This window comes from Pyrgilauda ruficollis, unplaced genomic scaffold (assembly GCF_017590135.1).
Source record: "Pyrgilauda ruficollis isolate IOZ18807 unplaced genomic scaffold, ASM1759013v1 scaffold40, whole genome shotgun sequence".
Classification (NCBI taxonomy): domain Eukaryota; kingdom Metazoa; phylum Chordata; class Aves; order Passeriformes; family Passeridae; genus Pyrgilauda; species Pyrgilauda ruficollis.
In genome coordinates, this window is record NW_024525490.1 from 6,516,835 (window position 1) to 6,648,981 (window position 132,147).

Consider the following 132,147-nt stretch of genomic DNA (forward strand, 5'->3'; position numbering starts at 1 on the left):
GTTTTATTTTTTTATTAATAGCATTTTTGACAGCCTCAGCTCAAAAGTGCTATTAATTCAGGATGTGTTTAACTCACTGAAACCTCTGATTTTGAGTTTAATCAGACTTTGCAGCAAAAGCTGACTGGACACATGATTCTCAGAGTTCTCTTTGAAAATATTTATCTAGTGTTTTACAGTAGGAAAATACAGTAGTACAGGATTTGTGAGACAAGCTGCACATTAATGAAATAACAAAGATTTTTCTGTTCACTCTAAGCAGCTGTTTAGTGGAAGCTTAAAGATAAACCCATCCAGTGGTGTCCCTGTGCAAGATACAAACATAACTGTGGAGACTAATTTACTTGAGCATGCAGGTGGATGAGTGCTTGCTACTTCCCCTGTGCAAGATGATCAACAAACTGCAGAAGCTCAGCAAAATATGCACGTGGTGTCATGGGACATACCTGTATTGAATAAGCAAATAAGTCATGTCCTTCATTCAAAATGAAAATTCACCTAGAAATATAAATTCAGTCCCTTCTTCACTGGCTATTTAATTGTGAATTCAGTTGATAAACTCTCCATTTAAGAGTAATCTTTTCCCATTTAATTTAGTCCCACCGACCTGTATGTTTTTGCATTTTTTCTAACAAGACCACATATTTGTCCAGGGATGGATATTGAAATGTTGAGAAGCATGTAAGGTCACTGTACTATATTTGTAGAATGCTTTGTTAATGTTCATTGTAAAATATGTGGAAAACTGAAATCACAGAACATTAATTTTGTTCTAATATTATTTAGCTAATATTTTGCTAATAAATTAATATTAGCTTAAATTTGTTTTGGTCTAATATATATTTATTAAGAAAAGTATGCTGATCCATCGTCCCTGCAAACAGAAGAAAAAAAAAAAACAAAGAGAAAAGTGGTAAAGTGACATGGGACTCGACTGTAATCTTTCAACCACCTAGTTTCTGAAATTGAAGGAATTGCTGGACAGCTGGGTAAGAAACAAAAAGTGAATATTTTTAGTTGAAAATTTTTAACGCTTTTTGTAAAAAGAAAAAAAAAAACCAGAAAAACACCATAGGTAAGACTAGAGAACCATGCAGACAATCGTTCCTCAGAATAAAGCTTCTATTGATGCCTGTTGTCTATTTTAAATATGTACTTTATAAACTCCTCTACCTGTTGGACAGTATAATTTATTTATTTACTTTTTTTGTATTTATTTGCTGATACTTTTGTGTATCACTTCTCCGAACATGAGATAATACTGCATTTTTTGTGGCACTACACAGAATTCACTTGAAGTAAAAATAGGTCCAGGCCTAATGACAAGATTGAAAAATTGTTTAATTGTTCAAGCAAATAAAGGTTTTTAATGGTAGAAAAGAGAATGTTTAATTCCTTTGTGTAGAAACAAACTAACAAAGAAATAGAGCTGGGAAATTACTTTGTGTGCTTAGGCTTCTGTTAAAAATGAGCATCATTTGTATGAGGAGGTAGTGTGGTGCTGATGTGTCCAGGCTCAGCCTCTGTGCCATTCATGACATACACACCAGTGAGGGTAACAGAACTCAGCTGGCACCATAGCTGTGTGGGGCTTGCAAAGAGTGGAACCATTCCTTTGGCTGTTGTATGAAAATTCAGCCTTCATCCTTAGGAATCTGTAGCTTGTTACCCATGATCTCTTTTCTTGCCTTTAATGGGAAATGGACTTATTCCCTTTGCTTTATGAGAGAAGTTGATTCACATTCACAGAGTGCAAACAATTTGTGTGGTATGTCACTATGTTAGATTGAGGTATAAAAATATCAAGAACACTATGGATTTTTCTTCAAACCTGCAATTCCCACTGTTTCACACAACAGAAACTTTTCCTGAAAACTCAAAAGTTTTATGGATTCCAAGGACAAAATTTTACCATTAGATTAACACTGAATGTAATTAACATCTGTTAAATCTGCTGCAGCTGCACAGAGATTGCCTCCTAATGTGCTGAGCAGCTCAGTAATGTCACATAGCTTTACACCTGATCTATGCCAAAGTTGTCAGTATCCAGCAAGAGATGGATATTGGGGTGTGGAGGAAGAGCAAGCACTTTTAAAAAATGCTATGGCCAAACCATGAAAAGTGCAAGCTGGTCAAACTTCTCCCTTTCAGGTGCAATGCCTTCCAAGCAATGTGAAAACAAGATGGTTATTTGAGGTGTTTACACCTTACAGCTCAGCAGTATGTATGCTGCCCAGAGCAACCACCTGGCAGCACCTCATTTCAGAGGGAATTTATTACTCACCTCCTTTTTCCTAATCTGTCTTGATTAGTGCTTTGAGTATCCTGCTGGTATTTATAAAAAGGGAAATAGTCACACACATCCCACTGAAATTAAAGGAACAGTGAAGGGAAGTCCATGTACCTCCAAAGACCTTAGCACTGGCCTGGAGCCTGTGGCTCTGTGGTCACCTTGCCCTTCAGAGCAGGAGGTTACAGGCTGCAAGGTGGAAATAGCAATGCCTCCTTCTCCTTGGAGTCTGTGAGATCCTGTCAAGGACAGGCTACGTGTCAGGCAGGACTGTTGCTGAAAAGGGAAAGGGAGATGTTTAAAGGTCCCATTCAACCCAAAACATTCTGTGATTCTCTGACTCTTTATATTTGATTGTGTCACAAGGCCTGTGAGAACACAGCTCTTTGCCTGATGTTGGTGAGTGTTGAGATAATTTCTCATGCTTTCTCTTCTGTAAAGTTGCCCTGGAATTGTAGGACACATAAAATAACTGCCTACAGATCCTTTCATAGCTACTTACAGATCATTTTAACAAACTGCTGAAATAATTCAGTTTAATAGAATATATTAAGCAGAGGGTAGAAGATTGAGGGCATGTTTTTGTAGGCTTAGGAGAAAGAAACAGCATGAACCTTTCACGCATAGACTTCATTGTGGGAAACCATCAATGTTTGAAACACAAGATCTTCTACCCTAGGTACCCTCTGGACATTTAAGATCCATCACTGGAAAGTTTCTTGCCAGAATGACAGATTTATAATGCAGGGAGTGATAGCCTTCCCTTAAGGCAAAGGTAGCAAAACCTAATGAGAGTAGATGTCAATGCCCTCATTCAAGTGTACATGAATCACCCAGTTTCTGTAAAGGAAAAAAAAAAGATCTGCTTGTCTGCTTCTCACTGTGAAAAAAGGAGCACTGAATATTTAATCCTGTTGAAAAGCCTTACAGTGAAAACTTAGTTGATTTCTGTCTGGGAAACACAAATTGTTGCTAGGAAATATGTATCATGTTAATGAGTAAAATTAATGTCTCATTAGGGTTAACCAACTCAAAAGGAAAATAGTAATTATACCAATTTTGTGAACTTCCTTTGATAGCTATAATAATAACGGTAGGTAGAGGAAAAGAAAAAAGAAAAATCCAAGAGGCAGTACTACATGACAAAATAGCATGTATAAAGGAGGGAAAAATAATGTAACTACAGTGAAGTAGCTAGCGTGATAGACAAGTGATCAGCCTAATTTTTTTCATTTTATATTTTACTTTAAATAGTGATAGTTGTTACAAATGCTTAAAGACTGAAAACATGTCAGTAGGTCATGTATAGCACTATCACTGATGTCAAGGAAGTCTATGTGTGTCAGAGCATGCATGCATTCAAAAAATACAACTCGTTAAATTTATCAAATTAGAAATCTTTAAAATCAATGAAGATAAAAGAACTCTGAGTTCAAAAGGGAGATTAAGGGGAAAAAAACCCTACAACATCCTTTGTACTTAAAAGAAAAATGAAAGATTCCAAGACTTGTCTCTTGTCTCTATGACTGCAGATTTTTCATGTTAATCAACGCACAGCCTGGAACAATTTATTTTTGAGACCAAATCTCTTCCTTTGTCAGATCACCGAAGGACCAGTGACTAAACCTAGTTGATCTTTGTCTGCATCATTACAGTCTAGTCTCAACAACTCAAACAAATGCAGCAAAATCATCACTGCAAATTTATGTGCTAGGGTGGCACTTTCAAAAAATTCAAAATATTTCTATTAAGACAGTAAAACTAAAGAGAGGGGCTTGTTAGTTGATCCATGCTTAGGTCTGTTAGGCCAGCATCCCACCTGACTGCTACAACATCTAAGGCATACTCTTGATAAACCCAGAACCAGAGTCCAAAGAATAAATGCATGAGTTGCAGATGCAAAGTAAGGGTAACAACAAAAACCAGAAGACTCTGTAGTCATTGTGCTACATATTTTATTTTCTGCTGTGTGTTAGCATGGGTTCTTCACTTATCTGGAAAATACAGTTTGGTTTATCTCATTGTTTGGAGTTCTAATTGTCAAGAAATAACTATTTCCTTCAGTCTGAATACAGACAAAATTATGCTCTTCTATGTATGTATTAGAATCTATCTGCCTTAATATACTGTATACTCTTTCTTTCTTTCTTTCTCACTTGTGACAGAAAAAGCTGAAAAATTGAGTCACATCCTTGCTTTTTGTGGGTAGAATACTGTAAGTAAAAAGTATGTGAGAAAATAAAGGTTAGAGAAATATTTTAATTATCAGGGTCATTGCAGAGGCATTGTTCCTCAGGAAAGTGGTTAAAATACAGAGAAATGTTTTATTTTGATATCTTAATGGCAAAGACGCTTAAATATAATTGATATTATGTTAATAACGTTATCCTTTAGAAACAAACAAGAAAAACAAACCCCCAAAAAGCAATGTTAAGCACAAAAAGCATGGGGAATAAACTGTCAGGGAGTATCAATCATGTTATAAGAATCTTTCCTATCTTATAACCAGAAACTTGGTCAACAGAGCTGTGAAGAAATTACTCATACAATACAAATTACATTTGTGTTTATATAATAAAACATTAAATCAAAACATTGCATGCAATTGGAATGCTCTGGCATCTCACTCTCAGTGTAACTGGTGATGCTAATGTTACTGAACTAGATGTACAAACAATAAAAAGAAAGAAGTTAAATCTGCATTTTAAAAACTAGGAAGCAAGCTGGTGGAGCATGAAAATACAGATTTAATGAGGCAAAGAAGAGACTGCATCATGACTTAACATGTGCAAAGTGAACCCACTCACCAGGCATGAGGAGCAACTTCTCAGTTCTGATTGCACGTATAACTATTGCCCAACATATACATACCCAGAAGAGCACACAACAAACTGTCCACAACTGCCCATTATTTTCCATAACTGGGCAATAAGGCTCTCCACTGTCTTACCAACAAAGCATCTAAGCAGAACGGACAAAGGTGAAACCAAAAGACATTATGTGGGTTAGAGTAAAAGAAGGAATATTTCTAATGAGCAGACTCTTTCACTGCTTGCAGTAAATGCAAATGCTCTTAATGATATAATTTGGAGGTTCAGGAAGGGAGGCTAAGGGTAAGCACAAATGAGCACTGGAGTTTATCTGAACTGCAGTACTAAGGCTGTCATTTTGTGAGAGGTTTGCTGCAGCCAGGTTGTTTCCCACTGTCCCACATGGGGAACTGCTTGCAAACATTGGTTCACTGAGCACAAAGCTAAAGGACAACCTGATCCATGGTGTTGCCTCTAAATCTGAGATCCAGATATTCTTCTTTAAAAGGTTACAGAAATTGAACTATTTCAATAGAGTGTTTCAGGATTTTCTGTTGAGGAAATGAGCTTTGAAAGCATGGAAGTAATGACAATCCCAGTTAGATGCCAGCCAAACACTTTCCAGGCCTCTTACCACAAACGTGGCAGTCACAGGGACTACATCCTACTGGGTCAGTTATAATGCTTAGGGAAGCAAAGAAGTGAAATTTTTAATGCCACTTATAAAAGTTTTAGACGATCTTTTTTAGTCTCGACTTTTTGTAGTCATTTCTTCACTACACACTTTTGTACAAGTTATTTTGCTGTGACTTAATTCACAATTACTAATACATCAAGTAAATTTCCTTTTAAGAAAGTTTCCTTTCAGTGAGCTGCCCTAGAAATAGGGCTCCTCTGATGTCCAATCATGTATGCACAGTGTTCATTTCTATCATAAAATACATGAGATCTCTAATTTCAGCTTTGATGCATGACTGTAAAATGCTAAGATTTAACAGCCTTGAGGTGATGTTGAGTTCATTATAGGAAGCTGCCAGCACTTCTTCCACCAGATAAAAGAAATTTAATTACTGTCATCTACAGGAGACAGTTGTGTTGACTTTGAATGCTCTGCTTTCTTTTATAATCTAGCTATTTATAATTTCTATGCTGTGCATTTTCCCTGAATGACTCTGGTACTTCAGACAAGGTTTTCAGCAAGAAATCATCATAACAAGAATATCTTTCCTTTATTTTCTTATCAGAAGAACCAACATTAATCTGACGGTTGAAAGGTTTCTGAAGCCTAATGGCAGAATTTCAAAGGTCTTCTTACTTATTTGAGATTTTTCAGCCAAATTCCTGATGTCCTCCCTCTTTCCTGACTTTTGCCTGATGCAGAAGAAAATCACCAGTTATATAAAATGTTGTTTATTCTATATATAAAACATGTAGCATTTTTCATCACAGTGAGGTTGCATCATAAATGGGTTGTAAAATTTTGGGGTGACATATTCAATAAATTTTTAACAGACTTTCCCTGGTTATGTCTAAGAAGAATACTGTAGTTTATCTACTTGTCTCAAGGAAAGATGAAAAAATCAAGGTCTGACTGGCCTTGTTGAACATATTTTTAACTACTGAGTCTCAGGAATAATCCCAGATATTGAAAGCTCAGCTGAAGAACATTTTCAAGTGCTGGTATTGAGAAAAAGGAATTGTATCATAATTTTCTTGCAAGCCAGAGGGTAGGGAAAAGAACCTAAACACTCATTTGGGGATATGTGTATATATTTTCTTTATGTAGCATTTTTGGGGATCTTAAAGCATTGTTTGGCTTCAGTGCAGCACAGGCTGCACTATTTTGGATAGAAATGGATATAAGTAGTTCCTTGGTTTTAAATATGCTGCTTTTCTGAAATGGGCCTTTCTGAGCATAATGTGAATATTGATCAGACTAAAGTTATCTCTAATTCCTAGATTAAATTTCTATCTCTAACAATATAGGTGGAATTTTAACAAAATCATTGCTCTGCAATGGGAATGGCATGCATAGCACCGGTCTTCCAAGCCTGTTGGTAGCTCTGTGCCTGGTCTGGGTTGAAAGCTGGAAAGAAGTGAACTTGGAGGATGGTGCACAGGAATTTTTGAAAGACTGCTGTTTTGGGATATTCCTTGAACTTTTCAAAAGTCTTTAATGTGATGTCTTTGCCTGAAATGTATTAACATTTGATCCATGCCAGAGCATTTGGAGATAGAATGGAACTAGGCAGTAATATGAAATTTTAATTTAATATAAAATTTTATAAAATGAAATTTTAATTTAATATGAAATATGAAATGGAGAAGCAGATGTTGGAAGAGTAAGATGATGGAAGAGTAAGAAGAGCACATATCACAAAAGAACAAATATCCTGGAATAAATGATGAAAGAAGTGAATGCAGAATGTGAACCAAGAGAGTTGCCAGATGTAATAAACTTATGGATGGAGAAACAAATCCACTTCTGCTTGAAGTTCAGTAAAAAAGATATAGTGTAAGGGCTTGGATAAGGTCAGGAAGAATAGAGTAGAATAGAATAGAATAGAATAGAATAGAATAGAATAGAATATTAAAGTTCGAAGGGACCTGCAGTTATCAAGTCTAACTGCCTGACCACTTCGTGGATGACCAGAAATTAAAATACATTATTACAAGTATTGTCCACTTGTCTCTTAAACAGTAACAGGCTTGAGGCATTGATTACCTCTTGTAAGACACTTCTGTTGATAGAGGAATAATTTGTAAGATCTAGTCTAAACCCCCCACAGTGCAGCTTTGAACCATTCCCATGAATCCTGACACTGGATACCAGGGAGAAGAGATGAGCACCTCCCTCTCCACATCCCCTCTCTAGGAAGCCATAGAGCACAGTGAGGTCAGACCTCAGACTACTTTTCTCCAAATCAGACAAGCACCTAGACAAATGGTCTAGGACCATTCAGCTTGGAAATAGACAAACAGGAGGCAATATTGTAAGGAATATAATATCATTAAGTTCATGGATAAATTACTAGGGAAATATTTTCACTAACAATAACTCAAGATTTGAAGGAGAGTATATTTAAAATATAAAAATATATATTTTTTTATACCAAGTGCCTTTATTATGAAATTCAATGCTACTGAATGTTACTGACTAAAGGATAAAATTAATTTGTCAATTGCTATTAAACAAAAAATGTGTAGATGTAACCTCTGACTCCAGAATCCTTAGACTCAGAGATCAGCAGACAGAAATCAGAGGCTTTCCCTGTGCTTTAATTTTCCTCCATTGAAATTTCAAGTGTCTGTTGTAGAAGACGAGATATTGGGATAACTCAGTTGTAATCAGATGTAAATTTCCACGATCCTGAAAAAAAATCTTTGAATCCTGAAAAAAAATCTATGAGAACTGAGGAATTCATACATTTGTGTGTGAATTGGAAGAGTCTTGAAGTAAAACTATAATCATTATTAGGAAAGCCAGGCAGTAAATACAGGTAGAACATTCAAAACCTTATCTCAAAAGAGGAAAATTAATTATGTGCACCATTCAAAGGAAAGGAATACAAAGCAGAGGATTTCCATCATTCTGTATGTCCCATTACATTTCTATTCAGTTCCAAGTACATTACATTCTGTCCTTTTGTCATCTTTATCTGTAATTGTTTTTCTGTTTCAGGGGATTTCTGGAGTTTTTTCTATGTCTGATGGTTCCTTTACTTCACACTATGTCTCTTCCCTATTGTTTTATCCTTTAGTCTCTGTTTCTTTTCTCTCCTCATTTAAATAATCCATCAAACAATTATATTACATGTGACTGCATTTTTAAGTTGGATCTGAAATATTTTTATCTGATTTTAGCTCATGTAGATGCAGTCACCTTTGCACTGTTATTTGACTAACTTTCTTTCGTGACAAATATTACAAGAGATCTATTCTTCTTATCTTGCTGTATTTGGGCTTTTTTCTCAAGTCCACAATTTACTTTTTGAAATAATTAGGGAAAAAAATGTTCTAAGTATATGGATTACTGTGCATAAAAATAAATTATATTTAAACTTAGAACAGATTTTTTAGAAACATAATTTTGTACCCACAGATTCTTATTATGGTGGTTTAATTTTATAGGATACCTACTCTATAATTGTATTCAAGAGAATTAAATCTTGACGGCTATTTTTTCTGTAGGAACTGGTTTTGACAGTTCATTTTGGAGACGAGTAGGAAAGAAAACGAAGTAGTGCAAGTTGTGAGTAATTTTGATCAAACTGTTCCCCAAGGTAAAATAGAAACAACTTAACTTGCATGAAAAAGCTCAGAGTAAGCCTCTGAAACTCAAAATGATTGATAAATTTCAGATGTATTTGTCTTAGGGAAGGAAGGAGAATTCATTTGTGAATTACTGCAATGAAGTTCATTTTCTCGGTGTTTGTTCCAAAGACTCTAGAATATGCACTGTGCATTGCTGAAATCCCATACCTAGTTAATGAGGAAGATTAGACCAATGACTTCTTCTATTCCTCAAATAGATGGACACACAAGTTTCATCCCTCAATTTCATAATAAATAATTATAACAAAGACAGAGCCTTAGGGCTTCTAAGCTATGAGATAATAATCAAAGAGGCTGTGACTGCACAAAACTAAGAATCAGAGTGTAATTTAGCATGAGGATTAGCCCAAAATTAGTAGAGTGATTCCAGATTTTCAAAGAGGAGTACAAATATTCCATGGAATAGGTGTAGCCTGGTCTAGTGATTGCACGTTCCTTGGCTGGGGAACAGAATGGCCACTGCTTGTGATTAAAACTTAGTATCTACTTTGATTCAAGAAGTCTTTTGGATCTGTGTAACACAATGCTTGCATTTGCAATTGTAACAGTTGGATGCCCTAAGGAGGTCATATTGTGCTTCATTTTTTTTATATGCTGCAGCTGAAACAGAGAATCAACCTTTTAAGTATATTTTTATTTCAAAGAAAAGTGATCATGTAGTAAAGTGACAAATTCCTTCCAAGAAGTACTTTTTATGTGCTACCCAATATTTAAGCAACAAAACCATTATCAACCAGTCACATAAAAGTGATCCTGGATCTTGGTATCTCAGCAGAGAGCAGAAGACGTAATGATAAAATGGCAAAGGCAAGCTTAGATTGTGCAAATCTTTAGAAAGAGGAATATTCAGGAAATCTGGATCTGTAACATCTGTTAAGCTACTCAGGATAGCTACAGAACTAAGAGTTCCCAAATTCAGGAGAATTCAAAGTTAATTATTTGCATATTGAGTTGTTGAGAAGCATGTGAGAAATCTAAGGCATCACTTCCAATAAGGCATCAATTCCAAATTGTTTCCATATGTTGATTTTAAAACAATATTATCTTACCCAGTTGCATAAGGTTGTCTCAGAATACAGTAAGCAAATACTACTAGTTAACTTGAAATCGACCTACCTTCATGTTTTTGGCTTTTTTCTGTCCTGAATAAGCAAACCTCCATCCTTAGCAGACAGAAATCAATCTAGGTTTATCACAGTATTTTGGAAGATCTTAAGTCCAGAGAGTGCTATAGCACGGAAGTCAATAGGAAATGACAAATAATAAAGAAAGAGGATTGACACTGATATTTCAATATCTTAGTGACAGATGAGGAAGAACTCCTAACAAGGGAATACTCCAGGATACAGCTGATAAAGATTATTCTACCAAGGAGGCTCTAAGGTTCAATAGTAAAGTTAATAAGGATAGAGAGACTGAAGGTTCATCATGAATCTGTGGAAATCCTTGGAAAGAAGCAGCATTGTCAAAGAACTCCATCTTTTCCAGAGACAGAATTAGATTATTTAATCTGTCAAAATTTATCAATTAAGAATTAAGAGAAAATATGCATATATATATATATATATATATATATATGTTCATATCCTATAAATTTTGAGCTGAAGAAAAATGTTTTCTTCTGAAGGTGACAGTCTTTATCACTTTAATCAAACATTGACAATACCCAGAAGAAAAAAGATGTGGGTGCCAAATTATGTTAATCATGTTAACTTGTCTGAAGATATCATTACACCTATCAGAAAGGAGCAACTTGGCCTTGGGCTATTGAGTTTGAACTGAATCTGAGTGATGCAAAGAATTCAGGAGAACCTCACAGCTCATGCTTACTCCATAATTATGCTATTGCTTCCTGCTCCTTCCCAGACCAGAACAGTCCTTTTGATTTTTTTGTTAGATGTAATGGGATTATTGGATTAATTTTGGGAGTCTTGAGCTATTTGTCTTTGTTCTGCATGTAGAAGAGAGCATCTCTAGTTCTAGTTATTTTGGGGTGGTTGCAGTAGAACCTTAGGGAGTAAATGTGGTGTGAAATAGAAATACTGGACAAAACCGTAGAATATATGAACAACCTTTATTTAGAATGGTCAGAAAAGTTCAAAAAGTGATGCCTTAGAGTAACAACTATGAAATCTTTTCTATCACTATAAAACTGGTCCAGCTCTCTGAAAATCCCTTGAGTTTAAAGATAATTTTTTGTACTGAATCAGTTTGCCTATTACTAGTTATAAAACTAGAAACCATATTATCAACCGTGAAACTATATAATTAGTTTCTTTATGGACCTACAGTTTTTGCTAGATAAAATAAAACCTGTCACCAAATGCGGATGCCATTACGAATATGACAGGTCATTTATGGAAAGAAGGTTGTGTAGAATAACATTTGATAATTTGTTGGAAACATTAGCATATAGATGGCTATGGAATGTGTGAAATATTATCAGAAGAATTCTAATCTAAATTGCTGCAATGTCCAAATAGGATTTAGTGTTTTGTTACTCTAATGCTCATAGCAATTCCGACTTAAACAATTTATAGACACAGCATTCAGCTGTGAATAGAACCGTGCATTCTCTCTCTGTGTTAAAATATTGAAAACTGTTGAGTTGAGAGCATAGATTATTGTTATTATACAAAGATATGTGATCAAATGTTCAGAAGTGACTAATAACCCTGAGGAAAAATAATTAATTTTTGCTCCAATACATTTTTATAGATGAGGAAACTTTTTTTTTTACCATATTTTCTAATCATGTTTGACTAAAACTTGTAGGAGTGCTTTTACAGTTCCTGCATGCAGAAGATTAAGTCAATATTTCCTGAAAAGGAAGAATTTTTCTGTAACTATGCACCATAAGGGATTATATTAGGAAAAAACCCCCAAGCCCTACTTATTCACAGAGCCACTCTCTGTGAGTGGGACAGCAAAAACAACAAATGATACAATTACATGTGTAAATAGAATGGTTTTAGGCAGACTACCCTGACCCATGGATAAAAGTGATTCATTGAAATGGAGAAAAGAAATTTCCCAAGCCTGAAATCCAAGATTACTCACAACCCAATAAAGTAAAAGAGCCGTAACAAGTTGGAATTCTCTTCCTGAGTGCTCATACTAGTGACCATCCTCCTGTCCTCCCCTGCTTGCATGGGCTGCGCGGTTCTTCTCAACTGTGAAATGAGTGCTAGGAGTCTTTTGTCAGATCAGAGATAATACCTAATTTTCCACAAAGACACTTGACATTCTTTCTAAGAACTTCCAAAAGAGCATCTGTAACAAAATCAATTCCTTAAAAACTGTACATGTATATAGTAATTTAATAGCTTTATTCGAACACTCAGCATGGGAATGTAAATTCCCAAGGGTAAGTAAATTCCTTTACCCAAATACAAATGTTTTTCGCCAAATAGTAAACTTGAAAAATCCCATAGTACATGGGAGACATAAAATTTATCAACCTCACTTCTGCCTGTGGAATAGGTTGCTCTATCTCTTCCAATTGGAAGTCTAATTGGAATGTCTCTCAATGAGTTTGTTTGGATTTTATATATTGCTGTTCAAGCCTAATGTACTCCTTGAGTTTCAAGGACTTTTTTTATTCTTTCCAATGTCTGCAGAGATATAGGGAATATAATTTCTGCAGTTAAGCACATCTTAAAAGAGCTGCAGACTAAATATTAAGATAGTAGATTCCTTCCAGTTTATTTAAAAGAAACTCCTCTTTAATCTTGCCTCTCAGTAATGGGAAGCAAGGATTAATTCTTCAGTGAATGAAGTCATTTTACATATTTTTTTATGTAAGTGGGTCAGAAAACACATGTAAATTCTATGATGGGCAGGATCTTGTTTTGAGCTGATTTTTGGTGAAAATGTAATTTACTGTAATGTAATGTAATATCAACTTCTGATTTTTTTTCTAGATGGAAAGTTAATAAAACAGTGCAAGTTTTTCCTATTACTTTCCTTATTTATGATAGGAAAATCATTTTATGGAAGAGTGATGAAGGATACATGCTTGTTAGATTTCTTTGTTTAGATTTTTGTTTTTAAGAAGGTGGTTAATTATTGAATTAAGTCTTGCAAAAATAGAAAAATATCATAATCAAACTTTGAGGCATGTATCTCAATTGCAATTGGTATTTGTGTTCCTGGAAAAACAGCTACATAGATTACAGCTGGAAGAGCTTTCAGTTCATTAAAAATCCAAAATTATGTAAGGACACTTCTATAATTAATTAGGACCCCAAAACTGCTCATTCTGAAAATACTGGGCCATACTTTCTGTTCTAAATGCATGCATCTATCTTTTTGACTGCAGTTTATCAATATCTCAAACAAAGCAACACTGTGTGGTTTTGGGAAAGTAAGAACCTTCTCTAGAAGTTCTGCTATCTTTCCTGTAGCAGCTGCAATGTCTTAAATTGTGTGTCCTTCCCTACGAGGTAACCTAAAGGAACACAAGATGATAACGCTGCTATTAATTTGGACAGTGTTGCATGCTCTCCAAATTCCAGACATCTCATGGTGAATCTGTATTACATTGGGAATAGGGGAAAAAGATAGCTAAATATAAGGAATTGTGAAGATGAACCAAGACACTGTTGCATGTTCTGTCCTCAAAGCAAGCATAAAAATATAAAATGAAGCCAGTTTATTCCTGTCTGAATACGTCAACTAATTGCACTGGTTAACTATTAAAATGAGTGCTAAGCAACTTCTTTTTCAGATTTTCCATTGCAAGAGTAGCACACCCATTTGACCTGATTATCTGCTGTATTAATTGATGTTTTGAGCATTTGAATTTGATTTATTGATTCAATTTAAATTGTGATTTTGATTATCACAGATACGGGCATCACCCTCTGCCACTTTTAATTAATGCTCTAAAACTGGAGTGAATCAAATTGAGAATGTGTTTGTTTAGTTTTAGTAGAAGGATGAACAAGGAAATATAATAACCATAAAAACCATGAGTTTTTATTTCCTCCCTCAAATTGACACATGGGTCATGCACTCAAGGGCAAGGCAACATTAATGTACTTGCAAGCTGCTTAATTCACTTTCTAAATTCATATTAAGTCACTCATATTTTGACCTGGTCAATAGAAATGTGAGTGGAATATGTTTCTTTAAAGATTAGATTATGTGTATGAAATATTAGATGATCAAATATTTTATGATGTGTTCTTTTACTATTTTAAGGGAGTCTGGTTTTGTATAAAAGTATTTTTTTAGCTAAAATTAGCACTTGAATAAATTTTGGTTTTTTCTGATCAACAGAAACTAAAATGAAGTTATCTTTGGGTAAAAACTCTGAAATCTCTCTACAAGTTGAAGAAATATTGGCACCAGATTTGTAAATCACCATTTTGGTAACTTAAGTTTCTCTCAGAAAATAATTTACTGCACTCAGTGATCCAATCAGTCTCAGGAAACAGAAGCTGGACTTTCAGGCCTGCTCAAAACATTATTTTAATCCATTAATATTGCCCTTGTACTTTGGCCTCATTGTTAGTAACAAGGATGTTAAATTGCCATTGCATCTTCACAGAGCATGGCCATGATCCTTAGGGAAGGATCTAAGTTCACTCAAATCATTGCCAGTAATAAAAGAATCTTTCTAACTAGGATATCACAACTGTGAGTAATCTCCCGGCTTTAGATGCCAGAGTTGAGCTGGGGAGGATCTGCTCTGTGTCCTTCCCCTGTTGCTTTTCTGAGACATGAGGGTCGTGTGAGGAACAAGAAACCAAGACCTCAGAGTGCCTGCTGGGTTTGCATCCTGATCTCATGCAAGAGCACACTGAGCACAACTTAGCAGACTTCTTTCTCTGTTTTCATTTACTCAAATATTAATTTAAAACTCAGCTGTAACAGATAAAACAGTACATCCTATGTTAAAACATCTCAGTGCTCTTCAACATCACCATGAATGACCTGGATGCAGGACTTGAAGAGATACTATGTGAGGTTACAGACAATACAAAACTGGGAGAAGGTGTTGACTCGCTCAAGGACAGGGAGGCCCTGCAAATAGATCAAGACAAGTTAGAGGACTGGGAAAACATCAGCCATATAAAATTCACCAAGGGAAAATGCCAGATTTTGCACCTGGGATGGGGCAAGCCTGGATGTACGGACAGACTGGGGAATGAGATTGGGAACCCTCATTGCATTTTCAACTTCCTTGTGAGGGGAAGAGGAGGGACTCTTCTCTGTGGTGGCCAGTAACAGGACCTGAGGGAATGGCCTGAAGCTGTAACAGGAGGTTTAGGTTGGATATCACAGAGAAGTTCTTCACCCAGAGGGTGTTTGGGCACTGGAACAGCTACCCAGGGCAGTGGTCACTGCACCAGCCTGACAGAGTTCAGGAAGTGTTTGGAGAATACTCCCAGGCACATGGTGGGATTCTTGAGGATGGTGCTGTGCAGAGATGAGAGATGGACTCAGTGATTCTCGTGGATCCCTTTCAACTCAGCATATTCTGTGATGCTGTGGTTCTGTGATTCTCCTTTCTTTCTATTCATTTATATTATTGTATTATGCAGTGCTAAAGCACCAATTAACTCAGAGAAAACTTCCAGGTTCTCATGATTATTAATCTCTGCTTTTCAAAGAGCTAACTGAGTTACTGTTGTGTAAACCCAAAACATTATTCATGAGGCTCTGGCTGAAATGGCATTTCTTTCAGTTTTCAACAAGATCAACTATATCCTTAATGAACAGGAGCAAATGGGAAATAAATCCAGCAGAGGATTTTGATACTGAATCTGAAAATACTACAGTCTATCAGTCTTGGCAAGAAAATTGCATAAAAAAGAGAGAAATAGCATTTGAATTATGCATGTTGAAAAGAAAGAAGGAAATGTGTCCTGGTTGCATGAGAACATTAGGAATACTGCAGTGCTCAACTTTGCTGTACAAACCTCACAAATATCACTAGGTACACCATTCCTACTTTATAGCATATCACATCAGATTAGTGTAACTGATTATTATGACTGCAAAAAACTTTAAATTTCCATGATGCCTTGCTTTGTATCCTCACACGAAATCTCATTAATTTTTTCATTTTCCCTTGGATCCTTCAGTATATTTAGAACATTACACAACAAATCTGAGAAAAAAATGAATATAAAATAATTTCTTTCATTTTAAAGGGTATATCTTTTCATGACATTCTTTCTATTAAGCCAGTCTTTTCTGGGAGATGATGAAATTCATGATGTAATAGGAAAATCTGCTTTTTTCTCAAATTCCTTTTCATAGTAAAAGTGAATCTGCCTCCAAGATGACCAATTTCCCAGCAGATGCACCATAACTTAACAGTGGATTTATTCACTGCTGTTAGTACCCACCAGTAAAAAGACAGCAGGATTTTGCATCAAGTGGCAGTCAGGCTGTGAGGGCCATTGGTGTTCAGTGCTACCCTCAGAGTCAAGTCCTTGCCACGGAGGTAAGACGTTCACAGGAAAGTTGGGGAGGGACCGGGTGCCCCTGCAGGGCTGCAGCAGAGGTTTCTGACCCCTTCACTCTGCCAGACAGGGGCTCCTTCTGGAGACCTGAAGCTTCCATAGTCTCTGCTGAATTGTATTTTTCTGTGCCTCCATGAGAACTTTGCCACTAATATCTAATCTTTCAGCAGAAATAGAGAAAACTTGACTTGATCCTTTAGTTCCTTTAGTTCCTTTAATGCTTTTTCTACTGTACTAGTAGTCAGCAGCAGTTGGCTATTCTACAGTCCACCCAAAATACATTAACACCTCAATCACCTCTTTCTGTTAGTCGTCTTTTCTTTGTACTACAGCAATCACAGTCCCATTCTGTTAGTCACTGTGTATTTTTTTTCAAGGCCTATTTACTTGAGAGATCTTGCCACCCAAGCATAAAATCAGAAATGGATACAAAGAAGATGGGAGAGTCCTGAGGAAACAATGAAATTATATGAAATTATTATAATATAAGGAAGCAAAGACACTTATGTCAAAACCACCCATTAACCTGACCAGCTAATTTGAAGACTACAATCATAAAATCTGCACATGATGGGGGGATCATACCTGCAAGATTCTGCATGCTGGATTGTCTGAGAGTGTATTGTTAAAACTACATTCCCATCCCTCTGTAGATGCAAATTTATTTTAAAGCTAATTAGGTTTTCATAATTTTCAAGAAATGAAAGAGGCTAAAGAAGCTAAAACACATAGAAAGCACTTCAGTCAGTTGCTGTTTCTGTCTTTCATAGAAAAATAAATTTGGGGCCAAAAGTTTCATTATATTGGCAGAGTTACTCTGGCCATGGACAGGAACTCGCAAGTCATTCTTGCATTTCTAGATTTGCAAACATGGATTTGTCATCTAGAGCACAATAATCATATCTGATTTGCCAAACCAGCATTGAAGGTTTATTCTCTGAGATGTGCAGTGAATTTATATAAAGCAAATAATTATATAGATGTGAACTTAAACCAAGAGACAACAAAGTTGCAGAACTGTCACCTACTAGATTCACTCTGTGTTGTTCACAGCTTCCTAAGAGGTTTGTTTTTTAATGGTCTTTGTCTCTATGCCTAGGTAGAGTATGTTACTAAGACCCTCTATTAAGAAGAGAAAGAAAAAGAAAACTTCTGTGTTGGGGGATTTTAGTCCCAGCTAATTTATGTAATATTGCTACATCATTTGTACCCAATTCAGTGACAAGCTCATAAAGGGACTTTATTACACTCTGTGCCTGCAACCAATTAAGGGAAAAAAGAGCCTTTGTTCAGCTAATCATCTGAGTGTTATCAAAATAATCCTTCTGGGTCCCATTTAAAAGTCTAAATACCTCTGGCAGTTGAAGTGTAATGCATGTAAATAATTGAAATTATAAATATCTCTAAACAAAAGAAATTGCTAGTGATCTGGTAGCTTGCCAATAAAGTCTCGCTCAGTGAATTCACTGAGTTGAGAACAGCAAAAGAGATGCTGTAATCGGACAGCATATGGCAAAGTTATTTTTAAAGTTTCCAAGTAGTGTTTTGTTTACTGACTTCTTTTTAAATGGTGTGCTATGGAAACCGAGGGTATGTAATTCTGCTTATGGTAGAAGACAGATGTTCCAGGCAGAAAGAAAATATAGGAATATTCTTCAGGTGTCTGACTTTATGTTTTAGTTTGCATTTTTATGCCCCCAAAATAATACCAAAATAATAGGTGTTGAATCTAGGACTTTCAGTAATTTACTGCAAGAAAAAATTTTATATTCTTTAAGAGATCACAGCTCCTCTTTAAAATAATCCAAGGAACCTAATGAATTAAACATTATGCAGCTGTAGACTCTCAATTTTTGTTTACTTGTACTATAAGTACTAATAATATCTTTATATGCAGTAATATTTGGTGTACAAATATATCTGTTTATTTATTAATCAGAAATAGCCAGAGCTGAATTAAAATCAAACAGTCAAGGAAAGTACTTTGCACAATTATTATGAGATTGTGGTTTGGTCTGAGTGAGAGTTTACAGATCCAAATATTTTTTTTCTGTGCACCATTTGGAAACATCTGTGGATTTTGGTATTCAAAGATGTGAAAATTCGCTTCCTCTTAAAATGTTTTACATTTCAGGTGCTTGAGCAAGTCCTTAAATAATTAATTTCTTTTTAAATTTAAATGGATTTTTTTCAAAAATTTTCTCAGTGACATTTAAATAAACACACCATTGGTCTCAGAGAATAAAGAAAACCTGACCACATTCACCTATCACTTTCATTTTGTACATCTCTGATTAGAAATAGTGCTTGCATATAAGCACTAAGATTTGCAACATTACATCAAATCCTGGACACCTACAAATGACTGTACTGGATGAGAAAAATGACCTACCATTGTCCTATTCCCAGCTGTAGCATTGAAGATGAGTCTAGGGAAAGGAAAAACAGAGCGCACATTTTTCGTATCTCCCCCTCAGCCTTTGCCTGTTTTATCCTGAGAGGAGTTCATGAGACTGATGTTGGATTGTCATTTAGTTCTCCTTATCTGATCTCTCTTCCAAGTACTTTAAAGTATCCTGTGAATCCACTTCCTCAAAACCCTCTGGAAAGAATTTCCATGGGAGGCATACTCTGTGCAATGGCCTGGCTCTTCTACTGGCAGAGATAATGAACAGCTTCTAACCCTGCTCTCTGTGTCTCCCATAATTCTAGTGATCTCTCTCATGTCCCCTCTACATCAGCTCAGCAGTGAGTCCTGCTTCACTCAGAAGCTGTTTCCTACTTTTGATCATTCCCATCAGCTTTCTCTGAATCTCATAATGTGTCTTTTATCAGGATGAGGGGATCAAAATGGGCAAGATGGGATGGGGGAATAAATGAATTTATTCCCATAGCATGAATGATCTGTTTTTTTCCAGAAACTACAGGACAGAACATTAAATAATCATCCAAAGTGCTAACAGCACATTTTTACTAATGCAATATATTGCATTAAACTGATTTCCACCTCTTATTTGACTACCTAATCATAACATTTCATAAAGTCCTTTGTAATTCTTCCCAACCTGCCCTGATCTCATTACCCTGAATAGTTACAAATTATCTGTACACTTTCTTCCCTCACTTCACACCCTGTTTTATACATCACTGCAATGCAACATTTCCCTAAACTTCCTGTTCCCAATGTGATATGAACAGGACAGAGCAGGTTTAAGACAGAACAGGTTCCCAGACCAGTACTTTTCCAAATTTCTTCCTAGCAACACCCCCTGCCATCACCATTTGCTGCCTGTTCTCCTAGTTATTGTTGTTTGTTTCTGGATGAAGCCAGCACATGACAAGGAAATATATTTAGCAGACTGATTGAGAGGAACCTTCATCCTGGGCTGTAGTGATGAATGACTTTCCAATTGCAAATTCTTGCAAATTTTGATACATAATGTATTTGATACGTTGTAGTGACATTTATAAGTCTGAGAATCTTGGAAAAAAAATAATGAAATCGAATAAAAGTCTGCCTTTAAAATTTCAGTAAGACTACTGTGATTTCTGTCATTGTGGAAATGGTAATTAGTTACATTACATCTTTTAATTCTCAGACCAATTTTGGTGCAATCAGTAGAGACAAAGTGACATTTCGTGCAAACCTCTAAAAGAGTGTGTGCTGGAAGAGCTGTTGTTCATCGCTATTAACTGCCTGTCCTGTTTTAATCTGGCCAACATTCATATTTATTTCTTTGCTTCACAGGATTCTTCAAATAGCTGATTAGATTTTTTTTTTTCTTGTCTCTTTTGGTGTCAGTATGACCAGATGTTATTCTTTCTGTTTGCTTAATTTGTGCTACTTTTATTAAGTGAATTGTTTTCTGTCTTGTCTGTTGCTATTGACAAACATTGCCATCAGTATAAGGGCCAAATTCAGTATTTTTTTTTTTAATGGAGACTATCATAGTTTTTTAGATCTCCGTGTATGATAGAGTTAGGTAAAAAGTTTCATCAAACTACAATTAAAACAGAAACATTGGGAAAAAAAAACAAACCTGAGGTAAAGAGGTCTATGAATGTAACCTCTCAAAGGGACTTGCAGGGCTTCTGACTTTGGTTCTGCTGCTATACTTACTGTTGCAATGTTATGATACATACTAGCTAATTTTTTTTTTTTTTACTCTGTAAATATATAATATTCAAATTATCAGGAATATGTTAAGGAAAGAGCCCCCTATTAAAAAAATTGGGGAAATAATTCCTCCCTGACATTTTGACACAGGAGGAGGATGCTAGTTTTATGTGTCATGAAATAATAACTCCAGAGGTCACATCAGATGTGACAGAATAGGAAAGGATTCAGTGTGACTTATTCATCTTGTTCCTCCAGAAGCTGAACAAATCCAGAGGTCAAGATTTTCAAAGCAGGGTTACAGAGGTCTAGTTCTGATACATATATATATATATATGTATGCTGAATAAAGGTCTTGGACCTTATGTCCTAACTCCAAAATCCCACAAGGAGTTACTGAACTGAGGCAGAGGTTCCAAGCAGACCACACACAGAAGTGAAGTCTCACTGACCAGAAGATTATTGGTTCAGAAGTTCCCACTGAAGCTAAAAGGGCCTGCTGAAAGCTTGGTACTTCTGACAGAACCACTTTCTGTGAGTCCAGCAACAAGTCAGGATTTACATTAAAAATCTGATAACACATTCCCTATATGCTAAGAGAGGATGTTGGAATTGCTGATTGAATTAAAACATCTTTACAGATGTTTCAGAATTACTCGTCTATAGTGCATACAATTTTCATTTAGTGTTAACTCTTAAAACTAGATTCCTGTCTTCATTTCTGCCAAACAGTATTTTAATTCTTCTAATCTAAATTGAACTGTGATGCTGCAAAGTACATTTCCTCAATGATAACTCCAGACTTACATAATTTTGTCATATCCCAAAGTCTAATGTGAAGGATGCAGCACGAAGCACATAGATGGGATAGCAAAATTAAGATTAAAATGTCATTTCTTCTGGGGAAAATGTAATTTCTAGGCTTGAAGCTAATTTGAATATTATTTCAGAAACTGGATGATGGTGTGCAGAGCTCTGCAGGACATGACAAATATACTTGCAACCCTCTTCCCTTTGAAAAGGTGAAAGGAGTTGGCCTTAAAGTGAAAGGCATCTGGGGTTCATTTACATTATATTTATATGGTTCTCCACCTGACCATGTCAACAATAACTGTTTTTTCCCTGGAAAAAATACCTACTTTAATTTAAGTTTCATAGGAAAAGGAAGTTTTAATAATAATGTTCAAGTCAAAATTAACAGGAATTTAAGTAGGCAAAGGATAGAAAGCTTCAAGAAGCAGGGTTCTGTACTGAGTTCAGAGCTGGGACTGACCTGTTTGTTTAGACAAGAAATCCTTATTAAGCTGCCATAACTACAGTCTCAAAAAAGAATCAAAACTGGTCTTGTATTTACATCTCAGTGAAAAAAGGAAGTAGTTTCTCCATATTAAACAAGTAAGGAACTTGTTAAAATGGCCTTCCCAAGGTCGCACAGGGAATCTGAATAGGGACTTTGTTATGGCTCTTCTGCTTTTTACTGTTGAGGCTAAAGTCTATTTGCATTAGGATCTGAGGATTTTTTGGTAAATCATACATGTTTGTGACCATACACAAGGTCACATAACTTGATGTGACCTTAGTGCATGTCTGCACTACGTACACTTCTGCTCAGTGTGAAAAAGGTGAAATCCTAAATAATGTAATTCATCAGACAATGAGAGCTAAAGAAGTACTGTAGAGGAAAACTAGAAGTCTTGATTTAATTTTAAATGTTTCTCCTTTTAATTACTCAAGAGAAAAATCAATTTAGACCTTTCCACACTTCATTTGCTTTGAAGCATGTAATTTTAAATGCTTGGTTTTGTACTTTGTCTCACTTTTTTATTGCTTCTAAGTAAGAGAAGTATGGAACAAAGTTAGAAAAATATGAAAACTACCTAAACTTACTTTACATTGTTTGAAATTTTTTCATGGAAAAAAATAGAACGAATGTGAAGTCTATTTTTCTCTTTAGTTACAGGTTTCTCAGGCTTTATAGTAGGAAAAATGAAGAAAAGGGAAATCTGAAAATACTAGGAATAAAAGTATCCATTTATTTTTAGTAACATATGTTTTCAGAATTCCTCCATCAGATATGAAACTCTTACAGCCTGTTGGAAGGACTTCATTCACAGTCTGCTGCTTCAGAGGGCAGTTCAATGAACTTGTCTGGGGACATGCAGCAACAACATTTTGGAGTTAACTCAGAAAGAGCGACAACTCTCCTCGATGTCCCCACTTTTGCTGAGTATGCTATCCACTCCTGTAACTGCTAGAACCTTCAAAGGACTCAGGCTAATCACTTTAAGGAATAATACATGTTACTGATAATAGAAAACTGACAGGGTAAGGTTCAATTTTTGCCATTGACAGTGACTGACTGCAAAAGCAAATTTAACACAAAATACAGATAAGTTCTAATCACCAATGAGTTAACTCAGGCAATCATTATGGCATAGAGTTAGGTTCTTATTCAGTAGGTGTTCCTCTTAGGCTGTGAGAGATGGCTGAAGAAGGGTAGAAATCAGGTTCAAGCTGTCAACCAAACCCAGAAGTTATGATGGAGTTTTCCTTAACTTCTCCCCATTCCTAGATTACTTTTATACTGTTTCTTTACACATAAGTGGAACCTCAGTGCCTCTGGTCTTACATACCTTTGTTACTAATTGTTGTAAAACTCTCTCCCTTTGTTCATAAGATACAGTCGAGAAAATATGGAATGCATGCTCAGGGAGGGGTGGTCATACCTTGCAAGTGGATAACTTTGGGATGGAGCTGTGTGTTACTATCTAAAATTAGATTAAAATGAACCAAGTTCACTGGAGAGGAGCAAGTTCACCACGGTTTCTGGTTTAGCAGCAGGATGTCCCCTATCTCCCTTGGCTGATGGGCACTTCGTGGTTTATTTGCTACCTGGAAACACCAAGTTCCCCCCTGCAAGGATTAAGACAGAGCCTGGCTGTGGTGTTTCCACTCTGCTCCACCCTCCATCCCATCCCTCTCAGCAGCTGCCTAAAGTTGCAGGCTGTTTTGGGTGGGGAATCATGGTGGAATAGACTGTGTGCATTCCAGCTGCATTCCATCCAGGAAGCAGCAAGTGCATTTCTCCGTATAACATCTGTACTTTGCAACTTCTGCTAGAAAGTGAGTATAACTGCCCAGTTTTCTAGAATTTCATCCGCAGTCATCTTCCCACAACATGAGACTAACATAATATTAGGCATGGTACAGATATATGGAAGTAGAGTTCTTCCTCTCAGAGCACAGTCCTAACATTCTCCTTCATCTTAAACTAGCAAACATGCTGAATACTTACTTCCCAATATATATTTGTATACAGAAAATAATTAATTAATCTGTAGAAACAAATAAATTATTCTGCCAAAATGACCTATGAAAAGAAAGCCAGGAGAAAAAAAAAAAAATCAAAACAAGAAGTGGTCCCAGATTTCAAACACCTTTGAATTCCAAAATAGTCCAATGAACATAATGTAAAAGCACACACCATCTGCAAATTTCATATTTCCTATAGACTGATTGTTGTAGAGAGTGGATAGTTAGTTCCAGACCATTTGTGAATGGGTGGCAGATTTTCTCTGCAATATATTTAACAAAACCCACACTGACATTTTATAGCATTATCATGTCAGCACATGACATTAAGAATAAGGATTAAAAAACATTTAAGGCATTTAACGGACTTAATTCCAGCAAATGACCTTTGCTGACATTACTTAAATGCTGTTTTGCAGTGAAACAAAAAATTAGGTTCAATTGTTCACAGCCTGTCAACATTTTAAATTACTTGAGGAACAAATCTGATTTTTCAGAAAACTGGCACCTTTCCCAATGGCCTGGATGGTGAGCTCTTGAACAACCTGAGGCAGTGAAGGAGATAAAGGAGATGGTGATAATTTTTTGGGAACACCTTTACCAGAAAGATTTTTCTCCACAGGCTGACTGATCTGCTGTCCTCTAGCTAAGCTGAAACTTCAACATGATGCTACATTTTTTTCTGACAGAGACCTAACTATATCTCCAGTTTTTCTTTCAATTATTTTTGGTCTAATACCACCACTTGACATTTCCAGGTGTTTGTCTTGAGCTATGTAAAAAAAAACAGAGTGAAACTTCTGCGTTTCTTCTCCTGCAGTATCCTACGAGAAAGAACAGTTATTTCCATGTTCTTACATGGAATGTCCCACTTAGCATAACTTCTTTTGTTTCCTTATATTCACATGTTTTGAACAAGAAACCATCATGAATAAATACCAATCCAATTTCTCCTGTCATCTTTCTGCTCCTTTCACTTCTGGCCAATCAAACTTGAAAAAGCTTTTTAAACACTTCATACATCTTCATTTTCTTCTCACAAATACTTAAAATGTGTTGTTAAGCTTTAAGTCATATATGTTTACCATTCAGACTTACATTAGAATTTCTGTGCCTTAAGTCTCATTGACAACTAATATTTTTCTAAACTTGAATATTTATGTCTGCAAGGATCAACCAGCTTGACTCACATGGTATCAGCATGAATTTCTAATACTTGCACAGGTCATTACACATCCTATTTAATCCCTAATGACCATGATTTATGTACATGATCTTCTTTTTCATTATCCTTGTCCATCTCCATAAACAGTTCTGTCTTGCTAGAGAACTGCCTGCTTCAGTAAAATTTTCTCATATAAAACTGAAGAGAATTTAATTTATCATACTATTAAAAAAAAAAAAAGGATTTGGGCATCCAGAAAGATGCAACTTTTCCAATAAAAATTAAACACAATCAAAGGCATTATGATGTGCCATCTCCCTGTTAGTCTTTTGCTAGGTACAAAACTGGTTTTCAGCTAAAACAAAACTAGAAGCATGGAAGGTCTAACATATCATCATAACTTTAGAGGGGTTTATTTAGGCTTGTTTCTCCATTTTCTTTAAAATTTAAGTTAGAAATTACAGTCTGCTAATTTAAAAAAGCATAATTTCAATAAGATCCCTCATTTTTAGTTTAGATGAAAGCCCTGCTCTATGGATGCGTATCAGCAAAATAGAAGTCCCTTTGTACTGACAACAACTAGATGAAAATGCAGAGGGCTGGTTACTGATGTTTGTATGTTTTAGGTCTGTTAAATGCTGCACAGCAGCTCGGCATTAATAGCTGTGCTGCCTGGTAGCTTTGTCTTTGTTAGCTCAAGTTAATGTTAAACGGAGTGATTTTTCAACTCCATGGCAATTTGAAGTGAGTTAGTACCAGGACATGGATCCTTTTTTGAAATCTGTGTGGGATGTCTCTCTACCTGCTGTGCCTAATTTCAAAGCCCAGTGCTATCATTAGGAAAAAAAAGTGTTGTTTTCTCTTTTGTCTGTGTGCTCTACTTCACATCAATATCATCAAAAACCTCTCATGACTCTTGCTACAAATTGATCCTGTGTAGCCCTGACTGACCTTCAGACCGCACAAAGTTGAATTTTTTCAAAATGTGAAACCTTTATTTGTGACAAATCAAATAGCCTGGGACACATTTGGACCTATGATAATTCCATTGAAAATATTTCATTTCCATAGGGAATGAATTTTTAACCAAGCAGTGCACTTTTCAGCAGTTAGTACAGCCCTGCTCACTCCAGTACCGTACAGGGTGCAAGCTGCTTTTATCCACTGGCTAAAAAGAAAGAAGGAAAAAGAGGACAGTAATTCCAGGCCTCACCTGGTAGTTGCTGCATAGGCAAAAGTGCTTTGTTTGAGAGCTCTTCAGGTGGCTGACTTGGAAGATTTGCTAAATTTTCATAAGCATTACAGCTGTATGCAGCCTGCACTAAGTTATATCCTGGAATCCATCTTGCTCTTCAGTTTATCTTCTTCTGCAATTTATACTTTCATATTTTAGTGCAAACATCTGTTTATAATACCTACTCCTACAGGAAACACTTTTTATTTCTTTTTCCTAATGTATCCGTTCTTTAGACTTCTAATTGTAAAGGCTGTTACTTGGTACAGATGTTCATCAGTTTTTGTTAATAGAGACAAAAATAAGTGGCTTTTTGGTCACTCCCTATCTGTGTTTGATAATCAGTATACTTAGGTACATTTCTGTATTTCAACTCAATACCAGTTGGGATATTTCCAATCCTAAAAATTGGGTTTGGGCTTTACCTGTTACTAGGAGAAAAGTAATTTTAAGATAAAATAAATATTATCAAGTAGTGGTTTTGCACAACATTTTTTTTTAGAATATATTGTTGTCAGATACTAAATATGCTGGTAGGTAAAAGCAGAGTAAGAAAGGGGCTGAACAGAAAAGAGAGGGTTCTTGAATCCCAGCACAGGCACAGTAGCTTCTATAGCTCCACTTCATGGGACACCAGCTGCTTTTGTAATGCTAGAAAGTAGTGATTTTATCAGTGTTCTTCTAATACCTCCTGTGAGCACAGCATTCCTGGGAGAAGAGAGAAAATGCAGCCTGCAAGGCACTCTAAAAAAACCTTACACTGTCTGCATTAAAAAGAGGAACATTTTTTGTCTGATTCCAGAATTATTCTGAATAGCTCTAATTTTTTGTTATTATTATTTTTGTTATGGCTATTATTACTATTATATAGGATTTATTAATTATTATTATTATCCCCCACAAAAATTATGTCTACAAATCTGCAATATGTAGGAACTGCGTCAGTTATAAAGATTCTTTTAAAATAAAACCCTAGAGTTTCTTCAGATGGCTAGGTAGTGAATTTTAGGGGTTACAGTCAGGCAAATACTATTAACTTCATTGGTCTGCTTCTTTCACCTCACTCTGCAGGTCTGATTAGACAGGATTTCAGTGGGAATTTCTCTGGAACTGGAACACTGGGGTCATGTGGACTTTCTGTGCAAAGTCAAAATGGGACCACAGATTACCAGACACGTGCATTCACATACCAATGGATCCATGCAATATTTGCTCTCGTATTTGCTTTGAGAATGTCACAGTAGCACAGATAGTGCAGTTAGGTGCTTGGCTTTGGAAAGTTGCACCTGCTTTTATGTCCTTAGAACATAATGGCCTTTTTATTTCTTGTAATATGTTTTCAGCTGGTGGAAAAGTACTTGCTGTTTGCATTGGGGTCCTTCTATGGCAGCAGACTATGTCTCCAGAGGAATATAGGGCCTCTTTTTATTTATTGGTGCTAATGGGACCATATGACTTTTACTGTCAGCTGGAAAATGAGGCCACTGCCGGATGTGTGAAACAAAATTGCATTTTGTACTCAAATGATTTTTCTCAGTGAACTCAAAGGAAGCCTGCAAAGACAAATGTTCTGGCTAGTAATGACAATCTACCTTTTTAAATTAAAATAGAACATGTGTTTTATAAAGGAGTTAAGGAAAATAAATGATAAAATGTGCTAAGTGCTGCAGCTAAATTAAAGCTCTTTTTCTCCAGGTGAAGCACTTTGATTTATTTCCCTAGACTACAAGGACTTTTTCACTGCCTTCTGCTATCAGCTAAGAAAAAGGCGCTTTTTATTTTCACAGTGGCACTCCAAGCTTTCTCAGATCTCTGGAATGAGTGATCCAGATGTTAAAGGACACAGCAGGACTCAATGGGGATTTGGAAAAGACTGGCAAGTAGATAAGGTCGTAGCTTAAAGAGCAAGGATGAGTCTGTCTAAATTTGAGAAGGCTTACAAGTTCTTACAACTAGAAGAAACTTTTTCAGCCCCTGGATAACTTGTGAATGCACCCTTTATCCAGGGGAAACACTCAGATATGCGGCAACTGCTGGAAGTAAATGTCATGGAAATCCTGCTAACATTTCCTTTCCATAAGGTAGCTAATAAATAATCAGTTTTCCTTAGTGCTGTTTCTTTTTCCCAACTCAGACAATTTTATCGTGTCAATCAAAAGACTTTTCTAATCACATCTCAGCCCTCCAAAAAATTCTGAGAAGTATTAATTATGGTCTATTAAAATGTAAAATGTAAATTAGGGTTAAAATACCAATCAGAAAGATCATATGCATGAATTTTAACACACCTTGCACAAAACACTTTTAATTTAGCAATTTAGCAATTAGTTAAATTTAGTTGATATTTCAGACTGAATTAATAACAAAGATCCCCCCTCCAAAAGTTTTTATATTGATTGAAGATTTTACAAGAAAAAACGTACATACTGCTTTCCATTTTGCACAAACATAAGCAGCATGTGTTCCAGTTTGTACTCAAGTGTTTCATCTCTCCAACACATTCAAATGTGAGGGTTATAGCAATGGATAATAGTAAAATGTAATTTAACGTGCAGAGAAGACAAAGTGTCTCATGCCCAACTGGTAGCAAAGTTAGACATGCAGAATGCAAAAAACACTGTTCTTCCTTTTTCTTTTATACCTGCCTCCAAAACACACAAACAGATCATCAGTTTATCTTCTTGCTCTTTCTCAGACCAGCTGAGTGTTCCTTCAAGACCAGCTCTGTGCTTTCTATTACCTTGCACCCTAATATTTTTTCATAGGAGTATCATGTATATTAATTGCTTCTTGGAATCAGCGTTGATAAAACACACTACACAAGGAAGCCCAAATCCACAGAAAATTAAGTATATATATCAAGTTACAGGCTCAAGTGTAAAGGCACAAGGGAAGATTACCCAGGCCTCACCTCTTAAATGAAACATTTTGTAAACCACGTATATAAAAATACGTTCTCTATGTGTGTGTGCATGATATTCATGCATGATACCTTTGTACTGTGTCATATAACTTGTCAAGTGTTTATGAATGATGAGACAATTAGCCTGTCCAGGGAAGTGGACATCAGTATTTTTCCCCACAATGTGAACTGTAGATGTATTTGTTTTTTCAAAATATAAAAACAAAAAATTAAATAGCTAAAAACATAGAAGTTTTAAATGGCCATGCATGTCATAAATAAATGAATCTAATGTGTTGTTGGATATACAAGTGGCTAAAACACTCCCCCTCCTTGACAGGACAGGGTGAGAAAGTGAGATGAAAAAGCTCCTTGGGGAGGTAAGGCCAGGGAAACCATTAACCAACCCCTACTACCAACACCTTAACAACTACACCAAGTACAGGCTGGGAGTGTGGAACAGTGAGTGTGAAGGGACAGCCAAACCCTCTGAGACCCTTTCCTCCAAACTGATAATGCTATGGATGAGCTCCAGGACAACCACTCATCACACTGAACAGCAGCTACGTATTCAGAGTCAGGTTATTGAAACTGCCTGAAAAGCAGTGTGACAGAAATGGAAACTTCTCTAAGGTGTTGGTAGAGGCCTTGGAGCAGAAAAACCCTGACAACACTGCCATCCCCCCAGGACATCCCCATCCAGGACTGGGCTCAGCAGGTCCCTGTGGGGTGCAGGAGCACCTGCACCTGGCAGTGATCCCCAGGGAGGGGGAGTGGGGACACCCCTGCTCAGCTGGCACAAGGACACCTGGGCCACCTGTGCAGCCACACAGAGGGGAGGGAGGTTGCCTGTGCTGCCAGACAGTGTGAGAGTGCATGGAATTGCAGGGGGGGCATTAACTACAGAAGAAAATTTGGAAATGGGCTGGTTTAATGTTTTTCAAGCATCTGGGACTGTGGTTTATCTGTTGTGTCACCAATATTGATCCTGAATGTATAGTTCATTGATTGCCAGTTCATTGACTGCCAGTTAACTCTGTCATTAATAAATCAACAAAGCCTTATTTGATTTAAGCCACATGAGGTGAGTAGTTTTTCCCCATGACTCATGATCTCTCTGTACATTGATTCAGAGTCCTGAGACCCTCAGAGGAGGATACAGGACCATGCTTGTGTCCATAAATAAACAAAAGTTCTTAGCTGAAATGGTCCAGCAGTAGGGAAGGTTAAATATAGTGGAATATGGAGGATATTATGCTCTAGAAAGCAGAATTTATAACTCCATTACTAGGGAGAGCAATTTGAGAAAATCATACAGTATGTTTTGCAAACAGCAAGACTACTTATGTTTAGTAGTCATTATTTTTTCAGTTTATTGAAATACGACAATTTCCACCTTATATTCAGTGTTGATTTACAAGGGAACTAAAAGGTTTGTGACTATTCTGACTTCTGCAAGCACGGAATGGGTTTCTCTTATTAGTTTTGAATGTCAGTACTTTGATGTTGATTGTGATTTCAAACTGGCAAGTTTGGTTATCCAGTGCTACATGGAGATGCAATGGTAACCACCATGTGGAGTAGGGAGGTTCAGCTGTAGAGAGGGTATTTAGAGCAAAAACTTCAGCTTTCCTTAGGAAAACCAGATTCCTGCAACAGGACACACAGTCAGCCGAACAGAGACATTAGTGAGAAGAAAAATCTGAACCATGTTGCTCACTCAGAAATCAAATGTGCATGAAGAATTTTCTGAATATTTATCAGACAGAAGAATCAAAAAGCTGAGAAAAATAACTAAATTATAGAAAAAAACTAAAAAGGATTAAAATTCACATGGAAAATTTCTGCCCTGAATCATCCCTAATACAACAAAACTTCATGTGAACAAAGTTTTCCATTGCTTCCAGAACACAGAAACAAAGAGATCAGTATTGACATCCCAGATACTAAATAAAGACTGTGAGGACATTCAATAGTTATTGAATAATTAGACCTTGTCTCTTAAAACACCTTTCATAAATTTAGTCTTTAATAAATGCAAAATAAACATTCAAACTGGAGGAGCTTTTTAAGCAGTAACATCCAACATTTCTACTAAGTAATTAATAAGAATATTTGCTTTTATTTTGAACACAGTCTGGTTTTGACAGGCATTCATAGGGAAAAACATATCTGTAATTAATTTTTTTCTTCTTAGTTCTGCAGCACTTCAGCCCTAGATAAAAGACCTATTCATTGCCTGATGTGCTGAAAAATCTGTTATAAACACCATCCTTCCTTACAACTGAAAATAGTACAATTAATTATTTAATATTAGAGCAAGATAAAAAGGTTTGGTATTCTGCTTACATTCAGATGTGAATAGAGTTGGGTGTTTCATTATATTTCGATTTGTAAAACTAAACAATTGGAAAATGCACAACTGGACAAAATTCTCCTGTAAAGGGGCTTCTGGAAGCAATTGTACTTCTGGCTAATGGCTAAGGTCAATGACAAGTTTCACTGGATTTTGACATCTGGACTCTGCATAGTACCTCCTACACAGTGAGAATTGTAAAATTGCTGATGTGTTCATACACATTGGAGATATTCATCGTTTCACCCCTCCAGCTGAGATTTGTGTTCTGATTAAAATAGAGGGAAAAAAAAGACAGAAGGATAAAGTTAAATTTCAAGGCCAAATTTATTGTTATTCTTTATATGCATGACAACTGCTGATGAATCTGGATATAGCTGCCACTGACAGAAAGCTGAATAAACTGCCATTGGAAATATGGGCAGTATTATCTGTGGCATGTCTGCAGGCTCTCTGGAAAATTCAGTACCAAAATAGTGCAAACTAATTCAGCACCTTTGTAGCAACAAAAAGGTGAAAATAATATGTCAGAATAAAAATGAAGTACTATGCCTAAAAAATTGGTCCCTTTAAGATCAGTTGGATGTTCTGCAGAAAGCTTAAACTAGTTTAAGCCAATCTCACCTCACATATCTTGTCCACAAATTCCCAGTCTTTTCCTTGTGTCAGTACAAGCCTTTATGCAATCAAGCATGTGGCTACATCCTACTGGCCCTACTGAGAGAAATATTTTTCTGCATTAGCTTTTAGCAGAATGAACTGTGAGTTGGCTGCCTGGAAAGCTAATGTGAGTCATGCTGGCAGAAGTGCACAGCAGAAACACACCATGGAGAGCAGGCTGAGAAAAGTCCACTCTGAAATCCCAGCCAAGCAGATCAAGTGGAACCAAGGCTGCTTTTCAAATTGGCTCTGCTCTGAGCTATGTAGATTGTTTTATCATCCATGTCACGCAGCTCCTGTGATATTGTGATAAATACTATGAACAAGTAGAATAAATGTATTATCCTCTGTCATGATCTGCATAAGAACTGAACAGTATGTTCAGTATAAAAATAGGTCTGGGGAGACAGAGGGGTTATTTGTGTTGTAAAAACAGTTGCTTTGAAAATACTTGTTGATGAGTATGCTAAAACAGCTGAAATTAGGACAGACTTGTTAAGAAAAGAAGTTTGCAACAGACTGAAATGCTGCATTTTTATTTTTTCAGTGTCACTGACACGTGCATCTGCTTCTTAGGGAGCATGGGGTGAAAGAACTCTCCTTAGCTGTCTCGTTCAGTTCCTTGCCATTGCAAACACCTATGCTCCATAGTTGCTTTAAGTGTTTATCAAGATCAACTTTTCAAGAAATTTGTTACATTTCTTATCCCCAGTACTTCTGTGAGGAGAGTTTGAACCCAGCTTTCAGAGATAACTAACAGTAGAATAAACAACTGAATATCTTCAGAGTTCTCAAGTATAATTTTTAAACACCAGAAAAAGAAACCTCATTTCCTCTTCCAAATCACAGTAAAGTCTCTCATGCCGACATTCTAAAGGTTCTGTAGTTAAAAATGTATCTTTTGTATTTCTGTTTCTTGAGCAAGCTACATTTCTTTAATATATTCTTTTAGTTCTTCCAGAATCTCAAGTTCAGTGATTTTTTTTTTCAAAAATCAAACTGGGATTTATTAAATATGTAATGTTCATAACACATACTGATGATCCCATCAAATTAGAATGTGGCATCAGGATATCACCAGGATATTCAATAAAGGTTTTTCAAATGAGAGTTTTAGAAGCTGTTTCAGAAGATTTTCAAATAAATATTTTCTTACTTTTCTCAGATACAAATGTGTACATCAATAGCAGAAAAATAAAAAATTGTGCAAATGCCTTTTCTTGAAGCCAGCAGGAGGTATGGCTTAATCAAAATTCATTATCATTTTGATTAACCTTTCACTGATTGTATTTCCGTATCAACAGAAATAGTAGTATAAAATACTAAATAATTTAATCTATTTTGCAATTTAATAAATCATAGAATCAATTATTTAAATCAAACATATCAATTTCTTCTCCAAAACATTTAAAATGCTTGAGAGGTCTGTAGAGAAATGGTTACAAACAATTGAAAAGGAAACTAAGGAAATTCATATATGCTATACATAGCCATATGCATGCAAAATGCTTCAGGTTGTTTGTATAGCTCATGTTTGAGCTGTAAAAAGTCAACAAAATCCACTCCTCCCTAGAATTACCAATGCAGCAAATAAAAGAAAAATACAAAATGGAAAAAAACCCTACCAAAAATATAGCTATCAACCTGATTTTAATACAACAAAAATTATTTTAAAATCAAATTTTACTTTAATAAATAATAAGTGGCATTAATACTGCTACCATGTTGTGCAAGCCTTCTTGTTATTCAGTAAAGTGTATATCTGGAAAGTGGTGTTCCAGAATTACTCAGGAATAAAAAGTATAAAATATACACATGGAAAGAGAAATAGTCTTGGTCAGAAGAAAAAGTGGAATTGAATCTTGCTGAATCCTACATCTCTCTCTTCTATTTGCACTCCAGCCACTAAAGTGAGTTCTTTTAAGACTTCTGGTTCATAATTTATAGCAATAGCTATTGTTGGCTCACAGGGAATGTGAAAAGAAAAAAAGTACTTTCATGGCATTTTAGAAGAATAAGTTGTGTGCACTTTCTTCTTATGCTCAGGCCACAGGAGGATTTTTAGCAAGTTCTGCAGTCCTGAGCTACTTCGTACTTCCATTTCTGGGAGCAAAGCATTACACCTTTGGAAAATGTCAATTCCAAAACACTTTCTCTTTGTCTTAATAAATGTGGACAGTTAATTTACTGTCCATTTATGGCAATGATATTCCAACACTTGAAAAGCATAATTCATAGCAGAGATTGCCCTCAGCCTGCCCTCTGCATCATTTACCTTCTTCATCCTTGTGTCACCCAGGCACAACAGAATGCCAAGCTGTAAAACTTCCCTTGTTTGAGTTAAAAAATTGAAATTAATCTTGACAGAACAAATAAAACGTTATCTCTATGAAGTGTACCTTTCAGCCACCTTAAAAAAAAAAAAAAAAAAAAAAAAAAAAAGAGCTTCAAAAGTTGTAATGAATATTTCATATGTGTGAGAGGAAGATTGCACTCACCCTCATGGGTGAAACACTGCATATTTATAGTGATTCATTAAGACATAGGCAGTCTGGAGTGACAGGGTTAACTGGACTACTTTTCCCCCAAGCACATAAGAAAAAACAGAGGTGAAACACACTGAGAACAAACTCTGATAATTTTAGCTGGGAGTTCAAAACCTGTACTACAGTGGTGTTGCAAGCACCGTGACTTTAACCAGGGAAGTGCTAGCAGTGGCTCACACAGAGGGGGGCTACTTGGATGCCTCTGCTGGGTTTTGTTTTAAAGAAAAAGTTGAATTCCACATTATGTTTTGGCAGTTTTCTTCATGTTCTAGACATCTAAAAGTAAATATAGATATTTAAATTTGTGTTTATCAGTGTGTGCATTATTAAGAAAAATTTAAAAAAGGTGTGGTGGAAGACAAAAACTTCTTTTGTATTTTTTCTACACAATAACTTTTCCACTTCCTGAAAAAACCGAGATATATTTATTTTCCGTGAACTACCACAGAAAAGAGACACATAAGCAAACCAAAGTGCACATTAATGAAGATTAAGCAGTTTTATGATGCTGCAAATTGTTATAAATATTAAGAATAAGTTTCTGGACAAAGACTAATGAAGAAAAGTGCCCTGGAGTGCCTTTTCTAGCTAAAAATTTGAATATTCAGAAAACGGTGATTTTGAGGCTTACTGTCTTGTTAATGTCTTGTCTGAAATTTTTCCGCCAACACTCAGTAGAGGATAATTGAATAGGACATGTATAATCAAAAAGAAACACACTTTTTATTTGAATTGCCATTATTGATCCAAATATCAGCTCTCCAGTCTGAATACATTTGGCTTCATAAGGAAAGCTATGGTGTCTTACATGGGTACTGGATAATTCAGCAATGAACAAGTGCTAAACAGAGTTTGCTGGAGCTGAAATAGTGCTGACAGAGTTTTTATATATATTGGTTTCAGGAATTGAGTGTAACAGCATTATTCTTGTCACATAGATAAGACATAAAATATATAGGTAGATTAGACTAGCAGGATTAATATTTGCAAATGAAGCTGTCTACAGCATGAATGCCTGAATTTGAGCTAGTCCTTGTGAGATCTCTTTATTGTGAATGGAGAGAAAACAAGTACACTAGAGTACCATTGACTGAATGCTGAACCTAAAGTCAGCATGTTCAGAGCAGGTCAGATGCATGAAAATCAAGAAGGACTAGGAACCAGGAAAACTATGTTAAAGGTAGACACGTGCTTTGTACATTTAATGTAAAATGAAGGCTCTTCACACAGGAGGGACCAAGAGAGTCCAGCCACATGTCTCAATTTCAGTGAAGTTAATGTCCAGCAGAATTAGTTCAATGGGGAAAAGAAGTTACTCAAAATAGCTCAGTCTGAGTTCTGGGAGTTACTAATTCCCATACAGTTGGGTTTTTTAAGAGAATTCAAAATTAATTTAAATCTAAAGGAAAGAAGTACTGTCCTTTAGGAGAAGAAACATAGAGGTGAAAAAGTATTACTCAGCTTGAGAAAACACCTTGGCAAAATAAAATATGTTCTATGTCAAATTAATAATATTTCCATTGCTGCTTTCTTCCACCGGTACACTAGAATGTCCTCTGAGTCACACAATTTAATAAACTGTGATTATACTGGTCCCCAAATCAGAAAACTGAGAAAATATGAAAAAAATGTCTGAAGGCATATTGGAATCTTTATGAAAGAAAACAGAAGTCAGATTTCCAGTGTGTCTATATATAATGGTAAGCCTGACAGGACAAAGGACCCACTTTTCTTATTTAGAACTGTGAGCAAAGTCTGACTAAACATGGAGAAATTGGGACTAGAAGAAAAAGTTTGTGTGTTCTGCAGTCTCACTGAAGATAGATAACATCAGGTTTCTGGGCTAAGCCTGTGAAAAAGATGGATGAAAATGATACAAATAAATACCAAGCACATTCACTGAAAAGAGCATCTCCATCTCAGCCACCGAGGAGGGGAATAACTGTCTTTGATCTTGGCAGTAGCAGTTCAGTCTGCAGTTACTATGTTCATGAAATACTGAGAACCAAAACACAGATAAGTCCACATTGGCTCCTAGAAGGGTTTATGAGGTCAGTAAATCAACATGGGAAACTATCGCTCCTCTCAAATAAGAAATATATGTGAGAAGATCTGATGTAAATTTCCTAAAATTTCCAGGCAGAGACCCTGCACCACTGTTCTACTTGCCCACCTAAAGCTTAAACACTTAGCCCTATAGTTAAATACTGTGCTTTTTGGTTCAAGAAATTTCTGTGATGTGTCAGAAGTTAATGTGTGTGTGTGTGTGTGTGTGTGTGTGTGTGTGTGTGTGTGTATGTGTGTGTTTATACACAGGTTTTTTTAAGAGAAAGATTTTGCTAAAAAATCTGTAAAGAGAATTTATGCTGGCAAACCCTCAGGAGGAATAGGGGGGAAAAGATTTATATAATACTAACATTAGTTCCATTCCTGTGCTGGGGTTTGTGGGTGGACATTAGTGAATAAAGACACTGATAAAGTGGTACATAAATTCCCTGGATTGAAGGCAAAATGTGATAACACAAGGAACAGAAACACATTTGAGATTCAACTTTTCTAACACATTTATTAGTGTGATTCTTGCAAAAATTTCAGTATGAGAGACTGACTGAGTCAGAGTATGACTGACCTAAGAATAAAAACTTTAGTGGCTATTTGTCATTATCTTGCTCTATATCCAAGTTAACCGCATGCAAGGAATAAGACTGCACCTGAAAACACCTGGAAAACATCTGTGTTTTTAAGGAACAACACAGGTCTCTCCTTTTATTGGCGAGAGACCACAATTCTACTGCATAGCAGTCAAATACAATTTTTCTTTTATGGTCACCAGAAATAGTGTACAATGTGCAGAACCTACCATGGGAAATGTGAATTGTTCATTCCTCTTTTTCACTGGAGAGATTGGAAAGAGATGGAAATCCATCCTCATTTAGAATCTGCTTTTTTCATCCTCAACATTTTGCACTGCATGTGCTGTAACTCCTGCTTTAAAGCCTGTCAAGTTTGTTTACAGAAGCATCATCCCTGGAGCAAGCAAGATAGCCAAAGTAACCCAGTCAAAAGACAAGGAAGGAAAAATTTCAGATACAGGATGATGGGATTCTGCAGAGGGAACTTGGATTTCTTAATCACTCAATATTGCTTCTCAGGAGAAAGTTTTTCATCTATCCATTTTTCCCCCCCTTCTTCTTACCCACACATAAGGGGTGTAGTTCCCTTGCCTTTACATGCCTACCCTTTCCATCCTTCCCCACTTGGGCATTTGAATGCAGTTTTTCTGTAAAACACAAGCAGTACACTCAAAGGAGGGGGGAAAAATTCCAATAAATATAGCTACACAGGAATGGGAATTATTCCATTTTCCCAAACATTCTACTGATTATTTTCCCTCAAATATCCACTTTTTGTTCTGTCTCTAGTTGCTCTCATGGCCCTGTTGAAAGCTTTCTAATTTGGAGCCAAAGAAGAGGCCAGCTGACTGCAGGCAGAGCCTCACCTCAATCTGCCTCCTGCAGCCTCAGCCCTCTCTGAGAGAGATGGATTACTTAATTGCAATTTTATTGGGCCAGCGTTTGCCTTTGCAAGTGTAGCAACTTTTGGGAAAGCACTTTTCGAATATAACAGACAAGTACAATTTCAAAATAGAGCAGTTCGAACTATTCTATTTAATTCAGTTAAGTGTAATGGCAAATAAACTTCTTAAGATGGTATAAAAAAATCAATGAAAATCTATTTCCCTAGCTCCGGTTGCATCATTAGAGAAGCTACACATTTTGGATTCCATATCTATGGGGCCTTACACATTTGATCCCAATTGAATCTTGTGCTATTCTTCCTAAGGAAGAGAAGAAAACTGACAAGGGAAAACAAACAAACAACAAACCCAAAACACCAAACCCCACAAAATCTCAGAATATAATGTTTCGTTTCACATTTTTGAAAAATATTTGCTTACTGACGAGGCAATAGGGTCTAAAAAAGAGACACATTAAATTTCAAAATGTGTGGGTTTCAGTGGTTAAATTACCTTTTTTCCTATTTATTTTTTTTTCAGGAAATGCAGAAAAGTATGTCTGATGTAAGATTTGAAGATGCAATACTCCTATTAATATGAAGAAAGGTAATACACATAAACTGTATCCTCTGAACAAAAAAAAAAATAAAAGGATAAAAGAAGGAAAATACCACCTTTTATTTCACTGCCCCCAAAAATTCATTCAACATATGATATAAAATGAGATTTCAAAGAGAGAAACCCACCCAGGTCTGTGAATGTGTTTACTTTCCCAGAGCAGTGCAGGGGAGCACCAGCCCTCCTGGCAGAAGGCACAGGTGTGCCATGCCAAGCCTTGCACCTGCACTCGAAGTCCCCTAGCTCTATCTAGTGGATGGAAAGGAGATCCTGCTTGCCGTGCAAAAGCTGCTTGGTGCTTTTGCTGTACATTTGAATGCAACACAAACACCTTCTCTTTCCACTTTTGGTGTAGATGTGGTGCCCATGAATTGATTCATGCAACAGCAAAACTGGCTGTATTATTTTATAATACTTCTGTTTTATTCCTCTTGCACAAAAACTTGGAAATGGGGTTATAGAGAGAAATAATACTTTATCAGGCAACCGATAAGTCACACAAGTTCTTCTCTGGAGTTAAACAAGAAATTTTATGTTATGGACCAAACTAGGTCTTCACCAAAAAGTATTCTTTTCCTCTTTTTGCCCCTCTTTTTTCTTGCATTATCAGTTTAGAGTTACGAATACTTTGTTTACAAAGATACTGCTTATCTCCTCTATACACAGTCTTGTATAAAAATCATAAAGACTATAGCACCAATATAAGTAATATTTTTTCAACTTCTCTTAAGGCAATTAATTATGACATTTTTGTCTTAATTTTTATATGTTATACCTATTTAAACAAAATGAGAGACAATACAAGAGGAAAATGTTTGCACATCCATTAGCTAATAGCAGTTTCCTCTTGAAACTTAGCTGTAAATCCAGCCCAGGCTTTCACCTACTCCTTCCTGCAAAACCTTGTGCAAGGACAAGACCTGCATGGGGGTTTCCAAGTTGGGAACACAGTGCAGCCCTTGCCGTGGACTCAGTGGATGCCCAAAGGACTGACATGAGATGGGGGAGAAAAACTTTTAAGGGGATCCCCTATAACCACAGGTAAAAATCACCTTTTTCATTAAATTTGAGGATGGGGTTGAAACTAATTGTCAGGCCCCCTCACAAAATCAAGAGGAGCTCAGTGAGATTCCATGGGAGGTCCCCTCTATGTGTCACTGAGCAAGTATGCTCACCAGACTGAAGAGTGTGGAAACTTGATCACATTTTTTCATTATCATCACGCATTGCACAAATTTATGTGTATTTAGGATCTCCCAAATGAACTGGTGAGATGTCTGCCATATGAGCTGTTTTTTAAGGCCTACAGGAAATTTATGCTTGTGCTGAATGTAGCTGCCAACTTGCTTACTGGAGTGAGAAATGTGTCTTTCTCTTCCAAGGACTCTAGTTTAACTCTGAACAATGTTTGGCTTTTCCTCTTGATCAGTAAATCCCTGTACAGCTGAAACTTTCTTCACTGCCATTCTTCATTGATCTGTTGAAACATTTTAACTAACTTCCTTTAACTTTTGCACAGAAATTCTTTCAATCTAGATATATCTTGATATATTGCCATTTCAGCAAAGGACCAGTGTTGTAAAAATCTCGGAAGCATAACTGCAATAAAAATTACACAAATCTAAATTAATCAGGACAATATCAGGAAAGTAAAAGAGAAGTTAAAGGAAATGAAAGATCACTGGCTTAGCTAGATTAGAAAAAAATATATTGTAAGTATACACCTTCAATCCAACCAACTAAAAGGAACTGGCAAAAATCTTTTTTCCCCCATATAATTGTGTTTACATTAAGATTTACAACAAGAAATAGAAAAAACTGTACTGCTAAGTGTTTTGACTTTTTTTAGTTGATGCAGTAATTTTTTTAGATGCACTGACACAGCTTTATAAAAATAGACCTATTTATTGAGAATATATGTCATTATTTTTATCACAGAAGTATTTCTAACAACTCCTTCTCCTCCCCTGACAACTGCAGCTAGTATCACCATAACACAAAAAGATTCTAGCATGAACCTACCTGTAAATCAATACTTTTAAAAGTGTTTTCCTAGCATTTTTCAAAGTATAGACGCTTAGAAAGGTCTTCTAGTAGAGATAATGATTCCTGAGAAGCAAATTTCACCTTAATGTCCTTAATTAGCTTTAGCAGACCTTTGTTTAGACCAAAGATCTTGAGAGTCCCCTGGAAGAGCAGATTTTAATTGAGTTAATCTATTTTTAAACAGTAGATGTACATATCATAATTTTCATAGCATGTAATTTTACCTACAATGAGTCTGAATAATTGCTGAAGATCAGAGAGCAAGCAACTGGCTGAGATGAGAAGAGGCAGACTTGTTTAGTGCTTAGCTGTGCAACACTCAAGTCTTATCATTAATTGCTGGTTTTGCCTGAAGCTGAGGAAAATGCCAGAGGAAGTCTGGTGAGAGCACAGCACTGTCTTGGGAGGAGGGGATGCTCAGGAAAGAATGTACTACCATTAAGATATTATTATGCTGGGGCTGGGAACATTTCTGGGGTTTTTTGGTGTAAGATGGTGATCCACTGAAATAATATAAATGCTAAGATATTGTGATATTTTTAATAAATAGTAATATTTATCTGTTCATTATTATTTTATGAATCTGAATTTATGCATTCAGACCTTGTTGATTTAGCTTGTTTTCTAAATCAAAAAGTATACACCCATTTACACAGCTGATATTACATATGCAATTAGCTAAATTAAAAGCTGGAATGAAAATAGGAATATTGTCACCATTTTGCAATTCAATGATTTCACAGTTAAAATTCTACCACATGAGGAAGGATTATACAACTGGACACCTTAATATACTTGGATGAAAATTTTCAAAATTCCTAAGACTTTTCTGTCCCTTGGTGAGATTTTGCAGAAAAACGGAAATATCTAAATATAAGTATATAACAGTAATTTATTCTACATAGACTGCCACTTAATTGAATTGTAACTACACCATGAGAACTCTTTGAAAATGAGGAATGAACCCCTCAGATTATTTCTTCTTGATTAGGAAAAAAAATAAGTGTAAAAGCCTCTACAGATCCTGAGTCCTTTTGTTGACAGCATGAAGTAGCTGTGCACAATGCATAGATACTGATTAGGTATTTATCTGATATACTGAAACACTGCTATGCAACAGTTTGCAATGCATCAGCCTCCCAAACAGACGTCCAAGGTGTGTAAAATATTAACAGACAGATATAGGCTCATTTTATTTGCACATTTTGAAAATACTTACTAGAAAACTCCCAGGGAAGTGAAATGCTTCTTGTCTTTGGATGAAGCATTTTCAACATTTATTTCTTGGACCTTTATATGACTATTCATTACATTGCTGAGGGGATATCATTTCACCCCTACCTTTTTAAATTGTATAAATAGCTACATAGATTGTAACCCATATATTCCTGCCTCCAAGTGCTATCTCTATTGCACCTTGCCTATTAGGATTCAGTCATTACTAGAAACCATGGGCTTCACTCTTAAATTATTTGTTACTGCAACTTCTCTTCTTGCTTGCCTCCAGACACACAACTGCAAATACAGTAAAAAATAACTGCATTTCTTACAACACTCCCTTATATCTCTTACTATCACTCTGCTTCCAGTTGTAATTCCTGATTTGTAGACTACTGCTGCAGGCAGTCCAGCAACGCAAGTAATGAGTCATGCAGAGCAGTACAAAGTGCCCAGGCAAAGAGGGGGAATCAGTTACATGCTCAGGAGTGCTGCAGCCAGCGAGGCAATATGTAGAATTTCGACAGTGGCAATATATCTAGGGCACAGCTGAAGATATAAGCCCTTCCTCTTTCACCTAGTCAGAGCACAGCTGGGGAAGATGGAATTCATGTTCGGAGCCTGGGCCATCCCAAGAGGGCAGTAACAACAAATCAGCAAGAACAGCCTGCCAAAGGGAGACAAGGCAAGCGGTCCCTGTCTGATATATGCTAAATGAAGGGAATGAGCACATGGTAGGACTGAATCCCTTGCATTGAACAGGGAACAACTCAGCAGTGAGAAAGGGGAAAAAAGGAAAGAAACTCTCTTTGTAAGGCTCAGTGTACTTGTGGAAGTTGATATATTGTATTGGCACACTTCTGAGTTGCAATATGTATGGAGAAACTAGCAAACCTGATTCCACCCTCTCTCTAAGACAGATGGTTATGCTAGTGAAGGAACAGCTGTCAGTGTGCCTCAGGCACAGATGTGATCTTCAGGATATGTCTAAATTGCAAGAGATCTTTGGGCTGCTGGGAACTAGGCCACACCCTGTGTTGTCCTTTACTGGGATGAATGCTGATCACAGACTGGTTTGGGTGGGAATGGACCTTTAGAGGTCATCTAGTCCAACCCCCCTCAATGGACAGTGACATCTTCAACTAGATTGGGTTGCTCAGAGCCCTGACCAGCATGACTGAATTTTTCTAGGGACAGGACACCTGCAACTTCTCTTGGCAACCTGTTCCAATGTTGCACCACCTCCATTGTAGAAAACTTCTTCGTTATGTCTAATCCAAATTGACCCATCTTCAGTTCTAAACCATTGCCATTGAAATGATGCACACTAGCTTCCTGTCATCCTGCTTCACCTCAGTTTGTGTGAAGGGATGGAAACCTGGGCATCCACTGCCAGTAAGGATCCAAAACATGTTATACTCTTTTCCCATCCTGGATGATTGGGGACCACAGACTCTTGTCCTGTTCATTCTTGTAAACATAAACATATAAATGAGTCATGGCTTATATTCATATTACCTCTTAATGGGAAAAATGTAATCTACTCTGCTTAGCAAGCACAAAAATCACTCTTCATCACACCTCTGACAACATCACTCTGTCAGTAACACTTTCTTAGACTTCAGATGGTGTTTGTTCCTGGTTTTGAAGACCCCAGGCTTCCCCTCAAGGATGCAAGAGCATAAAAGATGGATGCTTATGCCAAAGTCTGTTCTTCCTTAGAACCATCACTTGCAGTAGACTACTCTGATTGTATATCTTCAGGTTGTTGTGTAGAAGAAAACAACTAAGTAGACCAGACATGAGGATCAAATTAAGGGCTGAACTGTCGAGTTAAACTCTGTCATTACCATGCTGTAAGTACAGAGAAGCTGTACTCATGCTGGTGGATTTAAACTGATATAAAATGAGGGTAAGTAGAACAAGGGGCAAGACTCCACACACTAAGGAGTCTTCCCAGTCCTTGGGGTAGTATTATCCAAAATTAAGGCATTCAAGAGAGGATTTTGAAAGAAAAGGCTCTGCAGAAATATTGCCCTTGCATTATCACAGTATAAAGTCTGATATGCAAAAAGCTGAGACTGTAGCCTACTATGTCAGGAATCATGTTTAAAATGAGATAGAATAAGTCTTCTTAAAGCTAATAATTCCTTTCATTTTTATTATTTACTCATCAAAATGAGGTATTGACTTTGAAAAAGCAGAGCGTGTGGGATTTTTCCACTTCTGTCTTTTAAAATGTAAAATCTTACAAGGCAGCAGACAAGAGTTCAAACAGATTAAAAGATATCAAGGACCAGAATGTTGTGATTATTTAGGGTCTTTGCATTAATATAAGTAAGAATCCATGTATCTCACTGGAGGTGAGATTTGTTTTCTGTAAGAATATTATTTTTTTTTCCTTAATCATAGTGTCAGTTCAAACCGGTTTTAGAATTAAATACACATAGATGGTGTATACACTATGACAGGTGAAAGAAATGTGGTTTTCTTAAAACATTTGTGTCAGTCAGAACTAAAATATATCTCTGCGTGCTGAAGAGAGGAATGGCTATGCAGTAACTCAGGAAAAATCCTGAACAAAGATAAAAAATGTCAGTTATTAAGCACTTAGTTGGCAGAACAGCTCTTAGCAGAAATGACACACAAGAGTGATGAAAAGAGGATATTTAAAAACCTTTTATTTTACATAATCTGTAACAGAATAATTAGTTATAATTGTGATAATTAATAGCATTGATTTTGATTGGTATTAGAGAACATATAAATATTAAAAAGTTCTATTTTTGCATAGGAGAAAAAAAGCATGTTTTAGCTGCAGCAATCCATAGACAGAAGACTAAGGAAATACCTTTTATTTTTCTTCTTTTCAGGACCAGGTTCCAGCAAAACAGAAGGAAATTAATGAGAATAAAAATATTCTTAAAGTTCTTTCCTGTCTTAGTAGGTGGAAATTACATTTTATTATTTTTTTAGGCGTAGTACTATGCTGCTTAATAATCCTTTTCTTCATGTTCCCATCTCCACTTGTAACACAGTCGTAGGAAAAAATATTTTTATGGTTCTGTTCCACACAGTCTGACTTGAACAATTTGGTCTTACTAAATAAAAGGTGTCAGCAGTACTTTAAGGTTTGCAAGTCAACAAGAAACACTGCAGAGTTAAACCCAAGACTAATTTTTTTTGCTATTACTCAAGAATCTTTAAAATAAAAGCTTCTTCCATGTTCATGACTCTTGGAAGTATACTTGTAGCCACCAGAAAACTAAGCTAGATACAAGTGTGAATTCCATCAAATATGTGAATCTGCTCCTTCAGACACTGAAATCTGCTCAGTAAAACCAGCAAATTACCCAGCTGTATTTCCATTAGATCTCTCACCTAAGAAACAAATTTCATTGGATCTTTTGGGAAACCTTTTGTTTCTTCAGGAAGCATGTGCTATATTCTGAAATCTGGTGGATTACCATGGTGGCAGTTTGCACAGAACTGCTGGGATAGTCATCTACTGGATGAGACAAAATTAAGGTGGTGCCAATATTTGACTGTCTCCTTGGATATGTGCTAGTCAAATATAATTTGATTATCTACATATTTCTTGTCCTTTAAAAAAGATGTGATGTCACAGAAGCAAGCTGTATGGACTTTTTTCCCATTTATTTTGCTCCGAGTTTATGGGCATTTATCCTGTCTATGGCTCTGTAAGAAGAATCTGTCTAATCCCACTTTTAAAACAAATTATGTTTATGATGTGTGGGGAAACTGTGCTGTGTTGATCCAGTGGACCAAGAAAGGCTGAGCAGACGCACCCAGCAGGCACACAGACACAGAGCACACATGTACACCTCATACAGACTCTTGGAACAGTCCTGAGAGGGGCCCAGGTGGAGTGTCCCTTCCTCTGAGCCCTTGTGTTCCCACATGCCACGGGCTCAGTGCTCCTCTGGGGTGGTGAAGGTTGGCTCGTGATGAGCTGATGAATCCTGGATGGTCCTCACAGGACCCACAGCAAGGCATTATTTGGATTCCCCTCCATGTACCATTACTTCTCTGTGTTTCTGTGTATAGAGAAGAGCTTTTGGGACATAATATACAGATGCTGGTGCTCATACAAACAAATTTTGTGTCTAGTCTTTGATCAGCAGGAAGTGCCACACTGAGGATGTGTGGAAAGATAGAAAATGTTAGAAGAATTTGCCTTTGGGATCATCTTTGACAAAGCAAATATTTCAATACCTTTTTCAGTGTAATTTCCATAAGGTCATGGTTTTATGAAGTAACAGGTTTCCAGCTCACACTACACCCAGAGAGGCATATTCTCTGCTGTCAGAGAACGATGATTGACACCTGTCTCTTTCCAAGATTTGTGGTTACAAATAGCATGCAAATTGCAAGGAAGACACTGTGTGATTGATCAAGTGGTTTCAACAAGATAAAACAGATTTTGTTTTGCAAGCTGTCATTTGTGAAGGAGCATAATGCAGTACATAAATGGAGGGTGCATCTCACACAAGCAGTATGAGCTGCATGGTTGGTTCTGACAGGATCAGTGGAAATATCTGTCCCCCTGCTATCAGGATAACAGGTGGTAGTAACATCTATTTCTGCTCATCAAAGCAGCAAAGTGGGTAGTGCAGACTTTTCAACCATGTGTTTTACTCTGAGCAAGTAACCCAGACCCACAAAAGTGACCCACTGATACTCTGTGGCATCTCAAGAATTAATGAAAATTATACCAGATGACATTGGCATTTCCCTTGTCATTCCACACAGCTCCTTCTGAAATCAGCCCTGAGCATTTTCTTTTTAATGGTACAACAAGCAAAATGACAGCACAGAGATGTTGCTGGCATCCAAAATTCTTGCCATGACAAAGGCTACCCAGGGGCTCTGAGAAATGGCCAGTACAGTTTCTAGATTTTAGAAATATATTAATCCCTTTTATTCCTTCAAAAGAAAGCAATAAACAATTTATAGGATACTAAAAGTGACTTTGGCTGAGCCCTGATCCAAATGATAGGTTACATTTTCATGTCTGGAGTCAAACACAGAGGCAAAGGGATGACAGCAGCATTTAAACTCTAACACTCATGGGACAGCAAGGATCTTCAGGCTTCTCAGATCCAGCAGTACCGAGCTGAAGTAACAGCTGAGCAGATGGAAAGCTGCTGTCTGCTGGATGCCATTGTAGTACCAGTCCTTTTTGGCTCTTTGATGAGTTAGGACAAATCACACCTCAGTCCTGTAGCATGCAGTGACTGTTCCAGAGCTTGGAACCAGATCCTCTTTAAAATGTCAGATTAACTTGTCGCTTAAATGAACAGCAACTCCAGAGAAGTCAACAACTGAGTAACCACTGGTGTCTATGTGGCTTCCCTAACTAATATTTGATGTCTCAGGGCAATGACATTATTTGACACTGCTGATCATGAGTGTTTCAAGGTCAAAAACATGCTCTGAGTGGGGAAGCTCCATCAACATACTAACTGTGATACGTTAGTACCTTACAAAGCAGCTTTGTTAGCTATCTCCAAAATAACTTTCACTTGGGAACTGCCTCTAGAGGCATCCTTAACAACCACTTCTTTGTTGATGGGTCATGTGTCAAGTATCTACTGGATGAAGTATGAAGCATTTTGCCTGAAGCAGCCATATGATCTCTGTTTTCTTTTGCTTTTCCACAATCAGCATCAGCTTTTTTTTGTTTTTCCTCACTCTTCTGGTTTTATTGATGCCTGTACACCTGCATGAACGTTTCATGTTCTGCATGAAAATGTGAATTTTCAGCACATTAAAATTAGAGTGTAAACAATTCTGTATGCATATATCCTTAAGAGCACTGCCCTAAGTTTTCAGGGAAAATATTAGAAAATATTAGTCACAAAAAATGGTGACTGATCTGAAGCTATTCATCAAAACAAAACTAAAGTAAGTTTTAAGGCGATGTTTTGGAGCGATTTCCTGTGACTGTTGTTTTCCCAGTGTCTAGTGAAGTATCCCCAAAGCAGAACTGAAATTTACTTTCAACTATTTATTTAATGAATGCATATGCTGTTAAGGCAACCAACAGAACGCTGGGATTAGTTAATCCTCACTGTCGAGCAAGGTCAGCAGGTCAGCAGTGGTGGAGCAATGTGCAGAATAGGCCTGTGCTAAAGAGGCCACCTCACTGCCCTTTGATGCTTAAAATTATTTTCCTAGTATGTCCCTGTGTGTTGCAAAGCTACCACATTTCTAAGCAGAATTGTGAGCATCCCAAAGGAAGCACAAATTTGATGCAGAAGTAGGTGGCCACACTCCATGTGCATCCTCAAAGTCAAACTGATTTACCATTTTCCTTAACTCTACCTGTCAATGACAGATACCCCCATATCACTACAGCAGTAATAATAATGGTGCAAATAAAGCAAGGTGCTTGCTGGGCCTTGCTGTAACTTAGTGATTTATTGTATATTACAGGGGAGCTTAAAGGTGAACCTTATAGTGAATCTCCATGATTTAGCACATATTCCAGAGATGCTTAGCATGTAATTCTGTTGTAAATTTGTATTGATTTGCTGTAGAATATACAGACCTTTATGGTGCGGCTTCATTGGGAAGTTCTTCTTGATCACTTCCAGTATCATGCACTGTGGCTGTAGCTCCAGTGTGAAATGCTCTGATTTACAAGGGGCACAGACAATTTCACTATGCAACTCTGCTGTGACCCTCTAATGATGTCCTCACTGAGTCCTGCTGGAGGATAGGCTGAACTTTATCAACCCACTGGTGCTACCACATGGCAAAGTATCTGCAGCAAATGAAATGTTTAAATATAAAAAAAAGCTTTCAGAACACAGACTCTGGATTAAAGCCCATTTGCTTCTAGTAAGGTGTCACAAAATGTGACTTGTTCAGCTTTTCCACAAAAATCCTAGTATCACCAGCACTACACATCAATTACTCCCGTTTCCAAAAGCTCCAAGACTTTTAGCTTATGCAGTGTTTTCACCTAGGTTTGACTTAGGCCAGAGGCACAAATTTTCAAGCAACAGTTAATTGCAGGTTGACTGCAGTCAGCAACTAAGCACGCCCACAGCCGCTCACTCACCCACCCTCCCATCAGGACGGTGAAGAGAAACGGAAGAGCAAACACAAGAAGAACTCATGAGTAAAGACAATTTAACTTGTGAAGGAACAAGGAGAAAAATACCCCAAGTGACATAAAGACAATCACTCACCACCTCCCACAAGCAGATCAGTGTGCAGCCAGTCTCCAAGCCATGGCTGCTTTGAAAAAACTTCTCCCGGATTTGTTGCTGAGCACATTATATTGTATATGAATGGTATCACCCTTGGGTCAGCTGTTGCAGCTCCATCTCTTCCCAGTTTCTTGGTGACCCCAGCCTATTTGCTGGCGATGCAGAGTGAGAAACAGAGAAAACTTTGCTGCTGTGTAAGCCCTGCTCAGCAGTAGCTAAAACACTTGACGTGTTACCAACACTGTTTTACTCACAAATCCAGAACACAGTATCTTTGTTGTGGGTTCCTTTGAAGGAAATCTACTCCATCCCAACCCAGTACACTGTTCTGCAATATCTAAGAAATCAGATTTCAGTAGAGTTGTTCTCAGTTCTAATTTTGATAATAAAACAATACAGTATAGAAAACAATGTAATTTTTTTTTCCCTTATGGCAATTTCTATCTGTTTCAATAAACAACCAGAGGTGCATGGGAGCTAAGCTTCTAACTGAGGTGTGCCAATAAAGTGCCTAAAATTCTCTGGGGTAAGTTTGAGCCCAATAGCTTTGAATTCAATTTAGTATTCTACATAAAGTCCATATAGAGTGTGTATGGAAGAGACACAAAACAGTGTCAGTAGTAGCTGCAACTCTGTAAGTGGTGACAGCAAAACAAGAAACCCAAAATGAAACAACAACAAAAAGAGCAAAAAACTGAGGACATAACACTACCAGAATAGAACATCATAGTCAGTGTGAGATGGTAGAAGGCTCTATTTGTGGATGTTGTTATGAGAGCTTAGTGTCAGCAAAGAAATCAAAAAGCACTCTGAAATTAAAAATTAAATTGAACAATTGTTATTGTATACATTCAATCAAAAAAAATTTGCTCTATTTGCAAATTCATTCAAGTGATTTCTCACTTTCAACCAGTCGTTCTTCATCCAAGAGCAGGGGTTTTTTTCTCAGATTTATTAGAGCTTGCACAAAGCACTCTCACTTGCTCAGTTCTCTTCAGATCTTTCTCCCATTGCTCAACACTAACACTTTTAGTGGAGTTGCTTGCAAATAGTTCCTCTCCTCTTTATTTCCTTTACTGCCATACCCTGGGACTGTATTGGTGTGTTTTCCACAGATGGTGTATTCAAATGTGTTAAAACAGCAGAGTTTCAGAGCAGATAAATTAATGCTCTGCAACAACCTTGCAGGATCAATTTTTATTTTGAGCATTTGAATAATTTTGAACATAATTAAGCTCTTTAGTTAAAAAGAACCAAACAAACTAAACCAAAAAGTCACGAAGGTGTTGCAAAGAAAGTGTTGGAGGAAAAGGGTTGCTAAGACTTAAATACTGCAAGTTTGTGAAGAAATTCAATATTGAAAAAAGTGAGTTGTGGTAGCAGACTTGCAGAGGAAAGTCATGTGGATATATGTAGTCAGAACCACTTTTAAAAATTGCTATTCCACGTGCTGAAAGATACCTAAATTTCAACAATTCAGATTCTGGGTAAAGTTATGTTTCTGCTCAGAAATAGAAAGGTGGTTGGAATAGGTATGTCTAGGTTGGAATAGGTATGTCTATTCACCATGCATTTATGATTTTCTTCCAGCAGATGGGAATAAAATTACACAACAGTATAGGTAAAATAGAAGTCCCCATAAGCAAGCAGACATCCCAAAGTATTTAAGTAAGATGAAAACATGAAATAAATTCCACTAATGGCCTACATTAAATTACAAAATTTGAATGCTGCCATTAAATGGTTTGTACTTTTGTTGCAATGCTATTAAGGATGAAACACCTAAAGATCACACAAACAGACACATGAATATAGATACAAGCCTTTTACTAGAGTAAGATTTAAATGCTATTATCAAGAATGAAAACAATATTTTGGATCTATGGTCCTCTGCTGAAAAGGCCATGCAAATTCAACAGATAATTAAGCTTAGCTAAACCAATAAAAAAGATATGCATTAGCTTTCAGCTGCCACACTATCTTTTTAAAAAAATATTGTAAGTATATATATGAAACATATGGGTGTATTTTAATGGGTGTTTTTCAGCACAGCATGACAGCTTGAGATCCCAGAGAAACCCTGCACAGTGCACTGCTGCCCTCTGGCTGAAGCCTGAAAGAATAAAATTTGAATATTCACCTAGTACATAACATCATCATCTTGACATGCTGGAGACATGTTAGCTAACAAATTCAGTTCTCTTTTATATCTCATGAAACCTGAAGCCTGGTTAGAAGTATGGAATTTCCAAATTGAAAATAAACTACTGTATGAAAGGGTTTGTAGCTTTTGCATTATTTTTCGGATCCTACATCACAAAAGAGATCAAGTCATGATGTGTACCAGGGGTATGAGGTGCCTCCATTTCTCATTGCATACATCCAACATAAAATTTGCCTGATCAATGATATTATAGTGTTTCACTACATTTTCACTGTGTTCCTAGTGTTCCATTACTTTATATGTCTAACTGTAGCTGTACACCAGTTTTTCTGACTGCTTTGCTACTCTGTATCTTCTGGTGTGCTTTCTTCTTTCATACACTGACTATGGATAGATTTCTCCCATTAAAAATAATGTGAAAAAATAAATGATAAAAAATAAAAAAATTATTTAAAATAATGATTTAAAATAATTTCTTATCTCCTAAAACAGATAGTCTAGCAGTCTGTTCAACATGGCACCCAGCAAACAATGAAAATGAGCCATCCTATTACAAATGTAAATATTATGAAGGTACCATGAACCAGCATATACTATCTTAGTGCATCATAAATTGCACTGTGGAGTCCCTTATCAAAACACTGCCACTTTTGACTGACATCTACCTGGTTCCAGTTTCATTCTCTTTAACACTCTGACATATTCCAGAGTGAAGAGTACTTTTAGGCAACACTTGAAGATCAAATTTTAATGATACAACAGTCAATAATAATTAATTTCAGCTGAACAGAGTGAAGTAATTAACTTTTTCTTGTTGTCTTTCTAAGGAATATGCATGAAAACTTAGTTGGGGGGATACATGAAAATTTCAAATTCATAGCTGCTCAAGTTGAAATAAATGTTTTTATGTTTTCTCACAAAGTTGGAGATACTCCATTTTGATTATATAGAATATATTTAGGTAAAGGTATTGAACAATATTGACCAAAATTTGGGACCCACTAGCTTCAGACTCCATCTATGAACTTTCTAGTTTAAAAAAAAAATAGCATTCATTTGCCAGAAACATGAAATGTTTCCATTTAATCATATATCAATGTCTTTTCAGAGTATGAATCATCGAGGAGTATGAGTAATTACTTAGAAAATACCTGTAGATTTATTTCACTGGTTTACCTTATCTCATTATAACTGTTCATAACTTGTAGAACATCAGTTCTAGACACCTGAGGTTTTTTTGTTTTATAAATAATGGCTTTCTGTCAATCTATTCAGGTAGTTGGACATATACAGCAAAAGGTTTAGGTATGTTATTTTGTCAATGTTGTGATAAGAAAAGTTATGGATAATATATGTAGGATATATAATAAACTTCATGTTTATTAAATTCAGTTATAGAAGTCCATTATATATTTTTTAAAGTGAAGGTATACAGTGGCAGATAATTATAAATCCGAGACAAATGAGAAACTGTCTCATAATCCACACCAACGAATAACTTTTAATGTGTGACTGCTGTGACTAAATATTAAGTATGGTAAGTAAGGTCTCTGAGAAAGAGAATAATTTTTATGTGTGTCATCTGCCCAGAGCTTGTGAAAATGGTAAGTAACCAGAAAGAGAAAAGACAGATTTCCAGAGCTCCTGAAGAAGAGCTTGGGCAGCAAAACATAAGAATTTTTTTCAGAATGGGAAAAATTTCTGCTTAAATGCAAGGCTATGCAAATATATGCCCAATGCAAATTAGCCTCTAGCAAAGAAAAATAGTCCCCTGTATGCCTGAAAATTAGGCATTCAAAAATGTATCATGAGAGTAAGAGAGAGAATCAAATTCACAGAGCAATCACAGAGTGAGACATGGGAATTCATCATGTTTCTTTAGATTATTTATTTCCTCTTGCTACCTGAGTATAAAACGAGTTCTTTGGAACCACACAAAAAGCTTGAGCATACCAGGTGCTACATTTAAATTACAATACTTGGTAGGGGAAGAATGGAAGATCCATCAGTAGGCAAGTAGCACATTCCTGTTCACACCTTCCTAATTCAGCAAGTTGACAGAGGCATTGACTGAATCTTGTTTTTACTCCACTGATGACCAAACTTTCACTCACAAATTCCAACACATAGATCAAAATATTGTGACAAGATAAAGAACACCAGAAATCATTGTTAACGCAGTGGTGGTGCAAGAAACAAATGTTATCTTTAATAATAAAGGATGACAGCAGCAACAAGAACAAAGAGCAAATCTAAACCCCACCTCCTGCTATTCCTAAAAATTATTTTTCTTTACACCAGCTGCCATTTCTAATTTTAGGATTGGGTCTTTTGTCCCTCTATTTTAACCACGACTTTTCAGTCTCTGAATTTGCATCTTCAATCTTTCTTTCTGGTTTCAACTTACTCTTTCTGCTTCTCTCCTCAGTCACTTTCTGCATACTTGATAAAATCAAGTTTCCCAATGAAGTACAGTTCAGGCTCTAAAATCTCTGGTTTTCTTGCCCTTTTTATTTTTCCTCATTTGCCATTTAAATCTGAGTTAATTCATTAACCATCAAAACAGATACAAAACCAGCTCATTTTTATTGTACTCTGGCCTGACACTGCTGCCTTTCTATGAATAATTCCCTCTTTAAGTTACCATTTGATTTCTTTTAGTATCTATATTAACTATAATTCTTGAAAACTCCATTCAGCAGCAAAGTTCATGATGTATAGATTATTATGTAATTCATCCTGATTTTTTTATTTATGTCCATTAAGATACTGATTCCTGCCTCTACAGGTTCTATAGCCTCAGTCCTTTGCTCCTCTCTCTACAATGTTCATTGTTCTAGTTTATATTTTAAATCAAACTCACATTCTTCTGCTTTAGCAACCTATCAGTTACTGAATAGGCTGGAACAAATCCCATAACCAAGCTGAACACAAAATTCCTTGCCTTCCCCAGTTCTAAACCCCACCCCTCATCACTGTCCCCATCACTCCCATTTTTCTGCATGTGATACAGTCCTGTCACAGTGGTTGCAGTTGCTCTTCTTCTCCATTTCACCTTCTCTTTTCTTCTTTTCACCAGCAGGTCTGCCCAAAAACCTCCACCTGTTTTTTAAGAACTTGTTCATGCTATTTCATTAATATACCAGCTTTGTGCTGCCATGAGTGCATATGAACAATTAAATATAATTACCATGTGCTATACAAAGGAGGGGGGGAAATCCCAAAGCATTTTAAAATATATTTAAAACTAATTTGAAGAATCTGAGCCATTCACTATATGCATTTACACAGCACCACTACAGAAGAGTGCTTCTTCTAAATAAAATATCCTAGGCATTTATTCCTTTCACTATCCATTTCTTCGGTTTCTAACTCATAATGTTTCATGGCAACAAAATATCGGATAAAACTTTCGCCTAATGCTTCCTTAATGCACGAATCTTTCTCAAGTGCAACCAGAGCATCTTCTAGTTTCAGAGGGATAGATGAGTGTTTCAGATCACCAGTGTGATTTTCCTCTTCAAGCATATCATCATACCTGAGTCCTCTCTTTACTCCATCTAGACCTGCAGCAATAGTAGCAGCAAGGACCAGGTACGGGTTTGCTGCAGCAGAACTTAATTTATTCTCTATGTAAGTGCCTTTTCCACCATGACATTTGACATTAAAGGCACAGCTGTTATCATTATATGCCCATTTTGCATTTACAGTCTCTTTTGATTCTTTGCTGTATTTAGAATACGACTTGCGGCAGCTGGTGGTAGGAGCCATCAAGCAGCTGATAGCTGCCGTGTGTGCCAAGAGACCTGACAACCAGTTTTTCCCAACCTCTGAGAGCTCCTCCACTCCATAACCGGCAGAAAACAAATTCTTCTGGCCATTCAGATCCCACAGGCTGTGTGATAGAGCCCCTGAATTGTAGAATCCTGATTCTGAGAAAAAGCTAGCCACGTAATTGTACTTCTTAGCCACCTCTTTAAGGCCTGTTCTAAATGTGAAGGCACTGTCAGCTGCATCTAGGCCAAACGCTGGATGAAAAGTGATCTCCATTTGCCCAGGCCCACTGGAAGAAGAAAAGCTTTCAATGTTGGCACCAGCATAATACATTCCTTCAATGAGCTCCTGAATGAAAGTCTGGTCATGGTTATTTAGTATCGTGGCTGCAGGAAAGGATATTGTCTTTGAATTTACAACCTCGGTAATGCCATAAATACAGAATTCATAAGTGAATGCAGAGTGCAAAGAAAAGCCACTGTCCTGAAGCTGGCTCAGCTGTTTCTTGGCAATGTGCCTTGGGGAGGTCATTAGTGGGGTGCCCAGCACGGTGAAGGAGTCACATATCACTCTTGCAGTCTGCTCAGTCCAGGGTAGTATTCGAAATGTTGATAAATCAGGGTTCAGTATTATGTCACAATTGAAATTGGTTGCATTTATGTAATCTAATTCATTATCTTTAGGATTCAGCGTCAGTTCAAGGTAACTTCTGGGCATGGCAATACCATGAATTGCTTTCTCCTAAACACAGAGCAGAATGACATATTACCAAACTAGAAAAGAGCTCAACGGTATTTTTATGTATGTAAAAGACATAAAATTCAGATTCTCAAGTAGAACAATGATATTTTCATAAAAGAACACTAAAATGCAGTGATCACTGACATGAAGGGTAAGAGCCAGTTGCTGTGTCTTTATAAAGCAGAACAACTTTCTGCAAGATTGGCATGAGAACTGTAATGTCAATGATGATTTTTTAAATTTCCATAAAGGACAAAAAATTGTTCAACATTTTTCTTGCATGGTGTTTATATAATTATGGGTATCACCAGTTAGGTGCACACTTTGCAAGTCAGACTTTTATCTACAGTTAGTCTATTTAGCTTCTATACCCTCTGACCAATTTTTTAACGTAGGCCCAAGTGACCACACAAGACTCAATTCAATTCAGGTTGTAACTTCTCTTTTAATACTGTTTTTCAGATGCAACATTTAACAGAAAAATTGCACTTTCTAGACTTAAAAAGTTTGGGGCAAAATACAGGGAACCACTTACAGGTGAGAAAAATTCATAATTATACTTTCTTCTCCATTTGAACAGAAAGTTTCAACTGATGAAAATGAAATGCAGGTAAGACCCCAAGGAAGGATCATCTACCTCCAATCAAGCACCTTTACAACTTCCCTTACAATCAAACATTTTTCTGATGAAAGTTGCAATTAGGCCAAGTTCTATCAAGTGAAATTTGGTTCATATTTACATCTTACCTTCATTATTCTAAGGGAAAAATTTGTTATTTGTGTGAGCAGAGGAGACAGAACAAACCCAGAGAGGGGAAAGCTCAGAGCTGAAAATAGCCAATTTTGCATTTTCATATGGAAACTGCATGTGGTGGCTTCACTTAATATGAATTAATTAATTAATTAATTAAGTCTGTCTTCTTTTAAGCAGGTGGCAGTCAACAGTATCAATGTGTGACACCCATAACCAAAACTGCACTACTCTGGTGAACCCTGCTCCAAGATGTTTAAGCTGTCCCTGTGGCACTGAAAAAGGTGTCAAAGGTGACTTACCCATAGTAGTACCTCTCCCACCTTGAACACTGCTACCTAATTTATCCTGCTTCCAGTTTGATTTTTATTTCCTGAATCATTACTATGGCAAACATTGCTGTTAAATCATTGTGCAACTCAGTGATATTTTCCTATCTTATTGATAATTATGACATTTCTCATAACTAAAATTATTTTATTTTCAGTCATTTTATTTCTTTCAGTGTTTACTCCTTTGTTTTTTGAAATTTAAAGATGTTCGGCAAACTAAAATTTTTATAATGTGTTGAATCTGAAAAGATATTTCAGAGGGAAGAGATTATTAGAACTTCAAATAACTGAAATTATTAGCCTTATCTAATTAGATTACTATTTGGAGGAAAAGAGGAATAAATGATTGCAGTGATGAAAGAAGTCTAGATCCTTTGTGAACATGAGCAAGGGGAGGGAACAGATAATTTCTTCTAAGTTGGAGTTGTTGCCTTCAGTATGAAAAAATATATAATTTAAGGATGGGGGCATGAAAACACATAAAGGTACAACTGGAAACCAAAAACTTACTTGAAAAAATCGAGAAGGAACATTCTTTGATCTTGACACACCATGGAGGTCGATTGATTCAAATCTGACAAACTGCACATTGTCCCTGGCCATCTGCTGCTTAATGAATTCAATATGAGAGAACAGGTAAAGGAGAGTTGGGTTTCCGAGGCCGTTTACGTCAGGGTCTCTGTTGAATGCTGGAAGTGAAGAGGAGTGTTCACGTCAAACAAAATAATGAATGCTGGAATAAGGCTCTCCTAAAAAGTGCAATAGTAGGAAATTGTGGCATGGGGTGTAAAAACAGAAATAACAAAAGGGTTTGGATCATGAAAGAGTTTTGCAAATAAACACATGTATTTTTCCCTCACATTCTGTATAAAATTCCTTGTTTTTTTGGAATGGTCTGTAATTTAAACTCTTTTTTCAAGTTAAGAAAAGAACACATGATAAAACCAGGAATTTATGAGGTTTGTTGAGGGTTTTTAGGAGCAAAAGCGGTAATTGGATAGCTATTTCCCACTAAAAACTGACAGAATACAGGGATTGTTTCTTGAATGACTTTGTAAAGTGTGTTGATACGGAAACATAATAAAAAAGGCTCTTGTCTTCTACTAAACCTTTCTTGAGGTCTCTTGGGGAGGATTGCTTTCTTCTCCAGCACAGGCAGTGACTTTTAAGAGAAGTTCAGGCATTTATACATTTGCTGTTATGGAGTCATCAACTGTATTGCAGAAGCTGTAGGGCACTGTAAACTTCTTGACATGAAGGCAATAACACCCGAGTATAACTTCTATAATGGAGCAGAGAGATGGGCACAGTAACTTCCTTTCTCCAACCTCAATCTCTCAGCCTGCTTTTCTTTGGAGTATCTATGCATTGTTTTTATTCAAGTTAAACTACATAAGGCATTAACTTCCACTTGGTACAATAAAATAAAACCTAAACTAAACCAAGAGTAAAATTTTATATTAATGGGCAAAAAATGGGGAAAAATGTATTTCTTTTCACACTTCTGGGAGAAAAGTCCTCCATTCTTTCTGAGGATGTGCACAGATGAATTTTTGCAGACATTTCAAATCCACAGTGAAAGATCACCAACAGCAAGCATTCACTGCCAACCTTCAAGTGGAAGTTTAAAGCTTCATGCTGAGGCACTTTGAAGGTTGCTGGGAGCAATCCTAATCTCTCCAGTAGCAAAGTCCCCAGACTAGAGCAGATGTCCTCTAGCAGCAGCCAGCAGGCACAAACACAGCTTTTTGACCTCTCCTTTGGGGCAAGTAGCACTGCCAGTGGCAATGCTGTAAGAAGGCTCACCAGCTGGCCCAGCACAAGGCTGTCAGATTATTCCCTGAGAAGGCCAAAAATTCATCAGTAGTCACAGACTTCTCAGAATCTTTGAGTATAACTGGAACATTCTCTAGCTTAGATGGTAAGGAGGATACTTTAGGTCAGTTAAGTAAGAAAAAGTTAAGTTATAATAGTGCTTCATGAGGAATGGCAGCTGAAAGCACAGAACAAAATTTAAGTAAATAGGAGAACAGAGTAAAAATTGAACAGAAAGAAAATAATTTCGTCACATTTACTTCTCCTCATGACATGTTTCTCTTTGGCTTGTTTCAGCTCTAAATTCTTTATGAAAATAGCTTTTTTATCCTAATGTCTTCTATAAACATTGGGGCAATATGCCCTTTAAAAGATGAGTATTAAATAATGAAGTCCTGTTTAAAAGTTTTGTGTAACACTCACTCTGTTGCAGGTGCTGCCAAAACACAAGAGCAAGCAGGGAGGACTGGCCTTGCCTTGCCTATGCCACCAAGTTATTTGAATACCACTTCAGTCATCCTGTCATGTTGTTTTACAATATATGGGTTTACTGGCATTTACCAGATTTGACTTTTTATGAACATGACCAATATTTAGAAGTTTATTAAGAGGCATAAACTGTGGCTGTTTAATAGTTTAACTTTAGAAGATTCTGAAAATCTTCCTAAAGTTTATATCAAGATAATTTTTTTTTTACTCCAGGGACAGAAATCTGAGGTTTTTACCTTTAAAGCAGTGCTCACTGCCTTATTTTATACGTGTTTAATTTCCTTGGCAAAGATGGTAAACATTTCCTGTCAACCACCTGTCACACTGAGATCTTTATGTCTTTGTATTGTTCAAAAAAAGGATTGGCTGACAACCCTTGACATCAGCCTACTTTTAATGCAAATTTTGCAAGTATTTCTTAAAATGTCCTGAAATGTTGTCACTTAAATTTTCATCTACTGAACAAATATTTTTCAGGTAAAAATATAGAAATCATGAAAAAAAAGCAACTTTAATTCTGATCAAATTTATTCTTTAAAACAGTATTTCTGAGAGATATAGATTCTATAAATCAGCATCTAAGAAAAACACAAGTATGTCATATTACTGATGCATAAATTCATTTTAAAAGTACAGTGACAAATATACTTAATTTAAACATCTGGCAATGGCAGATGATTTCCCAAATTTTGTATATGTGTGTCTTCAAGCTAAAGCTATTTAAATAAATACATAATTCCATATGTGAACAAACATTAACAGAAAATTCATAAGCATACAATTTTTCTAAAGAACATTAAGAAAGAAAAAATTAATAACTAAAGGAGCAAGAATTTGTCTTCTGCAGTTAGACTTTTACAATCAAAGAAATAAATTTTTATATTATGAGAATAAATTGTATATATTGGTCTAGTATTAGTCTAGAATTAATCTATATATCCATATAGACACCCTGCTAGTCAAAAACACTCATTCATCTACAAGAGCCTTTTTCCAAAATCTTTTAGAATCAACAGAAACAGTCGTGCAGCCTTCGCACACTTTTTAGAGTTCATCTTTTATATAATTTTCAGATAAGCTTTCTCATTGAAATAATGTTTCTGTAAATTGTAAGGTAGATAGAAATGTCACCTCTGATTGATTTTGGAAATATGAAAGGGGATTTGTTTCTTAAGTAACAATTAGTGAATAACTACTATCTGCTCACTTTTCTACTGCACTGGACCCAAAATATATTTTCTTGGTAGCCACTGAATAAATCTCTGTCAATCTACATCCATGATACCAACAATTGTTAAAGTTTGGAAAAGTATACTAGGGAACTGAGTACTCTGTATTTACTCAGTTCATATAGTCATTATCCAGAGCATTAGTTACTAGAGGTAAAGTAGATAATGCATATTTGACAGGCCTAGCTGATTTAGAATCACAGTCTAAAAGTTTTACATTCTTCTAAGGGAGGATTCTGTTCACAAGTGTAACTTTTTATCTAGATTTCTGAGTGCCTAGAAATAAGGGCATCTTCCTTTTCGTTTCAGAAAATCTTGTTAAAGAAACATGTGAGTTCAATGAAATGCTCACATTTTTGTTCATATTTTCATTTTAAAAATCAAATAAAAAATCCAAACTGGACATCTTTCTTCAAGCAAATCATTAAATATCTACATCCATTTGCCAGGACACAGGAGAGAACCTAATGTTTGTTTGTTCTGTCTGCATTTAAGTTACCATTGAGAAACAATTGGTAATATTCCTGTTTCTACTGTAATTAGTCCAAAATATCTACAAATACAAACTATCTTCACATATTTAAAACATATTAATTGCACAAAATTTAAAAATATTACCAATATTATTATTAGTATTATTATTAGTAGTAGTAGTAGTAGTATTAGCAGAAGAGGGGTGCCATTCTTAGGTTATTAATATTTAAATCATCCAGATTGCTACGGGCAGCTAGGGCAAATAGTTGACATCAGCTTTCCCTTTTCAGCAACAGAAAAATGTCAAAACTGAAGAAAGTGCACGTCACAGATCAGTCTCCTGTTTTCAACTTGTTCAAGGGCATTAAACTACATCACAGCTCAAGTAAACAGTTTCTCAGTTCTAGAAGAGGCTACTATGTTAGAAATCTAACACAGGATGCTCTGAAGATCCATATTTGACCCCCTTTACAAAAACAGATACCTTGTGTTGATGGTGCTCACTAGAAATGAGTCCCACAGGGTAATCACACAACTACACTCTTCTAAATCCCATGGAAATTACTGCCAGAATAAGTTTAAACATGTCTGTTCTTCCTTACAGTACTCTGGTTTGTATAGTTAAGAACAGCCAGTTTACTTGTTTTACACAGCATGTTATTTACTGTTCTCACTTTTGCCTTCAAACGTTAACCACATTTGTTTCTCAAACCTTATATGACAGCTTTTCCTATAGCTGATATAATTCTTGTTGCTACTTTTCTATTCTCATCTGGTTTTTTGACATGGTAAGTAAACATGAGTTGCACTTGAATGCTCTATTGATGTAAACAGTGATCAGAAGCATCTTAGGTTGAAAAAATACACAATTTCCATTTCTTTCTCACCTAAAAAAAGTTTTGCCAAAATCATTTACTGATTTGATTTCTGCAGTAAAGCACATAAAAAGTTGTTTCCTACCTTGTATTTTAACTCACCTATAAGACTCTTAACAGGGGAATGAATACATAAGCCTACTAGAAACTCCCAAAGGGTGAGAGACAGTAAAAATATTTCCCGGATATGTTTGACAGTGAAACTTTCAATTCATTTTTTCCCATTCATTTCTTTGTCTCATGACAGTCTGCTCTCTTTTTTAAACTTAATTGCAAAGCAGACTTTTTACTGGCATGACCATGGAGAAGCTCAGCAATAGAAGCTCTTCTATTGCTAATTTAGAGACTGACACAGAGCTTCAATCAGCCATGTATTATTCTTTCTAAACTGTATGACAACAATATGACATACCTTCTCAGAGAAGATACATCTTCAAGAGTGAAATGCAAAGTACATTTTTATCACTCAATAAGTGAAATATAAAATAAATAACCTATATTTTTGTACATTCCAGGATATTTTATATAATACTGGCAGTGAATGAGAAAATCATCACAGTTGTGTACAAAATTTAGAGGATTTGAAAACAAAATGTGCAGGTGTGTGAAAGAAATTTAAGTTATGTAATACACAATGGAATTACCTAACTGATAATCCTAAATAAGATTCAACTACACTGGCCTATCTTTCTTCAAAATCAAAAATAAAATTTGGATTTATGGAGGAATCACTGAGCAAAGTTGCATGAACCAAGGCATACACTGTTGCAAACTGGGAAGTCCCTACTGGTCTAAAAATATTTGTCCAAATTTAAAAAAAAAACAAAATCAGGAGAATCATAGAACAGTTTGGGTTGAAAGAAACCTTAGAGATCATGTAGTTCCGGTGCCTATGCCAGGGGTAAGGACAGCTTCCACTAGGCCAGGTTGTTCAAACCTCCATCCAACCCAGCCTTGAACCCTTATAGAATGAGAGAGCACTATGCTTAAGGGGAAGCAAGGTTAATTAGGGAAGAGATTTTTTACAGTGTTGAAGGTAAGGACTACACTTTTCATTAGTATGTTGAAGAAGGAGAGACAGCCATAACAAGCAAAGAATGCATTTCCCTTACATTAGGTCCAATCTAACAATTTTTGCAAATTTAACTATTACTGTAAAGAAAACTAGCATCTCCAGTGTGTGGGAAGAATTACTGTCAGAATTTCTTCTTTCTTTCTCACACCTCTTTCTCACACAGTCATGCCATGACTTGCTTACAACAAATACCAGAGACAGATGAGTTGAATCTCAGCTGAAAGAGGATAAAATAGATCAGAAAGACTAGATGGAAGTCCTGTCTGAGCATTTTTCTTTTATATGGATTAAGAGGAAAAATGGGAAATCATACAGAGTCACAGAGGAGGAAGATTTCATCTATTAGTATGGAAGATAAAGGACTAAAGAGTTTTTTGTTGCTTTGGTTTGTTCTTAGAACTTGTTAGGTAAGAAAAATAATGGTCAGTTGTATACAGCTTAGTTCATAAAGAAAAGGAAAGAAAAATACCAAAAATATTCTTTTTTTTTCAACAGAAAATAAGGGCAACCAAGAGGGTTTAGAAAGAAGCTGAGCTTCAGCTCTGCTATGCCCCAACTCTGCTCAAAACACAGAAAAAGAGAGAAAAATGTTGTTGAACCACAGAGAAGACATGAGGGAGAAACATGAAGGAACAGTGTATCTTTGATTCTTCACTTTAGGAGAGCTGCAAGAACAGCACAGATTGTGTAAAATACAAAGCAGAAAAGGGTACCAAGTGAAAAAAAGACAGTCCTAAGTCCCAAAGTAAGACATTGTTATGCTGCAGGAATTACAGCAGAGGCAGTGACTACGAAGAGACCACTTATACCCCCTGATTGTCCACCTACAGCTCCCAAAGCCTCTCCATGTCTATTTCCTTGTGACTGACTGGATGTACTGAGCAGAATCAGTGGGGGCAGACACATCTCCTCCTGGTGAGCACAGAGAACAGTGAAATTTGGTTCAGAGTTTGTGAGCACATTTTTGTATGTCAATGGAGAGAAAAGACTACGCTATTTCTTTGCTGAAGGATTCATAATTCTGGCCCTAAATGTTAGGTAGCATCATTTGTTAGTGCCTCATTATTAAAAATAAGAGCTTTGAACAAGCCAAGAGTAAAAATATGAGGTTAATACTGTAGAAAACAAGATTTCTTGTAGGACTGATGAAATCCACTTCTAAATATGAAATACAGCCTGCTAGTATCTTCTTGATATGTTTTCCTTTAAAAAGCCAAGTTAACAAAGGAACTTAGTGTTTGGGGTCAGCATGTGATTCTTGAAGCATTCAGACTTTCTTGTACACTTGAAATTTCAACAGTCTCTAGGTAGCCACTGGTGCCTGCAGCCATAGCTGAAACATATTTTCTTTCTTCAGTTTCCTCTCAAGCAGTTCTTGGTCTCATGTTGGTAATATATACATGGCCACACACTTGGCCTATACTCAAGAATATGAGTCCTGTTGAGAGGACCTGCCTTGGGAGCTGTTCTGGATGCCCAGCTCTGCAGTCTGCACTGAGTAGATTGTAAAACATTTTTTATCCTGGCTACCGACCAAGACATGCAAAGCAAATTTGAAGCCTCAGATGAGAGACTTATTCCAGTGCTTTGCTCACCTACAGCTGCCTGGGGGTGATGTAGTTTCCTAAGGTCCAGAAGAGCAATTTCTCCTCAGCCTGTGTGATGTCACCAGGCTCAGCTGGTCCTTCTGCCCACACTGTCAAGATATCTTTAGATCCAAGACTTCAGGCACTTTGGTAATTGAAATATTTAACATAATGTTTTAGTCCAAAAAATGAAAATATTTAGGACTTGACCTTATTAATCAAAAAATTACCACTGTGTCCGTGTGGCTGCTGAGGCCGCCTGCAGTCCCTGGCTCTGGGAGCCCACATCCCCCTGTGTCAGAGGGGCTGATACACCAGGAGTCTGGGGTATCATGATCTTTGGGTGCTTCATATTGTTTGAATAAAGTTATTTCCTCTGGCCTCCTCTCTGGCTGCTATAGTATTAACATTCTAATTTAGCAGCATACAGAGCAGCACATGATAGGATTTCAGTTCAGAGAGTCAATACACACCTGCCTGATGTGCTATGTACACTATACCTATAGCACACATCCTGTGTGCATGTACATACCATGAATGGTTATTTAACACTACATGCATTTTTTACTGTTATTCTTGACCTTTACTGTTTGGAATCATTCCTCTTTTTCTCACAAGAATGCAGGCATTGAACAGCTTAAGATGTACCTGGTAATTGATGACTATACACCAACTTGCAGAATTCACATCATTATCAGATTTAGACACTTGGCAAATAAAATTTCTAAATTCAGGTTAGTGCCGACAGTATATTCACCTAATTAGCTGCATGTCTTTCTTTTTCTCTTTCTTTTCTCTTTCTTTCTTTCTTTCTTTCTTTCTTTCTTTCTTTCTTTCTTTCTTTCTTTCTTTCTTTCTTTCTTTCTTTCTTTCTTTCTTTCTTTCTTTCTTTCTTTCTTTCTTTCTTTCTTTCTTTCTTTCTTTCTTTCTTTCTTTCTTTCTTTCTTTCTTTCTTTCTTTCTTTCTTTCTTTCTTTCTTTCTTTCTTTCTTTCTTTCTTTCTTTCTTTCTTTCTTTCTTTCTTTCTTTCTTTCTTTCTTTCTTTCTTTCTTTCTTTCTTTCTTTCTTTCTTTCTTTCTTTCTTTCTTTCTTTCTTATGAGTTTTAGCTTTAGCTTTAGTTCCAGTTTCTCTGACATTGTCAAGTAACATTTTTCTTACTAACCTAAGTATCTGACATGTCTGCTTCTTTCTATTATTTCTTCTCACGCCCAAGTACTTCTTTTACAAAAGATATGAAAATAAATGGACAAAATGCATATCAGAATTTTGGAAAAAATATATGTATTTATCATTTTAGAGAGATGTTTGCCATGTAACTAACATGACTGTATATAATGGCATCCTCTGATGTACTCTGAATCACTGATGCTCAGCTACATGTTTTAATCTTTCTACTGCGAATCTCTAGAGATTGTCCATTAACTGTGTACTTTTATAACAGTAAAGTATATTCCTGTTTTGGCATATCACAACACTGAATGGATCTAAAATATAACCTCTTGTAATTTTTCCAAACATTTGGGATGAAGTCTTCTGATTTGAGCAAGTTCAAGTATTAGAAAACTTGAAAATCACTGGAGATTGTATTTCAGATCTACTCAAAGTCAAGATGTCTTTAGATCCAAGACTTCAGGCACTTTGGTAATTGAAATATCTAACATAATGTTTTAGTCCAAAAAATGAAAATATTTAGGACTTGACCTTATTAATCAATAAATTACCACAGGGAGCAATGAAATACTATTTATGCAAAGGCTCATCAGACAGTGCAGAAATTTATCTAAAACTTTAGTTTCTTCAGTTAAGTTACTGAATGTATTCAATGAAAAATAAATTTTGAACACATACAGTTCTTATTAAGCAGAAACTATTTCTGTGCATTCTGTTTACTAGTTGAAATGCACAGTGAGGCCTACAATTTGTTTGGTGAAAGCCAAATGGAATCCAAACCTCATCAGATTCCAAAATGTTTGATACTGAATACTTTTCTGATGAGACAAAACTGTTTTCTCCCAGCTCCCCTCATAGTTCTCACCTGAGGTCTCTTGCAGCCATCACTACCAGTCATGCAGCAAGGCAGGATTAATCCCAGGTAGCTTTAGGCATCTCAGAGCTAGACAAATTACCTAAATGAATCACAGTGGGGCTTCTTCTCCACTGAGTGAAAATATGCACCCACCTTCAGAGATCAATTTTTCATCCACCTCTAATACCTCTTTGAAGAAAAAATGCCTCTCTTTACTGACTAGGTAATAAGCCTGGATTAGCAACTTCATGTTGAATGGTGGCAACTGGGTTGAAATCTCCCTGTGGGATCTACAATTAAGCTCATCAGTTCCCTCTGCCTTGTAAGTGGTGCTATGTTTCAAAATATACTTGCTGGTTTTGCAGACAATGAGAATACCGTAGTGTTAATATTTTAATAATGTATTTTTCTAGCCTTCAACAGTGTGAAAAACAATGTAGTCTGGAAAGGGAAAAGCATCAAGGATAGGCTGAAAAATAATCCTCTAAACTTTTTATTCTATTAGACATGAATAGAGAGTGGTTCAAGTGTGAAGTATCTTTTCAAACTTTGTATTTCTCATGCAGTGCCTTGAGTAAACACTGATGCTGTTCATGGATTTCTTTTTCAGGCTTGTTCAAACTTGTTAGTACAAAATGTCTACCAAGAAATCCTGTTGCATCTAATAACAATTGACATGTTCAAATTGTCTGTTTTCAGAATAACTATAGCATGGTTTCTATCCATCTGTCAGGAGACTTGAAAAACAGCAGGATAAATTAATATTATTGTAAATATTTAATTGCTATGATTATATTTTCTTACATAGTTAAATTGGATAAAATATTTTATCAATGAAGAGATGCATATTTCTTGTATTAGCAAGATAAGTCAAAAGCAAGATATCTGTCCTGGAAAGCTGATAATGTGATCTTGGACTGATGCTCATGGAAATGTATTAATCTCATGCTCATACAACTGACAAACTGGTGTTTTTGTTCTTCCTGGAAACAGAGCAACAAACTGTTCAAACCCATTACATTATCACAGCTAATAATAGTATTCAGTTTGTTGATCCAGCTAGCCCAGAAGCTTTTACAAAGAAATCACAGCCTATTAGTAGCAATTAATTGTCTCTAAAAACACTTCCAAAATGGACTTACTGAACAACATGAAAATAAGTGGAAGTTCTCTCTGCCTCATTTGCTTTTCTGCCCCTATAATTTACAAGAGATGTTTTTTGCATTCCAATCCTCTCACAAGACAAGTAATTGAGAACACCATTCCTACATGGGAACAATTTCTACTGCTGGAAATGTTTTTTTTTTTTTAAAAAGAAACTTTAAGAAGTGCAGATGCCATCAGAGCTTTGCAGTATGTAGCAGAATTTTGGGAAATGCTGTCTGCACTCAGTTTAAATGAGGAAATATTTCCATTTTAGTGAAAAAGACATGACCACTTGTGCATGAAAGTTTTTGGCAGGTGGTTGGGCTTTATAAATGCCTTGCTTAAAAAAAAGAATAAAAAGCAGCATAGATGTAGAGAACAATATCCAATCCATCCTGATCACACAGAAACCACAGGTATCAGTTCTCTCTTGCACTAGCTCTGACTTAAATTTGCAGCTTAGCAAAACACCACAAAACAACAGGAGCATTTTCTTTAAGGTGATGTTTAAGTATCCTTACCGTCGAGGCCTGTGGAGGAGTCAAACTGTACCTCAGGAGCTGTGCTGTTTGCAGGTACAGGAGCTGCTGGAAGTCCCAGAATAAGGTGATCCACATCGCTTCGCACTGGTTGCTGCTGATCAGAGCCGGCAGAGCTGAGGACCAGGACAGTTTTGCTCTGCTGCCCCACTCCCTCCTTGGGGAAGCTGAGATATTTTTGCTTTTTGTCTCCAAAATGGGGACTAAAAGTCTCAAAGGGCCGGCCCTGCTTGTCAGTTGCTTTCTCCCAGGGTTTCAGATTTTTCTGAGCAAAAGTGCTGCCTGCCTTAACACAGAAATTGGGCGCATGAGAAGGCAGATGACCTTCACTCAGCAGGTTTTTCAACTCTTGTAGACTTCGTTTAGAAATGCCAGATGCCCCCTTGAAGGACTCGCCAGTTTGGCTCCCTGGCATGGATGTAGCACTTCCCAGGGAGCCCATCTTTGTCACATGAAACTTGACAATGTTTTCTTCCATCCCACCCCGTTCTTCTGGCTTCCCCCCTGCCTGCTCACTGTGCTTCTCCCTCCACGCTGCCTCCGTGCAGCCACCTTTCTCTGCACTCCTCACAGCCTGCACACCTGTGGGCAGCTTCATCTGAGCTGCTGTATCTGTTTCCTCATGCATTTTTCCCAGTATTCTTTTCCCAGTATCAGCATTTTCCTGGGTTTGTCGTGTTTCTCCACACCTGTCTTCTTTACCATCGCTGCCAGAATTGGAATTGTCGTGACCTCCTCCGTCCTTTTGTGCTGCAGGAAAGGCAGTGGGGTTTTGGAGAGACTGCTCTGATGGCAGCTCTGAGCAACCAGTGGTTCCTTTAAGAGGACAAGGATCTGGGATTTTTGAGGTGTGGGACAGCTCCATCTTCTCATTTTCTAAAGGAGGAACATACTTTGTAGGACCTTTGATTCCCTTTTTCCTTCTGAAACCACATATATTGTTGCCATCAACTTCATCATTGTCACTTTCAGATGTGTTCTGTAACCAGCAATAAAATATACAACCAAACAACATGCATGAATGACACAGAACATGGCAACAGAGCACCACCACCTGCTGCATTCACCTTGTAGTACTTCCACTACTTCTTGGTGATGGAAGTCTCAAAAGTGAACACTTTTTTGATCTTTAAAATATATCACAGAATTCTTTTTCTTATGTTTTAGAACAAAATTGGAGAGAACACCTTCATAATGCTGCTCTTAGGCAGATTTAGTAGATTATAATACAAGACATACTACATTGTGTGACATCATTTACCAAACGTGTCCTTCAAAGTTGAAAAAATGTATTTTAGTACTTACAATTAAGTATATTCATGGTCATATTAAAAGTATTTGTATTTATTGCCCTGAAACACAGAACACTGGCAATTCTTATGAGTGTGAGGATTGAAACGTGAAAATAAGCAGCTTTTAAATTAATTTCAGGACATAATTTGGACAAATAACTGAACTTTCTGAACAGTGTTCAAAAGGAAAAACTCATATTTGGATGTTTAAACAGGAAATAACTCAATGTTTACCTTTATATATGACACTGATATAACTTATATTGTAGTGGTGGGAGCAGATTTTAAAATGGATATAAACCTGTGGAAAAAGCAGAAAAGGGAGCTACAAAAAGTAATGTGCTTGCATTATCCCCAAATAGATCAAGTGTCTGGATCACCATCTCTCCTAAGTATCCTGATCCTACCTCAAGTGTGATTAATTTGATTGTAACAGGGAAAGGGACAGGAAATCAAAACCAGACGCTGTCAAATTAAAAAAATAGCACAGATTTCAATATTGTGAGTAATTAATTGTCACGATAGTGATTGAATTCTTCATTTCACAATGTCTTATAAAAGACTCCCTAACTTAGTTTAACCAAAATCACTGCATAGCCAATCACAAACTGTTATATTACTAATGAATACCTACTCAAGTATATATTTAAGAGATATGAACACTCATTGGCTTGCTTGGATTGGGCTGGAATTAGCACCTGTAAAAACACTGGGAAATGAAGGGATATCCTCTGAATGAAACCATTCTTTACCTTTTCCACAAAGGAATAATCTGCACTCTCTCCAATTTCTGAATTTCCAGAAGAAGGGATCTGCACAAAAGCAAAGTGAAAAGTGCAAAGGCAAAAGTGATTTCTGTTGACAGACATGTAGAAGGAAAGGCAGAAATATCCAATGTGCATATGGAATGAAGCAGCTACATGGCCTACATTAAGTTCATTAACAACTCCCCTTTTTTACTATTTTCTCACTGTACTATTTTCCATCATTTTGTAGTCAAAAGAGGTTCACAGCTTCTCTCCTAAAGAAGAGCTCACAGGAATGTTTCCTCCCTCTCTCCTGCCTGCCCCAAATTTCCAGGCTGTATATACAGCTATTTGGAGCTCCCTGGGGCCCTGCTGTTGGCGTGGCAGGCAGCTGGCCAGCAGCTCTGTGGGGAGGATAAACCCCTGGCTCCCATATCCTGACAGGGACATGCCCACTATGCCCACTTGCAATCAAACGCAGTCACTGGTGCATTCACAACACAAGTCCTTTACTGCCCAGCTTTAGCACTCCGTGTTTAATGAACCCATTTCTTCATCCAAAGGCTTTGGTTTATTCCCATAACACACCCTGTAACACCCCATAAAATAATTCTGGGTGTTTGCTGATACTCCTTCACATTCACCCATGCAGAATAGACCTAATTCTTACAGCTCTGTATCATTATGGAACAGAAACGCAATAAAAAACTTTTTTAAAAAGAAAAGTGGACAAAACCAGATTGTAATTCAGAATTATAATTTTAATACTTTCCTTAGTAATACAAAAAGGGAATTAAGCTGGGGGAGAAACAGTAGAAGTGGAGGAACTGGGGTTCTGCCAAATGGAAATACACAGATCTTAAAATAAAACACTTATCATATTAAATTTCTAAACATGTAACATTATTTTTTGAGAGAAAGTAGAGAAAAGTTCCAGCTATGAATGTTATTGTCATTTAAAAAATATATATTATCATTAATTTATGATAAATATTTGCATTAATATCTTTTGTAGCAGACCTGTCATCATCAAAATATCTTGATTTGCAATTTATGGGGTTTTCAGAATTCTTTTGTTTCCTTTGAGTAACTCAAAACCAGCAACATAATCATAACACCATATGCATTTCTGCTTTATAATGTATGCTGATAGCCACTGAAAATTTTAAAATTAGACAAATTTTTTGCCTGTTATCCATATTGTAGATCTCTGAAAAATATTCAGCAAAATGACTTAAGGAAAGTTGAGCTCATCCCTTTTTATAACACCTCTACTGAAGTCAGGGAAAGGATTGTATTGATGTCAAAAGCAAAATGTCAGAAAACAGCTTATCCATATAACTAGCCATTCTAAAGGATTTCAAGAACACAAGATACTATTCCCACACTATAATCCTTACCAAAACAAATTCCTTCTGAACAGACATGAGCAGGATAAGGACTGATCACTTGCAAGTTCCTAAATGGAAATGTTCTTTTGCAACAGACCTCTAATAACTGGTGTGTATATAGTAGTTTGCAAAGGGTTTATTTTCTATGAAGAACTAGGATATGGTACTGCAGTTTGATTTTAGATCCAAAAGAAATACTGTACTCATTACTCATAAACAAAAATAGTAATAATTTTTACTTTCAAATAAAGAAAATTTACGATTATACAGGGAACAGCCTATTAATTATTTTAGGTCCTCAGCACATTGTGAATTTTTGCAGGCAAATGACTTAATTTCTAAATAAACTCAGACATTATGGACTTTCATTTAGAAAATTTCATTTTTCATTTTCATTTCATTTCATTCACTGAATTTTCTGCACTGAAATAAATATTTCTATATTTGTTGCAAGGTACAACTACAGCATCTTTTCATATTAAAGACAGTCAAATGCATGAGATATAACACAGACTTAGACTTATTTATCTAGTAGTTTATGTGGTGTCTACCATCAGGAAAGGCTTAGTACATGGGTACAGAGGGGAGACCACCCAGGAATAGGACTTATGAATTATCTGTTTAACTTTTTATTTCATGAAAGGATTTTTTTTTTCTACAGAATACAGGGATGGTTAAGTGAAATAGTGCCTTGAAAGAGATACAATGAGCTAGCTATAAGTCATCACTTAATTTAATTGAACCATGTATCATGCTGTGCTGAGAGGAAAGCAAAACAGTCATGGCATTAATATAGCAAAAATTCTGACTACTTTTAATTTCCTTCCTGAAAGTTCCTACAGCTTTTGTTGCTCTGCATCAACAGTACTAGGAAATAAGCTACTCTAAAATTCTTTTACCCAACATTTGTTTCAGCACCAATTAATTTTTGTTTGCTGATTTTCAAATATTTATTTGCACCTTAAGTCAGAGGTCTTAGCAGTTCTGAAATTTGCTTCTCTATCTTAGCAAGTGAACGTTTGGGAAGCGATTCAAATATTCCTGCCTGAAGAATCAGTTCCAAAATACAGTGTGGGCCACATTATGCAACAGATCTGAGATTTAGGTTCTTCTTTCTAAATTTTTATCTGATGTTATTTTTCATTGATATTTATTGGTACTTCCCCAGGTTCTGGTTTCTGTTAGGTTTACTTGTGCCAGTGCAGCAATTTGTGCTGATACACTGATCCCCTCTGCACTAGAGGTTGCTCCTGGTAAGGCTTCAAGTAGAGGTGGACCAGTGCAAGGAAGAGTAGGCTGGATCACACTTCATTTCCCTTTATGGACAATCTCAACTCATAAACAACAGCCTTACTCGTCTTCACTTTGTGCTGGCTGTGTTGCTCTGAGTGCACAAGAGTCTGGATGTCTCTGACTATCAACAGATAAGGGCTGCACTTAAGCTTCACAGCAGCATGTTAAGGCACCATGCAGGTAGGAAGAGAGCAGAGGACAGTAACAGCAGGCAACTATTTCAGCAGATGAAATTTCTTGCTCTACTTAACCAGATTAAGTGCCACTTCTGGCATGCGACCGGGATTCTACATCTGAGGGACATTTTATATCTTGTGGTAACAGAGAAAATATAAACCTAAAGCAATTTTTCTTAATCAGTTTGTGTTCAGTTTTGGGCTTTGTACAGCTCTGAAGTGAAGCATTAACTATATCATGAAATACAGCACTGCCAAAAGGCAGTTCAACTGTAAACCTGCTGAGCTGAAAGCCCGGGAAATGTAGTGTTGCCTTTGGGAGGAATAACAAATACTGAGTTTTGTGGTGCATGAAACAGGTGAAAATCCAAGGCATTTCTTGAACTTTTGCCTTAAAATGTTATTATAGGTGACTGAAAATATATCTGTAGTGTTCTATGTGGCAAATTCAGAAGCTTCCATTTTTCTCCTACTTTTTGTTTGTGTAGGCATCAGTGTCATGACTTCAGGCAAGACTGCAAGCACTATTGTATTTTATAAACCTCTCAAAAACATATTGACAAAAAGAGACATGGAAATGAGAAAAATAAACTCTCAATAAAGCATTTGAAATGAGGCAAAAAGAGAGAAATGGAGTTAGTTTAAAAGGAGCTCTGAGTATCTCTAGATGAAGAGCTGCAGAAGGATTTCTATCAAAGGAAAATATGAAAGAGGCAAGGTGCAACTCTAGCAGGAGCTTTAGTATACCTCATCAACAAAATAACTCAATGTTCCTGCTAATGACTACCTTAAAAAGTGATGCAAGCATTCAACAAAAGACAATAGGGACTAAGTCACATTCTAATTTTTTTATTTTGTGTCATTAACTGATTGTTAAGAGGTCAAATTGTGATGATCTTTTGACTTGCTGCTATAGATTTTTCAAGAATGAAAGATTATTTTTGCAAAAAATGTCTAAATGTCAAAATCTGGTAAACCTAAGAAGTAGAAAAACATGGTAAAATAAACAAAACGTCAAAAAATGTATAGGGTTTGGTTGGATTAATTTTTTAGATACGAAAAGTTAATTGTTCCACTTAGGTTAATTTTTTTTAATTATATAAAACACTGTTGAAAAACTGAAATTAAATGTTTCCAGTCTAAAAAAACATAAAAATATTGTTTAGGTCATGCTGACATGGGACATTATTCTCATTGTTTGAGCTTTTTTCTGGTTCTAATTAAAAAGACAGTTTTTCAGTGTTTTGAAATACTGCCATATTCCAAATGCTGAGGTGTAGGAGTGTGCCCCCTAATGACAGAGTGGCAAAACTAACCTTTGTCACTCAAAAAAGGAAAGAAGCCCAGAAGTTTCTCTCAACGATTAGGTGAAAAGCCACCTCATGGGACTTCAGGGACTTCACTAAACACTAGAGAACATCTAATTGGATAGAAGCCAAAAAAGTCCCGAACCATCAGGTAGAAAAGAAGAGAACAAAAGAGATAAAGTGCTTTTGTGAAGTGTTTTTACCAGGAGCAGACCTCTGCACCTGGCTCGAGTTTTTCTGTTTGTTATTTTGCCTTTTATTAAACCTTTATTGTTTCTAACACTGCAGCAGAAGTCATCCTGCTTATTTTATGCCCCCAAAGTAATAGCTAAGCTATCCTTGGGTGTATTATGTTCTTTTTGAGGGCTTATGAGACCTGGCCCAAGAAGAAGAAACTTAATACTGAGGAACATTTTCTGTCCCACTCTGGGTGTTATGAGGTTACCCTTTACAGTTCTCCCAGGTTGGTACATCAACTTTATTTAATCTTTTTTGTGTAGTAATGAATTTCAAATACTTGAAGCCAAGTCAGCAGGAGGTGCTGCTTAAGACCTCACAAAACAGTACCCATAAAGCAAGTAGTTTTGTGTCCAAGTGATTTCCCTGCCCCTTTCCCTGGCAGGAGGAAAGCATTGCCCTGCTGCTTCCCCAGTAACCAGGCAGCGAAGGAGCAGAGGATGCGAGAACAAATTATCTACTGCTGGGAATTAATGAAGCTTCACTGGAGTCACTGGAGCTACAAAGATTTGAACCAGGACAGAATCTGGGCACGGATTTGTACCGAGGACAACACAGATATTTCCAGGGAGTATCTCCAAGCACAGAGAGGGGGTTTGGCTCTTGGGTGCATTGCTAAAACAAGGTGTGCATGCGACAATAAAAGACACTCATTGTTTGTAAGCAAGAAACATGAGGATCATGTACTTTGTCAAGATATTGCTGTGACTAATTTCTCCCTCAGTGACCTTGTTTGATAAAGTGGCTCTTTGAGACTGATTTACTGCTACAAAAACCTTGTTGTGGAGGATGTGAAAGTGGCGTAAATGTTAGGTCCTTCTCATTATTTTGCAGTTGGAGAAGTTGAAGCACAAACTTGCCATAGGTCAAGGGACATGTGTGGCAACGTGAGGAGCAGAAGTCTCCTTCCTTCTTTGAAACTTTTAAATATTCTCAAGAATATTAACATCCTTCATGACAAAATGAATGGAGTGAGGTTAGCTCACAATATTGTGCTACTTGTTTTCACATCTAACATCTGCCATTGTCTGTTACACCTGTTCAAAGCCTTCACACTACATACACAATTACCAGACAAGCTTCTCAAGGTCGTTGATTATCTTGCTACTTCAAAGCAACAGAGTTGTCCTTGTAACAAGATTATTTGCAATTACTTTCCCTTGACTATGTTACCTGCACTGTGTTAAAAAAAAAAAAAATCCCTAAATAAGGTAGTCTCAAAATGAATAAGCTCAAAATGAATAATGATCTTTCCTACACAGTGGTTTGGGACCACAGAAGTATGAATTCAGGACCAGAATCTGCTTTAAAATGCAATTATATAGAAACTAAGCATTTCCATTTGGGTCAGTAGCCTGACTCAAGAGTGTCACTTTCTAAAATCCAGGTCAGATCCTGATCCACAGATTGTAGTGTTTTCATTTAGGTTAAGGAAGTCAAAGCCAATATGTTTCTCCAATAATATTAATAGGATCAGATTTAAGACATCTATTTCTGTAACTTTTGATAAAGTTCTAAATGAAATGAATAGGAAGTCAAAATCTCTTGGACTTGCTTCCTAAAGCAAATAGAGTGTTTTCAGCTTAAACAAGAAGCCTGTCTTTGACCTCCATTTCCTTCAGAATCAGACCATGCTCAACATACACGCATGAAGAGCCTTGCACATCATTCACAAGGAACAACACACTCAACTGAAACCTTGAGGTAGATGCAAGAAGTATTTTATATCAGTATATCTGCTTGGAAATCATTTATGATCAATCTCTTACCTGCTGACTGAGATCTTCTTTTTTGTTCATGTCCACTTCATTCTAGTTCAGGTCACCATTAGAAATGGTAAAAGTCTAGTAGAAAGATATCCCATATTTATAGGCACAGACACAATGAAGGTTAGTTCAAACAGAATTGCTGTACAGTTCTTTTCCCAGAAGGCCACGCAGATGATGAACCATGGAGAGCAACCCCAACGAGTCATGCCCAAGAGCACTGCTCTCTGGAACAGCACAGAAGTAGTAAACTGACAAACACACATTATTAAGCTGCCTGCCTGGAAACAAAGACAACTGAGCATAAAGCTGGTTTGCTCAACTTTTCTCCTCACAAAAGGCTTTTGTCCTGTAACAAGCCATTTGTGTTCTGGAATAGAAGCTATTGTTAGGCTCCTTAGAGGTAAAACCTATACTGGGCATTACAACAGCTGTATGTTTTTGAGGCACATGAACAGGGATTTGAAAGGCACAGAACACTGCAAGAGCAACATGCAGCACTAGCCAGTTATTCTGGCTTGCATGTTGTAAATTAATAGTGATGCATCTGGTTGTATTAGAACTGGAGAGGGGTTTTGTTTGCATTAGATATCTAAAAATATTTCAAATATTAGATAGTTAAGCTTGTCTTTCTTATTTTTCTTTTTATTTTTCAGGTTTATTATGTATTCAAAGGACTATTTTTAACTGACATTTCATTCATTCAAATTCCTTTGGATGACACAAAATTAAAGGATGGCCATATTGTTGTGCTTATAGAAGCCCTACCTGACAACCCATCACTCAATAAATTCAAGTAAACATGATCTGCAGGTTGGTATTTAATTATGTCAAAACCCAGGTTTGGCATTCTTTTAATACTCAAAAAAAAAAAAAAAAGTTGTTACCCAAAATAATGGCTATGCATTAGGAGCTATAATTTACAAAAATCTTGGGCATCACCAGTCCACTGCATAAATATAAGTGCCCAAGTCCCAAACTGAGATTCTGAAAACCCTTCCTTTTCTTATAGACCAGAGATCCTCCATTTGTGACTCCATCTATGCAATTTCTGAAACTGCCCCATTCTGAACTTCCCCACTTGTCACAGACTAGAGCAGGCAACAACTGAAAGTTCACTACTATTCAAGAAATGGGCTTATTTATAAGTCTTGACATTTTGTCAGCCGGACATTTCAATAGGACCAGCCTCCTACAAGGCACATAGCATGGAAGTCAACATTTTGCTTTCAGTATAGTTCTTTCAAAAATGTTTGCCTCAGGCTGTCATCATACAACAGTAGGCACAATTGCACAGTTCCTTTTCTAAGCAATATACAGGTGGCATAGACCTACAGTCTGCCATGGCAGAATTGCTTTTGAGCCTGTTAGGATGAGCTATGTCAAAAGGACACTTCTGAGCAGGACCATGCACACCAAATTGTCTGAGAGGCAGAGGTCAAACAGCAAAAATTCTTCTGACTCCCCACTTTTACCATTTACCATTTTGAATGCAAGCAGGAACAACCTCAGTTCTTAATTTTAAAAAGGCACTTGAAGTCAAAAATCTCATTTTTCAGAGCAATAAAATATTCTTCACAACAGCAGTGGTCAAACACTGGCACAGGTTACCCAGACAGGCTGTGGGATATCCATCCATGGAGGTATTCAGAATTTGAGTGTAAAGCACCCTGAATAAACTGAGACAAGTTCAGAGTTGGCTCTGATTTAAGTGGCAGATCAAGCCTGATAACTACCACAGATGCTATTCAGAACAAATTATTATATGATTGTACATCTGATTAATTTATACATATTTTAATTAACTTCAATACATTCTTGGAAGTACAAAACATCTCTGGCACATTTCACATTCTGTTCTACTCTGTTCTGCTAAACAGATCCTAAAGACAAGAAAGAGAAACCTCTGCTTTAAATGGTGTAGTTGAGGCACCAATCTTGTGAACATCATTAGCAAGAAATAATCTTTTAATTAATGTTGAAAGAATCAACTATTTCCTTCTCAAGTATTTATTAGGTCCCCTTAAAAAAAAGTGTTGTTTTGTTTTGCTTTGTGGATAGAGTGAAAGAGGAGAGGGAGGGGGCTCTCTGCCAAGATCTGCCTGCAAGATGCTGCTGGTTTCAGAAAAACTGTGCTGACTGGAGAATCTGAGAATCAGATCCAGAAACTGACGGAATCTTATTTCAGATCTAGCACAACACAGACGTTATTGCAAAGAGCATTGTTTGGTCAGTAACACTCATCATCTTCCCATCTTTGGGAAATAACATAAATCAAGACAAATCACTGTATCTCATGAGAAAAACCCAGGGGTTTATTAAAAAATGGCTTTTATATATACATTCAGAAAGTCAATTTCTGTAACTAAACCTTTGTAAAAACCTGCTTTCAAATAGATATGGGAGTATTCTTCCTAAAACAAACCTCTCTACAGTCTTTCCAAAACAGAAAAAAAACCCAAACAAACAAAAAAAAAAAAAGCAAAAAAAAAAAAAAAAAACCCAAAACCCCACCCCAAAAAAAAAAAAAAAAACCCAAAACCCCACCCCAAAAAAAAAAAAAAAAACCCAACCCAACCCCAAAAAAAAAAGAAAAAAAAAACTACAGAGGAAGGCATCCTCAGAGGGAGAAATATTCTGACAATAGAGAAGAGGGAAAATAAAGAATATTTATTGGAATAATAATATTCCAATAATGTTTATTTTACATTTATCATTGAATTCTGCATAAGAGACATTATAAGCAGTGAATTCCAAATTCCTGAAAACCCAGTTTTCAGTTTGTTTTCATTCATATTGGCCACAATAAGAAAGAGTGAAAAATTAAAGAGCAATATTTACTGCTTGATCAGGAGCACAGCTGTGAGAAACAGCCATGCCATGCTCATCCACCCCTTGTTTCTTGGCAGACAGATGAGATGGGTTGGAGCAGACCTGCCTCTTAGGCTTGTCCTAAAATGCTTGTCCTATCTTTCACCTCCTCCTTCTTCCCAATTCATTAGAGAAGAACTTTTTTCAGTCCTCAAACCCTTCAGGTAGGTGTGAGGGGCCTCGAGATGGTTTCAATTTGGCATTAGCGTAAGTGTGCTAAAAATGTTCTTTGTCCAGCTATACTGGCTACAAAACAGTTTTTAACATCATTAAAAGTAAACCAAATTTCTCAAGGGCATGCATGGTGCAGATTAATGTTTTCATATTCATATATATGCTTTGTGGCATCACAGGAAAGGGAGTCTGAGAAGAGCAGCTCAAAAAGGTGTTTTCTGGAGGAGAAACAAAGATTTACACAAAATAATCCCTTTATTTTAGAAGTAAAACTGATACTGTGAGTTTGCATAAGTGTTTAATTTAAATATACAGGGCTTTAACCACAGTTTATCAAATACCAATATAAAAATCTAGACACTTCAGAAATATAATGCAGAACAAATGTCACAAAAGTGGTTACTTAATACTTTAACTACAGATACTTTTTATGCACTGTCTATGATGAATAAGTGCTAATGAGAAAGTGCAAACTGCTCATTATCCCATTAGTAGCTCTTCAGCAGCTAAAAAAAGAGAACCAGCTTCTCTGGTGACAGCTACTGCCAACTCAGGGGAACGATCTGCTGGTGAGTTGATGGGAGCCTTCAAACAGGCTTCACCACCATTGTGGCTTCAAACTACTTCTGATTACAGCTACTTGCAAAAGGGTGGATTTTTAATGCATTTTCAAAAAAAAAAAAAAAAAACCAACTTAAAATTATCACTTCTTGTACTCTCCACCCATTTAATTTGGTTCTCCAAGAGGAAAAAATTCTATATGCTCTGAATTAACATCATTTTAAACAGCAAAGAATCAGGCTTTGTAGCATCCGTGAGGAAAATGTTTTTTCTCCTAACTAGTGCAGGTTACATTCAGTTGCTAAAAAATATTTTCTCCCGTTTCAGAAACCTTCAAAATAAAAAGCCTTTTAAAGCTGTTTAGCATTCCTATAATGTGGACATTTCCAGACTGGTGCCAACAACACAGTACTGTATGGATACACAGGTTACAATGTGTTTTGGTAGACCTATTGCAGGAGTTTTTTATAAAAAAGACTCTTGAACTCTCCAGTTCCAAGGCTGGCAAAAGGAGGTGTTCACTAAGTCTCTTCTGCATCATCATAAACTTATTAAATTCTGTGCAAATACCTAAAGGCTAGTATTACAAAGCCAAATGCAGAATTCAAACATTGAAATCCCCTCAAGTAAATCTAACCTTATGTGTTCTGTCACCATCAGGATACATTTCTTTTACCTCTAACCCTGTGTCTTGCCATCATTACTAAAGAACATTGCAGCTTCTATTCACAGGACTTTTTCACTGCATTTTTTTACAGCTGATATATTATTCAGCATCACAATTTACAAAATATTTCAGCTAATTAAATTCCAAATTGCCATCTAGTAAAACAGATTGTTAGGGCTTAGATTTGCATTGCAATCTCAATTACTGTAGCTACGTTTCTCCTAGGTCCTCTTAAATTTTCCTCATATGGTTTTCTCTTCCTTCATTCTCAAAAGGTAGACACAAATGGTGCTCACGTTGAATTGGAGCCAAAACAAGACCATGACTAGAAGAAGAATTCCTGTGCACCGAGTTCTATGCAATACACCTTCCTTCTCCGCCTTCACCTCTCTGCTGGCAATGTACCCTCACTTCCCTGGCAGTCATGCTTTGCCAAAGTGCAGCTGCTGGACCAGGTGAGCAGCCATAGAGCCTTGCAGCAGTTAGAGAATTGTGTCCTATTTCCTCTACATGCCTCTTCCAGCACAGTACCACATGGGAAGGCTGCCTTGCAGTGTGGCTCTACTCAGAGTTCATCACCCCGTGGGGAAGCATGACCTGTGAGGAGGTCTGGAGAGGTGCTCCAGCACACAGGGCACAAGACACTCCTTCCAGGGAGCCTTGTGGCTGAGCCTGGCCCTGCAGACTGTAATTAGCAATTAATATGGATTACAGTAAATCCAGGTAGTGCTTGATATTCTAATCCTCCAAAATATATCATGTGAGCATTAGTACCATTGTTGCAGTTTTACAGCTACCCCTGTAATTCTGTCGCACTATGACATGCTCCCTGAGGTGAACCACAAGGAGGTGCACAGCAGAAACTGCATAACAGAAGCCCTGACACCATCTGTGGCAGCTGGGATTTTCTGTCTTAATATACCATGCAAATTCCTGGCAGATGTAACAGACCTTACTTGACACAGCAACACAGCAGTATCACTGGCTGAGGTTCTGTAACCACAGATCTTTGCACTCTGTGTAAAACCTTCATGATTTAATCTGGAACCACACTAGGGAGGCCATGAATCCATGCTGGAAGAAGGTTTGATGGTTACCATTAGTTGTCAGTATGGACCGTGACCAGTGCGTCATCATTTGACTCTTGTTGTCTCTTGTTACTTGCCACCACCCTCCACAGATTTCTTTTTCCCTATGCAGTCAGTCTTCAAGATCCTTTCGACATTATACCTACCAACACCACTTTAGCAGAAGGCTGGAGAAAATTCATGGCATCTTATGGAATCTTATGGCCCTCCAGGTAAACACAGCAAGATGTCCATCATGCCTCAATCACTTCAATTTTTCCAGGATTACCTCTGCTTGCTGGAAAAAGAGGAAGAAATTGTCTCTTAATAGACTTGGCCTTTTACTTAGACTTAAGATGGGAGTTCAGATGTGCCTCCACACAGCTTCCAAATTGTCCCACTTTAAAGAGATGGCCAGCTGCCATTAAAGTGCACTAACACTACAGTGAGAGGTGCTCCACTGCAGGGCATGGACTTAAGCATGGATATCCAGTGTCTCTAGGTGGAGTCCCAAAACAAATGGAAATAAGAATGTTTACTGTCTCTTAAGGGAAATGAAAACTAAAAACTTACCGCTCATATATTCTTAAACACATTTCTGCTGAATGTTTTCTCTTTGATGTATTTCAACCCTTTGTAACAGTGTTCCAGATGGCTGTAGTCCTGTTTCCATGCTGTTAACTTGCCATCACAGTTGAAAATCTCATTAGAAAGAAAAAGTAAAGGGAGAAACATCCCTCAAGTACAACAGGATCAGACTGATTCAATCTCTCTGCAGTGAGCAAACATGCCCTGTGTGGTAGATGATTTGTCAAGTATTTTTCCTGAGGAACCATCAATGGTTTCTTAGTACACACTTATGCAAATCACTGAAAGTACTATATGAAAATGATTATATTTAGTATAATTGCACTAACAATATTCAATGCCATTCATTCTACAATCCTTAATTTTCTAATTACATGTCCAAAATTACATATTTATATATATGAGATAAATAATGATAAAATAATAGTGTCTTCTACTTTAATTTGCACTTATAAATTGGCAAAATCAAAGAAATCAAGCAAAAAAAATGCATATTTTCCCACATAATATACCTGCTTGCAAAAACCTCTTTATATCTACTAACTTTAGCGTCTTTCTTAGGTAACATCTGGAATCTTAAGTCTAGAGGAAATTTTCTTTAAGGTTTTCTTTGCAATAATTTTTAGCATTCTATAGCTGAAGAGGAATTCTGCACTGGGTGTTATGCTTACTTTAAACTTTGGCGCATCTGATGATTAAAACTTGACAGAAGATTTATTAGCCTAATTACCTAGATATTTTAATGTATTTGTGCTATGACACCATAGTTCCAGTACCCTTTATTTTGATTTCCTCAGTAAATCTGTCCACTCTGAAAGTAAATTCTCCTTTACGCCATCTGCATGCATAGAACATTCTGGCTTACTTGTATTCATATTCCTTTTTTCCTTAGTAGATTATTTGTGTTCACATGTAGAGCATATACTCCTTCTTCATTCAATAAAGTATAGTTATCTAGGGAACAATAGATATGGTTTGAAATCAACTTATAGATATGGTTTGAAATCAACTTATGCCTGAATGGATTTAGATATGTAATTATGCCCCATTTACTGACACCCTTAATAACTATGTTCATATCTGTATTTGGTCTATATTCAAATATGTGAGGTACAAACTCAAAAGTAGGAAGCATTTCTTTGCCAAGACAAAATCAAGCACTGAACAGGCTACCTAGCGAAGTGTTTCATGTCCCTAGACTGTCAGTGTTTAAGAGGCATTTGGGCAATGGCCTTGATAATATGCTGCAACTTTTGGTCAGTCCTGAAGTAGTCAGACTGTTGGACCAGTTGGGTTATACATCACTCCAGCTAGAACCATTCTATTCTATTCTATTCTATTCTATTCTATTCTATTCTATTCTATTAACAACTTCTGTTGCTAAATGAATAGATGACAAAGATGCTTAGTCCTCCTTGTTAAAATTGCTCTGCTTGATGTAAGCTGATTAAAAAAAATCATTGGGTCAGACAAAGAGAAATAGTATAAGCTTAAATCTCTATGACTAGTGAAAGATTCTTCCACATGGAGAAACAGCTTTAATCTCTGTCCTGGTAAAAATTATATATCTTATGTTGAGGCTGTTTTCTATTCACCTTTTCTGCCAGTCAGGTTTTAAATTCTGTTAGCATAGAATAGATGCAGAGGGATAAAATTAAGAATCTCTGCTTTCATTTCAGATATGCATTTCTACCATGTTTTCAAGGAAGCCTTGAAAGCAAGCTAGGGTGAGAGGAAACAGAAGGGATAAAGGAGTACTAAATTTCTAATCTTTCAATCCTTGCTGGTAATTTAACAGCATCAAACAAAAAGTAGCTGCCATGTTCTCTACTTACATTAGGTGGCGCCATCCTCACAGAGTTATTGTTTATGCAAAAAAGCTTAAAAACATTAATTCTGAAGTGATGTCAATTCGAGTACAAAATACCTTGGTAAAGTTGATGCTTGAATTGAAACTCAGAGGAACATCTGACATTATTTAGACAAGAAAGAGTACTCTGTTTTTGTGTAAAAGAAATCTCCTTTGCTGAAGAAAGGTGCAAGGAATAGCTAGCAGGAAAGCAGGAATGCTGATGGATTTACCCATAAACTTTGCTCTGTAATAGGCTTATTAAGAAGCCCACAATTCACTCTTCATCTCTAAACAGGCTTTGTTCACAGAAAAATAATAGTGAAACCTCTTTAAGATTCAACTTATTTATCTGGGTTATGATAGTTTGCCAGGACCTATCCATTCTCACTTATCAGTGGAGGAATTTCTACAAAAAGTTGAGAATATCCAATTCCACTTTGCAATATTCAACACTATTTCGTAGTGTAGTTCTCCTTGCATTAAAATGAAGTTAGTACTATTAGAAATGGAATGAAGGAGAGGGTAAGTGATAAGAGTAACCAACATCAAATTCAATTAAGATCAACCTCTCCTCAAATCATCTCTGTGTCAGGCTAGGCATGGACTTAGGCATGGATATCCAGTGTCTTTAGGTGGAATCTCAAAACAAATGGAATCAAGTAAGAATATTTACTCTGTCTTAAGGGAAATAAATAAAAAACAAACCCTTTTTATATTCTTAAACATATTTCTGCTGAATGTTTTCTCTTTGATGTATTTCAACCCTTTGTAACAGTGTTCCAGATGGCTGTAGTCCTGTTTCCATGCTGTTAACTTGCCATCACAGTTGAAAATCTCATTAGAAAGAAATTCTTACAAGAGTCATGACACTAGGGCTCCTGATCTTGAGGAGAATTCCTGTAAGAGCTTAGCTTTAAAACTCAGTGTTTAGTTTTACCAAATTTGGAAAATTACAAACAGTCCATCAGACAGAAACAGGTGGGTATGAACTGCCTAAATATTTTAGGATCTCAAAAGAGAAGCGACTTTCTGTTTCCTTGTTCCATCTCCAGGTTAACATACTAGGAACTCATTAAATCAGTTTAAGTAACCTCTTTGTCATGGCCTGAATAGCTAGAATAAAATTTATAAAGGCAAATAGATGCTATTTGAAATTTTCATCCACGTACCTCACTGCTCTTATTGCTGATGATCCTCTGATACCAAATTTCACCCCAGTGTGAACTCATGCCATTTACCAAGGTTCACAGAGACAGGTGACCCAAACAGCCTGTGATGAATATCCCTCCACTCTGTTTATGTCAACTCAAAAAACCAATGACAATTCAAAGTTATGACTTTGGGTAGATGATTAAGGTAAAAAGAATGCTAAAGTACGTAAGGCCCTAGATACCTAGCCATGAAATTATTATTAAATCTATTATATATTATTGTACATGTATAATTATCATATTTTATTATTATTAAATCTATGTATAGTACAGTATGTACGTAAGCCTGGACTGATTACAGGATGCACACAATCTGTTTTCTTACCCATATTACTGCTTCAGAGCTGAATCAAGGATGACTGATCTATTTATTAAAAACAAAACCGAGAACTTGTCTCAAATAACAGTGATAAAAGTTAGAAAATATTGCAAAGTAATTGAGTATGCATTTTCTATTGCTCTAAAAGAATACATTGGTGTCACTGTTAATGTGTTTTCAAAGATGTGCAGCAAAATGTTGCTGAAAACTGCTTTTAGAAGTTCCTTTCTAAGTTCCTACTGTTTGTAAGATTGTTTACAGAGCAGATATAATGGGTCACTTGGAGAATGGTAATGCACAGCTGACTAATGCATGGCATTTATACAAGTTACAAGTAATCTGGATATGTTTTCAATAGAGCAGGGTAGTCCTAGAAAATGGATTTGCTCCCACAAACCAGTGTATTTCTTACACACTTATTGGGGTAATAATACAGTCCATATCTAGAAGGCAGAGGAAAGAATCAGAGGCTTGTTCCATAGGTTATGTTACTGGGACTGTATCTGCAGCTGTAAAAATGAGGCTTCGCTATAAAAAACCAACCATGTCAGCCAAAAGCAGTCAATACATGCAGCAGCACATACTGCTGTGCGGAATATAGTGAGTGTTCCTTCTTGCTGCAGTTTTGCATATTTCCTGGAGCCAGGTAATAGAAGTAGATTTCACAAATATAATTTATCATTTGTCCTAGTGCTTCAAGCAAACATCCTTAAGGCTGAGCCACTGAATGAAATACTCATTACCTACTGGAAGTAGGAACTGGACAAAGTAAAGCTGTGTGCTGCCTCTGATGCCTCCTAACACACACATTTAGTGTTTCTACCCTAATCACTGAAAGACCACTAGGTCAAGGCTATACAAATAGATTTCTATATTGTCATTACTGCTCCTTTAATCTTTTAAATAAGGATGATTTAAACTGTAACAGGTGTTCCAACAATGGTATGGAAACTTCCATGTACACAACAGATGAATGGATTGAAGGCACACCCAAATCAGTTTGGGAGGCCCTCTAGTAGTGCATTCATGGTCCATCATTCTTCCTTGCCCATAATGGACTGTGTTTTGTACATGCTCATGTGCCAGGTGGCATTCAGGACTCAGAACAGGCCAGGGATCATTTCTAATAAGTGGTATAAATATATCAAACCCATTTTGGAAGGCACAAGCTATTAGACATAAGAGTGTGAAGAAAGCAGTTCCAATCAGCCTGAGGATTCAAGAGCTGTTCTTGGCAGTATTTACTTGCTGATTTACATTTAATCCAACAGTCCAGTGTGGGTGGAGGAGGAGATGGTGTAGCACATAAAAGGCTATCAAATGTGTGGCTCCTATGAGCTCTGCCATGGCTCTTTGAAAGAATTTGGTTGCCAGATCATTTCCTGATACTCTGATAAGAGCAGTGAGGGACTTGCCCTTCTGTGTCATAGTCCAGAGGTCATCACTTGGTGCATTTTTAATCTCTGTAAGCTTTTTGTAATAAGCTAAACAAAATTGGCATAGATTGTTAAATAAAGACATAGCATAGATGTAGTTTCTGACTGATTTTCCTCGCTGCCTTATCAGGCCAGACCTAACATGTCTTCTCTAAGCAAATTACTTGCAGTGCCATAGGCAACTTTTCTTTCCCGTATCCAGTCCAATGTTTCGAATTTCCACTCATAAATAACTCCCTTTACCCTGTAGATATTTCTAATGATAAATTAATACTTTTTGTAGATAAAACGAAACTTGATCTTCAACAATTTCCTGACCTTTCAAATACAATCCAGAGAAGTAATGAGGAAAGACTCCCTATCTGCTTCGATAAGGAGGTGCCAAATCCCCACTTCTTTACTACTGATTCAGTGTAATTTAGAAGACAATTTTTTTTCCAGTGATCCATATAGCAGGTTGATCTAGTCTAGCATATAAGCTCTAGATGTAGGAGTCTGAGGCAAAAGTCATTACAAAAACAGCAAAGAGGAGCCTGACCTGCATTGCAGTGAAGATTCCAAGGCAAACTTCATGGACAGAAGTGCTCTGCAATTCATTCTTTTACTCAGATAAGCACCATTCTCTGTTGGTTCCCCTTCTAGGCACAGAAAGCCAAGATAGGGTTAAAAGTGTTCCAAGACATGGAAAGATTTTCTGAGTTCCCCCAAAGTCAGTGACAGAAGCATATTTACTCTGTGAGAAAAGTACATGTGTTACACCTGATCAGCCAAGAGTAAAGCAACGGCTTAAAATAACAATGAAGCTTGCGTAGTTTTTGCAGAACATATCTAAAAAGTTTAAAGCTACAGCTTGCTCACAACTTTCCTGAACCTGCATGAATTGCAATTGACATAATCATTACGACCTCAAAACAACTGGGAGGATTTTCACAGTCAGGAAGGAAGGTGTTGCGGTAGTGAACAACATAGGGACCGCAGGCAGGTACAAAGGTGTGCTCTTTATTGCCAAAAACCTGTCCCTTTTAAGCAGTTATCTGGTTATCAGTTTGCATAATTTTAAAGCACAACAAGCCCACATCAACCAACGACCATACACCACAGTGTGGACATGTGGCTGTCACACAGCATGTCTCTCACATCTCTCATGTCTCTCTACCTCTGTTCCATCTCAGTCACTCTCCCATAGTTCCCTTCTACTTAGCCTAAGTAACAGGCCAGAGCCATGTTACAAGGCCTTCCTTTTATAAAGCCTTACTTATCAGTAACAATTCCCCCTTCTTAGTTTATGTGTTGCACAGATAAAACTGTCTGTGCCAGTAAAGCCATTATCTTATAAAGATTACTAATGATCATTCACTGCACACAGGATATAATCCATGGGATACATATCACAATCATTAAGAACATACCAAGGATAACTATGCTATACATTACAAAGTGTTTAAGCCATGCATCAAAGCTGAGGTTGTCAAGCCATGAAGACACCCCCCACCAATCACCTTCATCGTGTTGTAGTAGCAGTTTAGTGAGCTGCTTAAGATTACTGATACTCTTATGGTGGACTTTGAATGGTCACTTAAGTTCATGCAGCACATGCTGTCAAAATCTTCGCACCCATGGCCATGAGCCAGCAGTAAGAAATCAATGGCTGCCTTGTTTTGCAGTGTTGCATGTTGCACCAATTTATCGTCAACCAGCATTGCTGAAAGAGTGGCACTAGTAGCGTTAGCTTCCTTTGCAAGCCAGCAGCTGAGCTTGTTTAAAGAAGAGAGCAGTACCAGTCAACCAGCATTGCTGAAAGAGTGGCACTAGTGGCGTTAGCTTCCTTTGCAAGCCAGCAGCTGAGCTTGTTTAAAGAAGACAAAGAGTGAGCAGTACCAGCTGCTGGTATTAAGCTGCCAGAGATGCATTCTGCAGTGTTCCAGAAAGTCACTGTCAGGTCGCACTTCTCTCTGAGAACCCGCGTGCTGCACCTGACCCACTGCTGTGCTGCAACTCTTAGAGCTGTCCGATTTGGATGAAACAAGGTTAGTTGGCCAATAGTGCAACAGCTTTGCCTGGTATACCTTTTTACTCCCTACACATTAAGAACAAGACTGAGAGGAGAACAATAGCACTGATGCCAGATAGCAGTCGACTTTCCAAGGTTCAATTATACCACAAGGAAGTACTGCTGAAAATACCATTAGGAGAGACATCAAAGTTAACACTGTTCATATGAATATCAAATGTATCATGAACGTAAAAGCCTAGCAAGGCCTGCAAAGTCCCTAGCTTATCTAGTTCTTGTGGCTGCAAGAGCAAAGCTGGAAAGTCATGCATTCTTCTCAGATCATTGTACCATGTCTCACCCCACCCTGTGTTCTTCCACCAGGTGTCCTGACACCACCACCTGGGTTGCCATATACTTGGGGCCATGCAGTTTTGCTGTATGCTTTCATTGTACAGCTTACCAAAACGCTCCTTGCCAATGGGTACCCCTGCCAAGCACGTGTGAAAGGGATCCCCAGGGGTTGCCACAGAGATGCACCTGGTATCATCGTGTGTAGTATTTGCAAAGGTGATCCATACATTTGTGCTGTCCAGTGTAAGGGGGTAAGACACAGTACCTTCGCCAATCAGGATGATGCTAACAAATTTCATGTGGTGACCTGTGGAGACACAAGCAAAACCCCTTCCCCACATTAACAAATCTAAAGGTCCTGCCCACTGCTCTGTTTCTAGGTCCTTTACCATCACTGGATGCCTGGGATGAGCCTTTATATCAAAATAAAATTGCCTTTCACATGCTGTTTGGCCAGCTCCATCCCAATTCAGGAAATTGAGAACATACTGGGCTTTTGCTCACCTATCACGTGGGCACTCCAGTTAGGCTTATTTTTGACATGAGAGATATCTCTCTGCCAAATGTACAATACTTGCAGGGTGGTGCTGGAGAACTTTACAGAATAAACCTCAAAGTATCAACATAAGCAAAGTGGCACTTTTTTCCTAGGCTCATTTATTGAAGGAGCTGAATTATTTGACTGAAATATTCTGGAATTCAGCCAGAGGCACAGGAAAGATATGAAACATATTGGCTTAAACTTGGTGCTTCAGAAAGGTATAAACAATTAAAATCTGTATGGTATAATGGGAATGGAGGCTGTTTTCAGTGGTGTGTCAGTGGTGCATAGTGAGCGGTGCTGCTCACACCATGTGTAACAGACAGACAGAGCTCTCACCCTGCTGCACCTCTTTCCGCTATTGCAGCAGGGAAAATGATATTTTGGTAGAAATGCCAAACTAGTGTAAAAGGTCTTAATGACCCATTCTATATAATATTCACTTATGCTCCACTTAGCATTTCATTTTAATTAGTAGCTCAAGAACCAAAGAGGAAATAAGCATCATCTGAGGGCGCTCCTAACATTATTCTCTGGGACATCTCCGAAGTAGACCACAATCCTCCCAACAGGCTGAGAGACAAGAAAATATTTGAGAAGTAAGCGGTGTATATCAGTCTTTCCTGTATGCCAGCTGAAGCTAGCAAGATGTACATGCCACTATGACTCAGCAACAACAAACCTGCAATTTCCTCAGGCTTTGGGCATTTGACATTAGAATGACTCATTGTCCATATGGAGAGCTGAGGAGTCATTTGTATTACTGCACCACAGCATCTTTGAAAGAACTTAGGGAAATAACTGTAGTTCCAAGGTGTTTTTTTTCTGATAAATTTTCTTAGTTATTTCAGTTACCTCTCTGTGATTGTTTCATCAGTGAGATACAGCTGCTGATTGTGGCTCCACAAATCTTACAAAAGAGTATTGCATATCTTTCCACCAAATATTTTATATTTGGCAATATTAAAACAAGTAATACACAAATATGTTAATGTAGGTCATCACTGAATTGTGGGGAAAGGGAGTTGAGCCATTCCCTACAGACTGTGGCATTTTAAATGCCTAGGAATGAGAAGAAGATCCCACTGCACCCAAAGAACAGCCTGCTTTCAGCACCAGAGCAGCACCAACTTTCCTGGCAGAGCCATGCAGCAGACTCAAGGACCTCCCAGCTCCATGAGGAGTTGAAATTAAAAACGTGCTAAAATTAGCAAATCTCTCCACCCATGGTTTGGATGGTGGCCACAGCTAGCCATCCTCAATCAAGATGTGCCACACAGAGCACAAATGTATTCCATAGAGGAACCACTCTGTTACTCTTTCTCCTTCATCAGGGCATCTAAGCATTAGCACCTGGACTAATATTCCCACAAAAATAACATATCCCTATTGTCCAAAGGTCACCTGCATCAGGCTTTGATATCAGTGATCAGACGAGCAAGAGGGCTCTAATCTGACCGAGGTTCTTAAATTGTTACATAACAAAATATTTCAGTCACCTTTTCGAATCAATAAAGTAACTAACTACAAAACTAGAATGTGAATATAATGTCACTTAGGTTGGAAGTTCTTTTGCTGTCATTTATTATTGCAGCCATACAGCTATGGCACTACAGCTGGTGTGTGACCATCCATGGGGAATGCAGGCTGAAGAACTGATGTCTGACACTGGAAGATAGGAAATATCAGATAAATTATTTCCTGTCAACCTTTATTCTGTTCCTTGTGCAATTGTATTTCAATTCAGTCTTTAATTAAGTAATCATATTCTATTCTTCCCCTTTTTTTGCCTCTAACATTTAATGCAGAAAATTAATTCACATGGTAGGTAGATGAAGGTCTCAGGGGCAACTCTGGTTTGTGGTGCTCCTTAGCTTCTGGGCAGCTTGATCTTTCATTCTTAACTATATTTTTTGCAGGTTTGGTTTTTATTATATGTGAGCTATTATGAACAGATAACATCAAAATTAGGTGAATTTTGAGTGCCTTTTACCACAGCTGTGCAGGTGGCTAGCAGAGGCACTTTTTGCTTTTTGTGTATCCCAGGCTTGACCAATATATTATGACGGGAGAAAAGTTTGAATATCTTAGTTGGTCTGTTTCCAGACAAAAGCTATTTCTACTAAACAATTAAATATGATCATTTTTCATGTGGGATGTTGCATTTGCACTGAAAATTGTAAAAAAAAAAAAAAGAAAATGTAATACAAGCAGCTGAGCTGCAGTTCTCACAAGACATAAAAATAACATTCAACATAAAGTCCCCATAAACATAAAAGTTTGAGGTTGAAAATTGATGAGGTAGAGCTCACACCTGAAGCATTCAGTATTTCACTGTAAAGCAAATATATTCTTCAAGGGAACAAAATCAATCCTCCTACTAATTCTGCTTCCAAGTGTCTGCTTGCATTATGTGAAAATGTTACCAGGCAATGGCAAGTCAGCAGAGAACAAATGAAACAAAATTCTCTTCTCAGTATACTCTAACTTCAACATGAATTTTAAGAGAAGAAACTGTAGTTTTGCTTATTTAGCCTGTATCAGGTCCTTTCTTTACAGTTAAAATGAACATTTAGAGGTGGAATGACCTCCCTGAAGAATACTATGTTTCTGTCCCTGACAGTCCATGTCTCCAAGTATGGGAAATACAATCTTTTTTTCTTTTTTCCTTGGCAAAGGAAGAAAAGATGATATTTGCTGTTTATGTTTAATGCATGCTTAAAAGCATCTTTTCCAACATATCACTGATCAAAAAACCTGTAATCTTTTTTGATTGTCCTGAGGAAGTTAATCATTCTGCTCTAGTCTATGGATGATACAATCCAGACCTCAGGTTTGCACTTCATAGAACTGTGTGATTCAGCTGTCATGGCTACTTCTATTTTTGTGTGTCCATAACTTCAGCCTGTGCTTCTGGGTTTGCTGCAGAGAGAGAGATGCGTTCAGAGAGATGTTCTTCATTTTAGCCTCTCTTTTCAGTCTCATAACTAAGCCTAAAGTGAGAATATAAAAGAAACCAAATGCTCCAGGACTGTGATGAAAAACAAAACTTTCTTAGATGTCATTAACCTGTGAAGCTATTCAATCAATCAAGGAGATTCAATGCTACTATACAGAACATAGGAAACATTTGAGGCTTACAAAGTGTTATTATGTTACAAACTTTTGGCTGATGGGCTTTTGTATAAAATTCTTTTACAAATATTTAGGAAATCCAATTTTTCAATGTACAGCCCTATGATTTTGTTATGGCTCACACCAGATAACCTGTGCCTGGAGCTAATAAATAGCTGTGATTGCAAAATATGAAAGGCAACACTGTAGATTCTTATGGCAGTCTTCCTTTCCAAAAGCTATTGAAATACCTTTTTCTCCACTAAAATCAGATATAGAAGTGGTTTGATATGGATTGTCTATATTATCTAATTGCTGTATTAGTTTGTAGGACAGGGAACCTACTGCACACAACAGGCACCTCTAACTAATCTGCTCAAGAAATGGCAATTAATAATTGCTTTTTCTCGTCTTTATCAAATCCACTACTGTGCACTATGACTCTTTCAGACAATCTCTGTTGCTTTATGGAAACATTTCTTGAGAAAAACATTCTCTCTTTATGGTGTAGTTATAGGGTTATTTTCTTTCTATTATGGCTCTCATTTTTAATTTTATGAAAATAGACATATGCATGGAAGCAGGTTTTTTATTATTTGAGAATTAATCAAAATGCCGCCAGTTTTTTTGCATTAATGTAATTATGTTTATGTTTGAAGAGCAATAAAATATCTGTTAACTATCTATCATAATACTATACCACAAATTAATTCTTTTTCCACGAACATCATAAAGGTATATGTGATATTGCAGTAGATTGTCATGAAAAATACTATTGTAACGCACATGCTTATGATAATTTTACCTGGGAAATAACTGTGCCAGAAGGTGAACTTCAACTCTTTCTAATAAACTGAGGAAAAACCAGCAGAGCACAAAAACTTGCTGACCTTTGCTGCCTTCAGACAATTGCTGCTTCCTGCAGTCCTGCTTTGGAGTTTTAATGTCATGTGTAAGTGAACCTAATGGGTTCAGGAATGGGATCCTGCTTGCAGAAGATACCAAAGGGAAAAAAAAAATTATTTTACTAACATACTTGTCCTCATTTTGTTGCACAAGTTGTTGCAGCTATTGCAAAATTACCATAAAGAAAGAAGCATTTTTAGAGATTAATTATCTATCAGAATAAATCACATTGTTAGCTTTTGGTGAACAAAACAACTAAACAAAAATGCTTCCATCATTTTTGTGCCTAATGAAGCTTCAGACAACTATTAATTTACAGAGGCCTAGCACTGCAATCAAAACTACTTTCCCTTTAATCTTCATTTTCTCATAATCAAGGCCTTGAATCCATTTTTTCAATTTTCTAGTACAGTCTAGTTTTTATAAATACAAACTGACTTCTGTCAATGATGTAAGGGGAAGTACAGACCACATCATGTATCCTCATTATGATGTTTCTTATTCCTCAATATGGGCATATCTTAATCACCTTAAAAAAGCCCAAATTATTTCTGCTTGAAATCCCCATGAAAACTGGACCATATGTCACAAAATAGTGTTTTCTTTACATTGATCAGTACATCCTCTTACCTACAAAGCAAACATTTCATCATTCATGCTCTTTCTCTTTTCTGTAAAGCAGGATTTCCATGTAAAGAATTTCCACATGATTTAAAGTATATTTTACACTTTTCAAAAAATTCCTCAAAACCTTGCCTAACTCCATGCCCCCAAGCCAATTTTCATGGGTATCAAAGAGGATTTTCTAGTTAGTTCTTTCTTCCCCACAGGAATTCATAAAAGCACTTTGCTTCTATGTGCTTGAAAAACTGAAATAACTAAAATAATTTTTGAAAAAACCTACAACTTCTTCTTTGGCCTTCTGAAATTCACCTGCCTAACAATTTTGCCTGTCCATTTTGAAGACAGAAGATAAAATTAGTACAGAAAAATAGTTATTTTTTAATGAAACACCCCTCCCCCATCCCCAATTATGTTTAGTTCTATGAGAAGATAAAAATTTTGGAGCACTGAAATATATGTTTTTAAATGTTTTTATTGTCATGTAAATTAGTCTTCTTGGCCTGTCTCAGGTCAATGTACCTTCTTTAGGAAATTTGCTGCTGGTGGTGGTTTGCAAAGGTAATTTGCCTACCAAGTTTGCAGGTGATGGCCAAGTCACCAAGTGGTGCTTTCCGACTGATTAAGCTGTGGGACACGTTCCAGTGAGCAGAAAGCACATGCTGACCCTATCTAAATCTTTATCCAGATGAAACCTGGGAACACCTCAGCTCTCCCCCGCCTCCCCCTGAAGGCAACCTGGGCACCTGGTCCAGAATGTGGTGCCTCTGCACACCAGCAGCACCCCAGCCTGTGCTGTGGGTCCTCACAGGAAATGCTTCTTCCCTCTTGATCAGACATAGCTGAAGCCTATGCACACAGATAAAGGAAGAATTTTGTTTAAACAGCTTTTCATTACAAACACAAGTTCTTCAAAATCTGGAAGGTCAATTGAATTTTTTTTTTTAATGAAAAACACTGAAACATGACAATTCCCTTTATCATGAACATAAAGGTTTGCTACATAATGAATTCTAACTATATCTTCAGGAGCCTTGTGATCTAGAAGCTGTTATACTCCATTGTCTCCTAGGAAGCTTCCTGGACAAATAACATTTTCCATGATTTACTTTACTTTCCTATAGTAAAGAATGGCATTTTTTTATAAGAACACAGATTTCATCTGATAAGGTTTTAATTCTATTCCTCTCTTTCCCTTTATTAGACCATATTTCTGAGGTGGAGGACTGGGACATTCCAGTCTGAAATTCATTCACACTTCACAAAGTCTTCAGGCACAGTTGGGCCTTTAAGAGACGTGAGTTGCAAAATGATGCACCTTCCCTATGGTAAATTCACAGCATCAGTTGAGCACCCTGTCATCTTTACAGCACCCAAAATTGTGCCTTACCCTAAAGACTGGCTATAAAGTAGAAAGCATACAACACATTTTCTATGACTGCAGATTTCTGCACACCACGCATTGGAAAGTCCTGGATCCATCAGCCCAGGCACCCACTTGGAAGTCCTGGATTACTTACAGATAATGGCCACACAATTCCCTCCCGTTCAAAGAATCCAGGACCCAGGAGCCAAAGAAAGCCAGCAGAGTATTTTGACTTGAGGTCCAGAGATTAAGAATAGTGATGATGGGCAGAGACCACTTGCTGGTTTTACTGCTTGGGAGGATTAACACAGAGAATGTTAAAATCTGTTAAAATGTGTTAAAATCTGGGCAAGCTGGATAGATGGGCTGAGGTCAATGGTAAGAGGTTCAATAAGACCAAGTGCCAGATCCTACACTTTGGCTAGAACAACGCCAGGCAGCACTACAGATTGGGGACAAAGTGGCTGGAAAGGGGCCCAGTGGGACAGGACCTGGCAGTGCTGGTCAGCAGCAGCTGAACACGAGCCAGTGTGTGCCCAGGTGGCCAGGAAGGCCAATGACACCCTGCCCTGTACCAGCAAAAGTGTGGCCAGCAGGAGCAGGGCACTGATTGTCCCTCTGAACTCAGCACTGATGAGGCCACACCTCAAAATCCTGTGTGCAGCTCTGGGCCCCTCACTGCAAGAAAGACATTGAGGGGCTGGAGCCAGTCCAGAGGAGGGCAACAGAGCTGGTGAAGCATCTAAAGAGTGAGTCCCATGAGAGGCAACTGAAGGAGCTGGGAGTGTTTAACCTGGAGAAGAGGAGGCTCGGGGGTGACCATATGGCTCTCTATCACTCCCTGAAAGGAGCCAGGTGGGAGTTGGCCTTTTCTCTCAGGCAGCCAGTGACAGGATAAGAGGAAATGGCCTCAAGTTCCACCAGGGAAGGTTCAGACTGGACATCAGGAGGAATTGTTTCACATAAGGGGTTGTTAATGGAACAGGTTGGTGGAGTCACCATCCCTGGAGTTGTTCACAAAATGACTGGACGTGGTACATAGTGCCACAGCCTAGTTGACAATGTGGTGTTTGGTCAAAGATTGGACACCATGATCTTGGAGGTCTTTTCCAACCTAATTCTGTGAAATCACAGAATCACTAGGTTGGAAGAGACCTTCAAGCTCATCAAGTACAGCCCATGCCATAACATCTCAATTAAACCACGGCACCGGTCTTTTTATAAACACATCTAGGGACAGTGACTCCACCACCTCACTGGACAAACAATTCCAGTACTTTATCTCTCTTTTGCTAAAAAACTTTTTCCTAATATCCAGCCTATATTTCCCTTGGTGCAGCTTAAGACTGTGTCCTCTCATTCTGTCAGTTGCTGCCTGGACAGACAGACACCAACCCCCACCTGACTACAACCACCTTTCAGGAGGTTGTAGAGAGCTCCTTTCTCTCTTCAGTCAAACTACTGTTAGTTCAGTAATGTCCACTAATCCTCCTAATGGATGACTTGCATCCAAGCCTGAATTTCCACATATTTCAGTCTGACTCATCACTGTTTAAGTTGGAATTGTTCTGTCTCACAGTTTTTGCAAATACACTGTCAGTCTTTGCTTACTCATGTTAATAGTTTTGCCATGGCCTCATGTCTCTCCCCTCAGTACCTTTCCAGCATCTGTGGGCAAAACCCAATGTTTTCTGTCTGAGACACACTGGAAGATTTATTGCCTCCTCCATGAAAGAGGAATCTTTGCTCCTCAGAAAAACCAGTCACAGCTTTATCACTACTTGCTGCTGAACGTACACTACAGTTGATCTAAAAAAGCCTTGGAAGGTGCTTGAGAATTAGAGCTGCTGGCAAGGCAAAGAAGTGGCAGTCACTCCCCGCCGCCTCCAAGAATTCACATTCTGCAAGGGGGATTTTCCTCTCATTTAAGCCTGAAAACATTCCTGAGAGGAACAGTTTGTCCTCAAGTTGGCATAATGTTGCATTAAACATTTGCCACTTACTGTTCTGCAAGCTGTTAAGCTTCCTGTGAAAGCAGTAAGATACCACAGAAGCACTCTTTTGTAAACAGAGTCCTACATCATTTTATTAAAGAACTGTGGCAATACTTATCTGGGAACAAAACAAGGGGAAGTTGCATCACTATGTGGGCTGCAAATAAGGCAAGGGGAATTATTAGCCTAAATTAACACAGAATAACAAATTATATTCAGCTAAGAAGTGTTTTATAAGGAAGAAGATGAAAGAGGAAGTTGTAGCTTTCTTTACAAGGAAAGATACAACTTTAATGATAAGCATAAGATAGGATATACAGATTAAAAGAAAGGAAGGGTGTAATTTGATCTTAGTCCTGCATTGTAATTATAATGCAAAATAAAAATAATACCGATGAAAATTTCAATACACTCTAAAAAAGGCTTAGAAATAAAGGAGAAATGCACTTATTACAAAGCTTCTGGAGAATATTCCAAGCGAGCAAAAAGTCCCTTCTTTTATAACTGTACAAGGATACCAGCATCATACTTGGCAACATCAGTCCCTTGCTTTGCTAAGGCCATTTCTACCCTTACCCAATAAACCTTAGATCTTATTAGGAGTCTTGAATGATAACCCTAATTGCTATGTGCTTCACAAGCCCCCTCCTGCTAACAATCCAATTACAACACAAGAATTGACAGATAAACACAGAAGAACATCATTCAGTGAATCCATGTGGTACCTTCTAGCCTTAAATCTCCATCAAAATGGGAAAACTTGCTGAAACATTATCATTCCCCACAACAGACATTGGTTGAAAAACACCTGCATCCTAACCACTACCATCTGCACTATAAATGCATTTCTTGCAGGTTTCTGTTTTTCTGAGTGGATCTCAGTAAATGTAGCTCAGTGAGAATCCTGTACTTGTCTACATCTCTGCAAATGTGATCAGGCTGAACCTGCTCAAGAGGTGGCAAGTAAACAGTGAAATAGACCAGTTAAAGCACTGCACTACTTTACAGAAGATTAAATGTGCCCAGAACTTTTTTATACCCCATAACTGGCTAGACCACAATATCCAGAATGTCAGCGCTAGTGGCCATTCTGTCTCCAAAGCACTGTAGATTGCTTTCAAACTGCCTGGAGGGAATAGTGACTGTTGTGTACTAACTCCCAAGTAGTGCCCAAGAACTGCTGGGAGGAGTCTGAGCTGATCCAGCCCAAACCAGGGACAAGGTTAATGATCTAGCACTACAGATGACTGAGTTTATTACTCTGGAAGATTTAGAGTAAGAGACACCTCCCATGGCACTAACCTCAAGGAAGTCATGAGAAAGAATTAATCAGAAAACAATAGTGCTTTCAAGGATTTACTGCAAAAGCACATTCATTAGACTGCACCCCTGAATGTACCAGAGGCCAAAAACAGATCAATAGTCCAGAAAGCAACCTCCTAAAGGAGCTCTTGTTCAGCAGAACACTGCTTGGAAGGGCAAACTCAGGACTGTAAGCTCAGAAAATATCTTCTTTGGTAAGTTTCGACAGCAAGGCAGCTGAGTGCTGCAGCAGGGGAGGCTGAAGAGGAAGACAAGGGCATCCCTATTTACAGACAAGACTGCACCAGAAGTGCCTGACTTACATAAGCAATTTGTTCTGTTGTTTGTGTAAGCAATTCAGCTACACCACAAATACCGTCCTGAGTACTCGGGTGAAAAGTACTTGCAAGTCATTGTTCTGAGAAAATGCTCTGAAAAGCAGAGCCCAAGGCTGTGACATCAACTGCAGACCTCTGTATACCATGACTGGATGCTGGTGAGTCATGGCATGCATAAAACAGCAGCATTTGGGAAGACCTTCATAACCAGGTCTAGTAAAATTTATTGTTCTAAATTTGTAATTAAGTCCGTTTAAATTGACATAATTAGAAGAACCTGACTCATAGCCTCTTTATAAGTGTATTTTAAAATCTCATTTATAAGATAAATGCATCTTCTGTTTCTGAACTGACATAAATATTTTTATTCTAAAAAAATTTTTTTTTTTTTTTTTTTTTTTTTTTTTTTTTTTTTTTTTAATGAAGCTATGCTTCATTTCACCCAGTAAAGAAGCCAAATCCTAGTTTATTAGTTCTTGGTCTATGTCTGGCTGAGAAATGAATCAATACCCTTAAATCCTGCCCTAAATGAACTTCTGTGCAAAGTTGTGTCTTACAGCACAACTGAGGATTTACATCAACACACTGACTCAGATCCTGCCTGGAGCCACAACTGGATTTTTATTGCTGTAAGAGAGACCAGAGCCTTTCATTGGTCCCCTCCCTCTTTCTTTTTTTCATATGAAACCACCAACTCTAATTCTAACCTGGACTGCACAGCAACTTCTCCTGTGTCAGGAGAGCTGGCCCGGGGTGGCAGCTGGATGGGACTGCACCCAGCGAGAGCAGGGCTTGCTCAGCAGCGTAAGGAGGTGTCGCCAGGCAACGAAGGTAACCATGGATACCTGCATCCCCGGCGGCCCGCGGGCTTCTGAGATTAGTCATTCATCTGGAAAAACACTTTTAAAAAAATAAATAATAATTAATGTGTTACAATGCAACACTGTGTCTGCATAAATGTTGTTGTAATGACGAGGTTCAATTTAATAGAACTTACTTTACTGGGACCTGGTGTTTGCTCCACCTGAAGACTCAGAACTCTAGGTCATAAAATCATGGAATCACAAAATAGTTTGGATAAGAAGAGAGCCTAAGGGTCATGTAGTTCCATGTCCCCTGCCATGGGCATGGACAACTTCCAATGGACCAGATTACTCAAAGCTCCATTCAGCCTGGCTTTGAACACTTCCAGTGATGGGGCATGGTCACTCACTTTCAAACATTGTGAGCTGCAGCATTAGTGACAGAACCAGATCTCTGGCCAAGGGTCACATGTTTTTAAATCCTTCATTAGAGAAATACCCTTAAGCTTAAAATGCTGCAAGAAAAGTAGTAGAGTCTCAGAGTCTCTGTGGTGGAGACGACCCTGAGGTATTAGAAACTCTCTTTTTCCCAGCCCAGCGATCTAAGAAGGAGTCGGGATTCCTTGGCTCTGGTTTTCAAGGTTGTTTATTTTTCCTTATCTATAACATTCTTTTTCTGACCTGCTGAGGTCTGTCTGGCAGGTCGGTTCATGGCACACTGACTGCCCTTGGGGCAGTATTAACATTTTATACTAAAAACTATGTGTACTTTATTTACAATAATTTTCCAATACCTATCACCTATGTTAGACAGTCTGTCTCTACTCTAAACCAATCCAAAAGTGCCACCATCACAGCAGAAGATGGAGGCAGAGAAGAAGGACAGAACATGCCCAGATTCCTCCATCTTGCCTCTTGAACCCTCATTCTAAAACCCCCAAAATTCTACTTTTTACACCTGTGACAAATTAACTATCATTCTACTTAAACTCTTGTGGCTTGTACATCTTCATACAAAGCTAGTAATTTTTTCCATGGGTTGAAATCAAAGGCACAGGTGTCTTTGGTGTCTTTAACTCCGTGCCAAGGTCTCTGAGCCCCTTGTCAGGGTCTCGAGTCCTCCAAGGCAGCCAGAGGGACGTCCTGGGTTCTGACAGTAGAGTTCCTTTGCATAGAAATTTCCCAGTGAGATTGACTGTCCCTTCCCCAGCAGTCTGGCATTGGTGCTTGCTTGGAAGGTATGAATGCCGGCTGATTAATGTCAAAGCTGCCCGTAATCATGTGCCCACAACTAATGCTCTCCCATCTTTCACGTGTTGGAAGTTTCCAATCAGCTAAGGCAGCTCAGAAAGAGCAGCGTCCTGGAGGCCACAGCAGCAGGACAAAGAGCAGCTGAGGTCACCAAGCACCTTCCTTTCAGCTCTTGCAGGAATGTGATTGTGCAAATACATGTGCACGTTTTTAGCAAAGCCAGAAAACCTTCAAAATCCTTTGCAGTCTGTGGCCACTACACCCTGAGAAAAATTCCCTCCCAGCTCCAAGCCTGGGAATCTGTTCAACCCTGTTCTTATGTGCCTCATTGCACACATCACCTGCGACACTGGTAATACCAGTCTCTTTCTTACCACTTCTTTCCCCTAATGCTGAATACTTGAGTCAATAAAATCAATCTGTAGTTAGCATAGGCATTTACAGGAGCATGGATTTGTCCTTGCACAAGTGGTGTACTCATAGTGATTAGCTCAGTCATTCCTGACAGGGTCTTGTAAACAAATTATTAATTCCTGGGTATTTTAGGGATGTTGATTAGAATTAGAGTTTACCTCAACAGCTCGTCTTACTTCATCAGAAGAAATTGTAAAAAATATATCAAGGAGATCAGCTGCTTGATAAAAAATAATCTTTCTTATCTGTGATACACTGGCTATTTAAAATATTACTGTAAAGGAATGAGCCAACCAAACAATGATAATATATAGGTAATATATATATTACCTATCTTGCCTTAATTAAAGTAGTTTACTTTGTTTACTATTGGAATGAGGGAGGCCCTGTGACTTACTTTAATCTGCTTATTCAACATCGTTATTAAAATCATGCTTTTCAGCTGTGATCACTAAACCAAATAATACACACTGTGAGCAAAAAGCTTATGAAAATCTGTACAAACTATTTTGATCAGTCTTAACAAAAAGTCGAATTTGGCTTCAAACAATGAACCTCTTTTTCTATGAAGCCTTTTAGGAAATCCCACTGCAAAAATTCTCAAGCTGAAATGGTAGCTACTGAGGATACAATCTGCTTGCTGGAAACATTTAGAAAATTTGATTTACTGTGCATCGTAGAAAAACTGAGTAAGTAGGAAAAATTTTCTGGATTCAGTTGTACATTTGCAGTACTGACACAGTCATAAACTGCACTATGATCAATCTTGTGGTTCAGCTTCACTGATGTCGACGTCCTTGGACAAAAGCACTTGAAATAGCTCCATAGTTTAATAGATTTTGCTTCATGAAGCCTAAATTTATATGCACATCTATGCAGTGTCCTTGCAATCTCACACATACTTGCACAGTTAGCAGAGATTCTGATTTAGCAATCAGGAAAAGGCTTTTCCTCAATCAGAGTTGTTAAGAAGTTGAAGCCTGAGCAATGGGGCCTTTCATTGTAAATGATGCATCGTGGAGAGCGAAAAGTTTTAGACTAGATAATTAGGATTCATATATTTTATGTTTAGATAACAGCCATCTAAAAACAAGCCAAAGAAAGTCTGGAACAAGAGACACTATAACAGATGCATATTATCAAAACCTATTTGATTTAGTTGCTGGACTATAAATCACACGACAAACTTATTTTCACATGACTGCCCAGACTTTCTGCTTTAGACTGGCTCAGAAGTACCTTGGCCTTTCTCATAGTGTTACTGAATTTCTTCTCCCCATCCCATTCAAAAGCAGAGTCACATCAGGAATAAATTATTTACTAAGTAAAAAAATTATATTCCTGAACATTGAAGCTGATAAAGCCTGCTTTCATTATAAATCTGTGCCTTGAACTTGTTTGACTTTGGCCAGACAAGGCGCAGGAAACACTGCTTTTCACAAACTGTGCTGCCCAAATGAAGTTTTTTGTTCCAGGCTTCAGGCTCCCTTTTCATGCACATTCTAATAGAGTATACATTCCTGTTGCAGACTTTAATTAACAGACTTCCTCTCCTCTAACTGTTAATTTATTTGCATAAATCTTGGGGCTTAATTGTTTTTGAAATGTTTGCCACTTTGTCAGAGTAGTAGAAGTGAGACAGAACTTTCCAGTTATTAGGGAGGATTCAAAAAAATCACCATATATGCAGAATTATCTCACCACATGCAGTTGCACAAAGCTCATTTATTTTTGCAAACAAAAAACCCAAACCTAAAAAAAAATAATTATAATTGTGAATTCCAAGATTGTTTTATTTTTATTATAATCTGGCTTTGGCTTATTTGTGTCATTATCACCTGGGAAGGCTTTGAAGAGTGATTCCTGGTTCAGATTCCCCAGTGACAGCTATTAATCTCTTCATATCTAAACTATCTCTTAAAGGATGGAAAAGCTTCTTTCCCACATCTTCTCTTCATTATTACCTATTCACAGAAGTGTTGGAGTTGATTCTGAATGCTAAGCAGAAGCACCTCATCTTGCTAATGAGGACAAACACAACATCAGTACAACAGTGACTAGATTTAGAGGAATTTTCTGAGGTGATAAAACTGGTTCTTTACACAAAAAAAAAGTGCTGAATATTCCCACAGAAGAAAAGCTAGTTTGTGTGTTTCTTGTACATCTCTGCAATATTTATTTTTGAACACAGTGTTGGAACATACAGTTCATACAATGTGATCAAGTGTTTTACATTTTAAACATTTTGAACACAGTGTTGGAACATACAGTTCATACAATGTGATCAAGTGAGTGTTTTACATTTTAAACTGTGTTAAATGGATCCTATTTCACCCCTACTGAGGTTGTGGCTGAGAAAAAATTTCTCCCCAAGAAAATGCCTGGAATTGTCTGTTTTTCTTAATAATTTATTTCACTACTTAATGTCCTTCAATTTAATAAGCCAGTATCTGTAATAAACTGCATTATTAACATCTGTTTTTACAACATTTTCCCTATGGGGTTCCATGAAGCCCAGCACTGTGGCACATAGTTTGTGAAATACAACAGTTCACAGAAAAATTCAAGCACATTAGAGTCAGGGTGGCCAAAATTGATCCTATAATCTGGATTTTGGGGCTGAATGTACCTGGACCAGAAGTGACTTCTCATGCTGCTTAGATTCCCACACCTGCAAGCAATATTAGAGCTGCTGGACACAAACAGGACTCTCAGGTCTTATACACAACAAGTTTGTCCACATTTGGAGCCTTACAGTGTGCAGTAGCCTGGGAAGGCAAACACAAGGACCCATGTGTCTGCAGCAGTGCTTTCCCAGCTCCTGATCTGAGTTTTACAACACCCATTTAAGGTACATGGGATAAAAAGCACAAACAGTATGGGAATACACACTTCTTCATTTTACATGAGGTTTTGTCTTCCTGGATCCGTGATTTTTTTGCAGTCTTTTTGGCATAGTGATCCAGCTTCATCTGCACTGTTGATCATCTGCCAGCCTGGTGCTTCCCCAAATTCTGACACAAGGAAGATGCGGGTTCATCATCTCCGAAAACAAGGGTGATGGCCAAGGTCTTGCATTTCTTGGGCAAATGTTCTAATTCCCTAGCTGCTGAACAATGGCAAATATTTCTTCAAATGCTGGGAAATTCCAATGTGATGTTCCTGCCTGCAATGAGTCCCTCCATGACAAAGTTTCAGCCTCTAAACAGAGTGTAGTGTAGATGACCAAGCTGTGCCTAGTGTCCATCCTGCTGAAAAGAGTTTTTAGATCTTAGGAAAACACAAAATTTATTTAGAGGTAAAAAGCAACTCAGACTCACATAACAAGCACAATGTAAAATTGCTAGAGCTTAACTCCTCAGTGATGGGTCCACTATAGAGTGGCAAAGTAACAACCTCCCATCTAAGATATTTAGCAACAGTATGATGCGGCAACAAATCAAGAGTGGTCTTTTCTGTCCACTGTAACACTGATACAGGTCAGGATGCCACCGGCCTTTTTGGCCACCTGGGCACACACTGGATCATGTTCAGCTGCTGTCAACCAGCACCCCAGGGCTTTTCTGCTGGGCAGCTTTCCAGCTGCTTTGTCCCCAGCCTGTAGTGCTGCCTGGGGTTGTTCTGACACAAGTGCAGGAACCAATACTTGGTCTGATTGTACCTCACACTGTTTGTCTTGGTACATTGACCCAGTCTAACCAAATCCTTCTGCAGGTGATAAATCAGATTAAATTTTCATTGGGGAAATGTATGGAAGATTTGATATTTGTCCTGATATTTTATTCTTTATAAACACAAATGGAACACAATAAAGACAAGCAAATATTCTAGTTTTGTATGTAAAAGCATCTGATATGTATTTATACATATCAAGTATTTATATACACACAAGGAAAAAGGAGGTAAAAATATTCGTTCCCCATCTAGCCATCTTGAATTAGGAGTCAGGTTCATACATTTCACCAGAAATGTGATACTGAGAAATCTGGAGGATGAGCAATTGGCAGTTAAAATTTACTTAAATCAAATTGCAAGCTAACTGTTGTTTAATATTCTACTTCTATGTAGCTCATTTTCTGCTTGACACAACTCTTAAGCTGTAAATTCAGAACTCTTCTTAGTGAGAGTCTGAAAGCACAGATTACTCATCACCACCTAATTTGCTAGGGATCACAGGAAAGTACATTTGTATTCCACTATTTTACACCACATCTCAGACATACATATTGTAGTTTAGGTCACAAAGTACACGACAGTGAAAAGGTAGCATTACAAATTTAACAAATTAGACAGTAGTGATCTTTTGTTAGATGGCGGAAAACGTTGTCAGTCCCAGGCTGGTCATCTGTCTGTCTGTCTGTCAGTCAGTCTGTAGGAGGCTGTTGGTGCAACCTGTGAGCAATCCCCAGTTGACTTAAGGCAAAAGTGTTTGGACTGGTATCGCCTCTGTCATGAACTATTTTGTCAGTCTTGTCTCAAAGTAGATTAGAAATTGAATGCACAAGTGTTTTGGCAGCCAAGTCACAGAGAACTAAATAGCACATTTGGGGCCATTAATGGCTTCAGCTGAGACAGGTTCAGAAGAGACATTCTGAACAGCCTGATTGATGCCTTTCATGAAATTTAACTCTCTCATCCAAAGAGTCTGAGCTTTCTGCAGGCAAAAGATTTGTGTTTTGAGTACCTTTCTGCATCTCCCATACCCGAAAGTTTTCTAATTATTTTTTTATTGGTTTATTAAAGCAAATGGGACATTCATGGGCTGTGACAGTATATGGTACAAGGATTTTTCCTTCCAGGAATTAAACAGTGGTGCAAAGTTGGAGTATCACTTTCTAAATCACCTGCACACACATGATCCCATCAGGCATGGTGCACTCCAGCGTTTATGGCAGAACAAAGCAGCCGGAGTTACTGATGCAGAAACGGATTAGAGAAATTATTAGAGGATTAGTGCTGAAGAAACAGAACTGTTCCTGCTGGTCAAAGAAATTACTTTAGAGCAGCTTTCCTTGTCATCCAGACCTGAATATTGAACTGCTTTTATAAAAGCTTCTGCCATAGCCACATCCCTGGACAGCATATACTGTGCTCTGCAGAACACTGCTTGACTCATTTTATTACACTTTTTTATTACTTTTTTTCCTTTCAGGTGGAAATATCTTTTTTTTTTTAATCTATTGTTTCAACATGATAGTATTAGATCATGCAGAGCAAAGAATTAGTCAATAAAAGTGGCATTTAAGCATTCTGTGAATAAAATATGCCCACTGTTGTTTGTTTTGGGTTTTTTTTAACTATGAAAGACTATAATCTCTGCAGGGATGCCTTTTTTTTTTTTTTTTTTTTTCAATTCTGGCAAAAATTTCCCTTGAAATTACCAATTCCAGCTACAAACAGACCTGAAACCTGTGGTCAGATGCATTGGGACACAGCCAATGCAGAGAGGTCACCTGGGAGCCGGGGGTGGCCCCAGCACAGGGAGCACCCCATGAGTAGGACACAGCCCCGTGCAGCAGGGACCCTCAACAGCCACAGCATGAGATGTACCAGCCCAGGGGGCACCCAGGGTGCCCAGACAGGAGCACTGGGGTCCATCCAGGACACCAGCCACCTACAGCAGAGGTCAAAGTTCCATCCAGGAGACAGGAACACCTACTCCACAGCTCAGGCTCGGGAGAAATAAAGGGCAGTGTGGGGGGATAGAATATAAGAAAATAAAGATAGTGCAGAAAGTAATCTCACCCCTAAGAGGTTGCAGCTGGGCCAGTTATCAAAGATTAGGAGCAGGCCTGACTTTAACAGGCCACAGCTGTGACCTGTGAGAAGAAGAGTGCTGTAAAAGAGTGGGTTGGCTGCTTGGAAAGGAACTGGAGTCAGCTGGCTACTTGTTGAGGAAGAGAGAGGGTCAGTGCCCTGAGGAGCTGCCCATGGGAAGACGCCAAGAAGGTATGAAACTTTTGTGATAAGGAGACAACAATACGGCACTTTTGCAATACTATTACAACAGGGCAGGGGTCCCTGGGGGAAAGGTGAGGGTCCCAGGGAAGGCTCATTGGAGCCATTGAAGTCAACCCGTGTTCTCAGGGCCCTGACACATCTCACCATACAGCAGCAGCAGCAACACTTATTACAAGTCTTTTTTATTGCAGTTTTCCTACAAGTAAAAAAAATTCAGTCCCAGGGCTATACCAATATCAGTGTTATCAAAAACATCTTACAAGTTTGATAGTAGAATGTTTTATCTGATATTACATTTCAGTGATCTTGAAAACATTCTAAATATTATACTATGTCTTAGTACTTGATATATCAACACTGGACATAACTTCTTACCTTGCCATGTATTAACTATTATTATTTATCCATTATAGATGTTTCAGTTAAGGTCTATGCTGCTGGTGTTGTGCAAGTATAAAATAGAAAGCCATTTTTTACCTCAGCAGAAGTTTTTAAACATAGCACAAGACATTATAATGAATACAGTACATTAAATACAACAGTACAACAGTAAGTTGTGGGGGAAAAGAAAAGACAAAGGAAGTCAAATTGTATGTTAACAAAAGGCAGCAAAATGAACCTGCATCATTTTGGTTTAATTATTCAGTTGAGAATCATACCTAGTTGTCAGAAACCCCCTTTGGATGTTTATTTTCTGTGATATTTCTGGAACACTGTTTCAGCTCAGTATAAAATTCAGCTTGCATGATTATTGTTTTATTTCTTTTCCATCAAAAATTTTCTAGTAATAAGAATTCCTGGCACTGCATTTAAAACAAAAATATTTTCTTGATTGCCCTAGGATCTGACCTGGCATTACTGAATGTCCCCACTGCTGACTGGCTAAAGTAGTGTCTTGCAATAATGGAAAATGTATACAGGTCTGCTGTTTCTGAAGAGAAGCAGCCAAGGAATGTGAGTTTTACAGGGGCTGTTCTGCTCTTCTGAGATGAACTGGCAACACATATCTCTGAGATACTCTCAAATTCTACAGAGCTGCAAGTTTGGGGGAGGAAATATATAATAGTCACAAACCTTTAACATTTACAGAAGATAATATAAAAAAATATATATTTTATATATTTATTTTATATATTAGATATATTTATATATCAGATATTGATATATCTGGTCTGCTAGATATCCTTAATTTGTAAATAGCCTATAGAAAAAGGTAGAAGTAGAGAAAATGGAATCACCCCCAACACCAATGAATGCTAAAAAGAGTTTTTCTAAAGTCAGCCAAAAGGAACCACTTTTTTTTTTTTTTTTTTTAAAAAAAAAAAAAGGCAGTCTGGCCTCTTTTTTGGAGATTTGATTCCTTTCTTAAACCAGTAGTTAAGTTCATCTATCCCCAGAGATCAAGAGCTAAGACTTACCCATGGATGGCTTGTTTTTAAAGCCACATTTTTCAAAGCTAGGCAGTAAGGCTTACATCCAAAACAAATGTAAACTGAGGACACAAATCTATCCTTTAAATTTTATGCATGGACATCAGTTTGATGCCACATTTCTTTTAGCAAGGTGGAGGTGCAACCTCAGCACTATCCACTGCTTGAGAAAATTCAAGGCCGAATAATTTTGGATTGTACCTTGAGCACCAAACAATGGACTAACTTGATAAAAAGGGTACTTGCCATCATCTTGCTCTAGTTGCCATTGTAAACAGAAGAACATAGTGACTTGGCCACAAAATATGCATGAGGGAATATGATAAAGTAGGCATAAACACTCTTCTGGGAAAATAAGAGAGCAGCACCTCTGATACTTTTCCAGAGCTGTTTTACATATATTACATATGATGCTCTAGTATCAACATTCATCACAGAAGCACTTCAAATATTCTCCTAGTGCACAAATATTCTCCTAATTATTACTCTGTGGGATAAAGATCTCTATTGTCTTCAGACTTCACAGCTGGTGAAATGGTCTTCATTCTCCAAATGCTTTATTTCCAGAAAAGCAATGAGCAGAATAATTTGTTGCTCATACCACTGTCCACAGTGGGCTGAAAGCAGACTGCAGCAGAGCAGAGAGAAATTATCCTTTCCTGGGATTTGCACATCTTTTGGACATAGTGTAGCATCAGCCCTACAATAACTGAAAAGATAATTATTATAAAGAATATGAATAAAATATTTAATAATGATAAATTCCCTGAAATCTGAAATGGAAAAATTCTGACTATTTTTTGTTGGGACCTTTACTTACTTTCTGTTCTTGTGCTCCTATATGTGTTGGTCTTATTCTCACAAATCTTCCACAGGCTAAGTGGGTCTCATCTATCCATCTGTACCTGACTGAAGGGCAGGGAGCTTACAGCACTGCTTCTCACAGCAGGAGGAAAATTCCAGGCAAATTAAGGCTTTTGGACTCTTTAATACCTTAGGCTCTATTATAGTTGTTTTTGGCAGGAGGAGGATAAATTGTAGTTTAAATCTTGGGATTTACTGAAATAAATATAAGGAGGTCAAAGGCGAAGCTCTACAGAGTCCAGGCCAGCACAGTCATGGGTGTCAGATGATATTCAAGAAACCAGGTATCCCTAAAGTCAGCTTGTATACTCCAAAAATATCAGTAACAAGTACAAGGGCAAATGTTACTCAGTTTTAGATGGAAACTATTGCAGACTGACTGCTGAGATGCTTGTGCATGTAACTGGGTTAGAAAATATTCCGCTGTCAAAACTTCTGGAATTCTGGATACTTTTCTGAGAGAACAATATACGTGAATACTTACAGGTCTCCAAAACCTTTTCCTGGTGTGAATCAAGCATGCTGTTTTTGCACAGTGACGCCAAGACACACTTGGTACCTATTTCCTGCAGTTAATGTGCAGAAAACATACATTCACATTTTGTGTCATTTTTTCTTGTCTGTTATCCCATGATCCCAAATGGGATACTTTTACCAATGTGCACCATTATGTCTACCCCATAAAGTAAAGAGCAATAAAAGAAATCAAGAGAGGCCTACAGGAGAAAAAGGATCTCTGTTGGGTAAACACAGTGTCTTGTGGAGCCAAGAATATAAAATACACAAACTGTAGTTCTGGTGCCCAAGAAAATGGGAAGAGGTAAATCAGATTCTCAATCAGACTAGCTTCCCATAAGTTTGAAGAGCCCTTTTTTAGGGTAGCTTTCTATGAAGCTATCAATCTTAGGAAACTTCTGTTAATAATCAAGACATATTAGTTGCAGTGATGCACATACTGATATTTATCTCTGGTTACAGTGATATCCAAGTCCTCTAAATTTGTAGTTACTGTAAATCTCTAGATGCTTCCTATCTATATCATGATTTAAAAAAAATACATTTTCCATCTTTCATCCTCCCATGTTAATCACATACAGGGTTGCTCAGCCCACTGAACCATGGACAGGCAGTCAGCTGAATACATTGCTTAGAGATACTCAAAAACCAGTTTTCTGCTACTTCCTTAAACTTCTCTCCATGACAGATTAGAGTCTTGCTGGTTTCAAGTCAGGACTTTTCAGAAGTGCAAGCATGGCTGAATTCTTCCCCCAGTCTAGAAGTATAAATTATTTCTATTATCATGAACAATAATTATCTCAATGAATCAGTATTTAATCTCCTCAATGAATTTAGATTTTCCAAGAAGCTTTTTCAAAAGATTCTGTCACAAAGGCTCTTTTGAAAAGCTTCAGTGTCAAGAGAGGAAGAAGGAAATTCCTCTTATGGTAACTAGTCAAAGAACAATCAGCTAATACTAGAAAGAAATGGCAGGTCTTTCATAAAGAAGGAAGGTGCCAGAAGAGTCCCTCTGTGTTTAGACATATGATATTAAATATATTCTTAAATGATCTGGTTAAGAAATAAAAAGTGAGGGAAAAAAATCTCCAAATGGACCAAAATTAATTACAAGAGTCAGCACTGGAAATGACAAGGACAAATTTCACAATGCCCCTATATGCTCCTACATATGCGTGATAGAGGGGCAAATAAAATTCATCATCCATGAAAGCAAATCCATACCTACCATTGTGAAGGGGAACAAAACATAAGGTCATGAACTTAAACTTATAAATACTAGACTTCAAATGATAATGAGGAAGGTGATCCTGGAAGTAGATCTTATGTAAAGTTCTCTGAAAACGTATTTTCAATGTTAAGAAATGATCAAAGCCAAAAATAGAATATCAAGAACTACTATGAAACCAGTAAAGCATCAAATAGAAACAAGGTACTGTGATCCTACCCCAAAGAGACACAGTAAAATCAGAAAATAAGTACAATTGTAGATTTTGAATTAAGTAAACTAAGATTTATGGGAAAAAATAGGGAAATTGGAGATAATTATGAAAGAAAAAAATATGAAATTAGAGAGAAGTATACAGAAATGGTTAAAGGCATAGAGAAGGTGAATAGGGAATAACTATTTCTTGTTTCACATAATATAAAGACAAGGTGGAATACAATGAAATTACCAGACAACTGGTTCAGAACAAAAGGAAGTATCTTTTCATGTGACACATGATAAAACTGTAATACTCATTGCTATAGAAGGTTGTGGATGCCAGAAATATAAATAGGCTCAAAAAGCAATTAGACAAAATTAATGGAAAAATTAATGCAAGATCTCCATTCTGAAAGTCCTAAAGCTTCAGACTGGTCAATCTTATAACCATGGGAAAAATTAATTATGCCCTTGTCTTTCTCAAAATATCTAATAGTAGCCACTGTCAGAGACAGATCAGTAAGATAGATCTAACAAAGTTGTTATACTTCAACACAAGAGTTCAACCCTTTTTTTTTGGATGTATGAACTTCATATTCTAAAATAGATTTATTTTTTTTTTTTAAACTCATGGTTAGGCTTTTTATTAATGGCTAGATAGAGATTGGATAGTGGTTGCAAGCTAGTGGTGAAATTACTAGTTTGATGTTGTCTCAACTCTGGAACTGAGTAGAAGCTTTTTTCATTTGATGGCTGATTTGTATGATGGGGTCAGTCTGATTCCCAGAAATGAGATGATTCCATCCAAAAACCATACTCACAAATAAAACTCCAAGTGAAAAGCCCATTAGTTCAGTACACTTCAGCCCTCTTTCTTAGCAGGACACGTGGGTTGGGGTACATCACAAGGCCTGCACTCACAACCTTGTGTGTAAGGTTGGCACTGGCAGTCTTGTATGCAAGATCTTGGGATGAGCTTCTGTAAACTCTCAGTAATGTAACAGAAGAGTAATTTTCCAAAAATTATTGATACGATTCAGGATTATTCCCTGCACCTAATCAGTTTTCAGGTCTGGTGCCCTTGTCTAATTTTAAGTAGTGTAGGGAATGGAAATTTCAGACCATTTCTCCTTTCCATGGAAGAGCTCCAATCTAGAGCATAGCAAGTGACAAGATAGGTACTAGTGGAGGGAATATGAATGGAGCCCATGTTAGTAGACTTCATTACTTTGAGTGATGAGGCTGAACTGGAGTTTTGCCTATTCTTTTAGTATGTGATTTCCTAATAAATAAGAGGCATTGTGCTGTTGAATAGCTAAGGGAAGGCAGGAAAAGGAAAAAGAAGCAGAGATTCTTTCACAGCTTTATTACTATTGCTTAGTTTATTGAATGCCTCGTAAACATCGTGAACGGCTTAGAAACGATTGAAAACCAATCATAGAATCACAGAATATGAGATAGCAGAGACCCACAAGGATCACTGAGTCCAGCTCCTGGCCCTGCAGAGCACCATCCCCAAGACTCTTGTGCCTCAGAGTATTATCCAAACACTTCCTGAGCTCTGTCAGGCTGTGCTGTGACCACTGCCCTGGGGAGCTGTTCCAGTGCCCAACCACCCCCTGGGTGAAGAACCTTTCTCTAGTATCTAACTTAAATTTTTCCTGACACAACTTCAGGCCATTCCCTCGGGTCCTGTCAGTGGTCACCACCTTCGGATGCTCTCTAATAGTTTAACAACTTTCTTATACTGCAGCAACGAAAACTGCACACAGTATTCAAGGTGAGTCCACATAACTAGCCCAGAAAAGACAGTACTCAGAAAAGACTTCTTGCTAATAATCAACAATTTTTTTTCCATGCTGTGTAACTCCTTTTTATTTTTCTACATTGTTTTCATTAGAGTGTGCTTTCTCCTTGACTATTTTGAGAAATTTAAGTGTGGCAATAATTGTTTTTCATCAATGTTGTTAAATAGTCTTGCTTGGAAGACAGGTAGATTGCAGGACATGTGGATTCTGAGGTGTATTTTGCTCTGTAGAAGCCATCACCAGCTATTCAGATACCACAGATGATAAACCAATAGTTTAACAACTTTCTTATACTGCAGCAACGAAAACTGCACACAGTATTCAAGGTGAGTCCACATAACTAGCCCAGAAAAGACAGTACTCAGAAAAGACTTCTTGCTAATAATCAACAATTTTTTTTCCATGCTGTGTAACTCCTTTTTATTTTTCTACATTGTTTTCATTAGAGTGTGCTTTCTCCTTGACTATTTTGAGAAATTTAAGTGTGGCAATAATTGTTTTTCATCAATGTTGTTAAATAGTCTTGCTTGGAAGACAGGTAGATTGCAGGACATGTGGATTCTGAGGTGTATTTTGCTCTGTAGAAGCCATCACCAGCTATTCAGATACCACAGATGATAAACCAGACACAGACACAGAAGGGAGGTTAGATAGATCAAGGGTAGATGGTTTCAACACTGACAAATCCATACCTACAAGATTCCAAGAGAATAGAACAAATAAGGCTGTTTAATAATAGTTTAGCAAATTTTTGTTGCTAAATATATTGGGAGGAGATAATCTCTTGATTCTTGTTAAATTCCAGATAGTCTGAGACGTGACTAGGATCCTTTCTGCCAGTTTGTGCTTACGGCACAGCATCGTTGTAATTCAGGCACCAGATCGCTGCAAGTTTGGCATCAATGTCAATTTTTTACTTACTGCTGAAATGGGGCTATGAAATCTGAGGTCCAGAAGAATAGACAGCAGTGGGAGGATGGCAGGAACTGCTTGCACAGACATGGCATGGGGGTTGGATTTCATAGTGATCAGCATTTGAAAGACAGCAGCAAGCAGCTAATTGTCGATAAATGACTGTATTCATCAGTTCCACAGGGCAAATTCTAAGCTAATGATACTTAAATTCAATAGCCTGCTACACAATCAGACAGACTACAAATTAAATCTTTTAAAATTACAGCTTTCTTAGAACAAAAGCAAACAAATAAATGAGAGAAAATGTTTTCATTTGTAATGTTTGCACATTGATAGATTTCTGAGGTTTAGATTGACTCAAATGCCACTTAACACTTCTGCACTCAAAGAAATGGATTGATTTAGCTGAAATATTGTAAGAGGTTTTCACTCCAGCTATCCGTTTCTGCCCTCTCAGGAGATAACTGCTTACTTTGCACAAAGTTGCAAGATCAGCATACCACTAAATGTCTTGAACATATTTTCTTAATTCACTTGTTTTACTAGTTTTGCTATTATTTGTTACTTAGAACTGAAGTGCATCGGCAAAAGGCGTTAATTTTGTTATGTAAATTTTTGGTAGGCTGATTCATCTATAAAATAGGAAATAACATATTTCAATCCTATTTCTTATTTTCTCTAAGAATATGAACACATCACTTTCCATTATACTTTTGTCTTGAACCTTCCCCATTGGTCTGAAATAAGCTTGTTCATCAGTTTTATATTTCTATCCTGTTGTGTCTTCTATGCCTTGAGAGGCACAGAAATAAATCATTTTATCTTGTATATACCCATAGAGGTGTGTTTCTGCTTGTACTTTGGCTACACTTTGCCTTGTAATAATTGCTCGTGCAAACTCTTTGAAACAATTTTTCCCAGTCCCTAAGCAAAGGAGTAAGGCAAGCATCCTGCCTCTCATTTTTTTCCTGTTAGGTTTTTAACACTGAGTTTTTTGCAATCACAACCTGATGGAAATGTCAGAGCTTATTAGGCATGAAATACTTCATTGGCAAAGCAGGTCTACACCAAATATTTTGATAAACTGTTAATAAATGCATTCTGATAAATGTAATCTTACATCCTGAGTAGATAGTAAATACAGCAAGAGATAACTGCACATTGGTGTCTTTCAGATGCTGATACCTCACCTGAAACATCTTCCTCTAAACTAGTTCTTTGCCTAGGAACTACTGGATCAGGCACAACAGCTGCCTGAGAGCTGAATAGCATAAGCTCTGAGACACAGGGTCAGTCTAATGGAATGACACACTTCTGCTGATGCCTTTTATCTGCATCCCCTGTGAGATATTAAAGCTGTATTCAGGCTACTAACTCAGTGCTCTTAAGTCTGACACCCTGAGTGCAGAGGAGGATTAAATGAATGTTTGAAGCTGTTACTGACTTAAGCTGTTTGACTCACACTTTCTTTGAAGGACCACCATGGACATCTCATGATGTCAGGACAGAAAGGGCATTTTAAAGGTTTGCAGCAAATCCAATCAAATCTTCCAGATTATATGAAAATGCCTTCATCCTTTCTGGGGATGGTGACCTTGTTTCTGGGTTTTTTTAATGGCTTTTCTGAAGAGCACACAACCATCCTCTAATGTGTAAGGCTATTTACTACAGCTGAAACCAAGGAAAATTAACTTCAGTGTCAATAGGGAACTCTACAGCTAGCCCAGGCGAGCAGTACTGTTGTTTCTCCTCCATGTGTATGCACGGGTCTCAATCTATACATGCTTTAGCTTCTAACTTTTTTCCAATTTATGGGCACACAACAGGGCTCTGGGTGTTCTGCAAACAGGGACATCTTATGGATTGGATTTAAAATCCTTTCTGCCTCAAGAGATATAATTATGAAGCGATCACTATGAAGTCCTGCCCAGAATCCTACCCCAGGTCCCATTTTGTCTCTGGAACTGTGACCTGTCCGCACAAAGACCACATATATCACATATATCAATGTCCCTGTCACATTACAGCCACTCAGTGACTGATTTCACCGATTGAACATAGTCTTTCCTTCACGTGCAGGCACCAAGCTTGTTCAAACAAACTGTCACTTGACCTATCCTATCATCTCTGCAAATTTTCCTCCCCAGCAGAATCAGTTAATCTCCAGGGAATAATAACCCCCTCCTTGCAGAAGGACATCTAGCTGAAAGAAACCCATTATCAATCATAGTAATACACTTTGCAAAACTTTGCTTTTCCAGTGACACCATATTCCAGATGATACTATTTCTTGTCTGGATGCTTGCTTGTCCTTGCAGTATCATGTTTTGATACACTATTAGACAAATGAATCTAGTCTTCTCTTGGATTAAGCAAATGAGTGTTTTCATACTCTTACCAGACCACTTGTCTCCCTTGCTGTGCTAGGGTTCACCATGGCCTTAAGGTACTCCAGGATATCAAGGAGAAAGACATTGCTAAGCTCACAGCAGAGCATGGCAGGAAATTAAATCAATTTTCCAATACCTAACAGAGGCTCAGGTAAAAAAATTCAAGCAGTCACTCTTTCTTCCTTAGCATGTGATACATGGGAATGTCACTATCCTCATTTAAAACTTCTGCATCAACTCACAGTCATTACAGCATAACTAACACCCATTTTTCTCTTTAGAAACTCAGAAATTGAGTGGAATGAGAATGGGACCAACACAGATGGTGATGAATGCCTCAGCCAGACAGTAGGTCTGGACTGCACAATTTCTATTCTCTAAGTGTCCCACTGAGCTCAGAAGAGATTCAGAGGCTGGTACTTACCTGCAAAAGTCCTTCCAGTGCAATGTTCATGCTCTCACTCCAGCCCAGGTGGGAAGTTAGACAGAAGCAGTTGCTACGTCTGGTAGACTCAGCTTCCAGGGCAGCTGCCTCTTGGGGCAGCAGCTGAGCTCTGAAGCAAAAACCATGTAAGAGACGTGCTGGATATCACAGATTTGTGGAAAGTGAACAAAAGGTTAGTGTGTTGGTTTTGACTGGGACAGAGTTAGATACAAGACAAGAATGATCACATGAAATACACAAGATAAACTAGCACAAAATCATAATACATGATTTTTCCAATGCAAGCAGTGAGCATTCATGACCTGACCTTGCAAGCACATATTGAAATGGGTCCTAATCTGCTCTACCAGATCATCTGGTTCTGCACAATAAAGTATAACTGTTCTTATCATTAAACTTCATATCTATATCTAAAATCAAATAAGCCCTATGTTCTCAAACCTGTTTTATAAATTCATATTCAAATTCCACCTGATAGAAAACACAGACTGCTTTGTGTTAATAGAACACAAGATTAATTTTTATTACCACTTCCTGAAAAGTATAATCTGAGAAAGAGCTTTTGCTTTTATATCTATTTTAATACACCAACTTGAGAGTTTTTCCCTGACTAACAAACTGTGTTGACTAACAAACTGTGCTGCCCAGAGAGGTGGGCAACACAGTGTTCAGAGCCCCATCCAGTCTGCTCTTGAATACTTACTTCCCCATCCCTGGAAATATTCAAGGGCAGATTGGACGAGGCTCTGAGCAACCTGACCTAGCTGAAAATTTCTCTTCAGGGGGTGAGACTAGATGGCCTTCAAACTACTCTATGGTTCCACAAGAAACAATAAAGCAAGAGCTAAAAGAATGTCTCGTGTTGATGGCAAAGGACAAAACTGACAGCAACCAAACTAAGAATGACTGAGGAATGCGGTTTTGCCAAGATCAGAAGGTCTGTGGTTGATAACAGAAGAATGGCAATAAAGATAACATCTTGTTGTGTATATCATTCCTGTTATTCTAAAAGCAAGGCAGTCTGTAAGCTTAAGATAGCTCAAATGAGGAAACATACAATGGGCAACCCATTGTCTAAGAATTATGAAAAGAGAAATTCTGAAACAGAAGAATCACCCTGAAATAATGTTTTGTTTTGAAATGGTATTGAGAAGCAGTCAAAAAAACCTATTTGATATCACCAGTAAGTAAGAAAGCGAGAGAAGTAGTGAGGAAACAACAACTGTATCCTTTCCCATTGCAGTAAACCACAGATGATCCTTGCCAGGCCACTTAGACAAACACATTTGTGCTTTTATGTGGGTATGAGTACTCACTCATAAAAAATCTAGGGTTGACTGAAATCAGGGGGTTTAAATAATTTTCTCTAAGTTCTCACAAATAGTTTTCTCCATAAATTTCCCACAAAGCTGAGGAGAAAAAGGACATGACCGTACTATGACATCAAACACCTACATTTAACTATTACAGGCATCTATGCTGTGGAACTGTTTTATTTGCTAGTAAGGCCATAGCCTTAGTGTCCGCTCTGAGGTGAACTAAATTGCTCTTTTGACTCCAACTGTGTTGATTAGACTTCCATTGACAATAATGGGGCCATAGGCATGTCTATCTGCATCTAAATATGAAAAATCTAAGTTGAAGGATCTTAATATCTAGCCCAGTATCACTGTCTTGTTCTAGATGTCATCTTTCTTTGCATGTGTCTCTAAATCACAATTTAACAATGTTTTTTTTTTATTAATGTCCCTCTATTTTACAGTGCAGACAACATTTTTAATGGCATTTTTTGTTACTTTGTTCAAGTAACAGCATGAAATATCCTTAATGCTGAAATGATGTATTTCTTGAATTTGTGTTTCATTTTGTGCAGTTGATTTTTTTCACACACTTAAAAATGGACATATTCATAACTGCTCTAGTTCTTTGGTGTAATTTATGCTTAGTACAAGAGGGTTAATGTTGTCTGGGTTAATACTTCCTGAAAGATCAACAATGTGCAGATTATGTAAGGTGAAATTCAGTGTATCTGGAGCAATTATTTGCTGTTTAGCTCCCATAAATTTTCCATTTTTCAGAGATAACATGCCATGGAAAAATGTTCAGGTATTTCCATTGAAATAGAACAGATTGCATTTTACTTTTTATAGTGAGAGTAAACTCCTGTTCTTCAGAGTCCTGACAACAATGATATCTGAAATCTTTTGTTTAGGCACATAGCAACATTCATATTTAATGATAAAGTAAATTCATCTGTATTTGGCTGCCAATAGTTTAAGTGCTGAATTAAATACTCCCATTTTCACAAGAATGTGATTAAATCTTTTCTTTTTTTCATGCCATTCTTGCTTGTAAGCTCACTATGACTATACAGTTGTGAGAATACATGTAGAAATCAAGATATTGGGGTTTTATTAGCCAGTTTTTGCTGTACCTAAGCTGTACCTTAACTTACATTTCTATGTTTCTTTGTGCATGGTGTTTATTGTACAGTCCAAAATCTCATATAATTCAGTATGCAGATAAATTCTAACAAGTCTTGTAGTTTGCAAAATGTTGCTTTTAAAATCTTATTTACCCATCTGAAACAATAGTTGATTTTAGAATAAATCCAAAATCACAGAATGGGCCAGGTCAGAAGGGACCACAGTGGATCATCAGGTCCAAACCTCCTTGCTCTAGAAGGGTCATCCTAGAGCACATGGCACAAAATTGCTTCCAAATAGACCCTGTGCCACTGATTACCACCCTTGGGGACCTGCTATTCCGCCAGTTCTCAAGTTCTGATTATTCTTCTTGCTGTTACACACAAGGACCCTTCAAAACTTCATTTTGATTGTATTTATGTTTGCCTTGATCTAGGTCACTACAGAGAGCTTTAGGAAGAACTATCTGCTTTGCTCCCTCACAGTGGCTGTGGTATGAAGCCAAGGAAAGAATGCTGCACTGGCAGAGCAGGAGGAATGGGAGTGCTTCCTCCTGAAGAGGCACCCCCTTTCATCCCTTTAACTGGAGCTGGAGCCTGGGGAGTTTTCCAAAAAGCTTGGCATCCTTCCATCCACACATATTTGACAAAGCTGAACATGGATGCAGCTCTGAGCAACCTAATCTGGTAAAAGATGTCCCTGCTCACAGAAGAAGAGTTGGAACTAGATGACTTTTCAAGGTCCCCTCTAACCATTCTATGTTTCTACACCTTCTTTGCTGATTATAGTGCTATAGTGTTGGGTATTTCTGCACACTTTTAGTAAAGATTTATATCTTTTCATTTACAGCCATGAAGCAGATGTCTAAGTACAAGGGAAATGCACGCTAGAGGTGATACAGAAAGAGTTCTCCTAGTCCACATATATTCTGACCATGGTGTAATGCACACATGAATTTTGATAATAATTGTTTTTTCATGTTTGTCAGGAGAAATATGATGTAAAAAACATCTATGGAAAATGAAAGATGAGTGGCAGAACACGAAACTCTTTTCTTTCTTGATTGCAGTAAAAGATTTGGCTTATCTCGTCACCATTTAATTTTGCCAAAAATGCCAAAAGTCACTATGTAAATTATCCTCAAGAAGAATTGTCCTAAGCCTAAAGTTTGAAGTGATTCTTTTTCTGTTTTGATACATCATTATCTATTAATATTTAGTATCTGCCTACTGTGATTTTGAAATAGATTATTTTTTTCATAGGTAGCTTTTATCCATAAACTGATTTTACTGGTTTACCAGTAAAAACCAGTACTGGTTTTTACTGTACCATTTTGCCAAGCTCAAAGTCTTATTTTTCAAATTTAAAAATATAAAATATATACTAAAACTAAAATCTAAGCCTAACTCCCTTATAATCCACTTTAAAACTGCTCTGTTGTCTTTTCTTTTTCAACAAATAAATAATTATTTGATAAACTGAAACTGTTCCAGTGTGTCTTTTTCTCTCCTAACCCTAACCCATATTCTGTTGATTAAGGTGGTCTCAAAGAAAAGGGGAAAACTGTCTCAGATCCTGATATATTAAAATGATTTTTTTTTTTGCCTCCCACATAAGTGGGGAAAAACCCCAACATTGCTTTTGTGAGGGAATTAAAATATCCACTACCACATATTGTAAAAGTCTATCATTCATTGGAAATGGTATAAAAGCATCCACTAAATTGGTCCCCTAAGAAAAGGCAGCTGAAAAGATGCCTGGTTTGGCAATCCTGCAGGAGATAGTTTTCAGTGTAGGTGAAAGCTATGCAGTGTTATCCAGTCATCCAGTCCCTGCAAGGTGGCAGAAGCAGGTCAGTGGCAGAAGTTCACATAGTACATGAATTGCAGGATTATGTCTCTGCAAAGCTGAAGAAGTTGCTTTTACCTGAGTGGAAGATTTTTACATTAAGCACCTTTTGGTATTAGACATTACTGCCTCAGATAATGGAGAGAGACATTATCTGCCCACCTTGCAGGGACTGTGGGGAAAATCCATGCCTTAAAAATTGCGAGGTTCTGAGTCCAACACATAAACAGTTGCTTGCCTCACTTTCTAGGACAACACACTGTGTTCAGGACCTATGAGAAGATGCTTAGTCTAAACAGATGGACAATGCAAAATAAGAGGCTGGAAAATTTACAGATGGCACAGAAAAATTCTGAGGAATGAAGCCAACATTTTCAAGTGTAAATTCTCAGAAAGCATGCACACAGTGAGAGAAGCACCTTTGAAGGAAGCTGCTCAGAAGTGTTAATTCCACCAGTGCAGACTGCCCTTGATTATTTATTTCAGATTTAATTTTATTTTTAGGACTTAAGTGAGCATTCAAGCTTGAAAATGTTTGCCTGTTGCTCAATTTAATGCTCCAAACTAGGAGTAAGGTAGGTCAAGCAAGTCATGACTATGCCATGACTATGAGTCAGTCAGCCTGACTCCCAGGTATCAAGACAATTTTCATTATCTAAAGAAGAATTAGAGCATCCAGCACTTGTTACTCATGGGCATCAACTCATCATTTTGGACAAAAGTTTGTTCCAGCAGAACAGCAAACATACCAGTCTGTTGATGTAGAAAACACTTTACTGCAAGATTCTCTTTCCTTTCATTTAGTTTTCTTATTTTGCTCTATTTAGTTTATCTTTTCCATTATTCTCATTCTATTTTTTATCTCATTTAACCTCCTCCTAAAATTGTATTTCCAAATAAGTCTCCTATTTCTCTAATCCTCACTCAGTAACTCCTACAATGGTGTAAATAAGGCTTTGGAATCAGTGTACTGAAATTCTTCTGTGATTGACAAGTGAATGGATAAAGTGCATTCAGATTTCTGAAGGTGGTATTTCCTACCTCTGACTGACAGAATGAGTTCAGGACAGATGATTTTACCTTCCTCTCTTTTTTTTTTTTTTTTTTCCTTCTTTTAACCTAGCCCAGATCTTTATTTTTACTCAATGCCTTACAGGACTAAAATTTCTCGTTACTCTTCTCTTCCTCCTCCTGTTCTCTTTCCCAGTGATGTATTCACAACCTTATCTTTCAGCTTTCCTTTTTTCCCTCTTTAAGAAAAATATCAATTTAACTTACACTATTTCTTTATGGTTTTTATTCATATTTAAGAAACAAAGCCCTCTGATGGTGCAAGGAAGGACTTTTTCAAATTGAATACAGTCATACAATTTTAAAAATTGATGGCAAAGAATCATACAGTCTTTCACTTAGTTTATGTAGTTCACAAAATAATGTTACACATTTCAGAACATGTATCAAAGCATCTGGTTATATATGTACACAGTGAATAGACATATACCCATATGGAAGGATGGGCAGGTATGTGTGTCTGTGCATACAAATTATAATTTCATAAACAGGATTATGAATATAAAAGAGAAGTCTGTCATAGATAAAGGCCACAAATGACTGAACTTTTACTTTCCAAAAAGCAGCTGGTTTATGATTAATTTCTGCATTTATTCCAACAAAATAGAGTGGTTATTAATTTCTACCCGTAAATTAATGCCTTTGAGTCCTCTTTTTCTGCACAGGTCATATGGCAGTGCATTATTATTTTTTTTTTTTAAAGAAGATAAAGGTATAAAAATCAAGAAGATGTCAATATTTTAGCAAATGTGGAACAGTTTTGCTATTGCTAAAGGTAAATTCCATGTACTTTCAGCAGAATTTGTCCTGCAGAGTTATGGATTCAGTCCCAGTATTTCCAGTGTTTCACCATGACAGAGGACAGTGCGCTTGTAAATAAAGCCATCTAATTAAACCCAAGACACTTCTTAAATCATAGCATATTTGAAGAGCACTTAATTTTCTATGCCAAAGCATTATGAACGCATGATCTTTGAAATTTATTCCCAAAGTAAATTTGGAGACAGACAATCATATTTTTTTGTGGAAAGAACAAATTTTTTCTAAATGCTGTATCTTCTATTTTAAAGCCTTTGACAGTATGTTTAGAATAACTACATGTCAGACAGTTATTTAAAGGAGAATGAGAAATTAGCAGTGTGTAATTCAGGAAGGAACCAGAATACCACTGAGTTTGGAAATCCAGAGAAGAAAGCCCTGCTTCCCAGCCAAGCTTTGTCTCATTCATGATTGCTACACAGCAGCAGTACTCCTTCTCCTGGGCAGTAAAACAGATTTTTATGGAACAGCTGGTTGAAGAGGCATTTTCACCTTGCCCTAACTTACAATGAAGAAAGAAGAGTTTATTTGAAACTACTTGTGGAGCAGTTTGAAAAACTTCCCGTGTTGTTTTTCTCAATCCTCTGTGGGTCTTGGACAAGCAAATTGGAGGATAGCTTTAGAAAATGCCAGTATAGCACAGACAGAACATGCATTCTCTTGGTGGAAGAATCCCAAGAGGAGCAGCAGAGCTGACATCTGAAACACATTGGTTATTAAACAACACTTCAGGGAGTGTAACAGAAGTGGATTTCCTAGCCATGCCTCAGCTAATAAAGATGAAGTGCAGTACCTAACTGTACATAGTAACTCTACTGGAAAGTTAATTATTGAGATCATATGGAAAACAATCCAATTTGCTGATAGCTTTTCAGATCACTTTCATTTTCATGCAGAGTGAAAAGAAAGTAGATTTCTTTTTCCCCAATTAAATTCTGTTGAAACAACCCTTTAAATTTCAAGAACTCAAGTGTGATCACTAGTAATAATTAGAGAGCCCTGCCAGAGATTCATCATACTATTAAATTCTGCTGAAGATTTCTGAAGATCGACACATCTGAGAAGTATTTCAGCCATAGTAAACTGGATATTTGAACATCTTTTCATTTTAATGAAATTAGTTCTTGTTATAATGTAGAAAAATAATGTAAATGCTACCACTCCTCTCCAGCAACAGTGCAACCACTTCAGTAACATGGATCCTGTTTTGCAACTTCTCTAAGAAATTAGTTAAAAGAAATAGGAGACAAACACAAAGGAGAACAGAGATATTTTGTGATCCTCATTCTTCATGGGTTAATTCAGATCTCTTGCTTTCAGAAATTATAAAATTTTTTATTTAACATTATTTTTATTATTTTCTATCACTTTTGCACTGATGTTCTTTTGCAGAAATGAAAATATTTTGGACTTGTACTGATGTAATTTGAGGCAGAATGAAGCCCTAGAATTAGAGGGAGGGCAAGTAGCTGAGATAGCCATAGCCAATACTTTCTAGCAGAAGTTGGATCAGATAATTTTAACTTGCCAGTTAAAATGTGTTTAAACAAAACCAGTTGTTTAGGATGACCAGATATTTAGTTTCCATACTAAAAATCTGGCTGAATCTGAAAGCCTTTAGAAAAAATTAGCAATAATACTTTGGTTATTTACAAGAAGGAAATAAGGAAATCCAGATTGTTTTCTACATAATAATAAAAAAAATCTGAGGTCTTTTCTTGACAATATTTTAGCCCAATCTCACACTTCCTCTCTTCCTTTATGACATGGTTTTGAACTTGAGCAAGATATGGACATTTAAAGACTGAACTTGTCCTTGTGAAATACCATCTTAAATGGCCATATTATAAACTTTAAAGTCCCACTGACACATACCCAGAGAGACTTGCGAAAGAGAAGTCAAAATCCTTAGAAATTCCATACTCACTGAACACATTTGAACTATACAAGACTTGTAGTGATGAGTAACCTGTTCCTATACTGTATTCACAATGTGAATGATTTAACACACACACATTTAGATTTTTTTTTCATTTTCCTGGCTGTCTCAGCTGTTCTGCCTGGGACAAGAAGTGAAAACTGCAACCATATAACCTAGGGTTTTTTTTAAGTATTAAGCACTCACACTGTAACACTTGTTAGAGGAACCTCTGCTCTAGACATATGGCTTACTAAAAATACTACCTTATTTGAAAAATGAGGCCTCAGTCTTCTTGGTTAGATACATGAAATTAATGGATCCCTTTGACCTTAACCTCTCCATACTTCAGCTTCCTTCACATCAGATAAGGGTAAAATATTCCATCATTTCACATGGCATAAAGTAATAAATCAATGCATTTTGTGGTGCTTCCAGATGCAAGTGATACATCTCATAGAAAAATCTGTGAGAAAGGCAATGATTCAGAGAGGAATTTCAATAGTATGCACTGTCAGCTGTAATGAATTAGGTAATATTTTAAATATGTGCTTCTGTGTCATAATACATAAGCATTGCTATGCCAAATAAAGACTGTAGATGCATTTTTCATTTTGGCACTTACAAACTTTTCAGTGCTTGGTTTCTCAGCCTTACTCACATTTTTATATTTGTGCATATGCCTGTAGTTTTTAGAACAGTGGATTTTGCTTCTGCAGCACTCTAAGTCTGTAGTTAATGTCAAGTTCTACAGACTCCGGATAGAAAAGGACTTATTTCTGAGTGCCAAAATTGTTTTTCCTTGTAATTGTTATTAATCACTACTGAGAGTGTTTTGCATTTACAGTTTTTCTCACTGTATGACCCACCTTGCATGTTTGTAACTCCTGTGTGAGCTAAAGAGACATTGAAGAGATAATGTCCCTTACTGTTCTGCAACCTAATTTTCAGCTGCTGACCATCAGGAAAAATGAATTATCAATACACTAATGGAGAAAGGATTCACTCTCACTACAGGCTATCAAATCACATAAATGAACAGCAGAACACATAACAATTTATCATTTCTTGCCATTTCACCTCTAAAGGACGTTTTTACTGCCCAATTTGTTTTAGCATCACTTGACTTTGAAGGTTAGAAATTTTTGTCTGTGCTACATGGCCTCAGACTTTATAGCATTTTTAACTAATGCCAGCTAAAATCAGCCATATAAGTATGTCCTTGATGGTAAATCCAGAGACATGAATGGAGTTAGCAGGAATGTGAATGGAAGTAGCAGGAATGTATTTTCAACTTTGTTTTGCCAATGGCTTACTTGTACAAGGGCTTTCAATTAATAAAGGAATAGATTAATCTCGTCAGAAAGTGCCATATTTACAAAAACAGTGTCCAAGGAAAGTCACAGCTTGATGCTTCAACTAGAATTGGAATGCACTAGAAACTGCAGTATTCAATATCTTAGAGTTGATAGAAAACTATATATTCACTTCAATACCAGAGCTAAAGCCAACACAGAAAAACACCAAAAGTAACAGATGCTGTGGCAAATTTTGCATGGAAGAAGAACTGTTGTTTTATTTGTATGCTGTTCAAGCAAGCAGATTTCTAGAAACAGCTTTTTAAAAAGTGCATAGCCAAAAAGACTGAGTCTCAACATAATGACAGCAAGTAGGTCACCAAGAAAACAGCAACACAACAAAAATAAAACAGAAATAATCCTGAAGAGGAAACCTACATACAAAAAAACCCCAACAAACAAACACAAAAAAAAAAACCTCACTCAGGGATCTAGCTGAAACAATCATTTAAATCCTAATGAAAAAGAAAAAAACAGGTTAGACGAAATAATTTCTCTAAGAGAGGACAGCATAAATCCAGATCAACAAAGATTAAAATAGAAACAGGAGAAGTTCACCATAGCAAATCACTTTTACAAAGCAAAAGTCCTTTATCTCAGTGCTAAATGAGAGATAAAATAAAAGCATGCAGAGAAAATCATATAAAAGAATAACTGCAACCTTTGGCGCAATATATGAAAGTTAAGCCTGGAATACTATCCATATTTTAGAAAATGTAGAGATCAAACACATGAAGAGAAGATAAAACTTTTGATGAATCCCATATGTTAGAAATATCCCAAAATCCTAGACAGAAACAGAGTCCTGTGTACAGAGAAACTATTCTAAGCAATGCAGTAAGAGCAAGATACAGATTGAACTTGTTTTATTCATTGGAACTTTTCCACAACAAAAATTATGGGGTTTTTCAATAGATTTACTTTCTTGCAACAAATTTATCCATAGTAAAGGTCACACAAATTATGGGTGTTATGATAGCATGCAAATACATGTGTAGTAGGCATTAATTAGACATAGTAAGCTTCTCAGGAACAAATAAAACACCACAACAAAAGAACAGCTTTTAAACATTACATCCTAAACTTGCAAGAAGTCCAAATTCATTTGACTGTGTGCTGCATTGTGGTTCCCATGTTATATCAGTAATGGCAATGTTTTAAACTTTATTAAAAAATGCATAGAAACCAATTGCGCTACAGCTAGAAGAGAGTTTGCATCACACATTTCAAACATCAAAACAAAAATGTTCTATTTTGTCTCCTTCTAAATGCTTCATCAGAATTCCCAAAAGACAAAAGGAGCTTTAAAAATACATGGAAAGATAACAGGACCATGCCATCAGCATTGTTCTCCACAAATTCCCTATAAATACCAACCAGACAAATGTGCTGTTGCAGACCTGACGTGATCACATTTCTAATCTGCCTGAACTTTTCCAAACCTTCCTCCAGAGATACAAATGGTTTCATTTTGTCAGAATATTATACAAAAACTGTTTCTCCTTTAATTTTTTGTACTTAATATCTAAATAAGATAATGATCATGATTCCATCAAGTAAGCATAAAAATGTTTGCAACTCTAAATAGCTGCCATCTTGACTTCAGTTAATGAGAAGGTCCCTTAATATGGTACAGAATTAACAGAAGGCATGTAAGTGATACCGAATGTAAACAGCACTGGACCAGCTCAGCTCATGGCATAACAAATACTTGTAGGATGTACCTCTAACATGAACTTCATAAACAGACTTGCTAAGAGGTTTCTGCCCCATTCTTCTCCTTTTTTAAATAATAATTTTCTATTTGCATCCTACTGACTTAAATTCCAAGGCTCTGTCTCACTAAGCTCTGACCACAGGACAAAACCCCCACTGCACAAAATTTCCGTCTTCAAAATTAATTCAGGGACATAGCATGGATAGTCTACTCTTTCAGTTACTCAGTGATTTATTAAAATTATGCTGGTCTTAAAATATATCAGTATTTTCTTCTCTCTCAGCATACAAATGATTCAGCCTTATCTAGGGGCATGGAGACCTTACTTAGGAGTAAGGAAGAGCAATACAAGACATATACAAGCACTGGTATGTGAAAGATAACTTTAAGCTAACTTGGGCAAGTTCACCAGCTGTCAATACTTCACTTCACTGTCCCAAAGGCCAGTACTAAGAATTTCATTTGATTATGGACATTGGGTTGAAAGAGCAGTTATAGTTGGATTCTAGGCTTTTCCAGCCACTAACAAAGGTTTAGGAGGTCTTTGCTACAGATTGCTCACCTACATTAGCATTTAAGCAGGTAGAGAATATAAATACATGCAAAAAATCGCTGAGCTTTTAGAATACTCTCTGCTTTTGTAGTTTTAGAATGTTAAATAAGTGATTTGATTTCCTTTCACCAAAGAAGAAAGAAGGTTAGCTTCCACATGGCATTTTTACACACATTAACAATTGTTTCTTCTAGTAAAATCTCATGGATTTAAAAAATTCTCAATACGGAAGTTTCTAACTTTCTCGTTAATTTAGCCTATTCCTCTATTAATGACATATTAGCAATGTTAAAAAATAAAATATTTCTTTAAATATGTATTGGAACAAAACCAGCTCTCTGTGAAATCAATATTTGTTAATTTCTATCATTTACTTGTAATTAGCAGATAGCAAAATCATTGGGTTGTTTTGTAATTATATGAGAGTACAAGTTTACTTAATCCTCATGGATATCAAAAAGGAAATTTACCCACGGTTTTTTTAACTTCATGTTTTTATGCTAATTTTCCATTATTTCTCTTGACAATCTGCACAGCTGAATTGAATCTCTCTTTGCCTTTCTCATCTCAGGTCTCCAAATCACTAGACAGTGACAAAAGGTGCTTGTCAATTATTAACAGGGAGTTGTCTGTACTTGTTTTACATTTTACAAGTGCTGCATAAGTTGCATTTATGGCATCTTAAATGGCATTTTGCAGAAATTAAGAAGCTATCATTTTCTTAACTATATTTTCCCAGTCATAACCATGGAAGAGTTAAAACCAGTAATTAGTCTGGTGCTGACTCACTCCTCATTGCCTCTGAAGACACTTGTGTTAAATCAGTATAAACATACGTTTAAAAGGTATTTTAATAATGAACTGAGCAGTAATGCATTGATTTTAATTTCAGTTCAAAAAGTTTGCAAATCAAATCTGCAAACAACTTTTTCCATAATTTTAAGAGGGGAATAAAACAGGTTGTAATGTAATTTTGTTGCTATGTTCAAATGAGAGAAAGTATCTTGCCAAATGTGAAGAGTTTTCACTGAATCAAAAAGCTTTTTCTGTAGAAAACATAAAATTATATCTTTTAAATACTGTTCTGCAATGTCTCTTCAGCAAAGGTGGGTTGCAGTTGTCTGTTCTAGTAACAGAATCTACTAGTTTGGTAGGAGCTCAAACTGGTGCTAAGTCAATCTGCTTCTGTCAACTATTTCTACAGCATTTTACCCCAGTTCATCCAAAATACATGAAAAAAGATTTTTCTTTTTTTTCCTACTTCTTCTTCTTCTTCTTCTTCTTCCAAGTCAGTATTTGCCAGGAAATAATTCCAGGCCAAATTGCTCCAAGCCAAACACCATAGCTCTTAGTGGCAAATAGGCTAGAGAAGATTTTTCTAAGAATTTTCTTCTATGAAGTTTTGGAATGGTATCTCCCTTTGCAAAGAGCAAATAACACTGGAAAATTTAGGTTCTCCACTCCTTTGTGCAGTGTCTTTTTTAACCTACAACAAAAGAAAGGAGAAACAGAAAAGTAATATCTGAGATGGTCATTTGCAAGCAAAATGCAGACATGCTAGAACTGCACTGAATTTTCTACTAGTGCAAGTTTTTTGGAAGACCTGGGTTTTTTTTGTTTTGTTTTGTTTTTTGGTTTTGTTTCTTTTTTTTGTTTTTTTTTTTTTTTGTTTTGTTTTTTTTTTTCTCTTAATGAATCTAACCAACTCACTATGTCTCTACCCTCTTCTAAAAATAACTCAATATTGTAACCTTCTGGCTCTCTCTGGTAAATGGCCTATCAACTAATTTCATAGAGTTAAAATTAGAGGCCAAAAAAGCTTTACTCATCTTGGCAAAAAAAAAAAAAAAAAAAAAAAAAAAAAAAAAACCCT

The 132,147-nt window shown here is 37.1% G+C and overlaps 1 protein-coding gene across 2 annotated transcripts; it reads right to left on the reverse strand.

Annotated features, from left to right (window-relative positions):
• Positions 1-55,324: 55,324 nt before the first annotated feature.
• Positions 55,325-115,849, reverse strand: LGSN (lengsin, lens protein with glutamine synthetase domain). 2 transcript variants are annotated; one of them, XM_041477522.1, is made up of 4 exons: positions 115,736-115,849; positions 68,844-69,840; positions 58,118-58,296; positions 55,325-56,524 (listed from the first exon to the last, which is right to left on the reverse strand). In XM_041477522.1, exons 1-4 carry the CDS (start codon positions 115,847-115,849, stop codon positions 55,325-55,327), a joined length of 2,490 nt encoding a protein of 829 aa, XP_041333456.1. The 2 variants fall into 2 exon arrangements, with proteins under 2 accessions (XP_041333456.1, XP_041333457.1); XM_041477523.1 differs by lacking the exon at positions 115,736-115,849 and adding an exon at positions 77,073-77,102.
• Positions 115,850-132,147: the final 16,298 nt, after the last annotated feature.

Coding starts and splice junctions, on each gene's coding strand:
- LGSN (XM_041477522.1), bottom strand. CDS start 115,849: ATGCTGATCACTATGAAATCCAACCCCCATGCCATGTCTGTGCAAGCA. Junction 69,841..115,735: donor TTCATAGCCCCATTTCAGCA/GTAAGTAAAAAA, acceptor TGCTGGTTACAG/AACACATCTGAAAGTGACAA. Junction 58,297..68,843: donor CTCCTCCACAGGCCTCGACG/GTAAGGATACTT, acceptor CTTCACTTCCAG/CATTCAACAGAGACCCTGAC.